Source organism: Myripristis murdjan, chromosome 23, assembly GCF_902150065.1.
Source record: "Myripristis murdjan chromosome 23, fMyrMur1.1, whole genome shotgun sequence".
NCBI lineage: Eukaryota > Metazoa > Chordata > Actinopteri > Holocentriformes > Holocentridae > Myripristis > Myripristis murdjan.
Window position 1 is genome coordinate 1263878 of NC_044002.1, and position 108082 is coordinate 1371959.

The 108082-nt window shown below is 41.2% G+C and overlaps 4 protein-coding genes across 4 annotated transcripts; 2 read left to right on the forward strand and 2 right to left on the reverse strand.

The window, feature by feature from the left end:
* The first annotated feature begins 19536 nt into the window (after positions 1 to 19536).
* Positions 19537 to 26512, forward strand: rergla (RERG/RAS-like a). The gene is made up of 5 exons (XM_030045936.1): positions 19537 to 19628; positions 19718 to 19774; positions 21229 to 21302; positions 22077 to 22225; positions 25459 to 26512. Exons 1-5 carry the CDS (start codon positions 19577 to 19579, stop codon positions 25742 to 25744), a joined length of 618 nt encoding a protein of 205 aa, XP_029901796.1. The 5' UTR covers positions 19537 to 19576; the 3' UTR covers positions 25745 to 26512.
* Positions 26513 to 43325: 16813 nt separating this feature from the next.
* On the forward strand, positions 43326 to 54947 carry il17ra1a (interleukin 17 receptor A1a). Its single transcript, XM_030046069.1, has 11 exons — positions 43326 to 43599; positions 44036 to 44060; positions 44831 to 44977; positions 45788 to 45909; positions 46100 to 46226; positions 47501 to 47548; positions 47641 to 47786; positions 49342 to 49416; positions 49568 to 49649; positions 51130 to 51246; positions 51395 to 54947. Exons 1-11 carry the CDS (start codon positions 43504 to 43506, stop codon positions 52900 to 52902), a joined length of 2493 nt encoding a protein of 830 aa, XP_029901929.1. The 5' UTR covers positions 43326 to 43503; the 3' UTR covers positions 52903 to 54947.
* A 7126-nt stretch (positions 54948 to 62073) lies between these two features.
* tmem121b (transmembrane protein 121B) lies at positions 62074 to 63319 on the reverse strand. Its single transcript, XM_030046404.1, has one exon. It carries the CDS (start codon positions 63317 to 63319, stop codon positions 62141 to 62143), a length of 1179 nt encoding a protein of 392 aa, XP_029902264.1. The 3' UTR covers positions 62074 to 62140.
* A 1880-nt stretch (positions 63320 to 65199) lies between these two features.
* On the reverse strand, positions 65200 to 102219 carry mkrn1 (makorin, ring finger protein, 1). Its single transcript, XM_030045788.1, has 8 exons — positions 102087 to 102219; positions 101226 to 101357; positions 82465 to 82646; positions 77931 to 78154; positions 77489 to 77703; positions 77013 to 77123; positions 76595 to 76739; positions 65200 to 66900 (listed from the first exon to the last, which is right to left on the reverse strand). Exons 1-8 carry the CDS (start codon positions 102158 to 102160, stop codon positions 66688 to 66690), a joined length of 1296 nt encoding a protein of 431 aa, XP_029901648.1. The 5' UTR covers positions 102161 to 102219; the 3' UTR covers positions 65200 to 66687.
* Between the last annotated feature and the right edge of the window lie 5863 nt (positions 102220 to 108082).

Here is a 108082-nt window from a genome sequence, read left to right on the forward strand (position 1 = left end):
GTAAACAAAAGCAACAAGGTAAAAATGTTGTACTCAATTTTTAGTACTATTTTTATTTATTTATTTATTCATGTCTAATTTTCTGTTTTCTTTTATTTTGTTTCTAATTTCTTGCTGATTTGCTCATTGCCTTTTCTCCCAGGTTTTTGAAAGAAATCAAGTGAAGTGGTCCATTGTTTCACAGTTAATGGAACTGCAGCACTATCTTATGGCCACAGGGTGGCGCTAAAGGCAGGATTTACACAAGAAGACACCTGGCCAAGGGCTGATGCTGCACTTTCAAAACAGTGCACTGCCCTATTAAACACAAACCCTTCAGTAGCTCCTCGGTTTCCTCTTAAACTTTCCCTGAACTCACACACACTCCTTAACAAGCTCCTCAGTCCTGCCTGGGCTCCTGGATTCTACTTGAACTCCGTTGGTGCACCTCAGGATTTATTCATCCTGTGGTTTCAAGGGGGTCCTGGAGGGGCTTCCAGGGGCTCCTTAATTCACCAGAAACTGCTTGACTGCAGAGGATGTATGAGGTCATTGTAACACTTTCTTTCTGGTTAATCTCACCACAATTTGTCAATGTTCAAGTATAACATGTAAACAATTTAACCCTTTGATTCTCTTGGTTTCTTTCAAAAGCGTGGGACAAAAGAGAAAAAAATTGTAAAAACAAAAACAATCTGAAAATTCCCACAAAATACTTTTCCTTATAAGGATCTTCAAACACTCCTAAGTTTTGCACCTCAAAAATATCTAAGATCAAACATTTCATTACTTGCAATTGACTTAAAAAAATATTAGGTAGCCACTGTTCAAATACAAAATAAGACACAAATTAAACATACAATGATAACTTGAGCTGAAATTATTTAAACCTATGAAATCTGAGTTAAGTCACTTAATTTCTTTTAAAAACACGGGGAAAAGGTGATCAGCAAATTTGCAAAAAAAAAAAAAAAAAATCACCCAAAAAGTACCAGAAAATTAGGGAAAAAACTGTGAGAAAATTCTTAGAAACTTAGCACATAAACAAAATTACAAGAAAACTATAACTTTAATTATTTTAATTACATAGTTCAATGATTAAAGTGTGCTAAATAAACAAACATAACATTACAAAACCTGTAAAATTAATTTAAAAAAAAAAAGACCACTACCCAGAAAAAAGAAATGGTGAAAAAGTGCATTGAAAATGAAAGCTGAATGTCTGTCCAGGTCATTCTCAACTGAGAGCCTTTGCTCAGCAAGCCTAAAAAAAAAAATCTCTTTTATCTGAAAGCAGTTCCAGCTTTGTCCACAGGGTGGCGCCGTGAGCCTCACTAACAGAAGAACACTGCAGTGTGACTGCTGATGGCTCTCTGGGCCCAACATGAACATGAAGAACAAACATAAAGCAAAACACAAATCAGGTGTGAGACTGAAAAAAGTCCCTGCCACTGAGACCAGGACAGGGAGCAGGGCCTTCGCCAGACATTTGGGGGCCCTGGGCAGAACAGTGTTTGGGGGCCCTCTCTTCTTACCATGAAAAGTGCAAGTCCAGATGATGAACCACCTGAAAGATTTTATTTAAAAAAAAAAAAAAAAAAAAACTTACTATAATGCTTTTGATTTCTCCTTTTTTTTTGGTGGGGGGTTGGCAGTTTTCTTGTTTGCTCCATTTATTTATTTGTTGTTTATTCATTACAATTGTTTTGGTAATTTTGTGGTACTTTTATGTTTGTTCATTTTTTCAGTTATTTTGGGGTAACTGCAATTACCCAGATTTTTTTTTTTCTTAGATGACTTTCAGGGCACATTCTTGTACATTTTTTACTTTTTTGCAAATTTTCAAAAAAACAACAAAAATCATTTACCAATGTTTTTGTTGTTTTTTTTTCTGTTTTATGTTTGTTTTTTATTTTAAGAATTTTTTATTCATTATTTGTAAGGTGTTGTCCTGATACACACACATATCTCCTGTGGCCGGGCTCATGGCAATTTGTCTTCCCCTCCAGGAGGCCCTATCTGTGCAGCGGCCTGTTCATCTCTGTGTTAATGCAGCGACCACGGTGTAACGTTTAGCCTCTGACCCTGAAACACAGATGAGTCACGTCTGAAATACAGTGTTCTGTCTGTGAGGACAGTGCAGTCTCTTTAGCATTGTCTTCATTACTGTTTACCATTACCATCAGAATGTTTCGCAGGAGGTGGAATAATATCACATTTTTCAAAATGGGTAAACTATCCCTCTAAGTCATTTTTGACCACCACTGACCAGCGCAGCTAACTAGATATATTATGATGACTTTGTGCTATGTGCAGCGGGAAAATCATACTTTTTGCCCTATTAATGGTTTCCAGAGCAGTCTGATCCATTGCAGAGGCCCACAGGTGTGCACTGTGCTCTGTGTTCTGGCCTGTCCCTGTGCTGCATGTGATTTATATCACTGAGATAGTATGACAAGGGGTCTCTAGACATAACTCTACAATCCTGTGTGTCCCAGCTCCTCCCACTATCTGTCATGATTAAACTCGTGTTCACCCTCACTTTATTTTATTTATTTAGTTATTTTGACATGTACTGTAGACATACTGTGATATGCAGACGTCAGCCCACAAATAACCCTCCTCTGTAAACTGTAAGTAGTTTCATAACCACAAAGGAGCAGAGAGGAAGGAATATTCTTCTTCCTGTCTCCCAGTTGAAGGCCAAAGTGTAAATCATTTGTTATCTTTCCTGCACTATGACGCAGTGCAGGGATGAATTCAAACATTTAAAAGCTATGTGTGCGTCAGATTGTAGATACTTACCCAAGCCTGTCGGGACCCAACAGGTCAGGCCGGGTTTGGACAAAAATTTAGAAATTATGTTGGGGTTCAGGTCGGTTTCAGTCATGTCTTTGTTATTTTAGTGAAACTCTAGTGTAAAATAAATAAAAATGATGAACCTATTGTCTGTTCTGGCCAACTTTTTGTATGGTGGTGGTTTACGTGATAACACTGAAGGCAACACGTAGGCTATTTCAGTTGGTAAATGTAACCTAGTGATGGAGGACAAGCAAAATCTCAGGTTTGGGTCGGCTTCAGACACAAAAAAGAGTGCCTGTCAGGTTCAGATTGGGGTCAGACAAAAATATGCAGCCCAATCCACATTCTAGTGTGTGTGGTTGATTTTGGGAGTATTTCTGTTGCTGGACCTATGCACCTTTTTGTGATAGGCCACGTCCACCATCACACCCTCTTTTGGCCAATCGATGTGAAAGGTTCATCAGTTTTCCATAAGGTTTTGTCAAGTTACGTGAATCAATTTGTAAGATATGCACCTTGTATGATGGGCCACGTGCACTACTACTGCCCATTTTTGGCAAATAAGTGTGATCAGCTCTTTTTTGCTCCATGACCAAGGTTTCCACAAAATCATGCCACATTATGTCAACCAATTTGGAGGTTTTGGGCCTTTTTGTGATTGGCAACACCCATCACACACCCACTTTTGACCAGTCAGCATGAGAAGTCAATCAGCTCTTTCTTAGCTAACTTTTTCACAAAGTTTTGTGCAAATCTTTTCATAGCTTTTTGAGATGTACTGCTAACAAACTATACTATACTATATACTATATGCTATATGCAAACCAACACAGAGAGCTGTCACCGTGTGGCCCAGTGAGGCAGACTCTGTGCTACAGGACTGCTGTCAATGCACAGACTGGCAGGTCTTCAGACAAGCAGCTGAAAAGGAGGGAGAGGTGGATTTGGAGGAATACGCTTCTGCTGTCCTTGGCTACATCTCAAAGTGCGTCGATGATGTCACCACTACAAAGACTGTCACCATCTATCCAAACCAGAAACCTTGGCTGAATGCGGAGGTTAGGGATGCTGCATACAGGTCTGGTGACACAGAGGCACTCAAAGCAGGCATAAAGAGGGCAAAAAAGGCACATGCACAGAAAATACAGGGCCATTTCTCCAGCAACGACCCTAAGGGCATGTGGAAAGGCATTAAGTGCATCACTGACTATAACACCAAAGGTGCACAATGCCCCAGAGACCCTCTCTGCCTGATGCCACCAACAAATTCTACGCCCACTTCGAGGACTCCAACTCCACCGCCCCCTCCAGCACCAGACTCACCCCAACAACAGGAGAAGAGCCCCTCAGCACAAGTGAGAAGAACCCTGCAAAGGATCAACCCTCACAAAGCTGCCGGTCCAGATAACATACCTGGATGGGTACTGAAGGGCTGCGCACATCAGCTCTGGGTGCTGATGGACATCTACAACACCTCACTGTCACAGGCTGCTCTCCGTACCTGTCTGAAGACGGCCACCATCATCCCCGTCCCAAAAAGCTCCACAGTGACAGGCCTGAATGACTACCGGCCGGTTGCCCAGATGGTCTCCAGCGTCAGGTATCTCGTACACCTCACCAACGACCTCACATGGAGTATCAACACCTCTCGCCTCGTCTGGAAGACCCACCAGTGACTCTACTTCCTCAGGAGACCGAGGCGTGCTGGACTTGGGAGCTCAGTCCCGACCTCATTCTACAGATGTGCAGTGGAGAGTGTTCTCTGCTCCTGCATCACAGTGTGGCATGGTGGCTGCTCTGCTGCAGAGAAAAAGGCTCTGCATAGGGTGGTGAAAGCAGCACAGAAGATTGTGGGAGTCAGCCTACCCACCACCACGACCATCTACACAGCCAGATGCAGAAAAAGGGCCTCCAGCATCATGAAGGACCTCACCCACCCGGCACACTCACTGTTTGCCCCCCTCCCCTCAGGCCGGAGGTGGAGGAGCATCAGGAGCAAAACCACCAGACCCAACAACAGCTTTTACCCACAAGCTGTTAGGCTGCTGAACTCTGTCGGCCCCCTTTGAGCCCCTACCACCCCCCAACCCTCTAACCCCCCAACCAGGGACGTGACGTCACACACCCCACCTTGGTACACACACGCACCCCTGCCCCCCCTCACCATGGATGTGTGAATACTCATCACACTCTACACCCCTTAAAAACATCATCCCCATCCAGCTACACTGATGGAGGTAATTGCTAGGAAGCAACATGGCACATCAGCATGAAACGCAAATACACTCACTTTTGTCGACGATGCGGTAAAGTTCGTTGTAGTTCAGGGTTCTGATAATCTGTTGTATCATGCACCATCGCTTTGTGTCTAGTTATATGACAGTTTTTATGACAAGAAGGTAAGACATGTATGGTAGATAAGTGCCATCAGATTTTCCATTTTCATATGCCATTATAAGCTGACATGGAATGTTTTCCTTCTACAGTGTAGTCCTGGATCAGTAACTGTATCACAACTTGCGGAGAACATCAGATGAAACCTTTAAAGTCCAGAGGAGTGACTGAAGGCCGATTTCAATCGCAACGTTTAAATCTGGGTTAGCCTGAAAGGTTTGTCCCAGTCTGACCCATTAATAAGCCAGCAGCTCCGCTCTGTGTTTATGTCAAGGCAGGAACTCTTGCAAATGGAGGCCGTTGCATAACAAATAAAAAGTCCTTTTAAGACTCCAGTCAAACGCAACTCTCTTAAAACCACCGGCCACCCTGTTTTCCACTGAAGGTCAGTGGTGAGTGTGTTACAGCAATATGAAGAATTTGAACAGAGCTTCACATCAACAGTTGAATTTATCAAGAGTGTAAAAGCACATGCCAACACAAAACACAGCCACCAGTGCCAACATACATTTTGAATATTATTTATGTTCATAAACTGAAAAATGAAACTGAGAGAGAGGTTTGCAAGCAAAACAAATATTTCATTTTGGGATTCCTCTTTAGCCTCCTTTATTAATGTTTGGTAATTTAGTAAAATATTATATTGTGCTGCTTGTATTTTCTTAGCTCAAAGCTTGCATGTGCTATGTTATTCTAAAGGAAAGTGAAAACCTACATGTGTCAGTTTAGCCACAAAAGTCCTCCTGAATCCAGTGGCTGCTATGCACTTTACTGAATTACAAATGTCACATGATCTAAAAGCATTACCCATACTGATTTGTCACTTATTATTCATCAGATTATTTACATATAGTAATTATTGAAGTGTTTCATGATAACTGCCATTCTCATCACATGCAAAGCCACAGGATTTGCTTTCATGACAATTAAAGGGATAGTTTACCCATACTTAAATGTGATATTATGGGGGATGCCTCGGTGGCTCACCAGTTAAGAGTGCACATCATGCACCAGGGCCCAGTCCAGATCACAGCAACCGGGGTTCAAGTCTGACCTCAGGTCCTTTGCTGCATGTCATTCCCTCTCTCTCCCCTGCCTTTCCTATAAATCAAATCAAATAAAGCAGAAATGCAAAAAAAAAAAAAAAAAAAAAAAAAAAGTGATATTTCACTTCCCCCCAGCTGTTCTGTAGGACAGCGGTGTTGCTATCTTCCTCTCATTGTTACTGAGTGCTGGATACTGGCTGGATGCTCCACATGCTAACTGTTAGCCTCCTGCCACTGAGCTGGACTTCACCCCAGCTAACATTTGTAAAAATAACTACCTTAGTCAACTCAAAGGAGGTTAAACATCACTTTACATCACTTTAAGTGTCACTTTCTGAAACTAAAGTGCACATTACTGAGTGCACACAGACAACAGTTTTGCTCAAAACTGTCTCTTTAATGTTGTTTCATTGTAGTCTTCAATCTTCTGTTAAAAGATAAATGAGCCAGGGAATCTGTGTCCAAAATGGACATGTTTTGAGAGGTGCTTAGTCTTTGCTTGATGAGGGCGCCTCTGAAAGCCTGTCTGGAGAAAGAAAGTATTATGTAATCCCCTTGGCCTTAAGGAAAAGCAGACACACAGTAGTGAGGTAGCCATGTTTGGCTGCTGGATGTAGCTTCATTAAGCCATTCAAGCTGTTGCCTCAGCAACAACCAAACTAAGTATGACCAAGTTTAAGTTTTTAACTGCCAAGTCAATTCCTCATAGCATAAATACTGGCTTCCTTAATGCAACAAGTCCTTGGACCCATCCAGCCACAGAGGTCTCTAACACAACCCACAGAACTGTTTCCTGAGGGAGCAAGCTAGCCTCTGAAAACACTTGGTTAGGTTTATAGTTAAGGTTAGGGAAAGGTTTGTTGTAATGGTTAAGGTTAGGAAACAGTTATAGTTAAGGTGAAACAGTTATAGTTAAGGTGAAACAGTTATTGTTAAGGTTCGGGAAAGGTTTGTTGAAATGGACAAAGTTAGGAAAAGGTCAGCGTTAAGCTTACAAAACGTTAGCTAATGTCATCTAGCTAATATTAGTGAATGTTTGCTAATATTGGCTAGCTAAAGTTAGCTACCTAAACACACACAGTGGTCCAGCTTGGAGGGGGCTCTTCACTTTAAAATGGAACTAAAGGTCGTAATAAAATGTTGTACAAATGCAGTATGAGCTTGTTTTTTGCTGGAGGACAGTCTCCTTTAATGCTGACTGTCTGAAATATGGAAATTGGATGAAAAAGACTAAGGGCCCTATCTCCCGTTATTTGCGGATTTAGGGTTGTGCAAGAGGCGTTCCCCCGCAAAAGTTGCTATCTTGCACACCTGTCTTTATCTCTAAAACACCTGCGCTACCCGCTATATTATGCATAGCCGTGGTTTGGGCGTTACGCCAGCTAAACCAATCAGTGTGCCAGGTGCCACTGCCTTTAAGAGCAGGCTGCACTATCCCAAATCCGCAAACAGAAACCCGTGATGGAGAGAGGGAGGTAGATTTTCTCAGGGCTTCTACTGAGGCTAAAGCAAGGTGGCTTTTTATATATATATTATATATTATATTATAGGCGAGTTAATTCGGGAGGTGGAGCCACATGTGTCCAAGTGGACGTGTCACAAGGTTGTACTGATTGAGTAAAATCCCCGGGTCACACCACACACACACAAGAGGCAGAGGTGGAACTATGTGTAAACTAATTTATTGACAAGGTAGATTGGGCAAATAAAATATTAAAAATAAAAATATAGCACAGCTGCTGGCTTATGATAAAACAATAAAACACACTGGCGTAAGTGTCCAATTAAAACAGTCTTTCCTCTAAACAGTCTATATGAGTAATATACTCAGTCCATTCCGGCGGCGTCCCGGTATCAGTCCGACCGTGTGCTTGGCGAGGCTCCGTCGGGGCGCGCATTGAAGCCGCCTGAGCGCACTCTTGTTAAAGCCCAAATGGGATAGCGGATGTGCTATCCGCTTTCCCTAAAGTGTGTGCTCAAGATAGCAATTGTAGGGAAAGCACATAAACACGCCCACGGACACACCTCCAGGCGCAAATAACGGAGTCGGCATAATGGATAGCGGGTAGCGTGGGCGTAAGATACCGTTTAGGGATAGTGGAAGCTGCTAAATGCGCAATTCACGGGTAGAGGGTAGTGGCAGCGGGTAGCGGGTGGCATAAGATAGGGCCCCTAGTCTATAAATACTCATGATCAAGTATTGCATTCTAAATTGGTGTCCACGGTCGCTACTGTGTTCTGTTCTGTTTTGTGTTGTGTTCTTGTTTAAAAATCTTTCAAATCAAATTCTTGATTTGATGTATTTCCTGTTTCAACAGGATGTTTGGGTGGGACATGGTGCGGGGAAAGATCATTCACAAGTGCAAACCAATCGAATATCAATATGGGAGAGAACACAGTTTTATTTGAAGGGACAGGTGGATGAGAGAGGATGTTTAAAGATTTGTGAAAGTTTTATTGGCTGAAATTTTAAATTACAGCCACTAGTGCAGGAAGATGTCACCGTTTAAGATGCTCTGTTTTATAGGAAGTAGAGGTCATGTGAGGTCATTTCATGGGGACTTTAACTTAATGTAACTCACATTTTGGTCAATGAAATGTTTTTTTTTTTTTTTTTTTTTTTTTTTTTTTTTTTGTCATTTATTAAAATCTTTCTTTTTCTCATTCAATAAATCTTTTTCATACATCCAGATCCTGTTGGCCACTCTATCTAATGTAATCTAATCTATCTATCTACTGTATATGTGTGTGTATATGTATGCGTGTGTGTGTGTGGTGTGTGTGTGTGTGTGTGTGTGTGTATGTGTGTGTGTAGATAGATAGATAGATAGATAGATAGAAGTGTGTGTGTGTGTGTGTGTGTGTGTGTGTAATACAGTGAGCATGAGAAGAATCCAGCCAGCCACTGTTGTAACTGAGGTTATAATGACAATAAGTGATTAGCACCAAAGATGGAGACTAAATTTTAAAAGATAAGGGGGCAATTTTTAGCACAGCTTTATTGCACGGTTATCTTCATGTCTGTCTGGCTGCAGCATTTGATCAGTCTTCATTACCCTCTGCTTGCCCTTTTGTTCCTGTCCAACAGAGGGCTGATTTCACTCCAGTAACTGTGTATACACATGTTTAAGAACCAAAGTTATTCTGGACCCTGTTACATAACAAGTTTGTACAGGAGCACATCACATCGCTTATCATTATTTGAAATATGTGACTTTTTGTTTTCCGAACAGCTGCAGGTCTTCCAGACTTTTCTATTAATAGCATGGGAGCTGAGCCTGCCATCCATCAGAGTTGACCCATATCTGCAGGTCCCGGCCTCCATCCATCTTCAGCAGCCGAGAGCTGAATGTCCACGAGCACCTAATGGAGAGAAATGAGCGGCTGTCCCCCAGACTCGACTCCATCCAAAGTATTGAAGCACACCAAGTTTAAAATTAATATAAATTAAAGTAAGAAATAACATATTCCCTGTATGCAACCATTTTTCCACTTACCTTTGAGCTATACCCAGAAGTTTTCATGTCTTGACCAGCTGCTTCTTCATGAAAGCATAATGGTAATTTGCTGAAGCTTTTTTATATATCTTAATAGTCTACTATTAATAGTTTATTGGACATTTTACATGACAAACTATTTGTAATAATTCACTAAAAAAATCTCTAATTACCAAGTTGTTCCTAAGAATGAATTCCTAGCAAAATATCGCCTGATATTCAGACTGAGTGACCACTCTGTGTCCACTCACTCAGGGTGAAATTACTGCCATGTTGGCTGATTTCTGTAGGCGGACGGATTTGAATCCCACTCACCAATCACTACTGACATGTCCAGCCACTGTGGCGTGGCTTTCACAGTGGCTGCTTTAGTCAGTTTACAGCACTAAGCAAACCAGCCTATAAACTGCAACTTTAGCTGGGCCGTAAAGTAGACCCCCACAGGCCCCCTCGAGACGGGGGGCCCCACAACCATTATGATGTTCGTATTGCAGTGCAGAACTTTAGCCACCTACAGAAATCTCAGTCACACATTGTGCCTTTTATGCCAGGTCAGTTTTTTAGTGAAAGGAGTCGTGACAAATGCATGAGCTCCATGTTGCCAAAAGGCCAATAAAAACATTTGAAATTCAGTCAATTCTGTCTCTGTTCCAGGGAGCTGGTGTCTGTGGCTAGCCTGTTGTTGGTCTAAGCTATGCTAATTCTAACAAACAGACCAGGGGTCCTTTCCAGCAGGCCTGGAATGATGTTCTGCTAATCATCATCAGACTCAAACTTTGTTTATTTAAGAATCTGAGTGGATTGAGGCAGTTTGAGTCCACCTTAAAGGCCCCATGCTGTCCACTTTGCCAGGGTTTTATTTGAACTGTTGATCTCCCTGTAAGGTATATTTGTGGTTTTGAGTACCTGTGGTCTGCTAAATATAGTTTCACAGCTCCTCTCTCTTGCCTTTCTCCCGGAGCTCTGGCAGCACGGTTCGTTTAGCCAATCAGAAGAGAGAATCACCATCTCTCCACTGATTGGCTGACTATTTTCTGAGTGACATATGGTCGGGCCAATCACAAGCAAGTAACTGAAACCTACGAACAGAAGTACTACTATTTTGCCCCAGCTGGACAAGTTAACAGCGTTAAATAATACCGTCAACAGCATCAAAATGTCGGGTTGTTGTGTGTACGGTTGTCAAAAGCAGTATTCTAAAGCAGTGTTTCCCAACCTTTTTTGTCTTGTGTACCCCCTGAGTCTTTTTGTCAGACCCCGAGTACCCCCTCACTCATACGTGGCTACAACGTTGAAATTTGCCGTTAAGTGCTGAGCCCTCAGCATGTTCATAGGTTTTAAATAATGCTATTAAAAGCAATAATCCTAATTTCTTTACTCACTGTTCTATTTCCACTACAGTCCATCAAAGTAGCTTTACAAGAACTAGAAACTCAAAATAAGCTCTAAAACTACAGGAAATACCTTGAATAATCCAACTACATCAAACTATTCTTCAAAAAAAATTATTGTAGTGTCAACAAAAAACAAAGCAAGATATGGCATCAAATAGTGACATACAGTATATGTTTGAGCTGTACACTGTCCCTTTTAGATCAAATAAGAAAATGAAATGAAATTATGCCACAAAATAATGCAGTTTAAAATGCAAAAGATAGATATCTATCTAGAGACAATCTCGAAATATCAGTAAAATATGAACTATTTCTGACATTAACATCCTGACAGACTTTTTGAAAGAATAAAAAGCTCAGTATCTGCTCCTCCTGTGGTCTGTCCTCTCTCTCACTCACTGCCCTGCACTCGCTTCAGCTTGGAAACAATCATTAGCTGTTAGCTTAGAGAGCTGAAAGAGGCAGGTTTTGGACCAAGCAGGGAAAAATATCGCTTTTCATATTACAACCTTGTGCTTGGTGAACAAGTGGTGTGATAAATGACTCACTGGCTTTCACTTGAGGAGGTTTCCTTGCTAGTTCTCATCAGGCTGCTGCCTCTCAGGCTGACGGACGGACTGAAAGTTACCGAGCTGCCGCTCTGCCAGCAGCAGGATGCGGACCAAACCACTGTGAGGCATGGGGGGTCATAACATTTAAACACTTAAAAACACACTATTTTACATTTATAATGAGCACCGCTTGCATTGCACTTTCATTTAATATTACTATATTATTCAAAATTTATGGATGGAGGGGTATTGTCCCCCCCCCGACACCCCCGGGATTTCCGCCTATGTTTTCACGTACCCCCTGCAATGTGCTCGCGTACCCCTAGGGGTACGCGTACCCCCGGTTGGGAAACACTGTTCTAAAGGACTCAGGTTCTATAGGAAACCTACTGGATAGTGACCATTTCAAAGCAACCAAAGGCGGCTGTGGCTTCAAGCTATAGGGTGGCCATACGTCCGGATTTAGGCCGGACAGTCCGGAATTTAAATGCCTTGTCCGGTGTCCGGCACAGTCTCAAGCCGGACGCTTATTTGTGCTCCTTTTTGGAGTTGCACTTGAACGCAACGCTGCATATGTCCAATGGTTTCATCATAGACTTTTAAATTACAATCCAAGAAGTGCATTCATTGGATGCGCGTTAGTTTTTCTCCTCCTGCGCTGCTGTGTGCTCATGCCGGGGTCTCTCTGTGTGTGTGTGTGTGTGTGTGTGTGTGTGTGTGTGTGTGACTGAGGAGCACACACCCACCGGCACTGTCTGAAGCGTAGCGCGGCGAGAACAAAGTTAAAACAGCAGTGCACTGACATAGATTGTGTAACAAAGTAAAGAGTTGCCACTCCGCTCTATGTTCACTCAGTAGCGGTTTTAGGCACGGCCGAAGCGGGCAGCCACCCGGGGCGGCATATTTTCATGTCACGTGGGGGGCGGCATGAGCGCAAAAAAAAAAAAAAAAAAAAAAAAAAAAATCATCCTCGCTGCAAAGCAATTTTCTATTACCGTATTCATCTGAATATAAGACAATATTTTTTCCATTGAAAATGCCCTGAAAAAACGCCCTCGTCTAATATTGTGGTCTAAGCAAATACACATGTATTGTGCTTGCATATGTAAACCGGTAGGTAGGCTCGCCTGATGCCGCAATTACCGGCGAATGGTCGCATTGCACAGTCAATAATCAACCATGTTGTCTGTGTCATTGTCCGTTGTGCTGCTGCAGCCGCGTATGAACAAAAGTTGATTTATAATGAGAGGATGGCAGTATGTGTGCGCCGCTCACCTGTCAGATCCGGCAGACCTGACCGGGTGGGCGTGGCACCTGGAAGCATCAAGCTGGTACCGCGGCCGGCCCGCCTGATGCTGACCGGTGGCTTTTTTTTATGCAAACAAGATTTTGTCCATATAAAAAGTATTTTTCCAAAAAAGGTATTTGTGCAGGTGTTGGCGCCCCTGCTCTGGGAGGGGCGCGTGTAGCCGCCAGAGGGGCACCGGTAGCGGCCGTTATCGCTTGGAAGTTCTCGCTGCGCGCGGCTAGAACGGAAAGGCGCAAGGCAGTAATTTCGCCCAGGGCGGCAACATGGGCAGAACCGCCACTGTGTTCACTGGCAAACAGCAGCACACTGTCTTAGCTTGTCTATTCATAGAAGAGGTATCACTTCGGCTTATTTTTCAATCTATGTTATCACATGCATACTAGGCTAGGCTACTGCCATTCATTGGTAGCTGAATTGTTAGGTCTGTTTGATAAGCAATTTACATTTTTAAAATAATAATAATAATAATTTAACATATTGTTAAATTAAAAAAGCCAACATGATGCACGCCAAAGACTAAAAAAAGAAAAGAAAAAAACTAAAACTAGACTACTATAGCTACTACTATACTTTGTAATTTAGTTGACTAAAACTAGACTAAAATACTTTGGATTTTCTTCGACTAAAACTAGACTAAAATGCCAAGACTTTTCATCGACTAAAATGTGAATAAACAAATCAGAATACTTTATTGATCCCCAGGGGGAAATTAAAAAAGAATACAAGTTGACTAAATATGACGAAAACTAGTCATTTGACACAAGACTAAAACTAAATTGAAAAAACTAAAAAACTAAACTAAAACTAAATTTAACACTGATATCCCACCCCCACCCCCCACCCCCCACTCCCGCTTTCCTCAATAAATGCCGCAAAGTGTCCTCCTTTTTGGTGTTGTGGAAATGGCCACCCTATCAAGCTATCATGCAGCTTCATGTAGACTGGACTGAGGACACGATCAAAAATACTCGTGTATGCAGTGCCCATTTTACATCAGGTAAGGTAATGTGTCTACTCTGTGATTTCACTAGAAAGCCTGGTTTGTAACACCGATAAGTATCTTTTAATGTTATGACCGGGCTTGAAATTAACACTTGCTCTCAGCCAAATTTTGTGAATGACTAACATGTTTATAACTTCTAAATTAATAAACATTTAGCATGTATCAAACCTAAGCGCAATCAGGTTTTAGGTGCAAATAAAAAATACTGGCTTCTGAAATTATGACCAAATTGCCACTATGTAAAGATTATGAAAAAGTTAGCTGACCGTACATGTTTGAGCCCGACTCAGATCCTGAACCACAGACGGCAGGAGACACCGAACCACCTCAAATCCGTTTATTACAGGATGTTCTCATCTTGATGAGACAGAGAAAAAAAATCACATGCCGGTCGTAGAGTTGACGTTGGTCCAGACAGTGTGGGGACAGCAGTGTCCTTTACCAATAGTCTCTTCGCAAAACCAGCATTGTATTGTGTCGGGTTGATAAAACAGTCGGTGCTGAACAGACGAGCAAATTTAGACTAAAATCCTGTGGGACCTGGGAAAAAATGAACACCAGCCACCGGTCTCTAACATGTGTTTCTTTTGGAGGAGTGTGCAGTGAAATACGAGTCTCCATGCATCCTTTTGTGGCGCAATGTTTCTGCGACATGTGGCTAGCTTGTTAGCTTGTTGCCTGTGGAGCGGGGGCGGCTGGCTAGCTTCTCCGCCTCTCTGTGACATCACAAAGAGGCTTTGTGACATCACAAAGAGGCGGAAGTGCAATGCACTCGTTTTACAGAACGGGCTGTGTGCACTTCTCCGTTTATCACAGGTTTAATGCATGGGGCAGTATTTATGTGGCCCTGAGACCTTCCCTATCACGCAAAAACAACGAAAATTGCATTTTTCATGCCATGGGGCCTTTAATAGCAGGAGGCTAACAGTTAGATGGATTTGGAGCATCCAGCCAGTATCCAGCACTCCATAATGATGAGAGGAACATCAGGTGGGGAAGTGAAATAATAGCAAATTTTTCAAAATGGGTCACCTGTTCCTTTAATGCATTCTAGATTCTAAATAATTGCTTTCACCACCGCATGATAACATGATTCATGATATTTACTTAAGCCCTACTGTATTCACTGGATATCTACCTGTAGGTGTAGACATTAAATCAAACCCTTCAGAAAAAGTCACTTATTCTGAATGTAAAAACAAGTATTCAGTTGTGCCGTTGAGCAATGGCTCTCAGAATACAAGCATGCATTTGATGTCTTTCAGAAGACAAAAACACAGTAAGTTGATCATTGTGTCTGCTAATTCAACAGAATTCATTCACATCTCTCTCTCTCTCTCTTTCTGTCTCTCTGACAGAGAGGGTGACCTAGATGTTTTCCATACATAACAGCCTCTTCTCCTATTACAGATGAATGTGTGCAGAGCTCTCATTCCCTAAAATGGAAAATGGTTTGGGTGAAAACAGTGATCTGACATTTTCCCTCACAGGATCTCTACATTTTCAAGTGGCACTCAGCACAAACAGAGAGCTTACAGGTGAAGTACGCCCGTATAAACGTCAGCACAATGTCTTATTTGTTTCTTTTGTTGCTCGGTTCCTTATATTTGTTTGGCAGAAACCGTTTGCTGCGGGCCTCTTTCCTTCACTTGAACTAAAATGTCAGCCCATTCAGAGCAACTGAGGCCCTTCTCAATCTTAATATGCAGTGATAAACCAGAGGTGGAGTGGTAACAAAATAAAATACAGAAAAAAACAGAAAGAGGAGATGCTTTCAATAATCTGTGTGTCTAAGATAAAAAAAAAAAAAAAAAAAAAAAAATCACTCAACCACCCAGAGCCAGGTTCTGCTCGAGGTTTCTGGCCCTGTTTTTAGTCTTAACTTACTGTGTCCTTAGCACTGACCAGAGTAGCACTGCAATATCGTCACACAAATACGCCGTACTCAATATGATGACAACAAAGAGATTCATTCATTTAAAACTTTTTAAGGATCAGTGGGCAAAATTAAATATATGCATATTATTTGACTGTCTCCAATTCAGCCTCTTTTTCACCCCTATTGTGAGTCTCTGCTACATAATTACCTATGATTGTTCTTTGGGGGACCCAACCCACTTTTTGGATGAATAAACATAAAAGACTTGTAAGATGTGGACACTATTTCTCACTGTAGGATCCGCAGACACCCTGAATTACAACATAACGGATAGGAATTTCTGATACCCAACTTCTATGGGAATGCAACATTACTACCAGGCATCTGAATCTTCTGCTGAGATGTATCTTTTTATTGGAAATTTCTTGCTCCAGTAACCTTAACCAACTCACCTGTGGTTTGTTCTGATCCTATCCTGTATAGTCATAAGACTATATGTTTTCACTGTGGTCTCTTTGAACTCTGTCTCAGGATCAGTACGGGTAACTTCTTGAATGTGCATCATATTCAATTGCATATTCTACCCTGAGGCCACATGGGTCTCATCCAGAAGGCAACCAATGAGAAGACATTCAATCCAGCTGGGTTATACAACTCCCATGAACTAGTTCACCAATAATTCACCTCTAAGCACACAGTCCCAGTACCTGACCTTGTTGGGTTGATGGATTACCTCAGCAGGGCATCTGCAGGTCCTGAAAAAATCAGGAAAATCCTTAAAATAAATGTGAAATAAATCCTATTTTTCATCATGCCATTATGAAAGAGTTTCCTTGTGCTGCATATGCACAAGGAAAACTGGTTGATACAGATAGATAGAGGTAGATACAGAACAGGATTGGCACCAGTTTAATTGAGTTTATGCAGTAATGCATTATGTGATCAGACATTAATAATCACAAAAGCATTTTTTTCATCTTTATCTGACTAGATAGGCCTCCAGAGATGATATGTTCAGCAGTAATATGTTCAACGTTAACAGCTGGTCTGACACCGGAAGAAAAGCCAATATTGGTGGATGTGCTTTGTAAGCAGGTTCCATTCACTTTTGGATGTTGTATCTATTTCTTAAAATACATTCATGCCTCTTAGTAGCTCACAATAAGCAGAACTTTGTGGCTCTATTTTAACAATCTAAGTGCACTGAAGAACATGGTGCAGGTGCATTTAGGGTGTGTCCAAGTCCACTTTTGCTAGATTTCCCAGGTAAGATGGAATGCTTCTCTGGAGAGGAATTGGATCTGCTTGTGCATGAATTAAAAGTGCACAAGCAGATCATCTACAGCAACAGCAGGGTTCTATCAAAGCTCCCTGAGGTGAAGCAGGCATGGGAGGAAGTAGTGGTGTGTGTCCACGTCTTCTGGCATCACCAGAACGACCGTACCATGCCGAAGCACAATCATATCAAAACATGCAAAACAAAAAGCTTGCTGCACACTGAAGACAGCTACTGGAAATGAGAGGAGGACCACCTAAAACCACTGAGGATCTGGTCAGTCCTTTGACATCGTCTGACATCATCATCATCTTAATAATGAGCTGAAATAGAGAAAACTGCACCACTGACTTCAGAAAAGGTTTTTGCTGCTCAATCACTTTCAGCTGCCTCTAGACAGCAATGCACCAACAATGCGTCGGTCCACTCCTCATCCAACACAACCATGGGCACACAGATGGACACAAGTGACTTTGCTATTTTCACCATGTGGGTGCTGGATGGGAAAATGAAACTAGCAAAGACTTGTGTAACGCTTGGCACTGGATGGAAAATAGGAACCTTTATGTCTTGATTTAGACTGGTCACCTTTGACCTGGTAACTGACAAATATAAACTCCTGCATCTTGGGGAAAGAACTTTGTAGCTGAATCCTAGGCTATTTGAAGCATATGACTTTGCTCTATGCACAGATGATACACTGCATATGTGAGATGCCATATCCATGTGTGTTGAGGGAATAAAGCATTGTGCATTGCTGTAATCCAGTCGTTCTGACACTGCTGGGGCTCAGAGTTTGACATAGAGTTTCAAGCTTCCATTTAGCCTTGGTAACAGGAGAAAAAATATTTTGTTCATACTGTACTATGCTAAGTCTCTTCTCTCAAGCAGCTTAACCAGACTGCACCAAATCCTTTAGGAAATCCTCTCTAGAATCTAGCACAGGTGCAAAGTAACGTTGATCCAGGTAAATGTGGATCCTGGCAGCTCAACTGTTCTGGTGAGGTGCTGCTTACAGCTGATGAAAACATGTAGCAGACCTGCAAGTTATGTAATATCAGAATTTACAGCCTTTTAAAAGGGGAATACTAGAACCCACTGGTCGGAGCACTGAGACCTGCATCTATCTGGCTGAGCGATGCACATTTTTCATCCAGAAGCACTTAACTTAGTCTGTCCTATGCATGATATTCATTATTGCATAATGTAGTTTGTGTACTGGTGTTTATCTGATTAGGATCAGGATGTACCTTTGAATATTGTTTGACTTGTTTCTCTATGGGGATAATAAAGTCATACTCATAATCATCATAATCATCATCATCATCATAGAGGCAAGAGCAGATCTTCAGATGCTGGCATGGATATCAGCATTATCAAAACACTTTAAATGAGCTGCATAATATCCATCAATATCTAGATATGAAATATTGACACAAGATTGATTCTTAGATTGATCAGTTTTATACATATGCACAGTATATGGCACATATTTCATATTTTATATCAATCAATATGTGTAAGTGATCCAAACCCTTTCCCATTTAGCCCTCTCAGCATGAGCTGGATTGCCAGCTGCATGTGTTTCTTGTCACAACTGCTGTATTTGTATTTCGTTCACTATTTTGTTTTACTTCTTATTTTATTTTCTCCTGTTAATAATTTACAATCAGTGGCAACTTTATTAGGCGAACCTGCTCAATCTAATCCAATCTAATCCAACTGTTCTGCTGTAAAGTTTCCTCTCCTGCTCCTTATAATGCTCAGCTTGTCTTGTCACAGAAACAGAGGTGTTCACTCACTTCTGTATTTGGCATTGAGCTCATAGTTAGTGCTGCTGTTGGACTGGACTGCACTTTACTGAGAGTTGTTTCTACTATTCTGTCCCCCCTCATGTAGATAAATAGGGAGGACAAAAAACACCTCTTAATATAATGTAGTCCAGTACAAAACCTCTGCAAACTACAACCTCAATAATAAACATAGAATTAAATTTACACATTCTCCACAATGTCAACAAAACCTGAACATTATAAACTCTGTTAAAAGGTAGAATTTATGGCAGAGCTGTTGCACTGAACTACATTAGACTGGACAGGTGGACCTGATAAAGTGGCCATGAGTGTATATGTTATTAGTCACTGGCCTGTGCCAATGTGTCCATTTTAAATTTTATTGTATAATAATATGAAAATAATAATGTGTTGGACTGTTTTCTTATGTTTGGATGAGCAGATGAATGTACCCCACTCCCCTCCCCGAAGGGCCGCCTCCTAACTGACCGTCCAGGCTTCGGAGGGGTGCGGACGCACTTGACGCTCCTCACGCTTCATGTGCTGTTTGCGCGCCGGCTGTGCGCCAGCTCCCTGTGCACCTCCTCACATGATGCTGCTAGAGAGACGCGCTCACTTTGCAGCCGCACACTAGTCTCATTCCTACAGAGAACATGAATGAAATCAAGATCGCGGTGCTGGGAAGTGAAGGCGTCGGTAAATCAGGTAGGATGGATGCTGAGGTTGCAGAACTTTGCAGATCAGCAGCTTGTAACGCGGGCAGCCGTCTAATGCTGTGCACGTCCTGTCCGCAGCTCTGATCGTGCGCTTCCTGACCAAGAGGTTTATTGGCGAGTACGCTTCATCTTCAGGTGAGCAAAGTCTTCCTGGCTTTTTCTGTGGCTCAAAGCACCGAAAGAGGTGCATAATGACGCAGCGTGGAGCTTTGGGCTCGACTAAAATGTGACTTTTCCTGCACGTTCGCCCGACATCAAGGTGACTGGATACAAATAATGAACTGTAACAGTGTAGATCTTCCAGAATCTAACAGGAATGATACGCTCCCCAAGCCCTGTCAATCCCTGGAGCCTGTGGGCGGTATTATACTTCAAAATCCAAATTCACTTTATTTATTTTTGATGCCTTTTAATTGTTATTCATCTTTTCGGCATAATTTTGAAGTAATGTATTTATAAATATATTATCATAATAATTCTGATTATTTTTCTTGCAATATGGTTTCACCAATTATCTGGCAGTGTTTTCCTAATATTTTGTTGCCGTTTATTCCATAATTTTCTGATTTATTGATGGATTGACTGAATGATTGATTGATTGATTGATTGATTGATTGATTGATTGCAAATTTTCTGTCATTGCCTGGTCATTTTCTTGTCTTTTTTCTTCTTCTTTTTGTTTACTAATCTACTAGTAACTTTATACCCATGTGGTTGAAAGACACTAAGTCAGTTTGCTCCAGTCTCAAAGGGTTACATACTGTGTTCAGACACCCTAAACACCAGAAAGCAGTATATTTACAAGCAGGATACAAGAGCTGCCCTGGTAGTGCCAGTGTCATCTGGACAGGGGCGGACCAGGGGACACGTCCAAGGATAAAACATCATCACCTTTAAAACAGGGCATCTGGTCACCCTACCTTTAGCTGAAATTCAGGCTATGCAGCAAAATCCCAGGAGATTTTTTTTTTTTATCTGTTATTATTTTTTATCATTTACTCTGAATGTACAAATACTAAGGACACTTACTCTTTGTATGAGGGTGAAACTAAATAAACCTACACCTTACTGAATGCCCCTTATTAAATCTAAACAAATCACAAAGGTGGAAATGTAGATAGATGAAGATGTAGAAGAGGTAGAAGAGGTAAAGAGGCATGTGGATTGTGCAAAAGGGGCTGCACACTCAGTATCAGGGAGATCAGTTTTCTGAATATTCAGAAGACATTCAGTGCATTTTTGGTGATTATTAACCTCTTTATCCAAACTGTACCGCACTTATCCTACAATTGAGCTAACTGGCCGGAATAAGCATGTTGTGTTTTAATGATTATACTGGCTACAAAGACTACCTGCCTTGGTAGGAGAGTGACTCACAGTATAGTGACTGATAGTGGCTGAATAGGCCATTGTTTCCCTTGAGTATAATCTAGTTTCATCTGAGCTTGTTCACTCTCAGCATGGCACGGTTTGGCATCTGACCAGCACTGATCTGCCCTGTGCTGCTTTTTATTCCTTTGGCCTGCTGAGTTTCACAATGAACATTTTGCTCATTCTCTGCCTCTCTTCTTAATTCCTTTTGTGTGTAGAGTGCATATACAGAAAGCGTTTGTCTTTGGATGGGAGGCAGCTGAATCTTGAGCTCTATGATCCCTGCTCCCAGGTGAGTTCACAGAATGTGAGAAGGACACAATGCTGTTGTCACCATCATTACCTTTTTTGTGTTTTTAAAAGAGAACTGCACCCTGAAACACCTCCACACTCTTCAATAGTCTGCACAAATGCAAGTTCTTGACCTACGAAAGCTGTTTGCTTACATAGTACTCACATGTCCCATACGTTCAGTGTGAGGTCATACATATTTTTTGCACACAAGGGAATCAAAGGCAAAGTGATGCTGGGGAGCGGGGGGGGGTTAAGAATGACTACAGTGGAAAAATGTGCTTTAAATGAGTGTGCTTTAAATGAGTGTGTTTGTATATATATATATATATATAGATAGATAGATAGATAGATAGATAGTTAAGTTGTATCTAATATACTAATACTACATAGCAGTAATTACATTATCTATGCCTTCCCCATAGGTGCAACCTCATTGTTTAGCATGCTGCGTCAATACATACAGTGCATGAATATTGAACATGTTTTTTTAGGATGCTGTTTTTATACAGGCGTAATTCACTTTGTAGGTGTTGGTTTATGTATTAAAAGTGTAATTTTGGGAGCAGTTTTGCTGCACAACTGAAGTGAATAGAGAGATACAAACACAGTATTGTAGATCAGCAGCCCATTAGAACATGGAGCAGCTGGTGAGGATGTTTCACCACCATGTGGACTCATTTCACACCCAGAGAACTACACAACCCAACACTCTACCAAGGCTCAAATTTGTCTCAAGTGTATTTGTAAGCATACTGTTTTCTCTGTTTTTCAGACCTGTGAGGGCAAGTCTACTTTAAATGATCAGATCAATTGGGCCGATGGCTTCATTGTTGTCTATGACATCAGTGACCACTCGTCTTTCCTCACTGCCAAAGCCATTGTGCACTTGATCAGAGAGCTACACCTCGGAGCAGCCAAGCGGTATGGACTTGGATCGCTGTATTACAGAGATAGTACTGTCTGACAGCACATGTGTGAAGGTTGATAGAGTTGCTGATCAACACCAACATTTCATATTTCTCAGCACCTGATCAAGTAATTGCTTTCAGTGGTCTGGTTCTTTGTTCTGATTATTTAGCTTTCGTCTTTATTTGGACACTGTGACTACATTATTCATGTCAGTTACAGGCCACTGTGAGCTGCATGCTGTCTTTCCCTTTTCATAGTGTGTCCTTTTACTGCAGATTTATACATTTTACAAGTGAATAGAGGATTATCTGCAAGATGTCAAGCTTTTTGTATTGCAACAAAGATCTAATACCTGATGCTGAGCATGACCTTCAGTTCCATTATATCAATATTAATCTTTTGTTGGTAGTGTGTATCATTAAGAAACCCCCTCACAGTGAGTGACTGAATCAGCTATCTGGCTGTCTTTCATCTCTCTGTCTATACTTCTAAATTAAGCATGAATGATTTTCAAAACACCAGAGTATGTGTTACATCTGCTGTCAGATGTAACAACTGAAATGGAATCTCAGAATAAATAACTTTTGTGTTAGATAGTTGAGTTTTTGTTCCCACAGCCATGAATAGTGGCTTATCTCTTGAAGCTACAGCAAGCTATATACATCTAGTTTCAAAGGTTTTGAACTGTGTCACCTCAAAAGCCTAGAGGCTGAAAATTCACATTCTAACTAATCACATCAACAGGTGATTTCGCTGTTAGTTTCCTCCTTTCTGGTTAAAGGGATAGTTCACCCATTTTGAAAAATATGATATTATTTCACTACCCTCCTATCTTCCTTTCATCGTTTTACTGAGTGCTGGATACTGGCTGGATGCTCCAAATGCTAACTGTTAGTCAAAAAACATCAGTTAGGTATTGCAAGGGTTGGCAGGTGCCATACGTTGGAATCAGATTTAGGCTATACATAGGCTACAATATAAACACAATATGCACTCATTCAGGCTTATTTGTCTATGAGAAGAAAATAAACCTCTGGTAAGTCCATCATATGCCCGTCATTGAGTATGAGTGTCAGTGAGTGAACCTGTTTGTTCCTTCATGATTTCAGCTGTGTGTTAGGTTAGAATCTTTCCTGCTATAGATAGGAGCCCAACAGCCTGTGAAAATGATGTCTGTCATTGTGGGTGTTTTTTTTTTTCCAGTAATGAATGAATGACTGCAAACATGTTCTTGATTTTATTTATTTATTTATATATCTTTTTCATTTATTTTTGTGGCAAATTTGTCTTTTGTTTTGTGCGTTTTGAACTCCCCTTTGTTACCTACTAGAAATTAGCATGTAATTCAATGCAGCTCTTTATTTTCTGTTAAGTTTAAACAAATGACTAATGATAATTAGACCTGTGTTCTCTGTCCATACCATTGAAATATGCGCCGAAATAGAAACAATTAAAGCTGTTTTCATTGCTCTCAGTCATTGTAAATGTGAGACAGAGCGGCAGGGTGGTGCAGTGGTTAGCACTGGCGCCTCACAGCAAGAAGGTCCTGGGTGTGATTGCCTGCTGGCCAGCCAGGGTCCTTTCAGTGTGGAGTTTGCTTGCTCTCCCTGTGTCTGCGTGGGTTTCCACCAGGAGCTCCGGTTTCCTCCCACAGTCCAAAGACATGCAAGACAGGTGAACTGGAGATACTGAATTGCCCCGAGGTGTGAATGTGCTTGTTAGTCTGTCTGCCCTGTGACGGACTGGTGACCTGTCCAGGGAGTGTCCCTGCCTTCTGCCCAGTGAGAGCTGGGATAGACTCCAGCACCCCCTGTGACCCCTACAGATAAGCGGTGTGGAAAATGAATGAATGAGCTATATGTCTGTTAAAACAGTTTTCATTAGCACATCCTTCTGTTCAGCCTGATTACTGAATCATGCAGTAAATACCGGATAACGTCAGTTAATAGCCTGGGTTTTCATTTGCTTCAATCATTGAATACAACGAGCCTATATTTGGGAGAGGCATCTATAAGAGACCTGCTTTTTATCTTTTGGACAAAACTCTTGTTCAGCAAAGATGGGAAATGTAGAAACTACTAAACTGCATCGGTGTTAACCAAAAAAACAATTAATTGAGATCCAGCTTCTTTATTTGTCAATATGTGGAGATAAACAAGGCCAGTAAAAGGAGAGTGTTTCTCTTATTTCATGTCACATTGCCATACCGTGGCTTTTGCTGAAACAACACCTGTGTTAGCCTCCTGCCACTGAGGTGGACTTCGCCCAGCTAACACTCTGAAAGCTAACCACCTTAATCCACTTAAAGAATGATTACCATCACTTAACTGTATTTTTCCTGTTACCAACATCCAAAAGATCCGGTAACTTCTGCACTTCCTGTATGACTCTGCAGAGGAACGGCAGCCACCACAGAGACAAAAGCAGTTTGCTTGAGTTTGCAAGGAAACACTTTCTGGAACACCAAAAGATAGCTGGCAAGTAATGTGGCTAGGTTCTTCTTTTCCTTCGCTCCCCTTTATCGCACACATTTCATGTACCTTTTAGGCGTCTGCCAGCCACCGTTGTTACTGGGGAGCAGCACAGAGAATCGAGTCCCCATAAGAAAATTGTTCTTCAGTTGATAATTATATATATATATATTAAAAAAAAAAAAAAAAAAAAAAACAGCCAGGCTGCGGGAAAAAAAAAAAGAATTTCTTTGTGCAGCTTTAAGGGGTCAAAACAACTTGAGCGTCTGCGAGTCTGTTTTCCAGGGTCCCGCGGTGCATTTGGGGCCGAGGCCGGGGGGGTCCAGGGGCATAGGGAGTGCTGGCGGCCGCGACCGCCGCCCCGGAGCCGAGGATGACCCTGAAAAACTGACTCACGGACGCTCGGGTCGTTTTGACCCCTTAAGGCTGCATAAGGGTTAAGAGTGTTAGCCAGGCGGAAGTCCACCTGAATGGCAGGAGGCTAACAGTTAGCATTTGGAGCATCCAGCCAGTATCCAGCATGAGAGGAAGATAGCACCACTACTGTCCGACAGAACAGCTGGAGAGGGAGAAATAATATCAACTTTTTTCAAAAGGTGTGAACCGTCCCTTTAAAGATGTTATTCAGTGAAATCGGCTGTTGTGGTACTTGGTTTGGTTTAAATACAACCTGGAAATTCAAGGACCTACGTGGTACATGCTTGGTAGTCAGTGTGTTCTAGTCTATAAAATGAGTCACCTTGTCATTGTGTGCCCCTGCTGTCTGCCCTGCAGGGATGTAGAGTCAGTGGTATTCTTGGTTGGTAACAAGCAAGACCTCTGCCACATGAGGGAAGTTCGCCGTGAGGAAGGCCAGCATCTGGCTGCTGAGTTTCGGTGCCAGTTCTACGAGCTGTCAGCAGCCGAGCATTACCAGGAGGTGGCGCTAATGTTCTCCAAGATGGTGCAGAATGCCAGCTTAGGCAACAAGGCAAAGGAGCGTAGGCGGCGCCCCAGTGGTTCCAAGTCCATGGCCAAACTCATCAACAACGTCTTTGGCAAGAGGAGGAAATCAGTGTGAAGCCCAACAAGCCTGATGCCCTCCAGGTATCAGAGCTGCTGTCAGCCGAGGATGGACCAGTGGATCAGGCTCCTCCTGGCTTGGCTGCTTATGTTTTATTGCATTTGCTGTTGCTGTTGGTTAGCATTTACATTAAGTGACATTGTGAGGTATTATCACGTTGATACAGCTGTGCACAGTGCTTTCCTCGCTGGGTTTGCTTGCTGCTTACTGTCTGTTTCATGCTCCTATTCATCTCCTGATGGTATTTGTGAGAGAGAGATATGCTGAAACATTAAGCAGCTGCTTTCAAAACCTGGTGACATTTAAATGTAGACAAATAAATGTAGTTGAAGCCGCTCGACCATGTGTTGCCTCTGTCTGGTAAGGCTCCAGAAACATTTATCTTTTGCTTTGTACTGTTCTTTCACTTGAATTTATGTGTTTCATGTCTCACATGATACGCAGTTTCATTTCAGATTCAGGACAAATGTGAAGATCAAATATAATGTATAAAATGATACTTTATGACAAATAGAATTAGTTGTACATACAGCATCGCTTCTATTAGAGTATGAGGAAACTGAAACCTTTTGCAGTTGTCGTTTAAAGCCAGGCTAAATGAGGACTGAGAGAAAACTGTAACTCTTTGAAATCTGCAGACAGGCTTTTGGGTCATAATTAAATATGGATCAAGCCTATGCCATATGTAATATAATACAGTTAATGGAATTATGCAGCAACCTGCTACCAATATCACTTTTGCTCATGATTACATATGAGTGATATTATGTAGGGGAGAGTGGGGTAATTTGTGCCAAGGGGCAAGTAGTGCCACCCCTGTTATCTAGAAAACTATAGAAGAAGTTGGTCATGTGACCACATATTTTTGAAGAGGCATCCATTTCACTCATCCTGCAAAGAAGGGAGACACATGGCTTGAGAGGTAAGCACATTTCAGTTCAAAAAACATCTTTTTGCCCTCCAAAGTAAAATTTCCATGATCAAGGTTTTTTGATTGCTGTGTTTGAACAATTATAGAAAACTTTGAAAACAGTTCACACAGGTTTCAGTACTTTAGTAAGCTACACCATGAGTCTATACAGTTAGCATGATGTTAGCTCAAAACAGCTGGGGGATGCATTTTTTTCAAAATGGTGGGCTTGGGGTAATTTGTGCCAAAGGGCCTTGGGGTAAATTGTGCCAGTGGCACACCTTGTGATTATATACAATATATTACTTCATTGTATTTTATTGTTATTGTACATTATTTTCTTACCTTTGATCACTAAAACTATTCAGATTCAGATGAAGATGATTTGCAGGTGCTCAGTTTGGAATTTTTATTTTGTTCTGGGTATGTGTTCATGTGGCGCTAGGCCTTGTTATAGAAAAGTGGCCTGTGATCTTGTTAAAATAATAAATAAATGTTAAATAAATAATTTTGTATTGAATTTGTTTTGCTTTTATATAGCATTATCATTTGTGAGATTAAAATGATCTGTTTTACTTAAGTTATCAATGGCACAATTTACCCCAGTGTATTCTCTCTAATGGCACAATTTACCCCGCACCGGGGGCAAGTTGTGCCACAAAACCACTTTTTTTTTGAAAGCTATATTTCTCAAACAGTTTATATAAGATCCAAAGTGATTGTTCCCAGGGATGCACAACATCTTAAACTATATGTGCATATTTTAGTTGGAGGCATTACTGTAATCCCCTTGCTTTAAAGGCACTTTAAGTAAAAATTGGCACTATTTACCCCACTCTCCCCTATGCCACACTGAGCAAACAGCACATACATTTGCTGCGCACTGTACATCCCACATTACTGCATGTTGACTTCATAAGTGGGTTAACACCATCATGCCTTATTAGAATTTCTTGCCATTGTGCCAAAGAAAGGATTTGCTAACAAAATGATTTAATACTGCAATGGAACTGAAGTGGCCTCCTGGATGAGAAGTGAAACGTCTTCAAGAAGTCCAGTTGCCCTAGATTCAGCTCTCCTTGAATAACCATGGCCTGGATGGCTGAGAACCATCACAATGCTGCAAGTTATTTTATCCCAATTAGCATGACAATCATTCACTATAATTAAAAATCCCTTCATCTATACTATGTTTTGTTGTGTTGGTATTTGTTGGGGACATGTGCATTACATTTCCTATCAATAAACCTGAGTTAAATAAACTGAGAATCTCTTTTCTCTCCGTTTATGTAATGAGCAGGACCGTTTCTTGCTGTTGTGTGTTATGGTGAGAGGATTACCTAACTCAATCGATTTTAGAGATTACATAAATAGCAGAATGCCTTGAAATTTGTCCAGGATCCAGTAATAAATCTTCCTGACTCACTGAACAACAGCAAAGCTCACAAGTGAAACCTAATCCCATCAGCCCCCACGGGTGCTTACATAGTTCAGAGAGGGAGGAGCCATTGAGAGTGGAAGAACGAGTTCAGAGGAAGGTTGACTCAGCTTGAGCACTGGGAGTTTCTGTTTGACATGAGACACCAAGGGGGAAATGATCTCTTCATCAGTGATGAGAATGACACTTAGAAGTCAAAGACAGAGAGGAAGTGTCACATGACATTAACTGGAATTCATACCCTGAACATCCATGGCATGAGTTTACTTTGTGGCATGAAACCTAAAGTAAGGAAACTGCTCAGTGCTTTAAGTAAGATGATCACATGCACACTGCACTGTATTATCACAGACAGGGAATGCAATGAAGGTACACACATCTAAATTCAGTATACCTACCATTTTATTTATGAAATACAGTTTACCATCTTTTGGCCTGACATGAATCCATCCATTTTCTATACTTGCTTATCCCTAATCAGAGTCCTGAGAGTGCTGGAGCCTATCCCGGCAAACACTGGGCAGAAGTCAGGGAAACCCCCTGGACCTGGACAGGTCTCCATTCTGTCACAAGGCTAAAGGCCAAGACACCAAACCAACATCAAAGAACTAGTGGACACAGCTCTCAGGATGCTGCTGTGAACGCAACTCTCATGAGACCCAAGATGGCAGCACATTGCTGCTAGACTGCTGATCCAAACAAACATCTCTCTTTAGATATAAACCCTTTTTCCCTTCATTTGTCTTTTTCTTCATTAGTCATTCCCTTTCTTCCATTTATAAACTGGACTATAGTATCAAACAACCAGGAGCAGAAAGTCCAAAAAATAATCTTAAAAAAAACCCCAAAAACCCCAACTTGGACCATTTGGAAGAACACATAGACCAGTGTTTTAACGGACTGCATCATGAACAAAAACAAAACAAAACAGAGAGAAAAGTGGAAAGCCAATGCCTCTCCAAACTCCAAAAGAGTCCGTCGGGTGGATTCACTCTCCAGCCCAGATACAACACCACCCACATCTCCGAGGCCTCCATGCTGCACATGCTGCTTACTCATCTCCGTCCAAAATAAACTTACCAGACTTGATGCCAGGACGGCACTTGTTGAAGGTCTGTACAGGAAAGGCCAGGCGCTGAAATCAGTATTCAGGACCAAACAGACACACTGAAGAAAACAAATCACTACAACAGCCCATCAACACTGTTTCAGCCCAGCTCACCTCTGAAAGAAACACACAGCATGAGAGACATAAGAGATATCAGCATTAATGTCCACTTCCTCCTAACAGCCTTTTCAACATGTCATCACTCAATTTTGTAAACTGGAATATATGTGGAATTTGTTCTCAGGCAAAAGAATGGAATTATTTTGTATTTAATTCCATGTAGCTAGTTATGCTGCGTTCCACTGGGGAATTGTACCTGTGAATCACGACTTCAAAGTCTCGAGTCACGACTTCAAACCGTTCCAGGCATAACCGACAAACATTCTTGTTACAACCGGCAATGGCGGAATGTGCTGTGAGCATGCTTATGTTATTTAATTTCATACACTTAACAGGTAATGATATATGTAGTATTTACAACATAAAGTTAAAAAAGTACTATTTATCTCTACCCAGTACAATATTTCTCATCGTTGGCTACTTGAAGAACAACCGCCTCCTGTTTGTGTACAAAACATAAATTGCATGACGTCGAACGAGGAAGTTGGAGTACGTTGAGCACAATCGAGTTCACAGGCGTGAATTCACAGGTTTGGCTATAGCCCCGCCCACTTTTAACCAGTAAATCACCAGTTACGGGTGGCCTGGAACGCAGCATTACTTCCCAACACTATTACTCCCCAAAGCTGAGTATTACTTTAAGTCAGGAGCCACAACAATCAAGTGTTTGTTATAAGATAATTAAGTCACATTGCGTGTTTCTCTACCATTCTCTAATACCCCATGTATTCTTTTTTCTTTCTTTCTTTCATTTATTGTTATTTTTCATATAGTTTTCCTGGAGCTCTTTCCCCTCACTATTAACATCAATGTCTGATATGATTTTCATTTTATTTACCCTTTTGCTTTTTCCTAACAAGGGTGACCACCTGTCCCGCGTAGCGCATGCACGTACAGCGTTTGAAGCCCGTATCACGCGTCCCGCAAATTGAGACCGTCCCGCATAATCAATGCTTGCTCTCTCAAAAAAAAAAAAAAAAAGCTTGCCCAGGGGATCGGGCGATGCGCGTTAGTTTTTCTCCTCCTGCGCTGCTGTGTGCTCATGCCGGGGTGTGTGTGTGTGTGTGTGTGTGTGTGACTGAGGAGCACACACCCACCGCGCTGTCTGAAGCGTAGCGCGGTGAGAACAAAGTTAAAACAGCCGAGCACTGACATAGATTGTGTAACAAAGCGAAGAGTTGCCACTCCTCTATTTTCACTGGCTAACAGCAGCACACTGGCTCAGCTTGTCTATTCAGAGAAGAGGTATCACTTCAGCTTATTTTTCAATCTATGTTATCACATGCATACTACTGCTCATTCATTGGTAGCTGAATTTTTAGGTCTATTTGATAAGCAATTTACATTTTTAAAATAATAATAATAAATTAACATATTGTTAAATTAAAAAAGCCAACATGATGCAGGTCAAAGACTAAAAAAGACTATTGACTAAAACTAGACTAAAATACTTTGGATTTTCTTTGACTAAAACTAGACTAAAATGCCAAGACTTTTCATCGACTAAAATGTGACTAAACAAAAAAGAATTCAAGTTGACTAAATATGACTAAAACTAATAAGAGCATTTGACACAAGACTAAGACTAAAATTAAATTGAAAAATAGCCAACAAAATTAACACTGTTATAAGTTATTTAATTTTATTTATATTTTCCATTGCAATTCACTCACTTTAAATAAAAAGTAACTCTTAAGTGGAAGTTCATCAGTCAGTTAATTGAAATATTTAAAATATTATGAATATCTTTTATTTAGAAAAAAAAAATACATTGAAAGCTAAGGGCTCATTAACAAGGGTGGCCTATTCATGAGCATACAGCAGCAATTACATATGTTAGGGGAACAGGGCAACATTAATATACCATGTAAAGTGGTATCTGCTAGCAATCGGTAAACCGGTATCGGTGAGTCTGCCCGCCGAGTGGGGGCGCCGTCACACCGGGCGGTGTCCCACATTGTCCCTCAGAATCATACCCCTTGTCCCCCATTGGGCTTATTAGCAGGTGGTCACCCTATTCCTAACCCTTCTTCCTTTTTATTGTTGCCATTATATATGTATCTTATCTTCCTACTGTAATGAAAAAAATGAATTCACTCAATGTGCTACTACCTGTTAACCTACCCATCTGCTACCTGTCATTGTGTTGTTGTCTACAATGTTCTTTGACTAGTTATTGTATGCCCATATATGAACTTATCCAAAAAAAAAAAAAAAAAAGCCATCAGAGAATCCAGTCAGCTTGGCCATTTTCAGCATTTTAGCAGAGCATTCTTTCCATGCCAAGCAGGTTTAATGCTGGATATCAGGCACCAGCTCACTCCCACGCCCATTTGCTATCAACAGCTACTCTTAAGCTCTTCTCTAAATCAGGGCATGAAGCGCCATGAATGATGTTGTTTATCACACCTCCTTTTTATAGCAGTTCTCCCAGCAAAGAGGTGTTGAAACGCAGATGAATCAGAAGAACACAGTGAGCCAAAGCAGAGAGAAAAAGAGTTGAGTTGCTGGAGGGAAAATAAGCCCAGCTGCTGGCTCCAATACATATTCTGCACTAATTTAGTCACCTGGATCCATAGGAAATTAAAGGTAACAACACTGAGCAAAACAGTTTCCATATGCTGCTGCTCCTCGTACGCTTCGAAAAGGTAACATCGGAGCTTCCTGAGGAGGACAGATGAATATTATGGACACAGACATCAATAGCCAAAATAGGCTGAATGCTAGCCAGTGGAATTTAAAATGAGTCTTTTTCCCACTTGGGAGAAGGGAGTGGGGTGGGGAGAGGGGGGAAGGAGGGGGGTTGCTGTACATGCAACAGACCATAGCGAAGCCTGGCTGGATCCATAATAAGGTCAGAGGGTTCTGCCTGCTACAGAGGCCTGGAATCTGTTTGATGTAGCTATAGTGGCGTAATGGCCAACATGTGGGACTGGTTACAGCTCGGGGAAGTGTGTTTGTGGATGTTCGGGGGAGGTATAAAAAGCATATGGGACATTTGTGCGAGGATACTAATCTTTAAAAAATGGGCTTTGTGGATTTAGAAGCCGGCCAGACACCTTTTTGAAGCATATGACCCAGTACAGACCCAAAGAATGTCACCCTTCTTTGGATTCAAGATGATCTGCCATTCCTTTAGTATGACATTTTGAAGATACTGTTTCATTTCATCCAGTGGGGTGTCCCCGAAGGATTTCCTGAAACAGAAAAAACATAAAAAGTAGCATTAGTCATTACAGGGAATATAGTTCAGTGTTTCAGGGTGTTTTCACACATGCCTTGCTTAGTCCGACTGAATCAATCTCTGGTGTGTTTACTCGCTTGGTTAGGTGTGAAACCGACAATCACACTCAGCTGTTGACCATAACAACCAGACCATGACATTGAGTACGTTTACATGCACACCATATTCCGGTTTGGGTCAGTATTCCGGTTAAGGTAACTGCACTGCAGCAACTGGAATATTCCATTTACATGTTACTTGGCATGTTCCCGTGTTTCGGCGTATTCCACTCTCTTACGTAATGCGACACTCAGCCGCGGGGGGCAGCAGTAAGCGTATAGGCGTCTGGTCTGCCGGAAATACAGAAGAAGTCTTCTTCTTCTTCTTCTTCTGTTGCTATTTCTATGTTTTCTCCCATCGATATATTCCATGATATTTAAGTCTTTGATCAGCTGAAGGCAGACTGCAGTCTCCTGGCTCTTGCTGCTTTTCGCCAAGCTGTAGTGTGCGCCATGTCGTCTTCCCCGCTTGTAGTAACCATAGCAACAAAGACGTCCCAGAATTCCTTGGGGCGTTGGAATTCTCTCCAACCGGAATATGACCTTAATCGGGTTCGGTGCGTGTTTACATGACTCGCACGCAAACGGAATATTGCGAATATTCCGAATAATACCGGAATATGGTGTGCATGTAAACGTACTCAGTGTTGAGATGGTGGGTTATAAGCAAACTCTGGAGAGGTTCATCTGTGGTGTGAACATGAACAGACCTACGTTTGGTTTCCGATGACACAGTTTGAATTCTTTGCCATGTTAAATCAAACTGAATCAAATGACCAATACAACTATTATCAGATATTCCACTGATTCCAACCACACCAACAGATGTATGAGAACGACTTTAACTATGGGCTTAATAAACTGGTCACAAACTCATTTGAGTGGCAAAGCAGCACGCTAGCATCATGCAGGCCTGAAGAAGAGCCTAGCAAGCATATCAGGGATGGTGACATGCAGGAATTGGTTCGTATCAACCTAAACAAGGACAACATTTTCAAAACAGGATACCATTGTAAGGTAAAACATAATATTAAAAGTGCTTTTGAACTGACATTCAGGTCCCACTTTGACAAAAAAGATGCAAGTAGCTGCTATGGATGAATACAGAGGTCATCTCAGCTCTCATTTTGGCATTATATTTACACAGGTTTCAGTATCAGGCTGTGGTATCAACATCTGTTCAGCATCAAAATGTTTGCTCTGGTGGTGTAGCATACCTCCCATTGGAGAACTCACACATGCATACAGCATCAAACACCCAAATACCTCATCACATACTTCAGTAGCTCTTAAACCCTAAACCACATGGTTTCAGCGCGGGTCCCACAAAGAGCTCATGCTTCCAGACCGGCTCTGCGATAGCAAAGATAACCTGGGCCATTCAAGGCTGTGGCGAGCGGCACACCGCCAGCATTCCTCTTTGCCATCCACAAAGACTCCAGCTATTTCTCGACCGGTGATAAGGGGAAAGTCAGCGCTGAGATATGGCATGTTTGTCATCTACCACTTACCGTCTCATTTACCTGCACTATGGCACGAATAACCCTGTGCAGGGCAAGTATGCTAGGAATGTATTGGAGGGCAATGTAATGTAGAAAGAGGGAGATATGTGAGAGGATGCCAGAGCAGGGCGGGGGTAGCTTGAGAGATGGGCACAGACATGGGGATTGGGTTGTAATTGTCCTGGCACGTTCCCCCCAGCAGGCAATCTTAACTACCAAGTCAGAGGACTAGAGGTTACTTTAGTCAGCAGAGATGTGGAAGAAAGGCCATCAAGTATCTGACTTAGCAGGTCACAACCTTTGCAGCCTGGTATCAGAATGCCAGGGATGCCAGGCGTGCTGTGCATTAGCAGTGAGAGAAAATAGTTCCTCAACAGTAAAGGACTGGGTGGAGAGGACTCAGCTGGAAACAGACAGCAGTGTGATGTGCAAAAGGTTGTGTAGGCTGGGGGAGTGGAGGGTGTATTCACTTACCTTAATCTCCGTCAATCCAAGTCCAGTTCCGAACTCATGGAATTATTAGTGGGCTTTAAGCAGAACATTGTCTTGCTCTGCTTAAAGCCCACTATTAATTTCCAGAGAAATCTTTTCTTACTTAAAGGAAATTTAAACTTTGGTAGAGTGTTAGGTTGTGTAGTTCCCATGTGCGTGGATACCTGACCTGAGCCCACTGGAGCCCATTGGAGCCCGTCAGGACCTGTTGGGACGTGATGGGACCCAACTGGTTGGGTTGGGTTCAGACAAAAATTTAGAGATTCTGTTTGGGTTTGGGTCAGGCTTGGTCACATCTGCATTATTTTAGTGAAACTCCAGTGTAAAATAACTAGAAATGATGGACCTACTGTCTGTTCTGGCCAACTTCCTGTATGGTCCTGGGGTTTACATGATGACACTGATGGCAACACGTAGGCTCTTTCAGGCAACAAATGTTACCTAGTGATGGAGGACAGGCAAAATCTGCTGCTCGCATCGGATTCAGACACACACACAAAAAAATGCTTGTCGGGTTTGGGTGGTGCTCGTTTACTATGCTCCTGTCTCGGGTCGGGTTCACACAAAAATATGTGGCCGGATCCGCACTCTAGTTCCCTCGGTGTGATATGAGTCCACATGATGGTGAAATATCCTCATCAGCTGCTCTGTGCTCCTCTGGACTGCTAGTATCCATTATTTGTGTGTGATTACAATTTGTGACAGTACTGTCAGCTTGTTCCTCCTGGCACAAGGTTATTATGAGGACGTTTCCTGCTGACACTACCTGCTGGATTTACTCCCAGTTCAGCTGGAAAATAAAAGGACAGACATTTATTTCAGGACTTGTTTTTTACATTGTCATAATGCACTAAAAGTTTCATTTTGACAGCAGTTTGATGCACTATGGAAGTGAATGGAGAGCCAGAGGTACAGTATTGTGGATTAGCAGCTGAGGGGAGCGCAGAGAAACTAATGAGGAGATTTCACCACCATGTGGACTATATGTGGATTATACAACCAACACCAAAGTTTAATTTTGCTTTAACCATGACCAATACCTGAGCCTAGCCTTAACAAATTGCTTGAGCTGCCTAAATCTAACTTCAACACTAACCTTAACTCCAGCATCGGTTTTTTACTGTCATAAAGTTAACTGTTAGCTAAGTTTCTAACATGACAAACACATGAAAATACCCATTCCATACTGTCACATAATCCCTTTTAAGGGAGGAGCATTTAACATTTACATTATTTGTCTTCAATCTGTTTCAGAGACAACATTTTGTTAGGCTGTGTTGACTCCTGACACATGAGGCCTGACTCAGACCAGCAACATAAGTTTATTATGGTGCTGTGAGAACAGCCAGTAATCATTGTGTAAAGATAGAAAAAATGTTTGATTGGGAGTAAATTTGGCTGACTTTGTTTTTTTCCAGTGCTGCCAAATGTCAAGGAGACAAAGTTTTCATTCAGAGTATCAGAGAGAGAGAGCCAAAGAAAGAGAACCTACCTTGTTGTTCCTTAACACAACAAGAAGGCAGTCAGGAGAGAGCAGAGCTCTGCAGCTGGGGGTTATATTAGCTGCAGTCACACAAGGATAAATGAGAGTGATACTTTGCTGCAAATTCAATTCATTTTAGTGAAATCACTACAATCAGTGGAATCATGGGAGATCACAGCAGGCAGTAAAATGAATTCACTCAACAGCTTTGCCTAGAATTCAAATTTGGTGAACTTTGACCCACTAATGTGTGGCGATGACTAGAGTCCTGCTCAGATCCAGTTTTAAAAAATTGGTATCGGACCCGAACCTGCAACCCAACCCTGGACCCAATCTGTTACCTGCAACTGTCTCAAAATCAGTTCCATGTGTGGCCTTGATCGCGGTTAGCCTCAGCTGGATGTTGTTCAAGGGGGCATCACAGGGGGGCATCACAATAAAAAAAATCATATGAAATCATTTGGAATGTTGTACAATGGAATTTATAAAATTATTCTGGTCAAATTAAAAATAAAATGACAGCAACACTGAATATGATTTTTGTGTCCATTGCAGAAACCTGTGACCATACCCCTTCAATGCTGATTAGCCCAAAAAGTTATCCCAACAGTATTTCTGAATAATCCCCCTGTAAATTACCAGCTGCTCAATATATAACTCAACATGTAACATTTCATTTTAATAGGATCAAAGGATCTTTTTCCCGACTCACTAAGTTGTGTAGTTCCAAAACCAGATTATCTTTTTCGATTAATCCTTTGAAACCCAGGAGCTAGGCAGGTAATAATTTTGAAAGGTTTCATTTCATTTCATTTCATAAAATAAAATAAAATAAAATAACAAAAAATAAATAAATAAATAAATTAAAAAAAATAGATGTTTAATTTTCATTGTTTTTATTTCTTTTTTTCCCAACAACATTTGGGGTAATTATCTTGTTTAATTGAAATATATTTTCATTTTCTTGTGATGTTTAAAAAATAATTTCTTGCTTATGTTTGGGTCATTTCTTGCTAAGTCACTCATCTTTTCTTCCCATGTTTTTGTGAGAAATCAAGTGAATTTGTGCAAGGGTGAAGCCAACATTATTTCTCAGCATTACTAAACTGACACTATACTCATCATAAAACCCCAGTGAGTGATTGGGTGTGTGTGTGAGTCGATCCGGTCTTTGAAATCCATGAAGCTTTGTTCTTAGGTCGATAATTCTGCCTGCACCTGTAACCTTTAATTTTCTATTGAATCAGCCTGAAAACTATCAATATAGCAGGCTTCAGATGTGGCCTTTGTGAATCAGGATATTAGTGGTTTCTTTTCTGGAGAGAAGTACAGTGATTACATAACAAGTCTCCCTATGTGTCCCCTTTCTGTCTGTGTGGCCTGAAACCATGTTCCCAGCCAAATGCACTTATCTCATTCTCCCCTTCAGATTCTTGCTGGTTAGATTAAAACAGTTTAGCCACCAAAGAAAAAAACCCTTTGATTTAGACCACACATGCCAGCTTAATGGTCAAATGAAACAGTGGAAGCAAAATGGCCTTCATTTATCAAGATTACAATCTGAAATGTTGGTTTTAACGAGACATTGTGACATGGAACTCGTTAAAGAAATGCTAGAATGTTCAGCCAACACTCCTCTGTGTTTGGTTTCAATTTGATCACAGGCTTTTGTGCATGTCTACAATGATGAATGGAGAGCATTTGAGGAAGACTTTGGAAAAATGGACACTGATATATTTTGCATTCAAAAAACAAGCTATGTAAGCACACAGTCCTTTATTAGACCTTTAAAAGGACAATTCCAGCATGGCTGCATTTTTTCAGTTCCACATGATGATGGAAACAACTTCTAATTCAGTGGATAAACTAATTAATCACTGTGAAACATTGGGAACACTGCAAGAGCTGACATGAGACAAGAGGGGGCGTCTTACTTCTGCTCTCTGCTTTTCTTGTATCTGCAGGATTTTCCTGTATAATAATGATAATAAAATCAACCAACAGCTAATGCCGTTAAGTTAGTCCCTGCCTTCTGTCAGTTACAGCCAAGTCAAGTCAATAGATGAACCAAAATTTAAAAATTTTGAGAAATTTTTAATAAATTTGCCAAAATTTCTTCAATTCTGTTTTCACTTTGTCATTGTGGGGTACTAAGTATAGATTAATGAGAGAAAAAAATAATTTAAACAATTGTGGCATCAGTCTGCAACATAACAAAAGTGAAAAAGTGAAGGGGGTCTGAATACTTTCTGGATGCACTGTAGCTTCGTCAGTTCTACTCAATAGATTAGGCAAAAAGAGAGTGTAAAAATGTTGTGCTTCTCCCTCTTAGGTTCCAGTGCTAACCTGCTTTTAGGAGTCTCAAAGGCTTCATCTGATGTCTGATGTGCAGAGACGCTAAAGGCATGTAGAGTCACCGCTGCATGTCAGCTCTAGCCACTATTGAACAGCAAATGGCTCAAATTATCTGTAATTGGAGGAAGAAAAATCAACTTCTTTATTTTCCAATTTTCCATTTTTGGCTTTTCCTGGATAACCTGAACCCAGCCTGTCCAGCTTCACATGCTGTTTCTCAGTCAGGGAATTAGCCTGTCAAAGCTCGTTGAGCACCTCAGTGTTTCCCAAAGGCTGAGCTACAATGAACCTACTGTTTCTCTCCTTGCACGACTTCTCAGACATGATATCATGGCTAACAAAGATAATTATGCCACCTGACCTGAGGAGCCTTGCTTGGAGGTTTATGGAGCAAAGTCATGTTTGACTCATTACTTTTTAAAGTTTATTTATTTATTTATTTATTTTAAGCCTTGTGCTATGTATATGATATTTTATTATATGACTTTGATCTAATTGGCCAGTTTAGTTTAGTTTAGTTTATTAAGATCCCCATTAGCTTTTGCATAGCATCAGCTATTCTTCCTGGGGTCTTTTCATTTTCATAAGTGACAATACAAACCCACTGTATACCACACATATTTAACATAATAAAAAAAAATGCATTCTCAGGTCAGTCTGGTTTCTAATCAGTCAGCTGATTTGTAATCACCCATGCAGTGCCAATATGAAGTGACACAAATTCTGGGAAAACTGAGTTTAGAAAAGGTTTTCCTCTTTTGCATGGAGAATTTTCCAATTTTTGATGATAAAATCATATTATAAAGTTAGCTATCACTACCTAATTTTTAGCTGAATTCGTTGGATATTATTTATAAATCTATCTGCAGGCTAAATGTAGTCTTACATACAATGTTTTAACCTGACAAACGGACACAAGACTAACTGACAAGAAAGCAAACAGCTGTCTGTGGAGTCATCACATGCATGGAAATGGCGTAACCAATCATAATGTGAAACATCATACGTAGGCTAAACACAGGTGCACAGATGCTACCAACAAATGCATCTGTGGTTAAAGAGTTCTGCAACAGTCCAGCTACAGATGATGGCTCTAAGGGCGCAGCTCTGCAGCAGTGTAGCCCAGTGGGTGCCAGCTGCAGACAGTTTTGCAGTTACAGTGAGCTGAAGTGAAACCATGCATGCTGGCTGTAGATGCCACTATTTTTGCACTTTTGCTAGAGGATTGCCCAGTTTATAGTAAGATCATTTTCTATCACATTTTTCATGTTCATGCATTTTGAAAAAATGATCTCATTTTACCCCTAGCTGTCTTGCAGGACAGTGGTGGTGCTATCTTCCTCTCATTGTAAGTGAATGCTGGATACTGGCTCGCTGTATGTATGCACCTGTAATAATCTGAGTGGATTAAGGCAGTTACTTTTGTGAATGTTTGACAGGGGAAGGAGGCTAAAGGAGCATCCAGCACTCAGTAACAATGAAAAATAGATGATTATCTCATATTCTCATGCTTTCGGCGTGAGAATATGACATAGGGGGCAGATTTAAATTCCTTTTCCCTGATTCATGCGTTTTTCTTACATTTTCTTCACATTTGCCTCTTTTTTTTTTTTTTTTTTAACAAAGCCAGAGAATTAAATAGTCTCTCTCTCTCTCTTTCTTTTTTTCTCTCTTTCTCTCTCTCTCTCTCTCTCTCTCTCACACATATGCATCCCAGCTAGACTCTGTAGCATGGTGGTGGCATGGTACAGTTCATCAGCTAGCGTCTCCAGCAAACATGCAAGGATTCCTGTCAGACATTTCAGTAAGCATAAGATAGCGGCTCACACGTCTACCCACACATTCTCACACACTGTCCATAATCTCACCGTCCCTTGAAAAGAAGCTTTGTCTTCTCTTGGGCAGGCCTAATCTCTGTCCATGCTGCCATAACATCAGTGTGGACACCTGGATCCACTGAGGGTAGCCCTCATGAAACACAGCATGCACAATTTCCACATTTGATATCAGCGCTAAGCTATCTGCTGTTTGCCTCGGCCCCCATGGAGAAAGCCCTGCTCTGTGGTCGCCTCCTCTGCTTTAGCAGCACACTGATCCATGACTGTTACTGAGCTTTCACACTCTGCCTGTCAATCAGCCTGGCTTCCAACTACACCCACCATCATATTTCACTTTCTCTGCAGGCTGTGGGTGTTTTAACTTTTAGGCATTTGCAGATCAAGCTGACGGGACCAGGTGCCAGGACAGTGTGGGATGGGATATAAAGGATTCGTTTTTGTTTGATGTGGTGATGGGTGGTTATGAATAGGGCTTAAGTGTGAGAAAGCAGGGTTTAATTTCAGTGTAAGCTGCAGGACCATGTCAGTAATGACAAGATAAATATAGAACATTCTTAAATGGCAGCATGCAGGAATAAAACTCGTACAGGATTAATAATTTATCTTATTAACTGAATAGAAGAGAAACTCATCATGTCAGTGATCTGATCTAAATCAGTGGTTTTCAAAGTGGGGTCTGGGAGACACTGAGGGGTACTTGATGGGCTTCCCCAGCAAAATGAAGACAAGTTTGATTTTCCTATAATTCACAAAGAAGTGACTTTTTTAATATAAGATTATTTTAACATTATTTTAACATCACCATATGGGGTCAGAGGAAAGAGGACCACATTAGAAATACATTTTGAAAACTCTTTGTGTTGTCCTTGATTTTAATTAATGTGTGCCTTTTATGTGGGCTGTGCATTACTTTTGATTGTTGAACAAAACAAAACTAACTAACTGACTCACTTTGAATCCATTTGTCATTATGCAACGGCGTCATCTAAACATCTTTTCATATCGGGGCACCTCAGGCAATATCACTTCAAATGTGGCCATGTGTTTAATGAGAGCCAACTTTGAAACCCACTCTACTGCACTGACTGCAGTGGCCTATGGAACGTTCAACTAATGCATTTTCGATGATGGTCTTGACTTGCCACCTGGTGGTGCATAGGACAACATGCATGTGACTCCAGTAGTACCCATGCAGAAACATACCCACAGAACTTGAATGGCTCTGTGAAGATACCAAATACAATCATGGCTGGTGAGCGAATAGTTTGACCAGGAAAAAGGCTAATTCACCACTTTCCGAAAAAACACTGATATGGAAAATGAACATTTCCCAGTGTATTCCCCCTCTACTTCAGTCAGTGCTCACTTATGTTCTGTGGGTGCTTTAACCCTCCTATTATCTTTGGGTTCAAATTGACACCATTCAATATTTAATGTCTCTAAATATACAATTAACATAATTTTTTCTTAATATTTAATGACTTTATCTGTGTTTCATTGGAGTCAATTTGACCTCAGGCTGTTTTAACAGTATAAAACATTTAAGAAATTTCAACATTTTAGAAACAGTTGTTTTATTTGTTTTGGATGACACTGAGGAACTATAGCATTCCATTTTTAGTCCTCAAAAACCTTCCTCTGCTTTCGGCCCCTCACCTAACTTAACCACAACTGTAGTAGGGCCAGAGCAACTGACAGTTCATATGACATTTGGGAGGGAAAAATATAATTCCCACAAGAACTTTGATGGGTAAGAGTGGGTGGGGGATTATTTCAAGAGCTGTTAAAGTAATCAACAAGACACAAAGTACCTGAGACATAAACTTGAATAACATATATATTTTTTTTTTTTTTAAATTAAAATCATTCTCTGGATGTTTGATTTACTGGGGTGAAACTTACCATGGTTGTTTAAAAAAAATTATCAAATTTGAAGGTAACAGGGGGGTTATTTATTTTGTAGGCCTTTGAACTTTTCTCGAGCTAAATCTGAGGTGTTCATGGATCTCACCTGGGCACGGCAAGGTGTGGTGCTTTCCATACCTTTATGTCTTATATTCACCTGGAAAAGCTGGATGATCTTTTTGATGAGGATGTTTTATGACACTGGTATTGATAAATGCGGTGTGGTGTGGTTGTGATCCTGCTTTTCGCGGAAGACGCGTGACGCAGCAACTCCATTTAATTCAGTTTGATTTCCGCCTTGGTTTGGGACAGCACCCCTGCGTTCCAAATCGCATACTTATACTTTTTACTTTTAATATGTACTGCAGCTGCCCTTACAAAGTATGTAGTTTAGTATGTATTGGGACATACTAATTCTTTTTTTCCCTACTAAATAGTATGGTAGTATGGGTATTGGAACGCAGGGCAGGTCGCTTTTCAAGCACTCAGTAGTGTAGCCTACAGAATCACTTGTTTGTCAGACTCAGGCTCGCAGCGTTGTGCGTAGTCTGCACACGTAGCCTGGCAAATGTCACAGAGATGATCTACAATTATACACGTTCACACACAAATAAGCCACCTGCGCGCACGCAGCATCACCTCCGTCATAAGTTCTTTGGTGAGATAGTTAGCTTAGGCCTACCTCACAATTATGACAGAGGATAAAGGGCTTATGTTTCTGATACAAACTCCAGTCTAAGAAAACACGCTTCTGTACTCTGTTTTATTCAGAAAATAACAGGAAAACTATGTCTCCGGACTGCCTCCCACACAAGGGAAAGGATTACATATGCTGCTTTTACGTGTCACGGGAAAACGAGAGACGACGTCTCATGCTGACAAATACCATTACCAACTTATCCAACTTACTGAAGTCTGGGTCCACGTGCTATTTAGGAAAAAATGAAGACATTAACGCTGATTAGATCACTTGAAGTCAAATGCAACACTAGCTAAATGCAAGTGTTTTAAGTGTGAAATGACAGAGGCTCTACTAAAATGGAAAAACTTCCAACAGTGTCCTCTTCTTGTACAGAGTTTTGACGTAATTACCTGTGTTCCCATGTGACATGAACGCAGCGCGCTAGTTATCGTAAAGGGCTTGACATCTGCATGAACAGCAGGAAGTTTGACAGTAATCATTAACAGCGTCGCTTTCATGATGTTATCATGTTTCTCGTTTTGACCGCAGCGATTTTCAAAGTTGGTTGAAATGGTTTGATACGCTCGAGGAATAGTTTGTAGCGTGGGACTTGACACCGGGATAATATTAATAGAGAAGAAATGAGGCTTCACCTGGCAGGTTTGTTGGTCGTGTTCGTGTCCCTGTCGTCGGGAGCGGACGTCTTAAAATGGCCTCGTCACAACTGCTCCCAGCAGGTAGGACACGGCTTCTGGTCTCAAGTACGAGGCTCCCTGTTCACATTACAGACCTCGTGGCCTAAAATATGGACTTATTAATGTAAGAACTGGCCTGTATGCTGATTAGTGACATGTCAGTGTTATTTTGTATTTATTTTCAATTTAATTTTATTTTTAGTTTATTTTTTTGGTGGTGTATAACGGTGGTAATTTGTTATTCGTGTTTTTTTGTTGTTGTTGTTGTTTTTTTTTAATGTATTTTCTCTCTCTCTCTCTCTCTCTCTCTCACTCTCACACACACACACACACAAATACTTGGTATGGTATGCATATATGCGTGTATGTATTTACATATGTGTATGTAAATAATAGTTAATATTATTGATGTTGTTTTTGTTGTTGTATATTCTACATGACTGTATTTTCTTACTCATGTCTTCCTTTCTTTCCGTAGGGTTTGGATTGTACAGTCAAGACAAGTGAGTGCACATGATACTCTACCTTCATTAAATCAGTTTTTGTTTCCAGATGTTCACCTCATTTTGAGGGTTAGGTCGTCATGGCAGCTGTCTGTTTACACTCTGTACATGATATTTAAGCTGAGAAAGAATGAACTCACTAACAGTCAACAAGGGAACAAAGAAATAGTACATGGCTGTGCTGGCTGTTTACTGGGGCAGGTGAAAGTACAACAAACCAGGAAGATCCAGGAAGTTTTGCTCGCTTGGTTTCATCACGGTCTGACAAACACTGAATCATTCTGATACCAGCCGTGGGTGGCATTCCACCCAATACATAAGGCCTTGTACATAACCCATAAAAGCACAATAACTAAGCAAACATGTATTAAATACTGAAAATACCCAACAAATACTAATAAGCAATAACATTCAATAAAATAATGCCCAGCTCAAATGCCCAGTTCAAAGTCACATTCAGTACTGGGATGCTGTAGTGTTGCGCGGGGAGAAGCTGAGTGGAAATGGACATGGGGCTCAGAAGGAACTGAGGTAGAAAAGTCTTGCAAGGTAACACAAAACTATTACAAGGGAACGTAAAATTTCTTGCAAGAGAAACCAAAACATACTGCGAGGGAACGGGGAAAAAAAATCTCACTAAGATCCTTCAGGGGCTTCATAGATAGCATTTAGAACATCATGATGTAAAACTGTGGAAGCCAACAGTCAGCAGCTCTTTAAGGCAGGGTATGTGTTGTTGTAATCGTGCCATGGAACTCTGTCATTCTAAGGTAACTGCATGGACGAAAACTGGCTGGATCGGAGCAAGTACACACCCAGTGCTCCGGAGGGTCTGGAGGTGGCCGTGCACACCAGGCGCAATGAGAGAGGAGACCTGGTGCCTGTGTTGGTCGCCCGCTGGAGATTACAGGACGACGGTGGGTTAGCTCTGTGAGAACATCTTTAGGATGTGTGTGGACAAGGATTTTCTGTAATACCCTGGAAGTTGGAGGTGTATTCCAGGCAGGAATAATAAATTTTCACATGCACATTTATCACATCAGGAAGTCGAGCTGACAGAAAAACATTAGCACAACAGAAAGGAGGAGCATCTTTCAGCCATGGAAGTGCTGTGGCTGAGTCAGGAAAAGACATGGAAAAGCTGTAGAATTCTACTTCAGAGCCACAGATACTGTTGTTTGATTCTTGATTTTTTTTTTTTTTTTAAATAATTCTTCACCTATGATGCACAGTTCTCACATAGCCTTTCTGTCTCAGTAAGTTCTGCTGACACTGTCACCTTAAAACTGGACTTCAGTCTGTTTTTCATCTTCATTCATTAATGTTAATTAGCATAATATTTCTGATTTCTGTGTTTGCTTTGACAGTTGTGTATGTTTATAAAGCCTCCATTTGCTCTGTCGTTTGTATCCATTTCTTCTTTTGCTGTTAGCTATTGCTATTTGCTGCTGCAATGACCCAGTCTCCCCACTGGGATCATTCAAATTAAAAAAAAAAAAAAAAAAAAAAAAAAAAAAACTTTCAGAAGATGTACTTGAAACTTTCAACCAATAATGAGGTGATAGATACTTGAAATGAACTTAAATTTATTTGAGCATGTTGCATATTTTTTCTTTAAAGCTTTGGCCAACATACACTCAGTGGCCACTTGAATTTGTACTTGACTTTGTTCTGAGTGTACATGAGTCATTCCAGGCGTGACTTGACTGATCACTTTGTCTCTTCAGGTAGTATTTGTTTCCTGAATGCCACTGAGCTCCATGTTCTAGTGGTAGCCACCAACCAGAACCTGTGTGTTCGATATATTTTCAGAGATACATTACCACCGAGGAATCCTGCAGTGGAAAAGGTGGGTTTCTCCCAATAAAAATTGCATTCTACATGCCTTTTCATGTTTGCCTCCACTAAACATGCTGTAACTCTAATTTACCTTTGCTGTATCAATTTACCATTTGCCTCTGTAATAACTTATATTAAATTAATATGATAAAAGTTTAATGTCACTTTAGGTCACAAATGCCATGATTTTGTTGTTGCAGTGGTCTTTCTCTGCAGACATGGTGTTAGTTCACCCTGGTCAGGAATATCTGGTCTCTGTTGTCAACATCCCCAAACCAGAGCAGGGCCACACCAACTATGACCTCAGCAAAAATATCATTGTCCCTGGTGAGTTTGCTTTACATGTCTTCTAGGGGTATTTATTTTTCCTGTTTGGCAGGCTTATTTTCAATTAATTTGGTAGACATTATGAGAAATGACATGAAATTCTAAATATATATTTAGAAACACACACACACACATTTATGTATGTTTGTGTATGTACATATGCACATATAAACTAGGCAAAAAAAGTTCTGCACTGCTTTTTCAGTCTATAATTTCTCCCCTTTATTTATACCCAATAGTGTAATAATAGTGTTGCATCTTATACCATTGTAAAGCCTGATTCAAAATCCCATTCAGTGTCCTTTCAGTTAATCAAAATTCCCTTCAATGTTCTTCTGTTGGTAATTTAAATTGCACTCACAGGTGTACCTAACTGGCACTTAATTGACAGCATATGGCAAAATGAGAAAATGAATAAAATATTGTGCTTCCCACCTGTTTAGCTGTGTTGCCTCATCCTTACAGTTACACCCTATTGTAAAGAGGACTGGCATTCCAACAGTATAACTCACAAATCCAATTGGTCTTATTACAGGGGAGAAATGATCAACTGAAAACACACTGAATGGGATTTTGCTCCCCTCAAAAAAAAAAAAAAAAAAAAAAAAAAGGTGTGTGGGGGGTATCTATAGATATAGATATAGATATAGATTATAGATATAGATATCTATATATAGATAGATATAGATATAGATATATGGTACCATACCAGTGATTTTGAGTATTTGGTCCATTTACTATATTTTCCCCACATTTTTTATTGCAAGAAACCGCTTTGCAAATCATGAGGCAGTACTAAAGATTTCACAGCGTATAATCAAAATCCCTTGATTTTCAAATAATTTTTGGATGAAACACCCATCTTTTAAAGTTCTGCTTTCGTGGCTAACAAAGTCATCACTACTCACAAACCACCGTTGATGACAGTTTCCCTCCACCCAATTTCAAGTCAAATCAACACACAACAGTGCTACGGCTTTTAGGAAAACTAATGTGGATGATTTTTTTATGGGGATGGAATAGTGGTGTGAAGAAAGTTTGAAATCTCTGAAAGTTAATTTTCATGAATACGAGCCAATGGCTGTATAAAGGTAGGAAAAAGTTCTAAAATACGACTGCTCATTTTGGGAGGAGATTAGCAGAAATGTGATATATATATATATACATTTACTCAAATGCAAAATCATTTGTATGGTCCTTTAAAATATAGATAGCCTCTCTGAAACCAAGTTTGTGATTCATATTAAAGCTCTAACTGATTCTAATTTACTCAGACTGCCGAGACCCCAGAATGCTGAGAACCAAGTTTTGTATAGAGAGCGGTGAGTAACAAGTGCATCAGTTTCCATTCACAGTATGTAAATCATGCATGCTACTGTATGTTGTGACATTCTGGCTTGTTAATTCACTGCAGGAAGTCTTTGGCAGCCCAATATAAGCCTGGCTCAGGTCCAGGGAGGATCCATGCTCGCTGTCAGCTTCAATACTGATGAATTCGCTAACAGATACATAGTTCTTGTTTCCTGCTCCCATATCCTACATTCAAAACAGATACACAAGGTAAGGACACACTGTGGTGAACATTCAAGTAGTTTTATATTTTAAGAATTGCTGTGTAGTCAGCTCTGTCAAATGGAAAATAAACGCACTTCCCTTCTCAGTGATTTGACCCAGAACATTACTGCATATACTTGTAACAACATCCCGCATTTTGTACCTTACCCTAGTTATTCTACCCCAGATTCTTTCTCAAAACAGGAAACTCAGCATCCTGCCTCTTAATGCATTATGTTTTTTTTTTTGTTTGTTTTTTGTTGATTTTGCAAAATGCTGTTCATTATATTTCTAAACCGCTAAAATGTATGTATCTCAGATACAAAGAGACATTTTCATGGTAACTCATGTTATATCCTGCCACTCAGTATCCACAATACTGCAGCTTGCAGTTTTTACCTATGTGCCCATTCTTGAGTCATTTAGCACTGCCTTTCAGTAAAAGTTGTTGATTAGAGAGCACTCACACCCAGCATGTTTGGAGCAGTTATTTGAGCTCTGGAAAGATTAATCCTTTACCAGTTAAATTGTCTAAGTGAGAATGTCCTTTGAAATAAGGTAACACCACGTAACCACACTGATAAAGCTAAAATGGGAATCGTAGTCCTCCTTCCAAAGAACTGAGACACCATTTGTTAGGGGTTAACATAAACCAAAAGCAACTATGGGAAGCAACATCAAGTTTGGCAACCAGCAGTTCCTCATGCAAACTTAGCACAAGGAAAATGTAAAGAAGGAGGAAAGAAAATGTCATAGCGACAACATTCCAAATGTGCACTGGTGCAAGACTTCGATTCACTAATATTGAAGTCAATGGGACAGGCTTGGAAAATCCCACTATAAATCACTGTACCTCTGCTTTAGAACCCTGACAGGACAGAGATTCAACTATAGGCTATAACAAAACATACTTGACATGACGCGGACTGGTTGATTGGTGTTTGATCAAATGTGCACATTATGTTGTCCTTGTTACTGGTCTGCCCAGCAGCTGCAGAAAGCCTGGCATGAAGCCCAGCTCTGACCACACAGTGCTAATGTTAGTCCCACGCTAGTTTAGAATGTACAGTATATCAAATATGACCTTGTTAGCAATAGACAAATGACTCATAATTCCAACACCAGTCCTGGCTACAGCACTAACCTGTTAAATAAGGCATAAATAGAGGGGTAGCTAACTCATTTAAAACAGTGACAATTAACAAACTGTTGCACACCTGGCACTAATTTGGAATCACACGCTACTCATATTTTGTCCTTTCCTTTTTTATGGTCTGGCATAGGAAAATGTTGCAAGGCCAAACTACAGTGGGGACTGAAAATCATATTGAGCTATTTCTTTGTGTGTTCCAAACTGGCATGAACACCAGAGAAAGTCACTCCCAGGGAAGAATGCAGACAGGTCCATCATGTACAATTAAAAATACAGGGAATGGATTCACATCTGGATTCAATTCAGAAGGTCAGAGGAATCTCACAGGGCCCCAGAAACTACATTAAAAAGAATGAAAGAGGTCCAGTACATTTATGTGCATCATAAAATCTTGATGTTTTTCTCCAGAGCAATCAGACATCACTGAGTTTGACATTCAGTCTTGAACTCTGGCCAAGATCCTGCTGCCAGTATGATGCTGAAGTAAGTTTTTCAAAATCCATTCTTGAATCATTATACTGCTTGCTGTTAATATTTCTTTAAGTTACATTTTACAGCTGACAGTTCCTGTTAGTCTGCATAATAATATTTCACCCTCAACTCAGGTATAACATTATCTGTTACTTTGTTGCAGATAAAGCCTATTTTTTTGCAATGTGGCCAAGACTGTGTCCGGCGAAAGGCAACCTTCAATATTTGTCCCAGCATATCGAAAGGTATTGAACCCATTTTAGTCATTTGCATTTTGATGTAGGTGAGATTTTAGCAGCAAAAGTTCAGGTGGTTATAGTTGATGAAAACAAAAATTACAATCTATAATTATTAAAAACTACAAAATTATAATCTATATAAATATTATAATCTAATATTTATTTTGTATCAAGGCTATTTATATTGTAAGATTAACAGCAAAGTTTGCCCATGCATCTGTTCCCCCCTGAACTGAGGTCAAGAGTTGTCTTCCCTCATGTCCTGACATTTTTGTCTCTTATTTGTTGACAAAAATGTAATTATATGAAGCCATGGTTTTTGTCAACAATGGTTTTTGTCAACAAAGGCTTTTGTTTAGTTTTCGTCAATAAAGTATCATTGACAAAAACGTTGTCATAGTCAACAAAATGAACACTGGTGTCAGATATCAAATATATCTAGGTGGGTAAATGACTGGACATTGAATATGTTGTTTCTGTTTGAAAATGACAGAAACAACAGCAGCTTTATTTGAGCTGGTATAGAGGATATGACCTGGCTGTCAGCATAATGTAGTAGACAGGTCATTTCTGTGCTGTCTTTGGGAAGTGATGATTCAGCCAGCAATATATGATAACTTGTATTTTAGATTTTGTAGTTAGATACACAGAAAAAGATCAAGCTATTTTAAAGTTAGCTTGTCAGCTATTGAAAAGGTTAAATCTGGACCGCTAATTGTCACTCTTTTGTCAACAAATCTGATTCGCACAATAGTGTATAGTGAAGCGAGCATAAGTAGTGACTGGTTATGTAAGGGATAAACAACGAGTAAGTGTGCGTCAAACAGTTTTAAGGCTCGACATGGAGTTGGAAAACCACCCAACATGGAGCAGAGGGTGGTTCACCCGTGTCATGCCTTAAAACTGTTTAACGCACACCAACTCTTTGTTTAGCCCACTTACACCATGGTCATTTACCAATAATATAAGTGAGTTGAACTAAATGTGCAATACACAGTTTTAATGCACTCCCTCTGGCCAAGAAGAAAAGAGTATTCACCACGGTATTATTCAGACCACGGTATAAAATATGCAAACAATACCAGCTGTTTTTGCTAAATTGGTTTGCCGGCTATAGTTAGCTATTTTAAAAAGACATAAACCACAAGTTAGTTCAGATAAAGTGAGCTGATTGTCCAGCCACAATTCAGTGTTTTTGAGTAGACTAATGTCTTACATAATCTGTATTTAGAATCAAATCTGCTGTATTGGATAATTTACTTTTATAAACATTACTCAAAGAATCAACAATAATATTTCTTTGTCTGGTTGTTATATATTTAGGCATAATGTGCATACAGCCAGCCTTTCAGTGAACCTCCACTGATGTAGCCATGTATAGTTGGTAGGAGATACGTGCCACTACTAAAAAGCCTCTGTTGTTACTATGTTTATACTGTAAAGCAGCAGGATTGTTGATCATGAACCTCTGCTCTGATTCCCACAGAAAATCCACCAGATGCCGCACAAAATGTCCCTGCCTACACATTTGTTCCACTGGGTGTGGTCTTGCTGTGTGTAGTGATTGGATTTATTGTTTATTTTCTCTGGAGGCACAAGTCAGGTCAGTAGAATATGCAGTACATTTTCATTTATGTCTCTGAGTAATACCTATAAAGTTACAGAATTACCACCCTAGTTTTATGATAATACAGTTTATACCTTGACATAGTATTTGTGCCTTTTTGCCCAAAATACATTTTGACTTCCAGGCAAACCCGCTGTCACTGTTGAACCAGGAGAAGGGATAAAGACACAACCTCTACCTAAACAACCTCCCAAAGTGCTAGTCATCTACTCCCAAGACCACCGCCTCTACAGGGACATAGTGTTGAAGCTCTGCGCCTTCCTCCGGGCCAAGTGTGGCACTGAGGTGCTTGTGGACATGCTGGACTCCAGCTTGGTCAGCACCGTGGGTCGTCTCCGCTGGCTGGAGTGGCAGCGGCAGCAGCTCAAAAATCCTTCAGACAAAATCCTGGTGCTGTGCTCACGTGGTGTTCAAGCCAAGTGGAAAGCCGTGTGTGGTCATGGTCGGGTGGTCCTGAGAGAAGACGTACTCTCCCCTACCGATGACATGCTCACCCCCTTCCTCAACCTATTTCTACCTGACATGCACCATGCAGGCATGCTGGGCAAATACATGGTTGCGTATTTTGATGATGTAAGTAGCGAACAAGACGTGCCGTCGATTTTTGACATTGCAGTCAAATACAAGCTGATGAAGCATTTTGAAGAGCTGTATTTCCGCATTCTGGACATTGAGAAATATCAGCCAGGTCAAGTAAACCACATCAAGGGCATTGGTGGAGATGAATATTTTAACTGTCCCTCGGGTAGAGACCTTAGGAATGCCATTGAAATCTTCCAAGCGTACCAGTTGGAGAATCCTGATTGGTTTGAGATGGAGTGTGTGGACAGCGAGGAGGAGGTAACAGCTGACTCCAGCCCCCTCATTGACCAGCTGCAGATTCCACCAGTCCTAGAGTGTGTTCCTCTAATCAGAGAAGGGCCTCCTGTCTACATTCATGAGGTAGAAATAAATCAAAACAGCGAGGGTGTTCATATTGTAACCCCCAAACTGAACCCAGAGTGCAATGAAAAGTCAATAATGGAGCTTGTGCCCAGGCTCAACTGTGAGCATCAACATCTATATCCATCAAACCAGGCTGGAGTATTTACAGCTCACCTTTATCCTCACAACCCTGGCATAGGTTCTTTCTACATGGCTGAGCCTGTTCTTAACAGTCCACCACCACTGACTGAGAACTGGCTCCACCTTGAGGAGAAACTCATAGGTCCAGTTCCCATTGAGCAAGAAGATGATGCCCTCCTGCCTGTGAACCAACCTGCACTTCAGACAGACCAGAGAATGTCAGCCCAACAGAAATCTCTCAGCTTGAGCTCTCCAGAAGCACCACATGTAGGCGTGCAGGTTGAATACCTCACTCCATCAGATATCAACCATTCCCAGCCTGTTGAGATGGAGGAGGAAGAGATTCTGGAGCCTTGTGAAAAGGATCCAAGTAGTGGATCTGATCAAGGCTACATGTCCCAGCATGAGTCCCATGCTGGGGAGGATCCCCTGATGGCTCTAGCAAAGCTGCAAGAGGAGCTGTTTCAGAAAAACTACAACTACACTGACACAGGCCCCAAAGCTTCTTTGGGGGGAACTGATACCTTTCCACTGTCACATCAATCTACAGTGTTCAGTCCATTCTAGGGGTCTTATGTGATAAACTGTTGTCATTTACTTTTTTGGCATACTCATTTCCCTCAGTCTGCGTCATCTACTTATAGCTCAGTAGATAATTTACTACATCTCCAAGAATACCTTTTACATTTCTTGTTCTGTTGTCCCCCAAGAGAAGGAATTTGAACTTTCAGTCAGAGGGAGTGGTGTGACATATAAATATGTTGTAGCTTATTAGCCAACTAGGTTGTCGTGTATGTGATCATTGTCATTATGCTTACTCAAAACACAACATGGCTGCATGATATCTACACTTCCTTGTTATTTTTTCCCAGCAACTCAGTGAGCCTCCTGTGACAAAATGTCTGATGTACAATAAATAAACCTGTCTGGTAACCACTGGAGTTAACAGACAGGTATAACAAGGTAGAGCCAGAGAATTCAGGCCTGCAGGAGGAGAGAGGAGCTGTTCTAACATTCATACCAGGCTAATGAAGCAGGCAGGTCTTGTAATCAGGTAATACACATTTGTCCTCTGAAGAGCAAGCAGGCAAAGCCAAAACAAACAGAACAGCTCAGCAGCAGCCTTTCCCTTCTTTAACACACATCATACCAATCTCTCATCCATACAAATTAGGACAGATTACAATCACAGTCCACAACTGCTGTCTAACAAATGAGCTCTTTAGTCACAGCTAGCACTAACACCAAATCCATTAACAGAACTGCTGTCTACAACACTCTGTAATGGTCATTTCAGCCCCTCAGCTGGCACCACAGTTCTCTGTGCTAAGCCCACTCACACACAGCGTTGTACCCTTTCACTAACCTAAAGAAATAAAATTAGTAAAATGAGCACTAGTTGGCCCTGCCACTGGCAGCCTAGAGTTTAGCTCCTGGAGGCTAACGATAGGTGAAGTGTATTAGCTGATGAATTTACCAGGACATGGACAGTTGCAGCAGGAAAGACTGGCCCTTGTACAGTTAATTTGTTGGTATAGCAAGCATGAAATGCCTCCATACTATTGATGCTTTGTTGTTACCTCCCCCCATGCCAGACTTCAAGCAAAATGGTCAGGTCCAGTGTGCCAATTTTCAAAATGTAGTGTGACAGCGAAAGACCCGCCCCTATTCTGCCTCTGATTGGCTAACCGTAAGCCTAACTCAACCCCATTACCTAACCTTAACCAGCCTAACCAACAAATCAGGTGGTGTTTCTTTTATGAATATTTATAAGCCCTCCCCTACTGCACTACATTTCGAAAATTGGCGTCCAGCATGGCTGATGCACGGCATAGTTCATGATTGTAGACATAGAAACATAGAACTGAAATGAACAGAATTACCAATACCCAGTGGAGCTATTTTAGTCAATAGTGGACTAATATCCGATATCAGAGTCAGTCAGTGCATTCCTAATTAAAACACTGAATCTATTGACTCTTCCTACTCTTGAATAATGCAGCAGTAGGAAAACTGAAGTGCAGAAACTGTCAAAACTAGGATATGCACAATGTATTTTCACCATCATTCTCATTGCATTCAGCGAACAGGGCGGAACAATGGATTGTGGGATACACCAATATTTTCGAGGGAGGAATTAGCAGTAAATGAAGGAGAATAAATTTAATTTGTTTAACACAAGTTGAAATTCTTTTGGCATAAACCATTTTAAGCCAGTTTGTGGCATTTTTAGGATCCCCCTTCGACAAGTGCAGCACATACTGTATCTTGTGGTAGCATTGCATTCTGGTCTGTTGGCAATTGATTTTCCTCTAAGACCTGTCCTCTTTACATTATACACAATATCACTTTGTACAGTACTTTTCATAGATTTATTTGTTTTCAACCACATAATACTCTGTTGTACATCTACAGTACATAGATTTGATTATATCAATACAGATATACAGTACACCACACAATTTTACAGGTAGAATTTGCTTTTTGTAAACAATAGCAATTTTTCTTTCCCCTCTAATTGATTTTGGAGAAAATGATAGCCCATATAATATCAGGACATAGAAAAGTGTTAGCATTGCACACACATTGTGTTCTCTCATCATGTGTAAATATTACAACAAAGAAACAATTGAACCTGTGTGGCCTGATCAGGTCCTTGAATATTTTATGTCCAGGAAAGCAGTGTCCTTTGGTAGTATTTGTGTGATGATGCACTGTGCTTCTTCATACAGGTTAAAGGCCTACTGTATTTAAGTTTAGGAGAAAATTAAAAATAGTCCTGGTTGTTGTAAGCCTCATGTGCAAATCCAAATAAACACTGTTACAGAACCCTTCCAAAGCATAAGGTTACATGTTGCAAACTTGTTACTGGCTTAAGGAAATGATATAAAATAGTATAAAACTTTTAAATACTTTGGCAAGATCTGATAAGCAACAAACAAATGCAAAAGCCATTTTCCTGTCTCATAGTGCAATCTGAGAAACAAAGCCAAGAGAACCATTAACATCCATGAATAATATAATGTACTGTAGCCAATGCGCTAACACAAACAACACACAACTGCTCTTTTTGTGATCCTCTATCTCCCTGCCTTGCTCCCTCCACAGAGAGGTGAGGGTCAGATACAGAGTAGCAACCCTGGAGCCGGTGGGGATTCTGTTGCCTCTTTTCGACCAAGACAGATCTGGTTCTTCAACTGGTTCTGTTCAAGATTGTTGGAACCAAGGTGCTAACTAGTGAATCAGCCTGTGTTTGCACCAGTTTGGAGTGGAACCACTGTGACAGAGTTGTCACTGCGTCACTGGCCACTGACTCTAGCATTGCCTTGGCTGAGTTCAGCCCCAGTCTGCTGGTTTGTTACCCAGCACACCAGGAGGAATTCATAATATTCCCCCTTGTTATTCAGTACAGTGCCACTTTTCACTAGGTCCTTTTTGAACTCCTTGTACTCTTACAATTTTTTTAACTTGTTGAAATCTTTGTCCTGGATTCTACTGACATCTAAATGGAAAACAACAGTTTTGTTTTCTTATCAGGCCACTGCATGCTGTTTGATTTCTCTTGTCACAGTTCCCACTTAAGGTATTTTTGGTTGCTGATGGGAACCAATGTTTCTAGTTGATGAACCAATTTATTTATGTAATATTTCAAAATTAAGTCCATGAACCGGAAAGGAACCAGCTCCTTGGTCGAAAAGGCCTAAGTGTGGTGCTCAAGGGCACTTCAGCAGAGCGGGGCTTGCCTACATGATACATCACACTGCTTAAATGACAGCATTGCTAGGGTTAGATCACATAAAAAGGTCCATATTAAAAAGGCAATAGAGGACAAAGTGGAAATTGTCATTTTGTATGCCATAGATTAGCATCTCCAGCAACTGGTGTGTAGTCCAAAACCTATATGGAAATATGAAAATTTACATCTGTGTTGAATGGATATCCATGAGACATATTTCATTTGATGGATTAAAATACATTGACTAGTATCAGTGCTGTGTATTATAATCTTTTTGTTATTTTTAGTATGGATTTTAGCAGACTATAGTGAGCAACCTCTCCTTTATCTCAATCTCCTGAGTGTGGTGTACATTAACAATATTGAGATTTTCATAGCATTGCATTGAACATTACATTTGTTTTGGACAGGTTTAGCTTATGAACATGAACAGCTATGGCTGCAGTCATCTTTCTCAAACAAGTAGCATTTTGCAAGCAACAGAAAAAGTCACTTTAAGGTGAAACTTCACAAATGTCACATTAGCTGATATATTTTATTTCATGGAACAATCCGTAGTTAATCTGTAGGTATAGCAAAAACTATTTAGACTGTTCTTGCAAATCCCATTCATATTTTCAATAGATATTTTGGACTATATACCGAATGGCTGACATTATAATTTGCAGCCTACAAAATTATTCCAGACTTTGCCTCTGTATCAAATTTATTTTAGAACGTCACTGCCCAATTTGCTGGTCTTCACATAATGAATCTACAACAAACTGAAATGTGTCCTGCGACTGGTCTTGCTGACCTTTTTGAAGCAGGCATCCACCAATTCACTCACTCAACAATCCAGTATTCACATGGAGTTGGACAGTTTAACCCTTTGACACCTGAGCAAATTCACTTGATTTCTTTCAAAAATATGGAGAAAATGGTAATGAGCAAATTAGCAAGAAATGACCTGAAATTTTGCAAGAAATTAGTATAAAAAAGTTACAAGGAAATGACCAGAAAATCTCTGGTCAGAACAAACAGAACATTAATAAGACATTACCTTAAAATTAGAAAGAAAAGTAAATACACTACTCACAAAAAGTTAGGGATATTTGGCTTTTGGGTGAAATTTATGGAAAATGTAAAATGTTCACGCTACAGTGATATTATATCATGAAAGTAGGGCATTTAAGTAGAAGCATGCACTGGTGATTTCCTCATCTCAAACAATTTCTTGAAACAAAAGCCAACAACAGTGGTGGATATACCACAACAAAAAATGTCAGTGTCAATAACTTGTCATGTGCCCTTGAGCATCAATTACAGCTTGACAACGACGTCTCATGCTGTTCACAAGTCGACTTATTGTCTGCTGAGGCATGGCATCCCACTCTTCTTGAAGGGCGGCCCTCAGGACACTGAGGTTCTGGGGTACAGAGCTCCGAGCCTCTACACAGCGACTCAGCTGATCCCATAGGTTTTCTATGGGATTCAGGTCTGAGAAAGTGCAGGCCACTCCATCTGAGGTACCCCAGTCTCCAGCAGCCGTTCCCTAATGATACGACCTCGATGAGCTGGAGCATCAAACATCTGATGTGAATTTTGCCGTTAAACTCCTTGTTAGAGAACAGCAACTTGTGCAAAAAGTACTGAAACATTGAACAGTTGGACATGTGCATTCAAAAGTTTACAGAAGGTCACATTAAGTTCACCTGTCAAGGTTAGAATGCATTTTAGGTTCATCCTGAAATTTCACCCGAAAGTCGAATATCCCTAACTTTTTGTGAGTAGTGTAAATGTCAATAAGTAAAAATTAAATTACTCCCAAAATTAGTTTTAAAAATTACAATTTCGAAAAAAGAAACAAAGTGAATAGTGTTAAGAGGGTGAAATAAAACCATTCAGAACACAAGCCCTGCATTTCAAAGAGTTCATAAAGATTAGTGTCCATGAACGAGTCTCTTCCAAAGCTTCAACCATGAAACTAAGTGGAGGAACCCAAACAAACTTTTTATGTGTTGAATGGTAGTCCCTCTGCCTATGTAGTCAGTCACACTGCAGATTGGAGCAGTCCCGCCCAGTATTTCCCAGTATTTAGACTTGTTCATCATGGCATATTGAACAAACTGCCCAACATGTGAATAAATAACATGTTAATCATTTTTCAAGGTGGATTTTCATCAATATCAAGCCTCATTTCCCAATAGTATCCTGCCACAACACATACAAGGCACAAGTCAACTTAACCTCAGACCTAAATAGTCTGCTAACTCTTAGAAAAGTTAACAAAGTTAGAAAATTGCACAGAATACCTTCATACCCTCAGTTCCATTAAATTCACACCATTACTACAATAATTACTCTTGGAAAAACAATGTGTAGGCACTGAAAACAAAATAAGACCCCTCTGGAACATATTGCACAATGTCTGCACTGAATGTCTGCACTATACTGTATTGCACATAGTCTTCCATCACAATAAATAATCTAAAATACTTCTATTAACTATTTGCTTCACCCAGACAAAACATTATTAAAAGCTTATGAAACAGTGACTCTATCATGGGTACTATTGTAGTGCTGTGACTTATCTATTTTTATGCAAAACACACTGGTGCGGTATTCTAGTATGCTTAGCATTGACCCACTTAAATTGTTTTAGTGTTGTTCTTATTATAGCACCTGGATGCAGATTGTTTCCCAATTTTCACTGGGAAATGTATTCCCATAAGATATTTACATACACTCTAAAAACAGATGCTGGTAATGCTTTCTTTGGATAGTCCCCAATAGATATTCAACAGCATGTCATTTGATATATAAATTAAATGTCAATAAGAGTTCAGTAAAATATCAATAAGGCAAAAATTACATTTCAACATTTTAACATATTTATTCACATTCTGTTGTTTGCTGAATTTTAACACATGTTGAGGCCCAGTTGACATTATTCTTGGACACCTACTGTGTTATTGTGTTACGGTGAAACTCACCAGAGTTCTGGGCAAGATATGCCCTCAGGGTTAAGGTCAGTGGTCTGGCATGGAGAGGGCTTTCTTGGACACGCCACAGAGTTAAGGTTAGGGTTCTGGTTGGGTGAGGGCTTATATCAAGCCTGTTTTAGCAAATGGGCAAGGGACCAACAAATTTTATGACCAATCCCAGTACTGGTGGGTGTGTCTTGCCCAGTATAATTTATGGCTTATTGATATTTTACTGAACCCTTGATGACATTTCACTTCTGTATCAGTTGACATTCTGGTGAATGCCTATAAGGAGCTATCCAAAGAAAGTGTTACCCAGATAATATTAACACATTGGTGTGTTTGGTTTGGGACAAGACACAATTGTGTTACTTATTATCAAAGCATTTGCTTAAAGGATAGATTCTGTGTTTTTCAATCCAGGCTGAGTAAAACTATTGATTGCCATCATATGCAATTAAACATAGCACAACCTCACCACTAACTCTAGTTTAGAGGATGCTCATTAGCCAATGCAAGAGTAGTAGCTAGTATTCCTGGGGTCCAGCTATAGTGACTCACCACTTTGCCTGTAGCTAACCTGCAGCACAGCCCAACTGTGCACTTGTTTTCAGCTTATCATTATAAATGTTCTTTTTAAAAACATTACTGAACAACTATTTTTCAGTACTGTTATTTTTTACATCGACCACAGTACATCCCAAACATTGGTAAACTTCTGCAGAGCAGCAAAGAGCAGTTTGGAAAGTGGTAGGTAGTTGCTTGCCAGTAGCAGAATGTGACAATGTCTGCGTAACAGTGTATCATGATAAATGCTAAACAATTTTGACTTGACAACTTCAAGATGAATTTGAATACACTGAGTTTCCTGTTTCCTCAAAAAAAAAAAAAAAAAAAAAAAAAGACATTCGTATGAGTCTTTGAGGGGCTGAAACAATTAAACTGTTGGACAATGTTGCAGGCTAGCCTGAAGCTGCAGCAGGGTGATAGCAGTTTGTCATCATTAAAGCTGTGCAGTGAGGTTGTGCTGTGCATGGTTATAAATGATGGGACTCAACATGTTAATGGAACTCGCCATGATTTCAAATTAAAATTGAAAATCAAGGGATATTGATAATACGTTAGCACCTTCACATGATTTGCAAAATGGTTTGTTGCAATATACAATGTGGGTCAATTGTTGTAAATAAGCCAAACATATTAAATCATTGGTGTGATCCGGTAACGTAGCTTGTTTTTGAAGAGTAAGACAATTTATGTGCGTTGTCCCTTACTAAACATGGCACATCCTTTTCTAGAGTGTAAAGGAACTGAACACCACATAGAATCAGTCAAAGGGAAAGTTGGATGAACAGTAGCCAGTAACCTTTTACCATTTGTGATCTAAGAAAAAAAAACTGACTCAAGAAGTAAAACAGTAGCACAGCCAACAAAATCAATAAAAATCCTTGTTGGTTGTGTCTCCATGTGCCCTCACTTGGAAGAGGGCTGTATAAAACCGGTTTGGCATGGCAACACTGGGTCATTATGCATGGCATTAAATTAAGTCTGCTCTATTCTCTGTACCAGAAACAGCATTTAGAATCAGCACAGACCCGGCAGACAATACTGTTATCAATATAAAGCACAAATTTACATCAATAGTTAGAACCTTGCCTGAACTTTTTGAATCAAACCTTTGAATTGCACTCTCACTTTCCAAAGCCGCACAACAAGGTCCAGTAGATGTCACTCTTAAAGTGCCTTTCATTTCACAAGTGCAATGGTTTCATTCCCAGCCTGAACAAGCGCAACTCAGCTCACTGTAGATGATTCTCCGGTTGTTGTATTGCAGGTGTTGGCTTTGACTGTAGCACCTGTTGACTGGTCTGAAAGGAGGGACCATGGTAAGGCTGGTACTGATGCTGCGCTCCAGATATGTCGGCAAGTTGGAAATCCATCTAGCACATGGTAAATGGTTGAGCCTATAAACTCAGAGGAGCAAGTGGGAGGTCTGTGCGTTGACATAAGAATAATAGGTTGCTGGTGTGTAGGATGAAAGTTGCAGAAAGTTCCCACACAGCATTAAAAAAAAGGGGGAGCTGAGATTTAAATGTGAATAGAGTTTTTATTTATTATTTCACTGAAAGAAACCAAAACAAAAACATTTTTATGACTTTTTGAGCACAGATAACTTTGTCTTAGATTGGAATAGAAAAAATGACCCCTCACTGAAGACTCCCTCTCTTTATTATACTGTGTATGGGACCTTTGCCACTTCAACCTTGAGAAACCCATGAGCCCAGAGGAGGGCGCTTATTGTAACATCTCCTTATTGTAAGATCTAAACCTCGGATACAGCACTCCCTTTACTGCTTTCAAAAATATTACAAAAATGTTGCTTGGGCCTGGGAAGACTTTGTTGCGGGGTGGAGGGTGGGGGTGGATTCTCATCAAATCTAACATGTAATTTTTTTTTTTTTTTTTTTTTTTTACATAAAATGAAAATGTTTAGTAATGTTTAATTTCTTTTGTCCTGTATCTTTTTCCTTTATGATTATTTATTTATTTATATTTACTGTTGAGGGTTGATGTTAAGATTTTCAAAATGATTTCTAACAGCAAAAACAACAACAAAAACATTTTCATAGGCTAAAACATTATTTCCTTATTTTAATAATGATAATAATAATAATAATAATAATAATAATAATAATAATAATAATAATAATAATAATTGCTGTTATTATTATTGTTGTTGTTTTACATATTTTTGAAGGAAGTAAAGAGCATTTTTGAGAGGTTTAAATGATATATTTCTAAATAAAGGCCTACTTGTGGGCTCCTGGATTTCATCGGCTTAAACACAGGTTCTAAGTTTGAAATTGGCCATAAACTTGCTGACCTTCTCTGCTGACTCTGTGGCAGTCAGTGCAGAGTATCATCACGGTGGCTGTGGCATGGGCTGAGGATGTGGCACAGGTTGTGATACCAACCTAACCAAAAGAGGATTTTCCGATTCCCCACTGTGACCGGAACGCAGCATGAGTCCTCCTCCAGACAGAGCCCTGCCGTCAGTGTGGCACAGACTGGCTCCTGGTGGCTTTACTGTTTGAGCTGAGGTCTATGACTGCGTGACGGCCAGGGTGTTGACATACCCGTGGGGACACATGTCGTTCTCGGACACGCAGTGAGAGAACTGGGCCGGGTTGTTGCCGCCGCTCAGCCTCCTCACCCCGCGCACCGTCACGCACTGTTCCACCAGCTCCAGAAACTCACACACCAGGAAGAACATATTCTTGAACATGAAAACCGAAATGGGCATCTTGTAAACGTAGACCTGGAAACACCTGACCGCCAGCAGGGGAGCGTTGACCACCAGGCCCGTGATGAACCTCGCCCACAGCCACCGGCAGCGCAGCTCCGACGCCGTCAGCTCGTACAGCCAGACCACCGGGACGGCCAGCGCGATGAAGTACACGGAGATGACGGTGTACTTCAAGTAGACGGTGGGGATCTCGTTCCGCAGCAGCATCTCCACCAGCGTGAAGCTATCCAGCACGTCCAGGCAGGTGCTCATGAAGCAGCTCTGGGAGTGATGGCGCGTCGCCCCGTTCAGATCCTCGATGATGGAGTTGATGAGGCAGAAGAGTAGCGGGGCGGAGAGCAGCATGATGATTTTGAAGCCGGTCACCCCGCACGGGACTTTGAGCGCGATCAGATCCAGGATAGACGTCTCCAGGATGAGTACCACTTTCGGAGTGCACGCGATCACGTAGATGAGCCAGGCCAGGTAGGCGTAGGTGAACTCCCCGAGGTTGCAGCCGAAGATGGAGCTCTTCTGGTGGAAGCCGCAGGCCCGCTCCCTCTTGCTCCTGGCGTTCTTCATGAAGAAAATGCCCCAGCCCGATATCACCACGAGATCCGTGGCGATCCATGAGCACCAGTACAGATCCGTGAAGATGATGAGGTAGAAGTCCAGTATGCCGCCCTGGAAGATGAGGATGAGGAAGCAGAGCGCCTTGTACAGAAGGCTCCTCTTGGATTTGTGCACCAGCAGGGGAGCGGTCTGCATGAACTCCCCCGATGTCATGATGCAGGCGGCGGCCGCGGCTGAGGAGACCAGGGGCTGGATGCTGCTCTCCTCCGGGTTGATGCTGCCGCTGGTCGTCTGGGTGCCCCGCCTCCTGCTCAACAGCTGCCCGGCTTCTGGAGACGAGGAGACGGGGGAGTCTGGGCAGATGGTCTCGTCGGATCGGGGATAGTCGGCCTTCAGATTGTCGTTACCAGTTTCTGAGATCATTGTATTTGTGCGATCGCCTCCCTCTCTCCTCTTTTCTTCCTCCCTAATGCTTTTAAAGGTGGAGAGAGATGGCCGGCCGCAAACCAAGGCATAGACTGCCGTTGAAGGAACGGACTTGAGCCGCCTGAGCCTAACTGACCCAGAAAAATCACCATGCAGAGAAAAATCAGTCTTAATTACTGTTGATTTTCAGTGACTGTTGAAATGATTCATTTATTATATTTTAAATATTTAACTCGATTTAACTTGCTTTCATTGGAAAAACAAGGGGAAAAGATAATAATGATAATAATAATAATAAATCTGAAAATTCGAAAATAAATAAAATAACAAGAAAAAGAGTAAAACATGAACAGAAACTTATATTGATATATGGTTATATATGTTGGATTACATCTAAGTTTTAATTAAACATGAAAAAAAAATCTATGGAATCATTTACTTCTGATTTCCATCTTTTACATTGAGTAAATACATTGAGTAAAAACTTTGATATCTCCAGAATGGAAGGTCGTTTCAAAATGGGACCAAGACTGGTGTGTTCTGTATCCCAGAGAACCCACACAGATGTAGCCTCTACTTTCTCCATGCAATTGCTAAATTACTCTATAAAAATGGATTTTTTTCTTGTCTGTGACAAATTCTACAGAGAGAGTTATTAGTGAAAGGTGTCTGCTACATAATGTTGTTGGTTTGCTGTCAATATGGCTATCAGCAGATCATTTTCCCTGTCTATTTTTGCTGAGGACATTGTGCCTCACACAGAGAAAACAAGCTTCATAGGGTAACTCTAGCTGACATGTAGCTGCAGCGCCTGAGGGGCACTGAGCAGAGGTAAGATGCCCCCCCCCTCCAAAAAAAAAAAAAAAAAGAGCAGATCTAGTTGGAAGGCATAAAACGTCACAACGGGCAGCATTAAGGTCCAATATTCTCTATGTGCTATTAGGTTGTTCAGTGAACTCTTGTCTGAGTGACCAAATAATATCATCAGCGGTAATGCTGGATACTGGCTGGAAGCTTCCTGCCATTGAGGTGGACTTCCCCCCAGCTAACATTCTTAAAAATAATCTCCTTAAGCCACTCAAATTGTAAAATAATGATGTTCAGCAAGTTTTAAAGCCAGAAATTGTGTAACAATGTTGATCATTAAAAAAAAAAAAGAAAAAAAAAAAAAAAAGCTGTATCAAGGGTAGAACTATTTTGTGTGGTCTCAGCATCTCAGTCAGCTCCTCAGTTACAACAGTGGCTGGCAGGGGCCTGAAAAGTAGGAGAAATCTGTGATAGAGGGGAGTGGAGGAAAAGATTCAACTAGCTACATTACTTGCCTGCTATCTTTTAGAAAGTTATTTTTGTTCTCCAACAACAGATCGTGCCCAATAAAGAAAACAAATGATAGCAAAGTCAAGCACTACTTGTGATTCTGTGGTGGCTGCTGCTTCTCTGGTGCGCAGTGATACAGGAAGTGCAGAAGTTACCACATCTTTCATGTTGATAATAAAAAATTCGTTTTAAACTGTAATTTGAGCACAGCTATCGTCCATGTGCACCAAGGCGTCACTGGTAAAGTGATGTTACACCTTCTTTGAGTGTATTAAGACAGATATTTTTATGGATGTTAGCTGGGGGCTAAGTCCATCTCAATAGCAGGGGGTTAACGATTAGCATTTGGAGCATCCAGCCATTATCCAACACAATGTGGAACCACTACAGTCCTATATAACAGGGAGTAAGTGAAATAGTGTCAATATAAAAATGGGTCAAGTATTCCTTTAACATAGAGAGCACAGCCTTACAGGAGAAAAGACTGACCCTTTTAGTTCACTTCTTTGACCACAAACATGAAGAGGCATATAAAATGAATTTCACTCACAAATGACAGATAATTTGATAATAAACTTTAATTTCAAGTTATGATGGATGGCTGTGGAACATAGAAAACACACATTTCAGTATAAACATATGCATTCCAATGGAGTTCAACAGGTTATGACCAGCTATCTGGAGTTTGTGATTGGGAATCTTTTTCAGCTTGGCTTTATATGCATTACTCACTTGAAGCAAACAGAAATATCTACAGTTCATAGACAGGTATTCTGGGAAAGAAAGCATTCAGCCTCTTTTATTTCCTGCAATTTAAGTCTGCTGATGTGAAGAGTCCAATTCACAAGTATTCACTCTGAAGCTTGGTTCTGAGCAAGGCATTGCCTTGTGGTACCACAGGTGTTCCTGGATACTGAGATTCGGGACGGACAGAAAGGTGCACTGGGGGTTAAGGAGAAGAGTTAAAAGACGTTCATGTGTTTCAGGAGGGAAAACAGGAGTAAGAGTAGGGCTAAGGTTACTTTAGAGTGACTGAAGCTGATGGCTACCTTGACCCAGTTCATTTCAGTGCACAAGAGGATCAATCCAGAACCGCCACTTAAGGGTTAGACCGATATCAGACTGCCGTTATACTGGGCCAATATGGGCTTTTTACAAAATATTGAATATGGACCAGTCAGTGTGTTCTCCACCTCTGATATAATGGAGCTCTCTGACTGGTGCTACATAAAATATCTGGCAAGTCAGGCACACCATTTTATTTTCTTAACATTTTATTTATTCCTTGAGTTGCTCAATAATGTCTGCAAATTAATTGTTCATGTTAAACCTAAATGAATTTCATGAGTTTATGGTTTCAAGAGTTTTTCTTGATGAGCCCAACAAGTGAAATTAACAATACTGTTTGGCATGAAAATGGCCAAATTGAGGTATATTAAATAGCAACACAAAATACAAACTATCGGCAGCTTAAAAACAAACAAATGCAAATAAGAATAAGAAAAATATCGGTCAAACCCTACATCATACCCTTCACCTGTACAGGAAGTGGAGATGAATAGTAGTTAAGTGCATCCTCAGAGAGTCTCAGAAATATGTACAAACACCTGGGTAAATCATAAGTCAAACCCACACCCACAAATAAACTTGACAATGTTTATTAGCGATATTTAAAGAAAATTATTACTTTTTGTTAATTTTCTTTTTTGTTGTTTTGTTATTTATTTATTTTATTTTTTAAACAGGAACCGCACGAGGATAGAGTCACAAGGACAGGTTTCTAGAAAATGTTTAGCACGAATGCACCAACCTCTTGTATTTTTTTTTTATTTTATTTTTTAATTAATTTGTTTTTTTTTTTAGTTTTTAAACTTTTATTAGGTTCATTTTTTAATGGCCTGCTTAAAGGCACTGCCACAACACAGGGGGGAGGGGCGGGAGCTACTGTCCATCACTCACACAAGACAGTCCATTCTAGTGTCTAGTATAGAGGGGGAAATAGGACTTTAAGGGTGGGGGGAAGGGGCTGGGGTTAGTAGGCAGGGGTGCTATAGGTAAATCTCATAGATATCGTCCAGCTCCTCATGAAACAAGTCCCATTCGTCCTCTGAATCTGTCACCTCATCGTCGGTTCCTGCAGCAAGGAGCATGAGGAGCATCTCACTCAGCTCAAACGTCACCATCTCCTCATCCTCGTTGTCGAAGGAATCGGTGCTCTCCCGCTCGTCAAAGATGTCCCAAAGGGGCGTTCGCCTCGAATTCTGAAAAACAAAGAGCCATAGCTTTATTTGAAAAAGTGGCGTCATCCAGGTTTCTCAGTAGTATTTTTGCACTGCACTTCCCACTTGTCCATCAAAGAGTATGGCCTACGACTAATGTACTGTGATGTCTTTCTTCTTGGACCCATTGATGATGTTTGAGTTAGGGCTGAGCAACATATCAGTATTAAATCAATGTCATGATAAAACACTAGATAACTGAGGGATTTGGGGTATTGAAATATGGTGATACAGCATAAAGTGTTGTCTTTTCCTGGTTTCAAAGGCAATACTACAGGAAAGGGATTCAGTTTTCTGAATTTATTTGAGATGTTCTGTTATTTGCCTCTACTTGCTTGGTCATCATATCCACATTACTGATGACATTATTACTAACTGTAAATTGTGTAAATGTTTTGGGAAAACATTAATAGCCATCCCTATTAGGCCGGGAGCCAGGTCCACCCCTCAGGATGTTTTTTGCTAAGTTTTTTTCACTATGATTTCCTGTTATCTTATACCTTGGGCCATCACGAGTTCATACCGACCACTCCCAACTCGGTGACGTTTGGTCTCAGGGGCCAAAAAACCCCCTTTTTGGGAAAAGCTCCTGGCGAAATTATGTAATTGTACATATTAAGGTACTGCAACTGCCCAAATGGTCGGAAAACCCTCAAATTCTGCATGATGTATCCTGACACATAGGGGAAACTACCAGAAAAAGATCCAGGGGTGTCCTGCCTTTCAGTTCTCAAATATCACCTTCAACATACCCCAAAAGACAAAAAAAATGTCTGTCCGCCTGAAAACTCACCATCAAAAGTGCTCAGTTTCAAACAATTCATTATTGTTTCACTGCCTAAAATGTTTATTAAAAACTTCCCACATTTCTAAGCTTCAATTTAAGTCCAAGGTGACCTTTCCATCTATAGGATTACAGCTGCTATGACCAAAGTTTTCCACTTTACCCCAAATCGGGAAAAAACTGAAAATTCCAGTATTACCATTTCAAATGGGCTTAAGCATATTTTCTGGAATCTAAACCCAATCTTAAACAAGAGGTGAGACTTCAGTTACGTCTTGATATACTATCTGAAGTGTGAATTACATGAAAAGAGAATAATGTTACGCCCCCAGATGGACCAGGGTATCAAGGTGCAACATTAAACAACATCAAACAAAACCAGGTAATCATATGAGATTTATTAAAGAACTCAGTCCTGACACGGAATAAATGACTCGAGTCAACATTTCTTAACTATAGATAAACATTCTGCATAGTCAAATATCGAAAATAGAACACATTTCTATGGTTCTTAGATATTTTTGCTACTGTACTTTGACCACTGGTCATATCAGTTTATTGTCTTAGTGTAGACTAAGTCCCAGAAGATGCATTTTTTAAGTTTTATTCATGCTATCTCTTGATGCTTTTAGTGTGGCAGCAGTTGTCTGGGATATGTGATCTGGCTACACTGATAACATTTCTCTGCACCAGGATGTGTCCTCAATGTGTTCATGAAATACCTGGACTATTTGAGGATTGTAGTATGGTTTTGCTACTCTGAGCAGTGATGTAGAAAGTTGTTTAGGAGGGCTTTGTTTGATGATGATCTTATATACTACCAGTCAAAAGTTTGTACACACCTTCTCATTCAATGTTTTTTCTTTATTTTTACTACTTTCTACATTGAAGACATCAAATATATGAAGCAAGATATATGAAATTATGTAGCAAAGGAAAAAAAATTGTTAAATAACTCTAAATATGTTTTATATTTTAGATTCCTCAAAGTAGCCACCCTTTGCTTTGTTGACAGCGCTGCAAACCCTTGGCCTTCTCTCAGTCAGCTTCATGATGTAGTCACCTGAAATGGTTTTCACTTCACAGGTGTGCCTTATCAGGGTTAATTAGTGGAATTTCTTGCTTTATCAATGGGGTTGGGACCATCAGTTGTGTTGTGCAGAAGTCAGCTTGGTACACAGCCGACAGCCCTATTGGACAACTGTTAAAATTCATATTATGGCAAGAACCAATCAGCTAACTAAAGAAAAACGAGTGGCCATCATTACTTTAAGAAATGAAGGTCAGTCAGTCCGGAAAATTGCAAAAATTTTGAATGTGTCCCCAAGTGGAGTCGCAAAAACCATCAAGTGCTACAACGAAACTGGCTCACATGAGGACCGACCCAGGAAAGGAAGACCAAGGGCTCTATTTTCCCGACGCAGTGAGGCGAACCCCACGCAGAGCTATTTTGGACCAGCGCAACCTGAGGGGCGCACAGTTTGGTATTTTGGCAGACCGACATGTGCTGAGATGGGAGTGACGGCGCAGCAGGGAGAGGTGTCGACAGATTCAGCTTGGTGCAGTGACATTTTCATGCTAAAAGGCTTTGCCTAGGTGCGCCCAAAGCTCGCCATCTGAAACCAGCCCTGCGTTCCAGATCGCATACTTATACTTTTTATTTTTAGTATGTACTGAAGCTGCCCTTACAAAGTATGTAGTTTAGTATGCAATATGCATGCGAATGCATACTATCTTGCTCACTTCCGCCGCCGTCCGTAGCGGCAAATTTGAATGTTGTTGTCAAAATGCCGGTGCTGTTTCACACTGCACTGTTGTCTGTCATATTTCTTATCTTCTGTCTTCCCGTCGCTTCTGCTGTACCTGAGCCAGTTTTGTGCGTTATGTGTGTTTTGTTGTCGTCCGTATGTGGGCGTCCACTTTTTACCACGGAATGAGCAGTAGTATGCATGTGATAACGTAGATTGAAAAATAAGCCGAAGTGATACCTCTTCTCTGAATAGACAAGCTAAGCTAGTTTGCTGCTGTTAGCCAGTGAAAATACAGCGGAGTGGCAACTCTTCGCTTTGTTACACAATCTATGTCAGTGCGCTGCTGTAGCCTGGAAATCCCGGTAAAATACGACAGTCGCCTAAAAAGTAACTTGTTTTTCGACCACTTTCACTTGTTTGAAGATCATTTTTCCTTGTTCCATTGGCAGTTTTTTTTTTTTAACTTACTGAACTGTGTTTTAAAAACACAAACAGCTAGCTAAGAGGATGGCTGGGAAAGTGGAAATTCGAGAGAGGTCGGTTGGTTTGACAAGATCCTTTAATTCACATGTGAGCGGGCAAACACACACGCTGCACAGATCGGCAGCGTGTGTGAGCTCGTCGTATACCATCATATAGCAGTCAAACTAAGCTGCATTTTCACTTCCACTACCAGGATGCCGATTAACACACACACTAGCAAAGAAACCGAAACACAAAACAAAATCCTCCAGGAAGGGAATTTTGTGGCTCTGTTCTTCCTCTTTGGCAGTATTGGCAGCGACTTCCGGTGCACTCTTGTTGATACAGCGCCACCACGTCGGCGCAATGCTGCAACTGCAGTTAAAATGACATCCATCTACCACAACGCTTGTCAGAAAATAACAATTTTCCCGACGTCAGAGTTTTGAGAGCCGGGGGCGGCACGAAATTAGGCAGAGGCGGACGCCTCGTAATTTTATATGCAGGAAAAACCCTGGGTAGTATGGATATTGGAACGCAGGGCAGGTCTACTTTCAGCGCAGGTGGAGCAGAGCTGGCACAGTGGAAGTTTGGCTGACCGGTGCGCAGTGCGCACACGTCACCAAAACCTCACAATCAGCACAAACGGTGCCAATCTCCTTTGATCTGACATCAGATGTGACGGGACAGTCGATATGGAGATAAATTTATGTGCTGATAGAGATAGTAGCATTGAATAGTGGTTTTTGTCAGTATTTATTGCATTGTTCATGTGCCTGACATTCTGGACACCTGCCTGTGAGGTTTTGGTGATGTGTGCGCGCCGGTCAGCCAAACTTCCACTACACCGGCTCCGCTCCGCCTGTGGCAGCAGACCTCCATGTCAATTGTGTAAACGTTCATTACGCCTTCGCGCAGCGCATTTTAAAGGCGAGGACAGGGGCTCATTTGATTGGTTTAAAGTGAATCGGCAAACCCACTCCACGCCTTCTCTCCTCCCTTGTGCCGGTAGGAGGAACGGCGGAGTACTTGCACCACGGCACATGGCGTGCCAAAATTGCAAAATCCACCTGGCCACACCCAGTTGGCAAAGTGAAGTGCAGCTGTGCTGCGCCCCCGCCTCGCCCGGTCTGCGAAAATAGAGCCCCAAGAGTCACCTCTGCTGCTGAGGATAAGTTCATCTGAGTCACCAGCCTCAGAAATGGCAAGTTAACAGCAGCTCAGATTAGAGCCCAGATAAATGCCACACAGAGTTCTAGTGGCAGACACATCTCTACATCAACTGTGCAGAGGAGACTGCGCCAATCAGGCCTTTATGGTCAAATAGCTGCTAAGAAACCACTACTAAGGAAAAGCAACAAACAGAAGAGATTCGTGGAAATCTGTGCTTTGGTCTGATGAGTCCAAATCTGAGATCTTTGGTTCCATCCATCATGTCTTTGTGCGACGCAGAAAAAGTGAATGGATGGTCTCTACATGCATGGTTCCCACCATGAAGCATGGAGGAGGAGGTGTGATGGTGTGGGGGGACTTTGCTGGTGACACTGTTGGGGATTTATTCAAAACTGAAGGCACACTGAACCAGCATGGCTACCACAGCATCCTGCAGCGACATGCCATCCCATCCGGTTTGCGTTTAGTTGGACCATCATTTATTTTTCAACAGGACAATGAGCCCAAACACACCTCCAGGCTGTGTAAGGGCTATTTGACCAAGAAGGAGAGTGATGGAGTGCTGCGGCAGATGACCTGGCCTCCACAGTCACCGGACCTGAACCCAATCGAGATGGTTTGGGGTGAGCTGGACCGCAGAGTGAAGGCAAAGGGGCCAACAAGTGCTAAACACCTCTGGGAACTCCTTCAAGACTGTTGGAAAACCATTTCAGGTGACTACCTCTTGAAGCTCATCGAGAGAATGCCAAGAGTGTGCAAAGCAGTAATCAGAGCAAAGGGTGGCTATTTTGAAGAATCTAAAATATAAAACATGTTTTGAGTTATTTCACACTTTTTTACTACATGACTCCATATGTGTTCATTGTGTTCAGTTTTGATGCCTTCAGTGAGAATCTACAATGTAAATAGTCATGAAAATAAAGAAAAAACATTAAATGAGAAGGCGTGTCCAAACTTTTGAGTGGTAGTGTACATGTTGAGATACATTAGCTGCATACCATGATGTGAGGGGGAAGGGAGGGGGGAAGGGTTAGGGTTAGGGTTAGGGTTGAACCACTTCATATGCACACCTTAACAATAGTACGGCACACAGTCCTATGCCTGAATTAATAGCCTAGACCTCTTACTAACGCTGTATAACTGCTGGTCATTGCATTAATATCCTACAACAGAACAGACATAGGATTATTATAAAGACAAAATTTGTCCCGATGGATCAGGTTAATTTCATATGAACAACAGATTTCCCGAGCATTTATATGGGCTACGCAAACTTCAATCCACATGATAAAAATTAATCCACGGACCACCAAAGTAATGTTTGACTGTTTAATTAAATCAACTTAAAATTACTCTGGCACGGTTGGAGGGGGTGTGCTCCAGTACAATACGAGCGCTCATGCACGAGCACATGCACGGTCACGTGAACGTGGATACGACGTAAATCATGCCGTCCTCCTGCTTCCGCAAAATTGTTTAATGCGCGCAGCGCAATTAACTGCGAATCACGGCATTGCACAATCAATAATCAATTGATAATAATAATAATAATAATCAACCAGATCCGGCAGACCTGACCGGGTGGCCACGCACTCCGTGTGGTGCTGGCCGGCACCGAGCAGGCACTGCTCCCCCAAAATTTCACAATCTTTCCAGCCAGGGGAGCTCATGTCACCACTAGGGGAGCTGTGCTCCCCTTAGCTCCCCCTTATTTCGCACCCTGATTAGCAGATAAAACTATATTACTGGCTTTTAATCATCATCTTCCTCCTCTTCCTCATCATCACCATCCAATCCATCCGTTTGAATTTCATCAGTTAAGTCATCCTCATCTGTTTCCTCTTCTACCATGACATCGACAAGGGCTTTGGTGATGAACACCCTCAAACCATAGTGGCTCTAGTTTGCCTGTCTCTGTGTTCATATGAAACCCATGTTTGAGAGGGGATGGGATCTCTGGGTACTGCTCATGAGCCCTCTTCTAGACATATACCTGGAAGTTGACTCTTCTCATGTGCTGTAAGAGGACCCTCTTGCAAGGTGGGAAGGTTGAGAGGTCAACACATATCCCCTGTTTAAGCTCCAGGCTTGGGCCACACATCTTCTTCACCTTAACCTCTCTTGCCTCATCAACCTGTTTAACTCGGCGGCTGAAACCATATAGACAACAGGTGAACTCCTCAACACAACTGAGAATAAGCTCATCAAGCTCCCAAGAGTTTCCCACTTCAGCAAAGATCTGAATAAACTTTGAGTTCTGGTTCACCATCTTTATGGGTCGCACCTTTCCTTTGCCTTTGAAGGCTGAAGTGCAGTCTGCACCAGTGAAAGCTTTCAAAGGCCAGTAGAGCTGAAAAGTGTTCCTCTGAATAATCTTCAGCCAGCTGGTTGATGTTGATAAGTTGACCTCCCATGTCAAAGATGATGGTGACAGTTGATGACTTGGCATAATACAGGAGGATGAAGTAAATGTCAGAATCCTTTGCTCTGACTCTGACTGTTGTGATGTGAGGCATTTTGGTTTGGAAAGGTGCGACCCATAAAGATGCTGATGAGCTTATTCTCAGTTTTATTCTTCTTCTTATTTATTCTTATTCTCCCCTTGCAAGAGGGTCCTCTTACAGCACATGAGAAGAGTCAACTTCCAGGTATGTGTCTGGAAGAGGGCTCATGAGCAGTACCCAGAGATCTCATCCCCTCTCCAACATGGGTTTCATATGAACACAGAGAAAGGCAAGCTAGAGCCACTATGGTTTGAGGGCGATGTCATCACCAAAGCCCTTGTCGATGTCTTGGTAGAAGAGGAAACAGATGAGGATGACTTAGCTGATGACATCCATACAAACATGGATGATGATGAGGAAGAGGAGGACGATGATGATTAAAAGCCAGTAACATAGTTTTATCAGCTAATGTATCTCATGTATAATATCATCAAACAAAGCCCTCCTAAACAACTTTCTACATCACTGCTCAGAGTAGCAAAACCATACTACAATCCTCAAATAGTCCAGGTATTTCATGAACACATTGAGGACACATCCTGGTGCAGAGAAATGTTATCAGTGTAGCCAGATCACATATCCCAGACAACTGCTGCCACACTAAAAGCATCAAGAGATAGCATGAATAAAACTTAAAAAATGCATCTTCTGGGACTTAGTCTACACTAAGACAATACACTGATATGACCAGTGGTCAAAGTACAGTAGCAAAAATATCTAAGAACCATAGAAATGTGTTCTATTTTCGATATTTGACTATGCAGAATGTTTATCTATAGTTAAGAAATGTTGACTCGAGTCATTTAATCCGTGTCAAGACTGAGTTCTTTAATAAATCTCATATGATTACCTGGTTTTGTTTGATGTTGTTTAATGTTGCACCTTGATACCCTGGTCCATCTGGGGGCGTAACATTATTCTCTTTTCATGTAATTCACACTTCAGATAGTATATCAAGATGTAACTGAAGTCTCACCTCTTGTTTAAGATTGGGTTTAGATTCCAGAAAATATGCTTAAGCCCATTTGAAATGGTAATACTGGAATTTTCAGTTTTTTCCCGATTTGGGGTAAAGTGGAAAACTTTGGTCATAGCAGCTGTAATCCTATAGATGGAAAGGTCACCTTGGACTTAAATTGAAGCTTAGAAATGTGGGAAGTTTTTAATAAACATTTTAGGCAGTGAAACAATAATGAATTGTTTGAAACTGAGCACTTTTGATGGTGAGTTTTCAGGCGGACAGACATTTTTTTTGTCTTTTGGGGTATGTTGAAGGTGATATTTGAGAACTGAAAGGCAGGACACCCCTGGATCTTTTTCTGGTAGTTTCCCCTATGTGTCAGGATACATCATGCAGAATTTGAGGGTTTTCCGACCATTTGGGCAGTTGCAGTACCTTAATATGTACAATTACATAATTTCGCCAGGAGCTTTTCCCAAAAAGGGGGTTTTTTGGCCCCTGAGACCAAACGTCACCGAGTTGGGAGTGGTCGGTATGAACTCGTGATGGCCCAAGGTATAAGATAACAGGAAATCATAGTGAAAAAATCTTAGCAAAAAACATCCTGAGGGGTGGACCTGGCTCCCGGCCTATATAATATCATAATAATATCAATAGCGCTATTTGGTCAAACATACAATGATATTTAATTTTGTCCATGTTGCCCAGCCCTAGTTTGAGTTTCTGTAGGTGGCGATCTTTTTTTTTTTTTTTATCTGCTCAGCTATGGTGCTCATGGTAACTACACAGTTTTTCCTCTATTAATTTATTTATATGAAAAAGTACCAATTTTTCACTTGAATTCAGATCATTGATCTTTATTAGGGATGTTCATGCTCATTACCCTACAGTTCTTTTTGATCTAATTGCACATTGTTTTATACGTCCATCACTACATAACTACAGGACTATATTTATTACCTTGCCCAAGAAGTAATGGAATGAAAAAGACTATCATACAGGACTTTTATCCCTGGGACCTAGTTCCTATTAATCTTCACAGGATTCCAGGGAAAGAAGAGTTTAGGCACTTGGTTTATTGTTTTTTTTTCTTTTCTTTTCTTTTCTTTTTTTTTTTTTACTCTGCCCCTCTATTTCTATGATGATGATGATTAATATTTGTTGTCAGCCAGGGCTGAAATTTTTCATGCCTCAACAGCAGCTCCATTTGTAACAGCACATAACAAGAAAGAAATTAGGTCCTCAGTTGACGATAGGAGTGCAATTTGGTCAGATGTGTAGCTCCTGCCATTATTTTGTAGTCATTTGATGTATTTCTAAAATTGCGATATGAAATTTTAGTGTTGGTTTTTAGTTTTAGAGTTCGAGTGTCCTCGTACAGTAACGGTTCTCTGATGAACGGTTTTGAAGCACAAAATCTGTCACTTTAGTGGTGTTAAACACAAAAAAATAAGATTAATATGATTGAAGTCACAATAGTTGGGTGCTGATTTGATAGGTATTGCGATTCGGTAATTACTGTGATTCTGAACAAAGTTAAGGAATACTCAATTTTACAAGTGCTGTAATTAATATATAGAGATGAGAAATGAGAAATAAAATAAAGGCAAAATAAAATTAAAGTAAAAATGAAACAGGTAAGAAAAATGAATAAAAAATAAAACTATATGGATGTCACATACTATATGAGTGTATTTTGTGTATATTTTGATGCAGCTAATTAATGTAGTGAACTGTTATTTAATTTTAATAATTGAAAAATCTAAATAAATCAAGAACAAAATATAAATTCAAATGTAAAGCTTGAATGAACTGGCCATGGTCTGAATCACATTCATGTTATGTCAGTTGGTGAGAAGATCCAAGCAGACATTTATTTGTGACTTAATGGATTGCTAAGTTAAAAATTTGGGGGGGGGTCTGATGTGTGACAAGATTATTTGCCCATTCCTACTTGGCCCTTTTACCCATTTTTCTAGTATATTTAGTAGTATCTTCAACTAAAACGGCAGCAGCATAGCAGCAGGTGCTCCATTCTTACCCGGTTCCTGCCGTTGGATCCTGCCTGCCTTCGCTGTGGCTGAGCTTCCTCCAGCCGTCCGTCAGGAAAGGCATGCTTGTAGAAGCAGTTTGAGCCGAAAGGGCAGGTTCCACGACCCTCGTCAAAATATCGACATGGTTTACTCCTGGAGAAGACAAAATGGAAAACAAGCAATACATAAAGCACTTCAGGTCACATGCAATATTTTATAGATTTCTCAATATTTTGGAGAACCAAATACAGACAAAGGGAAACAATTGACTTTGACTGTGGATGCTTAAAGTGATGGATATTTCTCGGAGGACTTTCATTAAGTAAAAGCAGATCTCATTTCCTTAAGTGCTTGTTTCTGAGAGAAGTCTGCAGTACGTGCAGTAATGTCTAATTTGTTGTGGCTAGGTTTAGGAGATGGTTATACCCCATGCCGTCCTTGTATTTCTGGATGAGTTTCTGCTTGTCGTCCTTATCTTCGACCCAGTACTCGCTTGGAATGACAAAATTTGATGTGATCCGACACTCTGGGCAAGACCTGCAAACAGCAAAGAAAAAGGATAAAAACAGATCAAATATGGTTTAAATCATAGGCAGTCTGAAGCCCCCCTAAATAGGGTCTGTCTTTCAACTCAGGCCCAACTCTTTTATAAAATTGATTAAAGCCCTAAAATTTTGAGCTTTCCTCTAAAATGTTAAGAGGGGCTAAAAGATTAACTGGAAACAGTGACAGCAAGAACCAGTCAGTGAACTCTTTTATCTATTTAATAGCTAATCAGCACAATTGGATCTAAGGTCGCTCCTCCCAATCTTTTGTTCTGCTTTGCCTCAGTGAGTTTCCTATGTTTCCCTTCCCAAAACCTAACTGGGTTGCCTGAAGTTAAGAGCAAACAACTGACTCACTTGATGATTTTGCTCTCAAACTGCTTGGCGCTCCTCCACTTGCGAATGCATTTCAGACAGTAGCAGTGGCTGCAGTTGGAGAGGATGCCAAAACGTCGCTCGCTTGGGTTGGCCTTCTCAAACACAACCTCCATACACACACCGCACATCATGTCCTTGCTGCGTTGGATGGCAAAAGAGATCTCCATGTCTTTCTCATGGGCCTCGATGCAAGCCTAAAAGAAAGCACAGTTAAGCTCTGGCTGAGTAAATAAATTAAAAAATAAAATCAATGAACCATAAATGCTTTCCAAATAAATAAATATTCAATTCATCTGGGGTCCTCAGATGCTGTTTCACAGCTCCAGCACTTCTGCAGTGGAAATGCTGTGAGGCAGACCGTGACCACTGTATTGTCATGGTTTATGAGGATCCCATAGCAGGGTGTGCTTGTAACAGTTACCTTGGTGTGCTCTGAGCGCTGGGTGTTATCAGAGGGGTGGAGCACCTGCAGGCCACACATGTCGCACACATCGCCATGGAGATAAGCGCAGTTTAGTCCATAGCGGCACTCTCCGACAGTAGCATACGGACAAAGCTGCTTCCTCATCTCTTTGTCATCCAGCGTTGAGTCTTTGTCAAACTCCTCAATGAGCGGGATGGACCCCTCCACCTTCACTGACTCCGCTGGACCCACAAAAAAGTTCATCAAAACAGCGGAAATATGTATGTTAACAGACCTTAACTGGCTAGAGAAGTTTAGCATTTTACATGCCCTTTAAATCAATAATTTGTAAATTGTATGTATGGTGATTAAAGGGACAATTCACACATTTTGAAAAATGCAATATTACTTTACATTCCCCCTAGCTGTTATGCAGGACAGTAGTGGTACTATCTTCTCTCACTGTTATTGAGTGCTGGATGCTCCAAATGCTAACTGTTAGCTTCCTACCATTGAGGTGGACGTACCCCCCCACCAACATTCTGAAAAATAAGTACTTCAATCTAATCAAATTATTAAATAAGCAAAGTTTGAATTTGATGATGTGCAGTAGAATTTTGCCTGTAATGCCCACTACTGTCCCACATAACTCAACTACCATGTTTAAGAATTTCTGTTTGGACTTGAACCTATGATTTAATTACATTTACATTAACCAAATTTTTAGATATTAAAATTTCTATCGCAGACAAATTTCTGGTATTGTGACAATACTAACTGACCTTTAAGGAGATACAATTATTGAAATACATGAAGATTGTAAAACCAAACCAATTCAGCAGGAGACCACAACTATTCATCTACTGCTGTATGTGGCCTTCTGCAGAGACACAGAACATCAGTCCCAAAAGCTTGCTACATAATCATTCTAACCAAGTATGTTCACACTGTGAAAGTATGAAAATGCAGTATTGCTAAAATGTCAACATGAATACTCAAATTTCTAAGACTTGGGCCCACCAGTAGCTCACCACTTATCAAGGCTGAGTCCTTACTAGAGTTCTCATATTCTGCCTGAACCCGGGCCTAAAATTTACATGAATTGGGCGGGTCGAGTCGGGCTTCGGGTTCTGTGGGGGATTTTTTTTTTTTTTTAAATAGAAAAATAGAATTATGTGTTGTGTTATTGATTATGACGTTTCATTTTTATGTGACTAGTGGAGAGAGTGAGAGACTGGATTGGATTTGGAGGCTAAACTTTCAGTGACAGACAGACAACCAGCTGTGCGAGCGCAGCGCAAACAAGTGAGAGAGAGTTGCAGCAGTATCCTGCTGTGCTGGCAGACTTGGCAAAGTCATAAATCAGACAGTGACAGAGCGGCCAATTTCTCCACCAATTTAGCCATTCAGAGTGATATTTAGTTTGTAGTTTGCCAGTATTTATTTTGTTTACAAGACTGCACTGCTGCTGGCCTATATATTTTTAATAAAGTGTTGGATTATTATGGAGTTAAAGTATCGTTTGCTGTGTGATATCTGATACATTGCTTAATATTCAATCAATAATAATGACTTAGGAAGAACAAAGATTCAAACAAAGCCTTTATGGTATTTATTTATTCCCAATACTGTCCGACTGAAGACGTGCAGAGTTCCGCTGGCCCTGGAGGACAAGAGTTGAGTCGGAAACTTAGAGTGATGTTATGTAGGCTCAAGGGTTAGAATAAAATCTCTAATTTATACAGCGCTTTTCTGAGTATCCAAAGAAACTTTACAACAGAGAAGTTAAGAACGGAGAAATTAATAGCCTACTTTTATATTTTATGAACAACTGAACATTTGAAGCTGCCGTTCGCCAACTATTATGTCCGTTCTCTCACTGCTACTAGAATTTGAGCCATCGGCGCTGCTAAATAATGGTGAATTTGGCGATTTTTTTTTTTTCGGGCTTTATCGGACTGTCAGGCCTAAAGTTCGGCTAATTAGTCGGGTAGGGTAGGGCCTCGGGCTGGTCCAGTCGGGCCCGGTTCGGTCGGGTCTTAATTTTCAGGCCCGATGAGAACTCTAGTCCTTACTGTCCTTACTGAAGTGGCCTGGATTTGAATCTAAGCCCAGGTGCTTTGCTGCATGTTATTCCCTCTCTCTCTACTGTCACTATCAAATTAAGCAGAAAATGTTAAAAAAAAAAACAAAAAAAACAATTATTAAATATTTTGAGTGTGCAAATACTATACAATATTGTCCCACAATCAGCTCTAGGATAAGGGAAGCTCCTCACAAGAAAATGTAAAATAAAATGGGTGAAAGTGAAGTTAATTTAGTTAACCTTATACAAAAAATACATTGAGATAGATGTTTTTGTAACTACCTGTTTTTCAATTTTGAAGTGGATGGGCGGCAGACGACATCATCCAGTTACTTAAAAAATAATGCAATGCATTGAATTTATAGTCATACTAATTGCCAAAACAGTCTACTCTGAAAATTAATACTCTGTACTGTTAAGAATTAGTATGCTTTTGGGACACATACCTCCACTATGTTTACATGGATAGAGAAAGCTTCCTACTGTCTACTCACTGGTTGAGTTCTTACTGAGCTGATCTGCTTCCAAATTTTGGTATGCTATGAAAGGGTCTCCCCGTGACCTTGAATAACCGTGTTAACAGAATATTACCCCTTGCTCTTTGACGGAGTGATGTCAGTAATTACTACTTGCCACCAATTTTGTTGATGTGAATAACAGAGTTACCTGGACAGATTTGCTGACAATTTCACAAAAGCCTGGGACAAATAATGCCCAAACAAAATGTATATTCATCATGAGAATAAGATGTATAAATTTGAAGGTATTAAATAATTATTTTTAGTTCTATTAGAATTTTATGAACAAAAATGTGTTCAATAGAATAACTTAACTGAATTTTGACATGCAATTTAACATGTGAATCTTGCAAATAGACTAAAATATGATTTGTAGTTTAGGCAACTTTGTGACGAGAGTGATAAATATGGGGTAGTAATTAGGGATGCACCGATCCGCTTTTTTCGCTTCCGATACCGATACCGATATCTGAGGTTTAGTATCGGCCGATACCGATCCAATACCGTTACAGAAAAACACACTGAATTACCTAACAAACGGTATGTCTCAATGTGTAGAAAAGACTGGGATCATTCTTTTGTGCAAGGCAACATCAGACTTTGACTTAAACATTTCTTTCTTATTTTTTTTTAAACAAATAAACAGATATAAAAGTACCGAATTACTTATTTATTTAATAACTGTGCACCAGTACAGCAATCTAAAATAAACCAATAACTTCACAAGCTTGGTCAAACATGTAAAAAATATAACAAAACCTCTCCTGGTTCAGTCAGTGCAATTAGGAATATAACACCCAATGTAAAATAAATAATAAAGGAGCTGAAATTGAGGAAAAAAAACAGCTTCACTAGCTTGGTTGGTAGACATTCAAAATAAATAGCAATCAGCTCTTGACAATAGATTGGTGCAAATAGGAATTAAACATCCATTACAAAAGCAGCTGCTTAAAAAATAGCGTCACTAAGCTTGGTAAAAAAAAAAAAAAAATAATAATAATAATAATGATCAGAGGTTGTCCCAACTTGTCAAGTTTTTTCACACACATAGCACTCAGTGTCAGTGAGCTGTTCCAGCAGATTTCTCAAGCTTCTCAAGCTCAGGCTCAAGCATCACTGGCAGCTTCTTGCTTAGGAAAGCAAGCATTTCTTCTCTCTCGGCTGTGAGTCTGTGGTTAATTAGGAGCCAGAATCTCTTGTCCCAACAACCAACAGCGGTTATCCGTCCATAACAATGAAGTATCCTCCCAGTGATTTTTGTTGCCTGCACACTATTAGGTGGAAAATTTTCACCTCTTTCCTTCATCTCCTTCCAAGTTGGCTGCTTCATACCGCCTTCCTTTTTGTTTATTCAGTTCAACAAACTCAGCGCGCTCCAACCCCCGGTGGGTTGGGGACCGCTGCTATAGAGCGCGACCCGGTACCGCTCCGCGAGAAAGTCCGCGAGACATTCCATACCGGGCCGTACACCCCGACTGACACCGCGTGTCGCGGTGAAATTTCTGCAGGTGCTTGATTAAGTTAGCTGTGTTTCAGCTAGACGTTTTACCATTTCGAAAACAACGCGAGTCTCCGCACGGCGAGTTGCTAGCGCGTGGCGTTACACACAGCGCACAGCATAGAATTAGACTGAATAGATCGGCCCCTATGGATCGGGCCCATTGTCACTGATACCCGATCTAGAATTTTCTTTAATATCGGGACCGATACCGATACCAATATCGGATCGGTGCATCCCTAGTAGTAATGCAACTGTCAATAACCTTTTTACTGTTAAATACTACACAAGCATAACTAACAAATGTAGCCCTATAATATTATCAAAACAGCCAGCTGAAAAAGGCTATTTGGCTAACCACAGAAATTCTACCAGAAGATTACAACTGGATGTTGATTAATCTGTTTCCTTATACTGGAATGCTGGCATCTTACAATGGTGCTAACTCACCCCGTCCACAGTAAGGCTGCCCTGGAACGAACTCGGCAGCATTGACCCAGTCTCGTGCCCCTGGGCCAGGTGTTGGTCCACTGGGCTCTGGGTCTGACGGGCCAACCACCAGGAGGGAAGGCAGCGGCAGCGCCTGGGTGTTCGGCAGCTCCTCTTGCTTGGCTGGTTTACAGTGTTCAAACCTGAGGAAACACATCATGCTAGCATTAATGAAAATGATAACTTTATTAAGACAAAGTTTACAAAATGTTTCCCAATCAGTTGTGGCCTAGAAGTTTTCCAGAAGCAGGCCTGTGACTGGTTTGTATACCCAGTCCAGCTGGAAAACACGGGTGGGGAAAGTGAGAGCATCACTCTCCACTCTTCAATCACTACTGTTGAGGTAGCCTTAAGCAAGGCAGTGAACCTGCAGTGGCCACTACTGGCCACTACTGTCCCACATAGCAGTTAGGGGGTAACTGAAGTAATATCAAAATAGGTGAACTATCCCTTTAAGAGTTCACACTGGAAATAGGATGATTAAAGTCTGCAGAAGTCCTTTAATTTTCTATGGAGCTGCGCAACCAAGGAAACTGTTCCCCAACGTCTGAACAGTCAACAAGACAGGCTGGGCTTTTCATAGTCATCAGTCGGTAACAGTCAGTTAGACCTACTCAGCTCCTTTATTTATTCACTTACTTGTTTATTTAACAGGGGTGATGGACAGTTAAATAACTGTCCAAGACTTAGCTATCAAGATAAATTTAATCTGTGGTGTCTGGGCATGAGAGGATACACAACCAGGTTCACAGCAGTCTGCAGAATACAAGTCAATAAACTGCATCAGAGCTTTACATCAACATAATAAAAGAAGGAAATAAAAAAGGACAATAATAAAATATAGAAATGTACACTATGTAAATATTATTCACTGATCACATGATTATTTAGATTTTAGCCAAGCTTTCAGTTCTAATTTGAAACCAATAAAAGTTGTTGTTTGTGTGCAGATGTGGTTTCATTTCAGAAACAACAGTTCAACCTGGCAAGTTCAAAATGGACTAAAAGCTGTTTAGAGGTGAATGATTGTCACAACTTTTTTATAAAACAACATCTCCAAAACAATTACTATGCAATGTTCTCATGACAACCGAAAATTCAATGCGACTTAAGTACTGCTGCGAAAAACTGAATTTTCGGGGTGCACTGTTTTTAAGCAAGGCAGTGAAGCTGCAGTGGATGACAGTACTGGGCAGCTCCATGTGTGGAAGTCAGAAAGTGGACCACACACCATCCCTTTATCTCTTTGGCAGAAATCCTGCCAGATGTTACTTAAACAAACTGACCCAACATCATGGTGCATGAAGAAACTTATATACAGTAGCTTAACCAAACCAAATAACACACTAGTGGGTAAACAAGATGAATAATATGCACACCTGATCCAATTAAGACCCATGCACCTTCATGCACACCCAGTTCAGGTAGATCTGTTTTAACCAATCAGCATGAAGCCCTTCAATGGATCAGTTGTGAAAGAGTAAAGCTGGGACAAAAACCTGCAGGACAGGGGTTTCTTGAGGACTGGGTTGGGAACCACTTAACTACAACTAAATACAGAGCAAAACTAACTAAACACTAATACCACCTACGACATTTGCAGTACATGGTTCAGCCAAATCAGCTGACTCTAGCGTTTAACTGTCCTCAGCCTTCAGCCACACCTTTTGTGCTACCAGGAAGGCACCTCCAACAAGCACAGTAACTCAAACAAAGAAGCAAATGACTAATATAATGCAAGAATGTGTGCACTCTATATAAAAAAATGCAAAGTAAAAGTAAATATATTCAAATATATATCAAATAAACTGGGTGTGGTTGACTGCAAATGAAATAAACTTGTTCAGGTAATAAACCAATGAAACGTTGACAAAATTAATGTAGTGAGAGTGTAAATGTGGCCAATATTACCCTGTGTGGCTATGGCCATCACACACTCCCCACTTTCAGGAGTCTCGCTTGAACACTGAGAGGTAGTTGTGATGTTGTCCTTGCCGGAGATGTGCTGAATGCCAAAGTGAAATGGTTGCAGTGACAGGTACCAGTGCATGATCCTTCTGTTGGTAGTTTTCATCCTTTCCATCCATTGAAGTGCTTTATCATCCATCTCTAGGGTAAATTCTCTACCCAGGTGGTAGTGCCGGAGCCAAGAGCCCACTTGATGGCTGGTGCCACCTTCTCCGCTGTTGAATACCTAACTTCCCTGGGAACAGTTTCCAGCTGATGCAGGCACCTGGATGGCGGTCACCTTGTGGTCCTGAGAAAAGCACTGCCCCCAGAACCCTGTCAGAAACATTTGTTCACAGAATAAAATGTTCAAAGTTCAGATTGTACAGAGCAGGTTTCTTCCTCAATGATTGCTGGATGTCATGGAAAGCTGCCACTGACTCCCCTGTCAACAGCACCTGATTGAGACACCAGGATCCAATTCGGTCTGCCAGTATAGTTATGGTATGTGTGGTGATAGAAGCCCACCATGCTAGAAAAGATCAGAGTTTCTTCCTTGTTTGTGGTAAAGGACATGATTTGATGGCCTGGATCGTGCTGACCTGTAGTTGTATCACCCCATTTCTGATGACGTGGCCCAGGAACTCTGTCACTGCAGGAGCAAAGACACACTTCACTGTGTTACAGTCAGCCTGGCAGAGTGGAGACAATCCAACACGGTGGACAGATATTCCAGGTGCTCCTCCCAGGTGGCACTGTAAATGACCATGTCTTCCAGATATGCTGAGCAAAACCAGATTAATTCTAAAGCGCCTAGTCCACGAGCCTCTGGAAGATTGTTAGAGCACCGTGCAGCCAGAATGGCAGGACCATGAACTGGAAGAGACCTCATGGTGTCCTGAAGGCTGTCAGCTCATTCAAGCAAACAGTGAGTGGAACCCACCAGTGACCCTTGCACAAACCAACTGTTAAGTATTTTGCTTTTCCCAGCCTTTCAAGCAGGTAATCAATCCTTGGTGTTGTATAAGAAATCAAACAGAAAAACTGAATCAGGTTCCTGAAGTCAACACAGAACTGCCATCTGCTGCCATCCTTTTTTGGCATCAGGAATACTGGGTTACACCACTCACTTTTTGAAGTCTTGATGATCCCCAGGAATAGCATCAGGTCAACCTCCTTTTTCAGTGAAAACACTAGTTGTGCAGGAATCCTGTAACCCTCTCACAGAAGCTCCTTTAACTGTTAACAATATTTTTTATCCCAGGATTCACCTGAAATACTTCTGAGATTCAGACTGATCTCACCTAAAGCAGTAGTGTTTTCTGAGATATGGCTGAAGTCATGGTCCACTGGCAGCAGGAAGTATGTATTGCTCATTCACTTCCTCTTTGTCCAGTACATGTCTGATGACCATCACTTCTGCTTTTCTTTCAGGTCGCTGCACCTACTCCTTCAGGAGGTTTATATACAGCACCCTAGTGGAGCCTGACTGCCCTGGGGTTGACACCTGATATGTGGTTGTGCCCAAGTTACTTCACGATTTCAAATGGTCCTTAGCACTTTTCCAAGTTCTTGTTCTTATCACTAAGGAGGAGCACTAGCACTTTTTGTCCACGGCTTAAGGACCTCTGCTGGTCTGACTGATTGTACCTGGGCTTCTGCTGTTGCTGGGCCTCTGCCATATGTGACTGGGTAAGCTCTTTCATTTTCTCCAATTGGTCCCTGATCTGGACAACATAGGATACAATGATATCAATGGGTTTCAATGGGAAAACTAGGGATGCTAACCGGTGGCCGTTTGACCGGTTGTTGACCGTTTGAACTTTAACCGAATAATCTTGTCGGTTAAAAAGAAGTTGAGTCAGCCTGGAATGTGACGTGCGTTTGTTCACTTCGAACAGAATTATGATGCTTTAAGTGGGCCGGTACGCACCGGTACGGAGTACCGGCACGTCTCAGTTTTAGCCTGTAGTGTATCGGGAGTTTTTACGGCGTACTGGGACTACTCGTGAGCCCATAGTGCCCTGTCTTGCTCGATGTCTCGCCTTGTGATTTGGCTATACTACATTACCCAGTGTGCACTGGTACATGCCACACACCTGCCCCTCACGAGCATATGCTCGCGAGACGTTCACTCGTAAGGAGGTCTCGCAAGTCGAGTGTGCCAGAAAGCATAGAAAGGGCGTGAAGAAGAAGAGATCTCGCGGACGTTGAATGTAAACATCAGTTTGATTTCCCGGTTGGTTTGGGGTGGTTTAGTGAGCCCACCTACCATTATTACAAATGTTGGCGTTTTGTTATGATAGAAGCAAACACAGCAGTTTGTTATTTAACCCAGCGATGTCGGCACCGACAGGATTCGGCATGCCTACTTTACATAACGATTTCTCCGTGACCGCTTGTGATATTCAGAAACTTTAAAAAATGTCTGAAACTGTTGTTTGTTGCGGTTATTCTTTTAAGGTTAACAGACAGTCAAATAATATTCTCGGTTAACCGAAATAAACAGATTAATGAGGCCCGGTGGTCGACCAAGAAAATTTTCCATTTTCGCCATCCCTAGGGAAAACTTCAGGATACTTCATAGCATGATCTGTGATGACCAGAATGTAATGGCTTCTGGCCTTGTTCCTCTCAACAGGACCAACAATGTCCACCCCAAGGTGCTCAAATGGGGTGCCAATGATGAGTAGAGGTTGGAGTGGAGCTCTGGAGGGAATTTTAGCAGATGCCATTTGGCACTGAGGACAACTTCTAAATAACTGAGCAAAACTTCTGTAGAGGCCAGTCCAGTGGAAGTGATGTTTAATGCATGCTGCGGTTTTATGCTTACCTCGGAGGTCAGCTCATGGAACCAAATGCCCCAAGGCAAGTATGGTGTCTCTAGCTGCTTGGGGGACCACTACCTGCAACACTGACCCCTGCTGACAGCAGAGCAGGTCATTCTGCAGAATTAATTCCTCTATGTTGAAGGCCAGCTCAGTTCCTGGCTCCATCTCCTTCACTCTCTGAAAAAAGAGACGCTTAAGATGGAACAGTTTTCTGCATATAAGGCAGGTATTTCAAACCCTAAAGGTAACTAGCTCAGCACTGGTTTGTGGTTTCACAACTGTGTGCTGGAATTGCTCCTGTCTTCACTGTCTGTAGGTTTTCTGAGACTTCCTGTGTTGTCTCCAACTCAGTATTGTAGAAGAGCAGGAGACTGAGGGTCTCAGAGTGCTCCAATGGGCTGTTTAGCATGCACTCTGGTAACAGCAGCATTACATTTTCAAAGAGAACTGGATAGTCTTGTCTGATCAGTCTGATCAGTATCAATTAGGGCCTTGAGGGTTGTTCCATTAACTTCAGTGTGTATCATTTTAATAGTCTGGTCATTATTAAGTTGAGATTCAACATGAGGCCATGGTACAAAGCACATTTGTGTTATCTTAGCTTCATTTTTTGGGCACATGGGTTTTGTATGGCCTTCTACTCCACAGAGACAACAAATTGGGTTTTTACCAGTGGATTTTTATGGCATGCTGACTGGCTTTCCCACATGGGAGGCATACCCCAGCTGGCCACTTGTCTCTTGACAGTACTGTTGGGGTGGTTTACAGCTGTCCTTTGTAGTTTTCCATGAACTGTAGCTCCATGGTGGCCCCTTCTTCCGCGCAACACAAAGACATAAGCCAGCTTAGCAGCCACCATAGTTAAAGCTGGTTCATGCTTTTGAAACCAGACGTGAAGCTTAGGGGACAGAAATCTCATATATTGTTATAATATAATAATTTCACCAGTTTCCTGGATGGTTCTACCTTTCAGCTGGATTCACTTCCCATAATGCTTGCCTCTCTTGGGCAGTCGGCAGACTTTTTCCTCCCTGCTACACTTATCTTTTTTAATGTTGGGGGAGCAGCAAAGAAAGAAAAAAAGAAAAAAAAAATCCCCAAAAAACTTGAGAAAAAATATCTTATGTCCTTTACTGGATGATCCCACCACTGCCACCAACTGTTAGGGACCAAGCAGCAAGGCAACAAGGAAACAGTTGTAGTAAATGAAAGACTGGGATTTTATTTACCCAAAATGCAGACTTATTACAAACCAAGGATTTAATTACTAGGAGTATAAAAGAAGTCAACAGAACATAACTAAACCTAGTATGACAACAACTACACCAGATGTTACCCATAGAAACTGAGCTTCTTCATTTTCTTCTTTTCATTTCTTCAAAGCGATGTTGTACAACAGTCTCCCATTTCTTGACACAGGTCTTTGCGTGTGTGTTGAACTCTGCAAGGTCTGTCTGGCTACAGGGGTTGGGTAGTAGAGGGAAGATGAGGCTGTGCTCCATGGTGTGGTCTGCTTTTCCACATTCACAGGTGGTTGGTCCAGTCTAGTAGCTCTATTTGTTCAGAGCAACCTTGGATCGTCCTGATCTCATTCTCAGGCGATTCAAGGTTTTCCACTGGGTCCATGGTGCGTCTGAGCCAGGAGGGAGTTCTTCAGCAGGTGGAATTTGCATGTCAACTGGTGATGGTTCCTTTTGGAGCTTTTCCAACCAGAGTTGGCGTCTGGTTTCTTCCTGAGATGTTGTTAGGGGTTGGACATGGCTGAGAAAGCTTCTTCTTGACTTAAGTCGTTGTGTTGGGGGTTGACGTCCATGAAGATTGTGGCGTTCATCTGTTGTGGCTTTTGTCATCTTGACTTTGCTTGTAACTTCCCATCTGATGTTGGAAGGGCAAATACCAGCAAGGAGGTGTAAGTTGTTTGTGTTGGTGCATTTCAGGCATCCATCAGGCGGCAGGTGTTGTTCAGTGCTGGGTCTAATTTCTTAGCGTGGGCTGATCTCTCCCAGACAGGGCAGGTATATTCTAGAAACTGAGCTAACATAATGACACATGAGGGAACATACGTGGTGGCTTGGCCAAACCAAATAACACACAAGGGGGTAAACAAGATGAGCATCAACTACAACTAAATACGGAGCAAGCCTAATTAAACCCCAAATCCCCCCATGCCATTTGCAGCACATGGTTCATGATTCCAACATTCAACTGTTCTCGCCTTCAGCCATACCTTCTGCTCCACTGGGAAGGCACCTCCAACATGGTAACTCAAAGAAGCAAATGATTAATATAACGGAAGACTGCCCTACAGTATATTAGTGTGTGCACTCCATATAAATGCAAGGTTAAAGCAAATAAACAATTCTAAATCAAAGAAACTTTGATGTTAATTGTTTGCGTGTAGTTGACTGGGAAATGAAATAAACCTATGCAGGTAACAAACTAATCAAACTATAATGAAACTAATGCCATGAGAGTGTGAAACGGGGCCAATATTCTCCTGTGCGGTTGTGGCCATTACAATGGTTAAAAATGTTTTAACACCATCCAAAACTCTAAGTGGAAGGATAAAAACAAGGCTGAGTGGCTATATTTAGCTCCCCCTAAAAGTCACAAATGAAAATGAAGTTGTTGAAAATAACAGCATGATCAAAGTGGTGCATGTGTGCACAGACACATCAGCATAATCAAATTGTTTTGTTTTCACCATCCACACCACAAAAAGAAAACCGCATTTCCTCCTCTCTGGAGAGCCTTTTTCAAAAGTTGTGTTTTGGTGACCAAAAACTGTGATTTCATATGGGTGCAGGGTCAAACAGTTGAATTAAAAAAAAAAAAAAAAAAAATCAAGTAAGTAAGCTGTATTTACAGCAATTTTTCAAGGACTTTGAGGTTTAAAAGCAAAACTGGCATGAGTAAGCAAGCTTACTTTTTAAGGATGTGAATAATGATTTATTTTGCAAACTGCACTTTATGTCATGGTTATGATTAAAATTTTCCTTCCTTTCATATTTACTTAATGCACTTTTACTTATGGGCTACTCTATTCAAAGCACTGATAAGAGGGGCCTACAAGTCACTGTGGCAGTCAGTCAGCAGTTAGGCCCAGAGCAGCATATCTCAAAATTTATATGGTAGAATGCCATGAAATTTGGTGACAACATTCATGATGGCCAGAGAACAGAACATGACAATTTGGTGATCACATGACCTTTCCTGTTGCACCCCTAATAGCCGGGCATCTGCCTTCCTAATAATGTGCTTGTTAGGTGTAGGCTACTCTCCACCCTTATTTAGTTTCATAGTGTATCATAGGACGTAGTCTGAGATTTCACATCTCCATGTGAGACGGAGACTGTTCAGCAGTCTTGGTCAAAAAATTAGGCTTGAATGGCACCATGATGGCATTATGATGGTCACCTTCCTAATAATGTGCTTGTTAGGTGTAGGCTACTCTCCATCCTTATTTAGTTTCATAGTGTATCACAGGACGTGGTCTGAGATTTCACATGTCCATGTGAGACGGAGACTGTTCAGCAGTCTTGGTCAAAAAATTAGGCTTGAATGGCACCATGATGGCATTATGATGGTCACATCGTGTCATAGAGACAAGGAACACAACAGATAATGTGTTATCCATTGTTATTTCATTTGTTATCCGACAGATAACACACAGGGCACATGCCACCTCAACTCATACTGCAATGCCACAAGGTTAAACATGTTTACATCATCTATAACACAGGGCCTCTCTTTTCACAACTACTGCCTTGTTTCTTTAATTTGGCAGCTGCTATACATTAAAACAACAAAGAAAAACATCTCCTTCCACATTGATGTGATCACACATGTTTATTTCCCATGGCCTTGACCTAAAACATGAAAGCTTAAATTTAGCAAAGCCAAATACTTTATGGGTAAAGTATATTCCACAAGACTACCACTGTGCAGCTAATCTGTGGGCTATATTTAGCCTTCAAAAGAAGACAACTCATTTGAATACAATTACAATTCACATTTGGCAAACGCTTTTATCCAAAGCGACATACATGTAAGATTTTTATACACCACAAGCAAGTATCTATTCAGGAGAGAACGACATCAAGTGCAATAAAGCTCTGGTTCTGGTCCAAAGGACACAGTGCTACAAGGCAGTGTAAGGAGGTAACGTATAGTGTGAATAAAGTGCATAGAGAAAGGAAGAAAGCATAGGGGCAGATTTTTTTATATGGGGGATTACACAATCCATTAGGTGAGAGGGTGTTCCCTAAAGAGCAGGGTTTTTAGGCTTCTTTTAAAAATGGAGAGGGACTCTGCAGATCAAATGGAGTTTTGTAGCTCCTTCCACCACTGAGGAACCAGAGTAGAGTAGAGTCTAGCTAGTGATTTATGTCCCTTTTCCACTAGTACCTACTCGGCTCAACTCAGCTCGACTCTACTCGCCTCGACGCAGTTTAGGTGGTTTTCCATAACAATTGAGTACCACCTCACCTGGGTGGAGTCGTCATAGCAAGGCGGCGCACCGTCCAGCTCCCTCTAGATTCTTTGGGCTGCCACCAAGCCCAGAAAAGTCTCCACCTCTTCATTTGACCACGGTACTGGTTTGCTTGCCATTTTCCGACTTTGCCAACTTCAGCGATGATCAATGCGCAGGGTCGCTGTTGCCGTTTTTTTTTTTTTTTTTAATGCGGGGTTTGGTTTTCATGCAGGAGTCGCTCTCATATGTCATCGCTCCCCGTCCAATCAGTGGCCTGCACGGCGTTACGTCACATTTCGGCTCGTCTCAGCTCGACTCGGCTCGCTTGGAACCCCGGCTGAGTAGGTCCCAAAATAGTATCTGCTACCAGGTACAAGAACCTAATGGAAAAGCTTTCAAACAGAGTAGAGTCGAGCCGAGTAGGTACTAGTGGAAAAGGGCCATTAGGGTCTTGTTGCACTGGCAGTTCCAGGCGCTGCTCCATGGCGGAGTGAAGTGAGCAGAGGGGAGCATGGACCTGAAAGAGGGTGTCCAGGTAGGTAGGATCAGTTTTGGTTGCTGCTTTGTAGGCAAGTGACATGGACTTGAATTTGATGTCAGCAGCAACTGGGAGCCAGTGGAAGGATATGAACAGTGGAATCACATGCAGTTTTCGGCTGGTTGTATACCAGACACACCACCACATTCTGGATCATCTTATACAGTGCAATTTGGCATGCGCGAGCCACACAAACGTGTGTCCCTTAAAGGTCAGTCAGTAATCAGTTATGACTCCCAAGTTTCTGGCAGATTTTGTGGGAATGAGCTGTGTAGAATCCACTTGGATACTGATCTGTTGTTGAACAGATGTACAGAGGGACTGGCTGGGAAGACGTGGAGCTCAGTCTTTGACAGGTTGAGCTGAAATGGCGTTCCTTCATCCATGCTGAGATATCAGTGAGGCATATCGATATTCGAGCTGAGACTGTGGGGTCGTCTGGCTGGAATGATTGGAGGAGCTTGGTATCATCAGCTTAAGAGTGGTATAAAATGCCATGTGAGCAGACGACTACACCGAGAGAGGAGGTGTACACTGAAAAGAGAAGGGGACCAAGCGCTGACCCTTGAGGTACCCCTGTGGACAAGCAGTAGGATTTAGACACTTCCTGTCTCCATGCCAAGCACAACGACTGCAGAGAGGAGGATCTGGTGGTTAACTATGTCAAAGGCAGCTGATAGGATAAGCAGAAGTAGGGCAGAAGACTGACCGGCAGCTCTAGCTGATTACAGAATAAAAATGCGCATATCTGAAGGCAGACAGCCAATGCCATATTTTCTCCAGATGAGATAGCATAATTTTCTGGTGTCTTCACACATACTCAGGGTGAAAATAGGCAATTGTCTCAACCATGTGATCTCTACTCAGGACAAAACAGAAACAGACTGAAAACAAAATGCTAAAGCACTTAAACACTGTTAAAAACAACTGCTGCCAATAGATCTGACATTCTGGATCTATTTTGCTGTTTGTGCATTTCCACCACCTGACATTTTGATTTTCATTGAAGATGTTTACCATAATTTTACAGGTACAACAAAATTACATGTGCGAATCCATGATTGGTGCAAGTGCAAAGCACTGCTTTGAATATGAACTCTGAATTGAATTTACAATGAAAGCAGTTTCTCATGAAACTGATCACTGTAGTATAACTGAAATAGTACACAGATCTGAGCGCAAGAATAGCATGTAATGTTGACTGCTGGGACACAAATCTTTATATTTTCTAAATTTGGGTTTCTTCAGAAGACATTCGTTTACTTGAAGCAGCTAAACCCACACTATGTTTAATTTACAACTGACCACCGATTTCACATGTCAATCTACTTAAGTCAAACAATTGATGAAAAGGAAGAGTGTGTTAACAGACATTTGCAAAGTCTTATTTGGGCAGGGTTTCCGCTACATGTAATTGATCGTGGCGCACCGCCACGGCTAAATAAAAGCCGCTACGGCTTGGGAATGATGATTTTTTTTTTTTTTTCGGGTGTTAACACAATTTAAAGTATATTCTATGAATGACCTGTGAAAACGACCCTACATACACACATAGCATATATTTGCGCACATATACTTACTATGATCAGAGTTTTAAATGATAAATTAAATATCACGACATGTTACACTACGCCGCAATTAATTTTATTTTGAAAACGCACCGGAGTTATCACCCGCCTGCTTTGTCCTACTGCTGCGCGCTCAAGAGTGGAGGCGGTAAAAAGCAGAGGGAGAGAAAAGGGCGAGAGAAAGGTACCTAAGCAAGATTAAGTTTAATCCATTTTTTGTTCAAGCCTGTGAAAACGACCCTAATGTTATTAATGTTAACATTGCATTGCGACCGACAGTAGGGCTGGGCGACATGGACCAAAAGTCATATCCTGATATATTTTGGCTGAATATAGATATACGATATATATCCCGATTTTTTTTTTCCTTAAAGTGAGAGCAAATGTTCAGTTAAGTCAAAGCCAAATATGACATGACGGGGCTGGAGCTTTTTTGGGTTGTGGATGGCTTGTGGCTGGGGCTTCTGCAGTGTTCCTGGTAGTATCTGGGGGGCAGGAGCTGCTACAGGAACGTCCTCTCGCTCGGCCCTCTCACCTGCCATGACTCCACTGAGAGGCCGAGGAGGAGGAAGGTTCCTGTAAAGTTACCGGGCGGCTGAGCGACCATGACCGGGGCATCAAAATGCGTGTTGTTAAAAAAGCCTGTTGTTAGCGTTAGCTAACGTCCGCTAAAGCAAACGTTAGCGTCCCTAAAAATGCCGGCTAGAAAGTGTGTTGTTACTGTTAGCTAACGTTAGCTAGCACGTTAGCGTTAGCTTGGTAGTGTTGGCCGTGTTGCTAGGGACGCATAGCGCCCAGCTGTTTGCTTTCTGTTGACACCACATCGCGCCATGAGTAAATCCAGTCAGCACCAAGTAAACCCCAAGCCCCACCCAGGAGTTTTCGGGGCCGCTCCGAGTCCCTACCTCGAGGCAGGGCCGTTTTTTTAGCCATTTGGTTAATAGTAAACTGTAAGTCAGAGATGGTTTGGTTTTTCTCAATTTACCAAGTTCCACTCACTTTAAATTGTATTTATGTGTAGGTGAAGACAGACCTGAGGAACAGGCTGCAGGGGGACCATCTGGCAGCATGCATGCTGCTCAGCATCAATGGGCCACCTCTGGCTGAGTTGAACTACAATAGAGCCTTAGAGCTCTTTTTCAAAAAAAAAAAAAAAAAAGAAAGATGAAGTGCTCTCAGCCAGGCTGCACACTGCCAATAATACAGTCTTGCAATATGTAGCAATGTAAATAAAGTGTGTATTGGTCCGAACCAAACTCTGTGTTTCTGTTACATTCTAACACATTTGGTCTGGTTGTGGTCCGGTTGGGGACCACGCGGGGGAGGGGGGGGGGTTGCCCACCTCAGCACCACAGTTTCAAAAAATCCTGTGGGAAACCCTGTTGGGATTTGTTTTTGTAAGCTGCATTGTTTACATCTGCATGTTAATATTTAGTTCCCTTGCTCATGGTGTATGCACAATATACAGGAGGAGTTACATTCTAAAAATAACCCGCAATAGGCGAAATCCGCGAAGTAGTCAGCTTTATTTTTTACAATTATTATAGATGTTTTAAGGCTGTAAAACCCCTCACTACACACTTTATACACTTCTCTCAGACAGGCATTAACATTTTCTCACTTTTCTCTGTTGTTTAAACTAGGGATGGGCGGGGTTAACCGGGTACCCGACTATCCGAGGGGAGAATTTGCTACTCGGTTACAAATTACTACTCGGTTATCCGCGGCATACAAAAGTGCCCAGTCCAGCTTAGGATCAAACTACATTTATACAACAGGTAGATCCGACCGAGCAATCTGATTGGTCAATCAGACGTTTAGAATGTGCTCAAATGAGCAATTGAGTACGGCTAGCCGTGCTTAAATGAAAAAAAAAAACTAATCACTGAACATATTACTCCTCCCGCAATATTAGCTATTTCCTGAGTCTGTGTGGTTTCCATGGCAACGCAAAACGTTTAAGCCGCTGTCAGCTTTGTTCGCCTGCATAATGGACCGTTTGGTTGTCAATTTTGATTTGTTTGGCGACCTAAGTTTGGATAAACGGCTGAGCGAGGAAGACAAGACAGAAGAGAAAAAGGAGAGATACACGAGAGTGACGAGTGAAGAGCTGGATCAGCTGGAGAGGTCAGGAAATGAAGCCGGTACGGCCCGGTCAACGTCTTGGGCCGTCAGATGTCTACAAGACTACCTGACAAACACCGGGCAAACAGCTGATTTCACACCTGTAAAGAAAGAAGAGCTATACAAGATCCTCCGTGAATTTTATGGAGCTTTAATTTCTAGGCTATAATAGAGAATGAAATGCGGAGTCAGCACCACGGACAGTAGGCTACCTGTAAGATTTTCCATGGAGATGTGCGGCTATAACTTTTTTCTTGTTATTAATGTGCTAATGTAATCAGTTATTAATCAGCCTATTAATCGTTATTAATTTGTTTAGTCTTTATGAGTTGCCAAGACCATTGATTTAATTAATTTGTCAATTCCTTTGCATCTGTACACTGACGTGAACATTTAATAAATCGACACATCTGAGAAAACTGTCGTCTTTATTTCAGAGGTAAATTGATAACAGCCTGAAAAGGTAATTAGCAAAAGCCTCCGAAAGGTGGGGCTGAAATTATATAACTCTGTTCAGCCTTATTGTGACTGCTTACTGTTACTTTTGCTGCTCAGCCACATTAATCGGAGCTGACGTTAAATTGGAGTAACGCAGCCCCAGCTGAAATAAAACATCGGCTGGTGAGTTTATGAAAAGATAGATGTTTGTTGTGGTGCTGACACTGGAAAGCAGTAGCCTGTATTTAAATATAACTGTTAATATAAGTTGGTTGTAGATAAAGATCAGCTGTGTCGCTGTCACGGCACCTGTTAGATTAAAAATGACTGAGAAGTCGGCAGAAGTAGGCTATAACTATCGGTCCATGAAAAAAAAAAATCCAGCGGATATTCTATAGTAACAACATGATTGAGCTAGCAAATAAATAATTTAGTCTAACATCTAGATAGATATACATTTTCAATTTTCAGAGAGAGGGTACCTACTTGGCTATGCGCATCCACACCAAAGACTGCTTATTCCGTCAGCTTCGTGAACACTGGTTGAGACCGATTTATTTAATAAATGGATTCAACCACGCACACCAGGGAGCATTTATACATGTTTATTTTATTTAGCCTACTCGGACATGGATAAAACATGAAAGCAGTCTACCACCAAGATAACGATGACTGTGAAAAAAGTTTTCTCCTCGATTAAACGGGTATATTGATGCGCTGTATATGAACGATTTTATGTGTCCCCATTTAACCTAATTACTCGGGTACTCGAGTAGGCCCAGGCTAGGTTACTCGGTTATAAAATTAATCTAAATGCGCATCCCTAGTTTAAACACTCTCAAAGTTCAAACCTTGGTAGAAAAATAAGTCCAGTATTATAGAATGAACGCATTCTGTACTGTACAGGAGACACGGCACGGAGGAGATTGATTGACAATGGTCTACAGTCCCTTAGCCAATCAGGACGCAGAACACAATGCGCTGTTAAAAAAAAAAAAAAAAAACATGCAAAATTGCACAAAAAAAAAATCCGCGAAACTGCGAGGCCGCGAAAGGTGAACCGCATTATAGCGAGGGACAACTGTACAACCAAACATGGCTTCGAACAGTAGCGGTCACGCTAGCAGCTCTACTAGCCGAGCAACAGCTCTTAAAACGCCCAAGACGCTAAAAGCTGATATCTGGCAACATTTCGGCTTTAAAAACTACCACGGGAAAAACGAGCTTGACAAAAGCAAAGCCATTTGCAAGGCATGCCAGATGGAGGTGAAATATAGTGGCAATACGATCAACCTCAGGAACCACATGATACGCCATCACCAAGATCTCTTGTTCCAGCCCACCACCGCCGGGCCGCAACAAAAGAAACTAAAAGAAACACTACAGCTGCCTGCCAACTCTACACGTGCTCAGAAAATGCACAACAGGCAGAAGTTACTGTGAGTCTCTACACACAAGTCTGCTAATGCTCTACACTTAAATGTGCTGTACTGTAGTTGTTCTTAACAGCTGTTTGTGGGCCGCCAAGTGGCCATAATTAAAATACAGGTTCAGCTGTTTAGTTATTTGTGAGCCAAATGGCAAAGCAAATCAAAAAATAAAAGTACATTTGTATCCAAGAGCAACAGCTTTTGAGTGAATTCTTAATGTGATTTAAATGCACAAAGTTACTGTCCTAATAGCAATCAATTGCTACAGGTGTAGCCCTCTGTTGGCTGCCCTGGATCTGTTAGTGTGATAGCACTTCTGGGAGGCGGATTGGTCCTAGCCATTTTCACCAGTCTTACAGCCATTTTAATTATCAACACCTTTATTAATTTGTTGTCAAATGACACAATATAATACAAGTATTAATGTGTTGCATAACTAGACAGGCATGTAATTCGGTAACAGCTCAAAATGCTTTTTAATAAAACTAACCAAATCAATATCGGATTGAATCGGATCGGCAATATCGGATCAAATCAAATTGGATCGAATCATGATAATCGATTCTGAATCTTGTGAATCGGAATCGAATCGATTCTTGAAATTTGAATCGATACTCAGCACTAGTCATTGAATGGGTGTCTTTGGTCACCCATTCAATGACCCTAACACAATTGTATTCAGGTCACATTTAGATTACACTGTTTTACATACTATGATGCCCAGATATAGGGCTCAGCTGTTTTTGTAGGTTAGTGCTGCTGTTTTTATATCGCAATCTACCAACACCTAATAGTTGTGCTAATATTCAGTATCTTTTAAAGGTAGGCTATCAGTTTCATGCCAAAACTTTGGAGAGCCACTGAAGGTAATCATAGTCCTGTCAAGAAGGAAAAGTCAAAAAGCATTTAGACCATCAGTGGACACTAAAATTCACCACTGGAGGCCAGATTAATGTGAAAATGCACTGCAACCATTATAGTGCAGGTCTGGATGTTGTCCTGAAAATTGTATGCAATTACATGCAATAGAAGTTCTTTTTGTGGTTATTGCATTGAGATTGGGGCCAGTTTCAATCAATCACAACAGAGCCTCAGCAGTCCTGTAGCGCCTGGGCTGCCTGTTGGTGCGGTCTCAGTAGAGGAAAACAAGACAACTCCATTGCTACAATACACCATGACTAATCCTCACTGACAGCCGGTGCATATGGCTATACAAATGGGAAAAATGTCCTTATCTCTCTTCGAACCCCTTCAATGTTGCAGAGCTCTGCTGGAACTCACCACTACTAACCAGTCTGCTCCCAGAAAGCCACTGGAGTGTTGGACAAACGGTGGAGGAGGCAGCAGCGGCAGGGTGCTGGCGTATGCATAAATAAATGAGAGAAGAGGGCGCTGCAGTAGAATGGCAGCATGAACTGAGTGAACCCAGCAACAGCAGAGGGGTGGGGTGGGGGGGCACTTAGAGAAAAGGAACAGGAGGGAAACACAGAGGGTTATGCAATTGCCATGCAGGCTGTGGTGCACTCTGTCTGGCCCTGGGGGCTGCAGGAGAGAAAGAGGCAGAGAGAGAGAGAGAGAGAGAGAGAGAGAGAGAGAGAGAGAGAGAGAGAGAGAGAGAGAGAGAGACGGAGCGAGACAGAGTCCGTCACAATAGATAGAGCCCAGGGAATTCAACCATAATAAACCCCCAATGGCGGGACCCTTTCTCTAGAGTCTTAATACAGCCTGCAGAGCCCCGAGGGGTCACGGAAATAATGAGGACACCCTCCTTTCTGCAGCTCCATCATATGGATGGAGGAATGTGACTTATCAACACAACAACAACAGCAGCAGTAGCAGCCACAACACAAGATCATCTGGTGTAAAATCTTCATACAGGCAATAGGCCATGGGGGTACTGAAGTTAACAAATAACTAAAGCATAAAGACTCTCCTTGTCCAGTCAGGGTAACCCTCTGAGCGGCCCTTGCAGCTATAGAGATGCTCCTGAACCCAGACACCAGGCAGACGCTGTCTGTGCGACTGGCTGCTACTGTCTGGGTAAACTGAAGCTCAACCGCAAACAGGCCAACTAATCTGCTAGCCGACACCCCACAAGATCAATCATTTTCTTTCAGCAGATTCACCCAGACAAGACCTCAGGATTTTGGACAAATCGGCAGTCTGGAACGCAAACAATAGCAGCACATATAGATATGTGTAGAAATACACGAAAGTGTGATATATGTATTGTACTTTAAATGTATGAATGCATGTATGTATGTTTGTAAATATATACATATTTATATTAGGAGTCCTGTGTGTGTCTGTGTACTGCATGTATGTATACGTATGCATGTTAGGACTTAACAATTAATGTAAATATTACCAAAATCGCAATATGTCCAAGTGCGATATCCAAATCGCAGGAGCTGCAATTTTTTGATAAAGGTCAAATGTGTGACAAAGTAGCATTATAATTTAATTATTGTGGTGCTCAAGATGCCCAGGTCTACAAATGGTATTCTCAAGATATAAGAAAACATGCTTGTGTAGTATAGACCCCAGCAACAATCACACAATCATCATTTTAATAGCTTTTCTGGTGAAAAATACAATTCTAATGCTAAAATCAACACTACTAAAATCGTGGATCATATCACAACCCAATATCTGTCAAATTAATCACAATATGATTTTTTCCACATTATCGTTCAGCCCTGATAAATGTGTATTTGCACATGTATCTATATGAGTATATATTTAAGTACTGATGTTTTATGATGATTTCTGCTTAATTCTCTGTATCTTGGCACAAACCTGATTCTTTTTTATTTGAAATGCTGTATAAATAAATTTGATCTTTGGCCTAATAACTATATATAATCAACCAAGTGCCCATGTATGGCCTAAAGGTGTCATAATTATCACTTCAGCAAAGGCCTATGGCTTGACAGCTACAGAGAGTGAAGTGGCAGTACATCGGAATGCTTTAGGCTGAACAAACAATGCTTGGAAAAAAAGATAAAGAAATTTTTAAGCAATGATACGATTTCATTAAGCACAGCAGTTACAGCCTGCCACAGCAGAGTGAATGTAGTTAACAGACAGGATCATAACAGGGGCTGCCACAGACACACACCAACACCGTGTTTTTAAGAAGCAGCCTTCTCAGGTGTCAGATCCACTGGAAGAGAAGACTGTAATACTTCTGAGAAGTGTTGCCACAAAGCTGCCATCCCCTGCCTGAGGGGGGGCCAGTTTGAGAGAGAATTCCCTACTGTGGACTCCACCTAACTTTGAGCAAGCCACTCAAACACAAGTGGTCCATCTGAAAATGAAATTAATGTTAAAAGTAGAAACTGTTGGTAGCAGATTTGCTTGGATCTTCACCTGCAACGGTCCCCAAACGCGCAGTTTCCTTTCTGAAAGAACTTGCAAATCATGACTGCAGGTTTACTGCTGGCGAGATCATGTGAGTATCGACAGTTGTCTCCTTCTTTGCAAAGCCCATGCATGAAATACCTGCAGACACACACAAAACAAAAACAAAACAAAACCAACAACAATTAGCCCTGGTGAATGATAGAGAATAGTTCAATTTGTGCAGAAAATAAAGCTTGCGTACCTAACAGTTGTACATTTAAACAACCGCACCTCAAAGCGAACGCTCTCGTTTTCATAATTGTTTTTTTTTTTTAGGCCGAGATAAACAAGTAAGACATACGTGTGTTGTGAAGGGACGCTAGTCTTTTTTCACTTACATATACACACTGCCACTTTTAGCTAACATTGCGTTACCGTCTCAATAAACAGTTAAGCTAACAATGCACTATAGTTTTGATATGGCGCCTCGGAGATCAATGTTATCATCCAGGAAGGAAAGTGAACTGACTGTTGTGAATTTCAACTTGTCAACTAGCACTTCTACGTTAGTTAACGTTAGCTTGGAAGATTCGCGGGTATCCGCGGACAGCACTGGGTACTGGCCAGAGTCTCTTTTGTTTAGACCAGCAAATTATGCAAGCTAAACCTGGTTTAAGTGGACAGCGAACTGCCAAATATCTAAGAGCCGAAGATTTATCAGCCAAGCTTGCTATCAGACCACAACACAACACATTACAGCTTTAGCAAAGCCTCAGAAGACGCTGTTGTCAGCCGCTCGCCAACCACCGGACCGCTGCTATTTTGATATCAAACGATAGACAATGTCGTCTTCTTCGATACTGTAATACTCAATAGATGTTGTCTTACCTGCAGGTTACGTGTTTGGTCCAGCCTCCCGTGACTGTTGAAGCCGCTGTAGACGCTGCTGCTGCCTCCGCCATTGCTGTTTATGTTGAAAGGCCACAGCCGGATGTTCCGGATAGCTCCGCTACGGCTCGGGATGTTGCGGATAACTCCGTCGCACTTCGGGGATTATCGGAAACTTCGTACCTTGTTGTCGCCACTACGTGGAGCCATTGTCACGGGCGGCTGTTGAGACAGTTGTTATGCCAAAATCTTCAGCATAGTTTTGTCAACGTGCTTTTTTGAAAAAAAAAAAAAATTGTTTCGGTTGCATTCAGAATCTTATACGGTATCAGTTATAGAAATGGAATTGACTCAATTCTGTTCAAACACCTGTCCTGTCAGTCAGAATGGACTATAGCAGGGAAAGAGCATTCTGTCACTGAACAGTTAATGTGGACCAGAATTGAACTGTTATTTATTTCAGTGGATAGAACATGTAAGGGACTGAATGACGTTTTTAGGGTGCCCCCTCACTACATTACATTATATCTTCCAAATCCAAAAATACTCCATAAAGTCTCTACTGAGATGTTCCTGCAACCGACGAGCACCTAACTGCAAATACTGGCTGTGCATGGGAAGTTCTGTTCACTGGCCTATACCCATTTTGTCACGCCTTCCCACTAGAGGGCGCTTGGGTGCAGTGGAGAATCTTCATCATTTTCACATCTTCATCCTGTTTCAAGAATCTTGAAGATCCATGTCATGCATATATTATGCAAATCTGTCTCATTCCCCCAAGAGTGAAGATGCAGGCAAGTGTAACATGATGTAAGAGGTGTCCTACATGATGCAAAATAGCAGGGATTCATTATCCCTCACTCCTCTCTCTATATGTCTTGTACGCAAGTACATGCATGAGTATGCATGAGTATGTGTGTGTGTGTGTGTGTGTGTGTGTGTGTGTGTGTGTGTGTGTGTGTGTGTGTGTGCACATGCATGCACATGTGTATGTTTGTGGGTATGTGTGCATGTGAATGTTTGTGGGTGGGTTAAGGATGCTGAGTTGGTACTTGAAGTGATGACATTTTTATGAAGTCTAGACATTTTGCCAGAATTGAGTTTGGGGTGAAGATCAGAATATGGATTACATATAAACATGTAGTGGTGAGAGTTAGGTCTGTGTGGGTAAAGGTATGTGTGTGTGTGTGTGTGTGTGTGTGTGTGTGTGTGTGTGTGTGTGTGTGTGAGAGAGAGAGAGAGAGAGAGAGAGAGAGAGAGGCATGTCCAGGCCTTGTCTGGCCTCGTCAACCAGAGAGGTTTGGGTGATTTTGATAAAGTTCTATCACCAATAAGCCACTGTGTGTAGAGTGCTGTACTGTATTTGTGCTATCACTTTACAGAGTCTTATTCCTATACAGTTCAGTACACTTCAAAATTGCTATCTGATCCTGTGGTATACTGCTGGAAAACCAGGCCAAGCACAGGTACTGATGGAGTGGAAAAAACATAGGCAAGTGAATCCAATAGGATGATATTTTCAGTAAAGGGACATTTATTATTTATTATTTGTATAATCTTTGGTCACTGTATCAGTGACATGTTGAGGTTATGTCATTAAGCATTCATCCGTCATGATCACTTAACTAGTGTTAAGAAAACAGTGTTCGTTGCTAGGAGATTAGAGCGGAGGAGCACAGCTGATTGGACCATGAAACCCGAGTGTAAGAGGATAAGAAGTGATGATTGGCTGACTTTGTGTGCCTTGAACAAAACATAAGAGGTGTGTGGTGTGTGTGTGTGTGTGTGTGTGTGTGTGTATGAGAAAGTGTGTACTAAGTGTGTCTGTGTGTGTTGTATTTCTGTACTTATGAGAATTTGGTCAGTCTTGAAGAATCAACACACAGTGCTGAACACAAGTGAAAAAGTCCTTTTCACAAACACAGAGAATAAAAGCTTATTTTTTCACCACAGATGCTCCAGATACAGCAAACATGGTGCAGAAATGCTGTGTACTGTACAAACGCATGTCAAGCTTTTTGATTACATCTTCCTGGACAGCCATCACAACAGAAAAAGTACACATCCACACAGCAGCTCTCAGCATTACTCACATCAATCACAGGAAGCACTAAAGTTTATCTATGTAAAAAGAACTTGCTATGAAGGTTGGGAAGAAAGGAAGAAGAAGAATGGACAATAATTTGGCTCAGATATACAGTACAGGCGTTTTCTTTATTTTCATGACTATTTACATTGTAGATTCTCACTGAAGGAATCAAAACTATGAATGAACACATGTGGAATTATATACTTAACAAAAAAAGGTGAAATAACTGAAAACACGTTTTATATTCTAGTTTCTTCAAAATAGCCACCCTTTGCTCTGATTACTGCTTTGCACACTCTTGGCATTCTCTCCATGAGCTTCAAGAGGTAGTCACCTGAAATGGTTTTCACTTCACAGGTGTGCCTTATCAGGGTTAATTAGTGGAATTTCTTGCTTTATCAATGGGGTTGAGACCATCAGTTGTGTTGTGCAGAAGTCAGGTTACTACACAGCCGACAGCCCTATTGGACAACTGTTAAAATTCATATTATGGCAAGAACCAATCAGCTAACTAAAGAAAAACGAGTGGCCATCATTACTTTAAGAAATGAAGGTCAGTCAGTCTGGAAAATTGCAAAAACTTTAAATGTGTCCCCAAGTGGAGTCGCAAAAACCATCAAGCGCTACAACGAAACTGGCACACATGAGGACCGACCCAGGAAAGGAAGACCAACCCTGCGTTCCAAATCGCATACTTATACTTTTTACTTTTAGTATGTACTGCAGCTGCCCTTACAAAGTATGTAGTTTAGTATGTATTGGGACATACTAATTCTTTTTTTCCTTACTAAATAGTATGGTAGTATGGCTATTGGAACGCAGGGCAAGAGTCACCTCTGCTTCTGAGGACAAGTTCATCCGAGTCACCAGCCTCAGAAATCGCAAGTTAACAGCAGCTCAGATCAGAGACCAGATAAATGCCACACAGAGTTCTAGCAGCAGACCCATCTCTAGAACAACTGTTAAGAGGAGACTGCGCCAATCAGGCCTTCATGGTCAAATAGCTGCTAGGAAACCACTGCTAAGGAGAGGCAACAAGCAGAAGATATTTGTTTGGGCCAAGAAACACAAGGAATGGACATTAGACCAGTGGAAATCTGTGCTTTGGTCTGATGAGTCCAAATTTGAGATCTTTGGTTCCAACCGCCGTGTCTTTGTGAGATGCAGAAAAGGTGAACAGATGGATTCCACATGCCTGGTTCCCACTGTGAAGCATGGAGGAGGAGGTGTGATGGTGTGGGGGTGCTTTGCTGGTGACACTGTTGGGGATTTATTCAAAATTGAAGGCACACTGAACCAGCATGGCTACCACAGCATCCTGCAGCGACATGCCATCCCATCCGGTTTGCGTTTAGTTGGATGATCATTTATTTTTCAACAGGACAATGACCCCAAACACACCTCCAGGCTGTGTAAGGGATATTTGACCAAGAAGGAGAGTGATGGAGTGCTGCGGCAGATGACCTGGCCTCCACAGTCACCGGACCTGAACCCAATCCAGATGGTTTGGGGTGAGCTGGACCGCAGAGTGAAGGCAAAGGGGCCAACAAGTGCTAAACACCTCTGGGAACTCCTTCAAGACTGTTGGAAAACCATTTCAGGTGACTACCTCTTGAAGTTCATCGAGAGAATGCCAAGAGTGTGCAAAGCAGTAATCAGAGCAAAGGGTGGCTATTTTGAAGAAACTAGAATATAAAACATGTTTTCAGTTATTTCACCTTTTTTTGTTAAGTACATAACTCCACATGTGTTCATTCATAGTTTTGATTCCTTCGGTGAGAATCTACAATGTAAATAGTCATGAAAATAAAGAAAACGCATTGAATGAGAAGGTGTGTCCAAACTTTTGGCCTGTACTGTATATATTTTTTATAGATAGATAGATAGATAGATAGATAGATAGATTTTTATTGTCATTGCACAATCATATACGTATAATAATGCAACGAAATTAGGGCTCAGTCCTTTCGGTGCAGGGGAGAATAAAAAGCATCGTGCATCTTGCTAGTTGAATAGCCAAGTCCAGTAATAGATGGCTGCAGCCATGTCTCTGATATCAGAAAAAATGCAACAGTCATGGAAACACTTGTTGGATGTGCAAGCACAGTTCGTCATCCCGTGTTCGCCATGGACCTGGCGCTGGAAAATGCTGGGAGGCGGCGGCCCAAAGGGCTGTCCTTTCAGCCGTGTCAACACACCGGCCCTGCAGCCTCGGCGTCCTCCGGAATGTCCTGGCAGCGACAAAAGTCCGGTGAAATTGGTACCTCGCAGCACAATCCCAAGCTCAAAAGGTGCTGACGACTGTACACGTGCATTGCCCAACATAAGGTGGTGTTTTAAGCTAAAAACACAACCGTTCACACATACAAAAACATATAATACGGCACCGAGAGTGGAGAGCTGTAGCCGCTGCGTCTATGCGCGCCGCCATGGCCAGAAATAACTGTATATTTCTTCATATTAATATATGGCAAGATGTAGTAACTGCTGCACCTCCTGTATCAAACTGACCTGGTTTTCTTCCAGAGTTCTATGACTGCATAAACAGACAAATTACAAATTCAAATTACATTTCTCACTCTTCTCATGTTGGCTGTTGACTGTTTTTCTCTTCCAGATTCCAATTCATATGAGCTACTATAGGTTTAGACATCTTGCAAGAGCCCTGTCTCTTTAAAGTTACATTCTCATACAATTTAAATCAAACAAAGCAACAATGGTGTTTGTTTGTTGCAAACATTATTTATATTAAGCTATGTTACTGTGATCAAATAGTTTTTATGCTTAATCCTAACCTTTCCCTAACCTTAACAAAGTGTTTTTTATGCCTAAACCTAACCTTTCCCTAACCTTGGCAAACTGGTTTTTATGCCCAAGCCTAACCTTTTCCTAGCCTTCACCAAGAAGTATTGTTGCTTAAACTTAACTTTTCCCTAACCTTAACTAGGTATTTTTATGACTAAACCTAACCTTTATATCATTATAATAATACATTTTATTTATAGAGAACATTTGAAGCAATAAGCATAAAGACAGAAATTGTAAAACAATAACAACATTAAAGAAGAACTAAACTTAGGAACAATTGCCAGAGATTTAAAAAAAAAAAAAAAAAAAAAAAAAAAAAAACAATGGCTCATGACCCAATTATGTAAAAACTGAGTTGTTAGGGAAAGACATTTTCTATGAGGTAAGTTTTAAGATGAGATTTAAAAGCAGAAACTCTTTCCCTAAATTTGACTAAACCTAACCATTGTCTAACCTTAACCAAGTAGTTTTGGTGCCTAAAGGTGACAAAATTGGTTAAAATGCCACCTAACATAATATACACAATATGTTGAATAGAAATATATTTGTGATATGCCGGATCTGCAACAAAAAGTATGTCTTTCTAAACATAATTAAGAATGCAGTTTAATTGTGTGGGAACATCATTTTTAGGAGACAGGGTTTCTTGCAAATATCAGTTGTTGGCCAGTCAGTGTTGTCCACCTCAGATACAATATGATGAAGGTTCCTCCTTGACCACATCTACCAAAATAATGTCTGGAAAGTCAAGTCAAGTCAAGTCATGTTTATTTCTATAGCACATTTACAACAGCTTAGCTGAACCAAAGTGCTTCACAGTAAAAATAAGTGTACATTTAAAAACAGGTGTACAGGCACGGATAAGTGCTTCACAGTAAAAACAAAGCGCAGGCATAGGTAAAACAACAACAACAACAACAACAACAACAACAACAACAACAAAAAAGTGCATTGAAAGAACCAGAATAAAATATAGAAAAAGAGGAAGAGGAAGAGTAAGAGAGGAAAGCCTGCCAAGACATTTGATTTACAGTTTTCACCTAACTGAACAATAATGTCTCTTGCCAATAGATTTTCTTTTGAAGGCAGCAATGCATCC

Bases quoted from the DNA above. Each gene is read 5' to 3' on its own strand.
- il17ra1a (XM_030046069.1), top strand. From the start codon at position 43,504: ATGAGGCTTCACCTGGCAGGTTTGTTGGTCGTGTTCGTGTCCCTGTCG. The intron at 43,600-44,035 runs GTAGGACACGGC...TTCTTTCCGTAG, and splicing joins GTCACAACTGCTCCCAGCAG to GGTTTGGATTGTACAGTCAA. The intron at 46,227-47,500 runs GTGAGTTTGCTT...TAATTTACTCAG, and splicing joins CAAAAATATCATTGTCCCTG to ACTGCCGAGACCCCAGAATG.
- tmem121b (XM_030046404.1), bottom strand. From the start codon at position 63,319: ATGATCTCAGAAACTGGTAACGACAATCTGAAGGCCGACTATCCCCGA.
- mkrn1 (XM_030045788.1), bottom strand. From the start codon at position 102,160: ATGGCGGAGGCAGCAGCAGCGTCTACAGCGGCTTCAACAGTCACGGGA. The intron at 101,358-102,086 runs GTAAGACAACAT...GTGTGTCTGCAG, and splicing joins ACCAAACACGTAACCTGCAG to GTATTTCATGCATGGGCTTT. The intron at 66,901-76,594 runs GTAAGAATGGAG...TTTGTTTTTCAG, and splicing joins GATCCAACGGCAGGAACCGG to AATTCGAGGCGAACGCCCCT.
- rergla (XM_030045936.1), top strand. From the start codon at position 19,577: ATGAATGAAATCAAGATCGCGGTGCTGGGAAGTGAAGGCGTCGGTAAA. The intron at 19,775-21,228 runs GTGAGCAAAGTC...TTTTGTGTGTAG, and splicing joins CGAGTACGCTTCATCTTCAG to AGTGCATATACAGAAAGCGT. The intron at 22,226-25,458 runs GTATGGACTTGG...TCTGCCCTGCAG, and splicing joins CACCTCGGAGCAGCCAAGCG to GGATGTAGAGTCAGTGGTAT.